Here is a 144179-nt window from a genome sequence, read left to right as displayed (position 1 = left end):
AAATTTGGTTGAAATCAGATTAAGGGCGAAGGAGTGACAAATGAAAATCTGGTAGGGGGTACAATGTGCCCCCCCCCCCCCCCCCGCCTTGGGCTTTGTAAGTATAGCTTGATAGTCCCTACCAGGTCGGCGGACAAGGACTTCATCACCCATCCACCCACGCAGCTCCTCTCCCTTCTCCCCCTCCTCCCCCAACACATTCTTTTTCATCTTCTCTCATCATATCTTGACTTTACCCATGACCTATCTGATGGCAAGTTGTAAAACAATTTGATTCTTCGATACGTGTATTATCTCCTCACCTGGCTTTGGATATCTTCGTCGATCCACGTTATTTTAATGCTTGCTCCAAAGTCCGTTGAAACATATAGTATACGAATAATTTATGAGTTGTGAGTGCATAGGGCACGAATATCGCACGAGGCGCGAGATAAGCCACTGGTCTATTCAACAAGGCGCGTAGCGCCGCGTTGAATAGACAAGTGGCGAATCTCGCGCCGAGTGCGGTATTACGTGCCCCAATGCACGAACAAAATCATAAATCATTCGTTTTATACAACACCTTGTCCGCAATCACAGTACTAAATTAGTGACCGCCAACTCAGGAAGGCCCAAAAATAAATGTAACAATTAGGCCGAGAATTGTAAACCACCCTGTGTACTGCTTTCAAACACTCGTCATGATTCGACCACACAGTCACAGGAATCACAAACTCCGCAGGGTCTAGCGTTATACCCATTCTACGCTAACGTTAGATCGAGTTTAAAAAATAGGCCTGACTGTTAGGCCGATCTAGTAGTAGGTCTAGACTTTGTCTATTTCCGAAAATGATTTTGTATAAAAACACAGAAAAATAATCAAATTACGGTTTCTCAACTTGAAATGAAGTCTTGATTTTGGGATCACTGTGGTCCACGTAGCAGATCAGAGTCAAAAGTAAAAACACAGCAGTAGGTATAAAGGCCGCAATACATGCAACTAGCTAGGTAAAAGTAGCTGCGCGTACACGTATAACGTTGCAGTACTCCGCCGGCGCCTGCCTGGTCGACTGTGAGACTTATCAGCAGCGCAGCAGCGCAGCCGGCCAGCACGTGTAATGTAGTTTGCTGGCGCTCTGCTGCTGTGAGCCACAGAACTCTGTGAGCTTCCATGCATTAGTAGCCTCCCGCGAAGCCTTGCTATAGTACCTTCGAGCCGTGCAATAGGCCCCTGCCAGGGGCCTATTGTATGGCTGTCATTCTCAATGAGTTTGATAGGTATTTTCTATTGAATGTCATGTGACATGTTCTTGGCCAATCACGATTCGACATCATTCTGAGGTGTTGTATAATCAATAATGTAGTTTGGCAGCTGAACGTAGGCGGGGAGGGGGGGGGGGGGAGTGTCAAGAATATAACATCGCTCCCATTTAGCTCCAATGGCCCATGGATCTTTCATAGAGCATACTGGCAGGCTGTACTACTAGCATGTCTGCCTTTATACTGCACGATGTTATGTTTTGCGGGTAGCAAGTGCGAACGCAGGTTGCCATTTATTCATGCAGGTCTACATACAGATCCATGATCGAGATACACTTTGTATAGTAATGCTTGGAAAGGGTGAAGAGACAGGGAATCATTCCGCAGTGGCGACCATCAGCGCCTACCACTATTTTGTGAATGTAGAAATCACTAGTCTAGAATCGAGTGACTGATAGCAGGCGCGCCGGAAGCAGTTTTGGATTGGGGGGGGGGGGGAAATATTGGAGGGGGCTCACGATAGACCATACATATGTTACACAATATATACACATACACACACACACACACACACACACACACACATCTATATATATATATATATATATATATGTGTGTGTGTGTGTGTGTGTGTGTGTATATATATATATATATATATAAAGTGGCGTACGATGGGTCGAAACATTGGGGGTGGGCACCTTGTGGAAAAGTAATTTTGACGGTGTGTATGCTGGTGCATGTGTGCGTGCGCAATAATGGGTCTACAATACATTACGGAATTTGATACATTCAACAACGCAGTCATTGAGCAACATTGTAAGTTTTCCTTACATGGATTATGGAATGACGGTGTGAAACGACAAATTATATACTGTCAGCAACATCAGGAGAATTGCATAACAATAAAATGCGAGCGAGCGGAGCGAGAGAGCTTGAAAATTTTGGCATTTTACAGTCCAAAAACTGCCGTTTGTAGCTATATCTTTCGCTTTGGAAATTAAGGGGGGGGGGCATCGGGCGCAACTGCTGGCAATTACTGGCGGCAACATTAGGAGAATGGCATAACCATTCAATGCGAGCGAGCGAAGCGAGCGAGCTTGAAAATTTTGACATTCTACAGTGACCAAACTGGCGTTTGTAGCTATATCTTTCGCTTTAGAAATTAATGGGGGCGCATCGGGCGCAACTGCTGGCAATTACTGGCAGCAACATTAGGAGAATGGCATAACCATTCAATGCGAGCGAGCGAAGCGAGCGAGCTTGAAAATTTTGACATTCTACAATCCCCAAACTGGCGTTTGTAGCTGTATCTTTCGCTTTGGAAATTAATGGGGGGCGCATCGGGCGCAACTGCTGGCAATTACTGGCAGCAACATTAGGAGAATGGCATAATGATTCAATGCGAGTAAGCGAAGCGAGCGAGCTTGAAAATTTTGACATTCTACAGTACAAAAACTGCCGTTGTAGCTATATTTTTCGCTTTGGAAATTAAGGGGGAGGCGCACCGGGCTCAACTGCTGGTAATTACTGGCTGCAACGTTAGGAAAATGGCATAACGAATAAATTTGACGATTAATTTTGACATTTTACAGTCCCCAAACTGCCGTTTGTAGCTATATTTTTTTTTTCGCTTTGGAAATTAAGGGGGGGGGGCGACCCAGGCACAACTGCTGGCAATTACTGGCAGCAACATCAGGAGAATGGCATAGCGATTGAATGCGAGCGAGCGGAGCGAGCGAGTTTGGAAATTTTGACATTTTACAGTCCAAAAACTGCCGTTTGTAGCTATGTTTTTTCGCGTTTATTCATTTATATACATATCTATCTTATTTCGTCTATTTTTATTTATTTGTTTATTCATTCTTTTTTTTTTTGGGAGGGGGGCTTTTTGGGGGGGCAAAAATGCGTTTTGCCCCCCCCACTTTTTGGATTGGGGGGGCGGCCGCCCCCCCTGCCCCCCCACTTCCGGCGCCTGTGACTGATAGTGTAGTAGTAATGATAGTAGTACTAATTCTTTAAGTAGAAGACCAGTGGTAGTAGTAGTAGTAATAATAATAGTAGTTTAGTAAAGTAGTACTGTAGTAGTAATAGTATACAAATATACTTGGCCTTGAGAGTTTCTTGTTAAAACTATGGGCAGAGGTGACTCCAAACTAGTACTATTCACTGAGGGGCGAAGCCCCGAAGTGAATAGTACTAGTTTGGAGTCACCGAGGCCCATAGTCTTAACAAGAAACTCGAAACTAGGCAAAGTATATTTGTTTTATATTTTGGATCAAAAATTTGAATAAAAAGTGAAAATCATTTTATATAGGCCCTAGGCTTAGCCGCACTGCGGCGGCAGCGCAGCGCCTGCAATACGCAACGGTGCGAGAGATCGGAAATTGAAAAACGTAGTAATAGCCGTGGCACCGCCAGAGTTGCCCGTCGCATGTATCCAAGCGCTCGTATGGCCGCTGCAAACCTGAACACTAGAATTCGGGACCGGACGCGGACGGGTACACTTGATTGTAAAGAAGGGTGATTGTGACATCATTTTGCAAAAAGTATACTATTTGCAAAATGTCGTCATAAAAGTGACGTCATTTTGCAAATAGTACTTCATGGAGTGTCAAACACACCAACACTCTAAAATAGTTCAAAATACGTATAATCACGTGAAGCTTTTTTAACCAATCAATGGAAGACAAATTTTTGATCCAAAATATAATTGTTATAGTAATACTATAGTAATAGTGAGAGTAGTGATAGTATAGTAGTAGTAGTAGTAGTATATCATAGTAGTAGTATATAGGCCTAGTCGTAGTAGCAGTAGTAGTAGTAGCAGTATAGTAGAGAAGTAATCGCAATAGTATACAAATATACTTGGCCTTGAGAGTTTCTTGTTAAAACTATGGGCAGAGGGCGACTCCAAACTAGTACTATTCACTGAGGGGCGAAGCCCCGAAGTGAATAGTACTTGTCACCTCTGCTCATAGTGTTAACAAGAAACTCGAAATTAGGCAAAGTATAATATTATTTGTTTTATATTTTGGATCAAAAATTTGAGTAAAAAGTGAAAATCATTTTACTTAGGCCCTAGGCTTAGCCGCACTGCGGCGGCAGCGCAGCGCCTGCAATACGCAACAGTGCGAGAGATCGGAAATTGAACAACGTACTAGCCGTGGCACCGCCAGAGTTGCCCGTCGCATGTATCCAAGCGCTCGTATGGCCGCTGCAAACCGAACACTAGAATTCGGGACCGGACGCGGACGGGTACACTTGATTGTAAAGAAGGGTGATTGTGACATCATTTTGCGAATAGTATACTATTTGCAAAATGTCGTCATAAAAGTGACGTCATTTTGCAAATAGTACTTCATGGAGTGTCAAACACACCAACACTCTAAAATAGTTCAAAATACCTATAATCACGTGAAGCTCGTACCAATCAATGGAAGACAAATTTTTGATCCAAAATATAATAATGAATAGCAATAGTAGTAGTAGTAATAGTAATTGTTATAGTAGTACTAGTAATAGTGAGAGTAGTGATAGTAGTTGTTGGCATCCATTCGTCTCGAGAAGCGATAGCGTAGCACTAGCTAGGCAAGAAGTGTGCACTGCCTTGAGTGGCTGTAAAGCCCCACTCTTGAGTGGCAATCCTTAGAGCACTTGCAGCAGATGAAGTCTGTTGGGGCCAATACTAAGACTGCCCGTGCCTTTCTCATAGCTCTCCTGTCGGTCTGCTGTACGTGCCTTACAGCTTCAGCTCTCTGAACGCCCTCCCTGACGGTGCCTCTCCATAGCGGACGATCTTCAGCTACACCTTCCCATGTGTTGGTGTTGATGTCCATCGTCTTCATGTCACGTTTGCACACATCTTTGAAGCGAAGATGCGGCCTTCTCATGGGACGAGACCCCTCGCATAGCTCTCCATACAGCATGTCCTTCGGGATGCGACCTGGTTCCATTCGACGCACATGACCCAACCACTTCAGACGTCTCTGGCTGAGGAGTGAAAACATGCTGAGAATGCCGGCACGCTGGAGGACCTCTGCATTTGTCACCCTAGTGATAGTAGTAGTAGTAGTAGTAGTAGTAGTATATATAGTAGTAGTAGTATTGATAGGCCTAGTCGTAGTAGTAGTAGTAGCAGTAGTAGAAAAGTAATCGCAATAGTAATGAATAGTAATAGTAGTAGTAGTAATAATGAGAGTAGTGGCAGTAGTATAGAGTAGTAGTAAAAATAGTAGTAGTCCCAGCCAACAGCCCACGTAGGCAAACATGGGTAAAAGGCGGGCAAGCCGGGTGAGAGTTGGGCAAGGGCGCGCTTGAGGGTCATCCTTCAAGGGGCCCTCGTGGGCCAGTCAAGAGCAAAGATGGGAAAAAGCTAATATGGGTTTCACAATGGGCTTGCCACTTGAGTTTCACATGGGCACAGACAGGGCCAGCAGGGAGTATGATGGGCTTTTATAGGGCTAGCCCTGCCTCCTTTTTTATGTTAGTGTGTGCGTGCGTGGGCGATTGTAAGAGTGCTTGTGTGTTTGTGTGTGCGTGTGTGTATGTGTATAAGGCGTATTTGCAACTTGAAAATTTGATACCAAATCCCTGTTGGGACTTATGGTTTCTATACCCACATGGGTCCCACAGGGCCCCACATAGGATCGAAAGGGCACATATCATGAATATTCATGTATATTTATGAATATTCAAATGAGAAATTTGGGTGATCTAATTTAAGTAACCGTGTCCTCACGCATTACAGTGTTTTGCAGGGTATATAAAAACCGTGACACAGAAACATCAGTTATGATTAGGAAGTAGGAGGTAGGCCGATAGGGGTAGGATATTAGGATTAGGTTAGAATAGGATTAGGATTAGGGCATAATCCCAGAGTGTGCTTGTACACACTGGTATGAGTAATATGCCCTAATCAACCCATTCTTTTCCCCAGATGAGCTAATATGAAAACCTTGGGCTCGACATGGTCTTACATGGGTGTCACATGGGCCCCATGAAGGGCATAGGCCTACCTGGGCAAGCGTAACTAAATGAGGGTAAATACCCATGTGATGCCCACCAGCGTCCCATCTGCAAGTCCACGTGAGGCCATTGCAGGCCCCGCGGCCAAACCATGAAAAGGCCCCAATTGGGGCCAATGAAGTAGCCCATATTACCTACATGGGCCCCGTTGTGGTCATCCTACTTAAACCCGTATCCTACAAAAATGGGCCCCATGTGGACGTGTTGGCTGGGGTAGTAGTAGTACTAGAGTACAGTAGTAGTAGCAATAGTTATAGTAGTATTAGTAATAGTGAAAGTAGTTGTAGTAGTAATGTATATACAAATATTGACTGCTCATGAGGATGATAGTGAAAATTATCATTCCCAAGAGGTGCTTTTCATACCGACCCTCCTATCACCCTAACTTAAGCCTAAAGTTAAAACAACCTGCATGGTCTTCGTATTTGACTAGCCCCAGATCATGACATAGCTCGATCTAGTTACAAGTTAAACCTAGTCTGATGAGGTGTATGAAACAAAATATTAACTGCTCTGTATTCGGATGGTGGTGACATGTTTTCCTTGAAGATTGGTATAGTTTTATAAGTCATCATTTTAATATACAGACTGTAATTCCTCCTTTCCACAACATTGTCACAACATAACCTTACTTTCTCTTCGAGATAAAAGAATGCACCTTGAAAGTCTACACTTTTTCGCTACGATTCGAAAGCTCTGCAGAGACTGTTTAAAGGCAACAGAAAGAACACACAAAATAAAATCTCTGCAACAAGATTTGAGGTTTGTCTGTGCTGAATAAGAAGAATTTTTGATATGGTTCAAATCGTAGAATCGAAAGTGAAGATCTCTTTAACAGCTGTTTGTGATTATGCATCGTTGTGTGAGGAATTTCCCTTTGCCTGTATATTGTATCCTAATCTGGTCCTGTCACGTTGCAGCCCTTCCTCTAAATACGGAATTAACTGAAGGTTAGGAGTAGGGTAGTCTATAAAAGTGTGGTTATGATAGATTTCATGTTTGCAACCTGGAATAGAGCTTTGTAAGGAAAAAAAGCATGTCATGGTGAAAAGAAATAGCTTTAGGATATGTCAGAATTAATGTAATGCTTACACAGTGAACGCTGTCATCTACTATAGTATACCATAGTAAGCAAATAATCAACGTTGGTGAAGGTGATGGGACAAACTATCACTTCCGAGGCGATCTGGATATAGCTATCTTTCCGAAGCGCAGCTGAGGAAAGATAGCGTACACATTCAGATCGCCGAGGAAGTGATAGTTTGTCTCATTGCCTGAAACTAAAAGTTTATTATTTGCTTTATATTCCACATCTAGGGTCCTAGATATCTCCATTTTAGTCCACATTGAAGCCATTTTAGCTGTCTTAAGGCCACCGCACACTACACGATCAGACTGGTCTAAAAGTCTTAAGCCAAGCTGGGTCTTAAGACCAGTCGTACGACCGGACACCGCACACTATACGACCCGACTGTAAAGCGCGCGCAGTGCGCACTGCGTGCGCTTGCATTTTACTGCATTGTGAATGGCTGAAAGCCTACGACCAGTCGTAGAAATTCAACATGTCAAATCTCTACGACTGGCGCCAGTCGTACGACTAGAAAATGGCAAGACTGTGACGTCACACTTCTAGTCTTAAGGTCTTAAGACCGGTGAATCGGGGCAAAATCGTGTAGTGTGCGGCGGTCTTTAGGGTATCCTCATGCAGGGCTTAAGGTGCAATCACACATCGCCGGTTAAGATGGCGGTTCATGGCGGTTCAGCAAATCGCCGTGCTCCGCCAAAGACCGTGTTTACACCGTACACAAACCCTGGTCATCCGTCACTCATCCGCCATGAACCCAGAGAACCGCGGGGAACCGCCAGAAAAATTAAAACATGTTTAATTTTTCGTGGCGGTCTTGGCGGTTTGAAATTGACCGTGTTCACATCGCCGTTTATCGTGTACAGAACGGCATCCTCCGTGTTTGCACTGCAAGATCCGTGATAATACCGTGTTAACACCGCCATAATTTTCAAGCGAAAAGAAACAATGAACTTAAAAGAGAATAATGGCTCCGGCGACACTTCGTGGCGGAGCAATAAAAAATGGAGAAAAAAAAGCAAAGATGAACCCATAATGCACGATCGGGTAAATATATTGAATGCTACAGTTTCCTTATTTCTTTAACACATCATACAGTAACAAATAAAGTTTAATGTTAAAAAAAGTTGTTAGGTATGTTGAATACTACATCATTTACATTAAAAGGTAAGTTCATAATTTTATTAAAGCTTAATAGCTTTTAAGATGGCCAGCAACGTGCACCTGATAAGTTATACACAAAAAACTTATGTAAATATGTTGGGTTTTGCTTTTGTGATTATGTATGCCTTTTTGCAAGACTGCATGTTGATACAGATAAAATGTTGAAACTTAAGAGAGTAGAGGGAAAGGCAATGTTGAAACTTGAAGAAAAAACCACACCATTATTATGTTACATGAACCTGAAAGTAAAGAGGAAACTATGCACACATACTGTATATGCTTCTTTGATCATGCATAATGTACATATGTCTTTTTATTGATTGTTGTTAAAGATATTATCATTATATTATCATCATTGCCGTTCTTATATAGCGCATAATACCTTTGGCAAGGTCTCTATGCGCTTTAGAGGGGGAACAAAAAGATAAACAGGAAAAGGTAATTTCAGAAACATCAACATGCTGCATAAATCATCATCTACAATCCCTATGTAACTATTGTAACATAGGTCTTTAAAAACATTTTAGACATATTGATGGAACTTGCATGTTTTATCATTTGGGGTGCTGTTCCACAGTTCTGGGGGGGGGGGGGGGGGCATTGACAACGTTTGCCATAGTAGTTTGTTGTAATGGATCAAGGGTATCACATACAGATTCGCCTTACGATTTAGGAACTCTCATTTATAGGCTCATATTTTACAAGGAGTTCTGAAAGGTAAGAAGGAGCAATTTTGTGAAAACATGGATAAACAAGCAACAAGATCTTAAATTCAATACGCGAAATAATTATGTGAAAACTTAATAAAAAAAGAGAGATGTTGAAACAAGCAATTTCTTGTACGTCACTTGATGAATAAACTTGCAAATGAACAGGAAACTTTGGAAACTATGTTGGATTCTGCTTTGATATGTATGTCTTTTTAATGACAGTTAATACAGATATTCTGAAAATCAAAAGGGAAACAGAAAAAGCACGTTGAAACTTGAAGATAATTGCTTGTTGCATCACTTATATCAATCTGTAAAACACAGGGGGCTGCAACATTTCATAATCTCTTTAAATTTGTGTTTACCTAACAAAGTAGAACGCTCCTTGTTGAAACCCATTGAGGACAAGTGAAAGGGCTCTGATTGCATCCAACTAAATGCTTGGGCTCGGTATGGACTCCTCCACCATCCGGGGCGATCCGTGTTTGCTCCGTGTTCAAAACGTGTTGAGAACGCAGTCAAAGTGCTTTCCGCCATCATTGGGACACGGTTCACGGCGGTTTGAGAACCGCCATGAACCGCCATCTAAACCGGCGATGTGTGATCGCACCTTTAGGCTACGTAGTTTACTTTATGACGTATGCGCGTAGATGACAAAACAACAAATTTGCTCCGCGCCCCGCGCGTGGCACCGAAATAAAAGTGCGTTGCACTGTGGTCTTTCACTTGACCCAGGTCAAATGATAGACCACAGTGCAACGTTGGTGAAAGTGATGGGACAAACTATCACTTCCGAGGCGATCTGGATGGAGCTATCTTTCCGAAGCGCAGCTGAGGAAAGATAGCGTACACATTCAGATCGCCGATTAAGTGATAGTTTGTCTCATTGCCTGAAACTAAAAGTTTATTTGCTTTGTATTCCACATCGATAGGGTCCTAGATATTCCCATTTTATTCCACATCTGAAACCGTTTTTAGCTGTCTTTAGGTATCCTCATCAAGTTCAGGGCTTAGGCTACGTACGGTAGTTTACTTTGGGTATGCGCGTAGATGACAAAACAACGAGTTTGCTCCGCGCCCCGCGCGTGGCATGGCCGGCACCGAAATAAAAGTGCGTTGCCGTGTGGTCTATCACTTGACACAGGTCAAATGATAGACCAAAGTGCAACGCACTTTTATTTCGCCCGTACTCAAAATTGTAAGTTATATCACGCGTTAGGACTGTGTAGACTAAGAGATCAGCGAAACAAAATGACTACTGTATCATCATAGAGTGTAACGAACTTTTCTTCTCAGGTGATGTGATGGGCAAAACTACGCTTTATCACGTGATCAGCTCTTGACCAATCCTGTAGCAATATTCTTAGTATGTGGAATATAATATTGTTTAAGTGATCAAAATCACGAACATCAATAACTATTAACAGATTAAGATGATTGACAGCTTTCACCCCTCCGATCTTCTCGATATGGGTACAAAAAAACCGGAAGTGTGTATATATTGGCAACCGGTTGAGGGAAACATTTAGTTGAGATTGCGGTTTCATGTCCTGATTACAAGAATTCCTGTACTGTGACAGCTGATCACATAGATATGACTTTTCGTTAGTCTGGTAATCGAATTAGAAGAGAAAAGAACGAGTGTAATAGCGACGGCATCACAATGGAGTACCAAATATGTTGTTTTATCAAGGAAAAGAAGAAAAAAAAATACAACAGTGCAATGTACTACTCGACATCAGGCACCCATTGCCAGATTGTTGTCAGCAAAATATATCCGCCAGACGCAGTTTTAAAGGTCCTGTTTATCGTTGGGAGCAGTGGTTCAAAAAAGTTATTCAAGATATCACTTTTGATGCATATGTGTATATAGGTCAGTTGTATCACAAAATATCCTATCATCTAGCATTTGTTGCAATAAAGCCTAAAATATAAGGAGATATCACTATTTTTGTCCTTAAACTATAACTATAACCGGTCTATCCTGGAAACTTTTTATTATAACTATTGTCCACATTTTGTATATTTAACCATACTTAACATCTATCATACTGGTTAAAAATTTTGCATTGGTTGTTTCTATCCCTAACTCACATTTTAGAACTATTTTGAAGCACTAATGCTGTGCTTTTGTTTCATCTGCAAATGGTAAATTATGCTTTTTAAGACGACAAAGACGATCAGAAATGAAATGAAAATAAATTATATTGCCTCGACGAAGTATAATTATGATACGGAAAGAGCCGTTGAGTGTTTCAATCGTTGCCACAGTTATACTTTACAAACATTGATCTTAAAAAAGATGTTATACATTTTCTTAATTCTTCCACTCATAAAAGGTTTCTCATTATCTCTACAAGTCATCATTAAAAAAAAACCGTTGGAAACCAGAAGAACCATCTCAAGCAAAACTTACGAGTGGGGCACTCTTGGATGATGTGGTGGGCAATGTGTACCAAAGCACTACGTATACATGCAGTCTGTTTTGAGGGCGCACACTCAAACAATTGACGTTGAGCCGGTGTGTAGAAAAAACTCCGAGGGACTAAATCTCCTTGTCAGATTTCAGGATATAATTTCTTATGACGTAATAATTGTCCTGATTTAACAGCCGATTTGATCCTAGGTCTCTTCAGCTGTCAGGCGATAGTGTCCCTATGCCTTTGTAGCTATACGTGTACGCGGCGCGGGATGTGTTTTTCTTCTTCTTCTTTCTTTCTTTCTTTCTTTCTTTCTTTCTTTCTTTCTTCCTTTCTTTTTGTAGGCAAGCAATAGATTAATCATGACTATCAATCATACAGGCAAAAGGGAAATCTTGGATTCTCTTTTGAATACGCATGCTGCAGGTCGAGCAACTACTGTGCTCTCCCATAGTATGTTCATGTAATTTAATACGCGTCGGTATACTGTCAGTGCCTTAAGTGGTAGGTTTACTCCCGGGTGGTATACTTGATACGACAAATCATGGACCTAATGTACATGGACTGTTCACGGCAGTCTTTCTTTGATGTAATCATTGTCACCGACACATGATTATGTGCATCTTAATGAGTACATTCAGGTGTCTCGACATGTGTCGTCAAAACCAAAAGAATCGTTTCCCTCATTAGGTGATCCGAGAATCATCTCGGATCACCTTCTGTATCTGTACGGATTCTTTATTCTTCTTCTTTATTTCTGGACAAAAGTTGTGCAGAGGTTAGCTCAGAAAGTCCACTTCCTATCAATGTCAAAATTATACCATATATGTATCATGTCCCAAAGACGACGGGTCAAGTAAAATCGTAGTGATTAGTCGACCGTGACGTCACTATGACGTCATTATATGAAAACACATTCTCAATCATATCTCTTTAATGGAATGAAAATTTTCAATGAAATTTACGTCACATATATTTCAAGTCAAGCGCATTCTATTCATATAATCAAAATTCATATTTTCTCTTAAAACGTGCGCGTACGCGCGCGTTGAAATATTTGTATGCTCAAATCGAGCTCAAATTTTTTTTGCACACGTTTCAGACCATTTGGAGCATTTTTTGAAAAATCGAAAAAATTGGACGGACGCGTACGCGCGCGCACATATACGCACGCACAGCTCATACGACATAGAAATTTCCCATTTTTTCACACTTATCGGATGCCTAAAATGTCAAGGAATATTTCTACCAAGTTTCAAGTCAATCCAACCCAATATGACGTCATACGGGCCCGTCAAAGTTGAAATTCCGCGCGCGCGTCAATGGCGATATACAGTGCAACAATGCCAAAAAACCGCCAATATTAAATCCGATTTTACTCGTCAGGATGGACGGTGACCCCCCATTTTCTTTACATATTCTAAAAGGTTATGAGTTGTACATGTCATTTCATGGGTCGGCGATACTGAAAAAATGATTAAAAGATATCAAATTTCTTAATAAAATAAAAAAAGTAAATTTTGAAAATGACGTCATCAAATTTCAAGTTCACTCGTGTTTATCTCACTTATCCTTTGCCGATTTTCACCCAGATTTCAATATGTTGTAGCTTATTAAATGGTCTTTCAGTCATATTTAACAACATTTTGATCGGATGATGGCATCACCTCATAAAAATGGATTGAATGTTATCTTGTCAAATTTGACCAGTTTACGTGTTATCTCTATGGGAGTGCAGTTTTTCTGGAAATGAAAATTGACATGACTATCTTTATCGAGCACTAGCTCACTTATGCTTCGGTGAATTTCTCCTAGATTTGAATATGTTGTAGCTGAGACTTTGGGCTATCGATAATGTGTCCTTCATTTTTTCATACGATGTCAGCATCACGTCGAAAAACTTGGTTGAAATTAAAGCTTATCTTCGATGTATTGAGATATTTCTTTCTTATTGCAACTTTCTTTGCAATAACTCAAGAAAAACAGCCTCTATCACCCCCATATTTTGCACATGTTTAGTTCGTGTCACGTACATTATTTCATAAAATAACAGCTACTTGATCGGGCACTATCTTGGGTATGTAAATTAGGGTCAAAGGTCATAAATGTTTAATCCTGTATCTTGGTGAATACATGTCTTATCTTTACCATATTTTGCACACGCAAAGGCCATGTTTCAAGAATCATTTCACAAAATGATCACTTTTTGCTCAGATGCCATCTTGTCTGTGCAAAGTGGGGTCAAAGGTCATATGTACTTTTTTCTGTATCTTCGTTATGACGTGTTATCTATATGGGAGGGAATTTTTCTAGATGTGAAAATTGACACGATTGTCTTTATCGAGCACTAGCTTACTTACCCTTCGGTGAATTTCTCCCAGATTTTAATATGTTGTAGCTTATTATTTGCTCTTTCTGTTTAGTTCGATCATAATTTTGATTGGGTGACGTCATTACCTCGTAAAAATGGATTGAAAGTAACCTTGTCAAATTTGACCAGTTTACGTGTTATCTCTATTGGAGTGGAGTTTATCTGGAAATGAAAATTGACATGACTGTCTGTATCGAGCACAAGCTCACTTACCCTTCGGTAAATTTCTCCCAGATTTTAATAGGTTGTAGCTGAGACTTTGGGCTATCGTCATGTACCATTAGTTCTTTCATACAATGTCGGGATCATGTTAAAAAACTTGGTTGAAATTAAAGCTTATCTTCGATGTATTGAGATATTTCTTTCTTTCTGCAACTTTCTTTGCAATAACTCAAGAAAAACAGCCTCTATCACCCCCATATTTTGCACATGTTTAGTTCGTGTCACGTACATTATTTCATAAAATAACAGCTACTTGATCAGACACCATCTTGGGTATGTAAATTAGGGTCAAAGGTCATAAATGTTTAATCCTGTATCTTGGTGAATACATGTCCTATCTTTCCCATATTTTGCACACGCAAAGACCATGTTATAAGAATCATTTCACAAAATAACCAATTTTTGCTCAGATGCCATCTTGGGTGTGCAAAGTGGGGTCAAAGGTCAAATATACTTAATTCTGTATCTTCGTTAGTGTATACGGAATTCGGTACCAAAGATGGCAGGTCTTACTCCCTTTTCTAAATGAGAATCCAAACATCACACGGCCAATGTCCCCTAAACGCAGATGAAACATTTATGGTCATGCCTATTGGGATCAGGACGTAAATCATTGATTTCCGAATAGATCGGATCACCTAATTTGTCAGTGTTGACAAATTCCAAGTCTAGTGTTAAACTTCCCGTTGTCACAAAAAAGTTCTTTCTCCTCAAATGTTGTGTAGAGGTTAGCTCAGAAAGTCCTCATCCTATCAATGTCAAAATTATACCATATATGTATCATGTCCCAAAGACGACAGATCTAATAAAATCATAGTGATCAGTCGAAAGTGACGTCACTATGACGTCATTATATGAAAACACATTCTCATTCATATCTCATTAATGGAATGGAATTTTTCTATGAAATTTACCTCACATATAGTTCGAATCAAGTTAATTCTACTCATGTTCTCAAAATTCATCTGTACTCTTCAAACGTGCGCGTACGCGCGCGTTCAAATATTTGTATGCTCCAATCGAGCTCAAAATTTTTTTGCACACGTTTCAGACCATTTGGAGCATTTTTTGAAAAATTGAAAAAATCGGACGGACGCGTACGCGTGCGCGCATATACGCACGCACAGCTAATATGCAATAGAAATTTCCCGTTTTTTCACTCAGATCGGATATCTGAAATGTCAAGGAATATTTCTACCAAGTTTCAAATCAATCCAACTCAATATGACGTCATGCGGGCCCGTCAAAGTTGAAATTCCGCGCGCGCGTCAATGGCGATATACAGTGCAACTATGCCAAAAAACCGCCAATTTTAAATCGGATTTTACTCGTCAGGATGGACGGTGATCCCCCATTTTCTTTACATATTCTGAAAGCTGATTAGTTGTACATGTCATTTCATGGGCTGGCAAAGCTAACAAAATGATTAAAAGATATCAAATTTCTTAATAAAGTAAAAAAAGTAGATTTTCAAAATGACGTCATCAAATTTCAAGTTTACTCGAGCGTATCTCACTTATCCTTTCCTAATTTTCACCCAAATTTCAATATGTTGTAGGTTATGGAATGCTCTTTCATTTATGTGATTACACAATTTTGATTCGATGACGACATTACCTCGAAAAAATGGATTGAAGGTAACCTTGTCAAATTTGACCAGTTTACGTGTAATCTCTATGGGAGTGCAATTTTTATGCAAATGAAAATTGACATGACTATCTTTATCGAGCACTAGCTCACTTATGCTTCGGTGAATTTCTCTAAGATTTTAATATGTTGTACCTGAGACGTAGGGCTATCGTGAGTGTGCCCTCTGTTTTTTCATACATTGTCGGGATCACGTGAAAAAACTTGGTTGAAATTAAAGTTTATCTTCGATGTATTGAAATATTTCTTTCTTTTTGCAACTTTATGTGCAATAAATCAAGAAAAACATACCCTATCACCACCATATTTTGAATATGTTTAGTTCATGTCACGAACATTATTTCATAAAATAACAAGTACTTGATCAGTCGCCATCTTGGGTATGTAAATTAGGGTCAAAGGTCATAGATGTTTCATCCTGTATCTTGGTGAATACAGGTCCTATCTTTCCCATATTTTGCACACGTAAAGACCATGTTACAGGGATTATTTCATAAAATAACCACTTTTTGCTCAGATGCCATCTTGTCTGTGCAAAGTGGGGTCAAAGGTCATATGTACTTCTTTTTCTATGTTCGCTATGACGTGTTATCTCTAAGGGAGGGAATTTTTTAGATGTGAAAATTGACATGACTCTCTTTATCGAGCACTATCTTACTTATGCTTCAGTGAATTTCTCTCAGATTTTAGTATGTTGTAGCTGAGACTTTGCAGTATCAGGACTCGAATCATTGACTAAAAAAAAATCGGATCACCTTAATTTGTCAGTGATGACAAATTACAATCTCTAGTTTCAGTTTTGTTTCGCTGATGTGCCTTTTTCAGACGGAAATGTCTAAATACAGATGATGAGGAGCAGCAAAACCTGAGATCATAACCAATTTTGTGTCATGGGTAATTGCTGATTCGCACATTTTCGCACACGCAGAAAACCTTGCCTAATTAATGGCAAGATATACCTGTTCTCTACCATTACTGTCCCTTTTTGCTCTGGGATAAGCTGCGGAAAAGTAAAATATTGAGATCCCAAATGACAATCATTCTGCCAAAATGTTAGCTTTCTTTTAAAAACTGCCTGCTTCTCCCAAGCGAAATTGTTTGAGGCATGATTTCCTAACATACACCACAACTGCACTTTACTTGATTTTTGTGAGATATTTTCTTCTGCGCATAATATATAATTTTAGATTTCTCGAATCTTCGTCTTGTTCTTCTCCCGGCTTGCTGGCGGTGACAATCATGGGATCAAAGCAGTGAAGCACGTTAAAAATGTCTTTGTGGCGCTTTTGAGATGTACAGGTGCATGAATTAATCAACGATACGATGACTGTCCTTGTATATTAGGTCCATGGACAAATCGATACCAATTTGTCGACCCAGTCGCGATGCGTGGACTGTCAGGATTTGAAGGCTTCACGCTATCGGAAAATGAGGGCGCAAATCGGGGGATATGGGGGAAAAAAAGAAAAAGGAAAGAGTCCCTAATCGGGACTACCATCGGCGTGACATCTGGAATACACACAAGTCAAAACTTACCAGGTCGGGTGAGGATCAGAGCTTCAAATTGTCTAACAGTCCTTGACTAAAATGACTTTGTGGCGGAAAGAAATGAGAATGAAAGAGATAAGTTTGGTGAGATGACGTGGCAACAATTCAGGGTGGTGAGTTGGCTCATTCGGTAGCTCGTCTGCCTCACGATCCTAAGGGTCTGGGTTCGAACCCGAGTCTGGACTGAGCAATGTTGTGTGTAATCATACCGTCCCCTCTAGCAAGAGGCAAAACACTCTATCCCTCGGATAGGACATAAAATGGAGGTCCCGTGTATGAGAAAGTAACAACTCATGAACGTAAAAGATCCCGCTTCATTCATTTATCGCAAAGAGCAGGGTGTTTAACCCGGTGAAGTGGTCCCACCTCACATCCAACTGGACCCCATGGAAGACCAGCTTAGTGTAGCTGAATATGGGCTCTCCAGCCATCTTCTCAGATGGAAATGAACAAACAAACAAACAAACAAACAAACAAATAAACAAACAAACACACAAACAATTCTCTCTCTTGTTAACTTAACCCATCCTACCCACACTGATTTTCTTAACTCATTGTTCAATAGCGAGGTGTCTATTTCGTTATATCTATCTGTTTTTGTATAGTTGTTTCATCTGTCCCGCATTTTTCAAGTCAGATCGAGTAAGTTTCAAATGTCTGAGCAAGTGAGCAGTAATGAATAGGGAACATTGGAAGACATGTACGAGACAAAGCGCATTGGTGTGTTGGTTGATCGATGGTATTGAAATCGCCCATCTTAATTCTCGAGGACTCCAGGGAATCTTTTGATAATAGGTTCATTCATACGATGTGATAATAATACATGACCATTGTAGTCTCATTGTTAGTACCTGTTGTGACAATGGAGGCAGAAAGAGGCCTCCCTGTTAATATTCAATCAAAATACAAAATAAGACATTCCGACATGTTCGACGCGACATAAAACCATGAAACCATGACAGGAAACAGCAGCCCCGCTACAAGTGTTTTGTTTTGATGTATCGCGAATGGGTGCAAAATGTTTGTATATGTGGTGCCCATGAACATGTTTGGTTGAGTGAAGGATCAGTAGACCTACTCCCTCCCCCACCCCCCCCCCCCAAGCAGTTCGAGCGGAATCCTGAACCAGAATTATATGCTCTTATATTTCATAAAGGTTTTCTCAATATCTCTAAAAGTCATCATCAAACAAACGTTGGAAACCATGGAAGTACCATTTCAATCTAAACTGTACCATCCCTTTAAAAGGCATATCTAGTCCAGATATAAGTTATTCTGATAAAAAAGGAGTAAAATCTTACGAGTTCAACGGTATAATTTTGACTTAAATCGGATGAAAAGTAAGGAAGTTAGAATATTGAAGTCTTACAAATTTCTGCAAAACAGTTCTTGTACAGTGGATATCATTATGCAAATGAGTGAGGTAATCCTGTCATGACCTCACAATTTTCCATTGATCGTAAAAAAAAATACGAAAATTCAACGTTTCTGTCATTAAAGTCTGAAACATGACGTTATTCCTGATTGAATATACAACTTCAGAATAGTGATCAGTTAGATGTACGTAGGATTTGAGCCTCGGGCATATTTGCGTTTAAATGAAAGAATGGAAATTTCACAATATGTTCAAACTGTATAGTAAGTTGTGAGGGATAAAATGCTCACTTTGCAATTTGCATATTCATATTAACTGTCCAAGAACTGTCCTCCCCCCCTCCAAAAAAAAAATATATATCGAAACTTTAAAATGGCCTTATTCCCTTATTTTTCATCCGATTTCGATCAAAACTATGATACAGTTGAACTCGTAATACACTCAGCAAAAAAGAAAGTAAACACTTTTTCGAGTTCAAAATTTTCATAGAAGATTTTCATGAAAATCAATATATTTTATACTATATTAAAGGTAATTTAATTGGATATCAATCTAGTAGGTCAATATAGAAGGAAACTTTACGCATGAGTGAACACATTTGTTTTTATCCTCCAAAGCACAAAAGTAAAAAATGCCAAAAATTGACATATTGTCTTTCCTTTGCAAATGCCCTTTAAGACAACAATAATAACAACAGACCAGTTTAACACAATGAGAGACACAAAGAAATGGCAAAAAATAAGTTTATATTCTCTTAATCTCTTTATAACCTCAAACAAAATAAAAGTGGGAAACTTCAGGGCGAAAAATACGAATTTTTACTGAACTCAAACTTCAAGTGACATAGGGAGTAAGGGCACGAAGATGATTAAATGAACAGAATATCTTTATTTCTTTCATTCGATTTAGTAATTTAAGAATTCATAAGACAAATTCAAGAACCAAATATAATTTACAATTTTCCTATTTTGAATATTCAATACAAAATTGTACCATTTTTGTTAATGTTGCTTATTCTCTCATTTCATGTGAATTTGGATTTGACAGAACATTCTTCATTTTCCTCCATTATTTTTAGCCTTTATTGATCTTTTGGGCTTTAAAGAATTTATAGAGATTATAGGTATATTTGTGCAACTGAATCCATGTTCATTATTGTGTCAAATTTGTCTTTTGTTCTTATTGTTACATGGAAGAGCATTTACGCATGAATGACAACTTGATCATTTTTGCAATTTTCACTCTTGTGCCTTGGAAGAGAAAAACAAAGGTGTTCACCCATGCGTAAAGTTTCCCTTTTTATTGACTTATCAAGTTGATAGCCAATTAAATTACCTTTCATACGGTACATAATACGTTAATATTTACGTTAATAATTAAAAATAATAGCCAATTAATTTACCTTTCATATGGTACATAATACGTTAACATTTCACCAAAAATTCTATAAGTAATATAAACTTGAAAAAGTGTTTACTTTCTTTTTTTGCTGAGTGTATTTTACTCTTTCTTGTTAGACTTATTTGGACTGGATTTACCCCTTTAAGTGGTGTCTCACCATCATTACTCGTCCTCTCGCGCTTGTAAAAGCCAACAAGGACACAGAGAAGATATAGAAGAAGAACGAGAGAGGGAGAGAGAGTCTCGAATCGGGAATGCTTATGAAGTAAATGCTCGGCGGCTAGACGTGGGGTTGGCAGGTGTCATCTTGCTGTTGTATTGTTCAACTCCCTTGAAGCTGCCTCATGAAGAATTTTGTTGCTTTATCTAACAGAAGATGGCGCTATATCAACGAGTAATTTGAGCAGGTGACTCCATCATCAGTGGCAGCCGTTCGATCAACGAGACTCGCCGTAGAACGGGACCGTGAGCGGGAGGATGTGATTGCGACCAATGACACAGCTTCGTGACAACTCTAGTCACTTAATCTGTTTTTTATGTCAATGTTTACCTTCTAGTCTTGGGATTACAAAGTTGCGGTATTGAAATTTGCTTTGTAGTGGGATAATTCGAATTTCAGCCTAATTAAGTAATGTTGACGTGCAATGCATATACAATATGATTACATGTATATATATATATATATATATATATATATATATATATATATGTATATATACATATATATATATATATATATATATATATATATATATATATAATATAATGAAAACTTTGAGCAAAGAAAATGGGTTTCCATTCATCCATCCTTTGTTTCTGGTCAGTTTTCCCTTTCTTTGTTTCATACACACACACACACACACACACATATATATATATATATATATATATATATATATATGTATATATACACACATATATATATATATATATATATATATATTCCAGATATTCAAGTGAAATTAAAGGGGCAGGTTAACAGTCATCATATGGAGATGAATAAATTGACAGACATATGACTTGGGGGCTACAAGTTATGATTGTTATTAGTAGGCTTTGGAATTACAAAAGAAAGACAGAAATACTATTAATTTCTTTTCAACAAAATTACATGCATTATGTAGCACCACTGGAAAATACAATGACTCCTCTTTATGTGCATACCATTAAAGATGATAGCTGAATGGAGATGAAGATGATCTCTGTGAAATACAGCGATATATAGAATGGTACCAGTAGATGTGAAAACGTCTGAGAAATCCAAAGCGACATTGAATCTCAATGAGTAGTCTCCATTTACTACGATTATGACGACTGCATACTCATCCATATTTCATAACAGGACTGTCGCATTGAATTTCTTTTGCGCAGGCATGGTATGGTCGGTAGGGCAATCTCAGCGGGGCTCAGGGGCATCGATCGATAACGACCAAAAGTGCGGTGAGATCGTTCCTCCAGCGATCCTCTACACGAGTGACTCGAGCGATATCGATAGACAACCCTCCTGGCGTGTGGAGGGCCATTGATTCTAATGAAGCGCCCACTTCACCGTATTCACGGGCGTGAAGAAACCGTGTAGCTTGCATGTCGCCTGGTGTCGATGTATATACTGCCGTATGAATTCTTTGGTTGAAGAGAGATAAAGAAATCCGATGATTTGAACTACAAAATTATTCCGGTAGTATTCCATCAGTGAGTAGAGTGACAATACAGACAAACTCATAACTTGAATCTATATGAATAAGACGAGGATACCGTTTCACTGCGTGCTTTCCTCATGGCAAGGAGGATCTGTTTATATTTAGACAATGAGTGAGTTTCAAAGCAGCTCAAGTCTCGGCCCGACCATCACTGGACACTCCTAAATGTAATTTATGTTCCAGGCCTAGATATCTGGAGTAATATCTTAAAGTCGTATCAAATCCAAACATAGTATTCTAGCATTTCTGCCTTCAAAGTGATTATTCATTTCAACATTAGATGCAACAATCACATCTTGACTAACAGGTGACATCCTACCCTGATGGGACCTATGTGAAATCAAAATGAATACATAGGGGATTATGATATAGGTATCATGTATATATCTATCATAATTGCATATTATATATTACATATTGCATATTATATATTATATATAAATTATATTATTTATTACATACATTACATATTACATATTATATATTATCATATATCTTTCGTTGTAATGGTAGTCTAAGACAGTTCAAGTATCCGTAAATAACATCTAGTCCACGAGTCTATACCAGTGTATGCTTTGCGATATGCAGAGACATGGCTGTGATATCCTGCTTATTCAATAAAATTAATATGAATAGCCTGTCGGCGCAGATTATCCCACCTTGGGACCAGCACCAGGGGAGGATCCAGGAATTCCGTAAAAAAAAAAGGGGGGGGGGGCGGGGGAGCATACGCGCCCCCTCGATTATTTTCTTATTATTTCCTTTGTTTTAACAAAAAAAAGGGGGGGGGCATCCATCCGGTGCGCCCCGGTCCCGCCTGGATCCGCCACTGAGCACAGCGTAAAAATATTCTAAATAGATTATCAGCCATTTTATTTATTTTTTTTTTACACTGTAGATTTGTCACCAGTTGAATATGGACAACAGTGTTGGGTATAAGCATGAATAGTGATTCCTCTTTACTGCCATGTATAGGAGTAGGTTATTTGTTCTACCCATTTTTGTTATCTTTCTGAAATTCCTGTGCATACATAATTAGATAGCCGAAGAACATGCAGAGTTTATTTCTCCTTTAAAAGTGGCACAAACCTTGTTAATCCAATGGTTGCAATGATTAATTCGATTAAAAGATCAATTAACTGTCCTTGGAAGTCCGGACACTTTCTGACTTTATGAGATATGAAATTAACAGGATGATAATCATGTAGCTATTTTATTGTATACAAATAGAAAACAAAAATTTCCCCTCAACTCTCTTGCCTTTTTGGATGCACTGAGTATATCATACTGCATCGACAATAAGCCATGCCGTAACCAGCAAAGCAACCATTGAAGATGCTAACTGACAATCGCTCACTCTGTCTTCTTTGTCAATGTCTCCTTTATGGTGCATTCATATACGTCGCCCTCAGCCTGCTCTTCTTACTTTATCATTTGCAACGGTTCCAATCACGTGATCACACCTGGTGGCAATGATCTAGTCTGAAAGGAGAAGAAAGTGTGTCCACTGGCACTTAAAAAACGCAACAAGAGGAAATAAAAAGCAAAATGGAAATGATTTTTACACTGCACCTCAAGGCGACGAGAACTACAACAACAAAAAAAATAATAATCGCTCATCCGCGGAGAACATCACTCAAGCTAATTGAAACCTCCGCTCCACAAATATAGTCGTGGAATACGTCGCTTCTGCCCAAATCGAACCCAGCGGTACACTTTGTCTCCCACTTGTGTTCTCTGCCGTGAAATAAGATCCGAGAAGGCTCACACACCGTCTTTTCACCAAACGGAGAGAGAGAGAGGAGAAAAAAAAAGAGCGTGTGGGTTTTAAAGTAGAACAAATATTCACAGAGTGATACAGTTCTTTCCAGGTTGGAAGTTCGAGAATTCATTGCGAATCGTTGCCTGCTCTCAATCAAATACCTGTACAAGGATATCATTTCCTGAGGTGTGGTAAGTAGATTTAGTCATATCCCAGACAGATATCATTATCACAGTATGTCGTGTATGTTTTTTTTTTTGTTTACCTGTCTTGAAAAAGAAAAGGCAGTTTACTCAATACATTCATGGTTTATTGTACAAAAATATAATGTCCGATAGAAGCTATACAGAGAGTCGAGGTGGGATAGGAATGAAAGCAAGTTAATCGTGTGTGATTGATTAGACTTTTCAAACTTAAGTTTACCGTTTTTAATACTTGAGCAACACAATATCATCAATGATCATATTCCATGAGCTCGCGTTATGAAGTCGACACTTTCTCTTTTTTCTTTTGCTGTGAAATTATTTTGATTGATTGATTGATTGATTGATTGATTACTTTATTGCCCACTCTGGAAATTCTTTGTGCATTTGATATCACAACAAAATTAACTTTAAATACTTCACAGGTACACCACAGACATATCACAAAATACGAATGAAACTGACATATTTCATCCAATGTCGGTCGCCACAGAGCGGCGCCCTTCTATATATTTTTACCTCTAGCATTTGCATTTTACAGGACATCATGTGAGCCTGGAGCACCGGTGTCGAGGGAGAAACATTTCAATCAAATGTAACTCAGCAGAGCAAGAAACTTGGACTTGGGAATGGATGTAGACAAAAGAGAAAATGTGTGGGTGTGTTTGTGTGTGTTTGTGAGAGTGTGTGATTGTGTGCATGCGTGTGCTTGAATTTATAGAGAAAATATTTGATTTTGCCATAGGACATCCGATAGATAAAGTTACACAAAACAACTTTCATAAAAAGGGTATGTTATCGTTATATCTATGAAATTAAGGAATGTCCTTGATACCATTTTATCATAAAACTATAAGTTATACGTTAGAAAATGTTGTATAAGAGGTCCAGGTTATTCTTGGTTAAAAAATACTTTGTTAATATCTGATACGTAACAATTTGTGTGTATGTACATGGTCACGATTTTATCCTTGTCAAATATCTAATATGGAGTCCCCCCCCCCCCCGATTCAATACTTGGCCCCAATACTGGTTTTAATTTATCTAAACGATATGATAAACTCATCGGAATTATAGTTTTATCATGTTTGCGGATGACACTATACTGTTGTAACTTTTTATATGAACCATCAAAACCTTATTTAGATATCAAATTGCAGAAAATATCATCTTGGTTATACAGATGCAAGAAATTATCTCTGAATATTGATGAAATAAATTTCACGTATTCCAAACCACACACGCTGATGATAATCCTCAAATTGATTTTATGTGATAAAGATTGATGGTTTATTATCAGACAAAAGGATTGTATTGAATTTCTAGGAATAATAACTGATAATCAAGCACGAATTATCATAAAGATAGTATGATATCTTCACAATTAGCCGAACGTCCATTTGGCTAATTGTGAAGATATTTATACTGTCTTTTTTTATACTTTTTTATTTTTTATTTTACTATTTAGGAATAACGTATACATCTCTTGCCTCTAATTTCCCATTTAATGCTTTATAGCACTCTACTGTTGCCTTATACCTAACATACTGCTATCTCATACATGGGAAAATTGTGGCAAAACCAAATTGAATAGTATTTCTAATTTGCAAAAGAGGGCTGTAAGAATTTGTACAACTTCTACCTTTGTATACCGAACACATATAGGCCTACTGTTCCTTTATTTCACCAATCAAACCTTCTGTCATTAGACGATATCGATGCTTTTCAAAAAATGAAAAAGTTTTTTTCCCTTTCTCCTGATAATTCATAATTTTGAGATGCATGGTCTTGTTTCCCCAGAGACGATATGCAAATTAGAGGGGTGACAATGTTATCATCGAGCAATTCTCCGTTGACCTGATGTACACATATCCCTATCTACTAATTCTATTTTTGAACTGAGATCTATAATCAACGTAGAATATATCTTTCTCATCAAAGTAGAGTTTTGTATCATAGACGAGAAACAATGGGAAGGAACTACAGTAAATTGTTACCACAACCATCAGCATGGTTTTTATGATACATTTGTCGGTAACATTTTGGTATTCCGAAGCTTCGTTAATTCGAAGAGGAGATAAAGTTTGTAATTCCGAAGGCTCGTTTGTGCGCACCTTCTTTTAATTTTCGGATTGAAGAACCTACTGAATAATGAACCTAATTTCATTTTGGATTAACCAAGCTTCGGAACAACGAACATTGTTTCATTTTAACATCAGCATAGTCGACATAAACCTTCGTATTTGCGAACGCCACCAACTTTTGCCCACAGCGCGACTGGAGGGTTGTAAGATGATGACGTCATCGCTTCTTCTAATTTGCATAATATGTTATCGCTGCTTCATGAAAAACGTGCAACTTCAGTATGCCGCCAGCTTCTTATGTTTTGTACGAGTTGAAAAGAAACATTATAGATTTAAAACTACAATTATATATACGCAATGTTTCTGTGTCTATCATTTCATTTCATTCCCATTATCTTCAGCATCACCACCATCACTTTCATCTTCATTATCACATTTTTCCTCATCATTACCCTGTCAACATCATCATACATCATCATCATCATCATCATCATCATATTTCACGTTACTTTTATTCGTATCTATGCACTAGGAATATAAAAACATAATGTATTTACAGTGTCTTATATTTTGTAGTATTTCTCCATTCCGCAAACAATATAATTTGTGTGTGTGTGTGTGTGTATTATGTAGATAGGTCCCTGGGCTGCCACGTGCTCAAGCTTTTGCTTATAGTGGCAGTCCTTCTACCGCATAATTTCTCAGATAATTATTTGGAAATTTGGTAATACGAATTATATTTTGTTAATGAAATTAATTTACACATCGATTTTCCTTCTTTGAATCATGTACTTGTAATCTGCTTACTGATATTCCATGTGATATTACTGAAAACAATCTTGATTTATGTATGAAATTGTGTTGGAAGAAAAATAAATCAAACAAACAAACAAAAGAAACATCTTCCAGTCTGTGGGGCCGACATTCTACGAGCTCTGTCTTTTTAGAGGGTCCCTCCGGGGTTTTTTTTTCACAAAATGCATATTGACAATTATTTCACTTTCGATACATTACCAACTATCGTAATGTTTCCTTACAGTATGTTTTTAATAATTGTTTTCTTTGTATACATTTACATGCATCATTTTTGTCACTGAAGAAAGTATGGTGGGATTTATGTTAATATATTGTTTAATTGTAAAAAAAAAAATTGTACTGAACTGAACTGTTGCTGTATTTTCATTCTGTTACTAATTCTATCAATAAAAAGGTCTTGTGGTATCCACACCTTACTCATGATAAAGGCACTTATATCCAATCTGTGTCTTTTCTATACAGACCGCGGCAATGAATGGGCCGGTCCTATTAAAATTCTTCAGCTCATAATTCAATCTCCATCCAAGACCCTGGCAAAACGATGCCTGCAAGCTTTTAAGGAGAAAGCCTAAGAGTGTTTTCTTTCCAAACAATATGCTACTTTGCCTGACTGGTCGCTCACGAGATGATATTTGCATTGTCTTAATCAAGGATAGTCTGTGTATGCATGGTGGGCGTGGGATTCTCATCTTAGTGTACGATCAATTCTATAAAGCAGCTCGCTACCATAACACTCTTATGATGGTATATTACCCGTATATGCACTTGTCACGTACACACACACACACACACACACACACACACACACACACACACACACACACACACACACTATAGGAGGTTGATGAATAGACGTTCTGCGTGGGCTTTACATCACTAAATAAGAAGCGAGAATCTAATGATTGCGTGTAAGTGACGTTCCCATCATTAATGCTATTTCAAAGCTTCTAACCAACGTAATGATAGCAACCCCTATTGGTCAGTACCATATTTGTCATGCAATCAAAGATAGGCATATCTACATAAGTTGCCTATACGACAATATCCGTGACTGTTCAAAATACACGTTAAGATTTCCAATTATAATGATACACCCTTGTATCTTTGTTAGAAGAGATGATGTCATTGGATGTTGAACGGCACTTGGCAATGGAAAGAAATTTCGTTCTCGAGGCTGACGAGAACTCACTTTGATGGACAATAACAAGGAACAACAAACTAAAGAAAAAGGCAAAATGCGTGCCAATCGTAAGCAAAAGCTGACAAAATACAGTTCACTCTGGAAGAAAGAAGTCACCAATAGTCTATAAGAGTATGGCACTTATTATTGAAGATAATAATGATATATTTCGTATTAACGATCATGATGATGTTCTTTTTATTCGTATGTTGAATGTCTTTTAAATAATACATACGTGTATATATATATATATATATATATATATATGATATATATATATATATATATATATATATATCATATATATATATATATATATATATTTCACCGAATTGTCATTCTAGATATAGAATAATCTATAGCTATGTATGGTATTCCATCAAACTACAATCATTGTTGGAGGGAAATGATGTATGATTACCTCAGATAAGATTAAGAATTAAACCAGTGCACTGTGGAATTGAAAGCTGTTTGTGTGTATTCGGCACTGCCTATTCAGTAGTTGCTCTTCCCGACAAAACAAAAGGAAAAAACAAACAAACAAACAAACAAACGAGAAGTTGTCAAACAAACTATTAATGTAATATTCAAACACGTTTTTCTGCAGAATTGGATTTGTGCATGTGTTGAAATCGTTCATCACATGTGTTTTATGTATGAGCAAAGGTGGAAACAGACAGCCAAAGTTGTAACGTGATCTCTTCTTCTCGCCATGGCGTTAAATCGCGGTAAAAAAATTGTCCCAGCTCAACTCTAACTTGCTGGGACAATGAACGCAGATTTAACGCTCTCGCAAGGGTGAACCCCGGACTCGATACACCACCTGTCATGCTTTCACACCCACAGAGTTCGCAGAGCGATTCAGAAAATCTGCCAGCAGTACGCCACGGAAGTCGATAGATGGAGCACGCTGCTTCGTGAACGAATCATTCCCCGAGTGCATTTCAGAGATACCGAGAAGCACCTTTCAAACACGGGGAGCGACCCCGCAGCCCCCTGGGGAACATTGCGCACTTGCATTGAGTTCTGACGGAGGAGCCGGGAAGGTAGAAATACGTTGATTCCATTGTGGAATGAAGATAGCGCACATATGGTGTGGATCAATAAGCGGACGTATATGGAATTATATCCGTGAAGTAATATGCTTGGCTCGTAGAGAGGGAGAGAGCACTTCACCTCGCTAAGTAAATGAAGAACGGTACATCGCACCGTGATGACTGTGTCGTATACTTTGAGTCAACACACTCAACGTGATCAGCAGACGAGACCAGCCATGATCGTGTGTTTATTAATATCTGCGAAGTGAACTTACTGATCACTATATTTACGTAGAGTGCGAATAGAAATTCGATCGATCAGTTCTTATGATTTTGTTTCGACCTATACGGATATCGGATTGACTTCAAAAGTGACTTTTGAGGAATGGAAATGCGTTCGTATCACACGGTCATGTACGTCGCAAGGACGCATAGTTGATCACTGCTTTATTGTGGCGAGTATGAATTTTAGCGACACAGGTAGTATGCCGTTCTACTTGCACCGCCTATACTTGCACCGTCTATAATATCTGCCTGTCATAGAGCTGTAGCCTAATTCACGTATGACTGAACAGCAGAGGTTGTTTTTCCCCGCAAAACCAACAGTACATTATATCTGATGGAACGAACTTTTTGAATAGACGGCCGGGTGACACTAGAGAGAGCGAGCTGCTTTTTTCACAGCACTAGACCTTGCCAGTGAAGGCCTACGCCATGCTTCATGAAATGAGTTCAAGTGACACTTAGGGAACTTTGTTGCGACGATGATCAATACATTCATACAGAGTTTACGCCATGTCACTTTCTTGCCATGTGAAGTTATGTTCAGGCAGACAATCGGGTCTAACGAGCACACACCACCACAGTGACAATTAAATCTTTATCTAAGGGCATGCTTGGCGGTACTCTAAGCTTCAAGTGATGTTCTTTGTGCAATGAGTTGTAATTATATTAAAGCTGTGGTAGTCTCGGTGTTTTAGCCACGAACATTTTGCACAGGATGTGTCATCCTTTCGTCTGGAGATCCACTTAGTGTGAACCTGTGATAGACAAGCAACGCGGAAGTTGTGAGCCACTTATCTAGGTAACACAGTCTGCATGCCTCTGATCGCCGTAAATTAGCTCCCCGTGTGTGTGCTACATGCTTTCGTGTCGGAAATAGCCTATTTCACCTTGGTCAATCACCCGTGTGTTCTCAGGTACGCCAATTAAGATCATGAATGAGTTTACTATTGTTGCTAAGATTGTCCCTCGGGGAGAGGGAGAGAGAGAGGGGGAGACAGTGTTCCTTGCCCAGTGGACCTGTTTCGTGAGCATCATGAAATGTGTTCACAGAAAAAGTACATACTTGAAATCAGACGAGTTTGTGACCATAAGTTGCCTATTATGTAGCTCTTTACAGAAGAAGTATAGGCCTACAAAATCATGAAACACTGTGTGGCGGTGTTTTTACAACACTGCGCGAAGGAGAGGTATATAAATAGACGCAGATAGTCACAGCCTAGGAACAGAACCATTGCTCACTTTATTACTAAAGAATCAGTGCAGCGTGGTGACACAAATATCTTCCTTTTGTTACAAAAGATTGATTCCTTTTGGTGCCATGATCCAACGTGAGCCACTGGGCGGAAAGTAGCGAGTGTGCACGCTGTTTAAAATGATAAAACTTTTGGTGAACGTGTGTCATTTACCCTTCCTACATCGAGCTATTAAACTTAATAATTTAATCACCACACAGTGTCAAATCGAGAGACCGGATGCAAGACCCGGAAATACCCCGTCGTCTCAAATACTTCGTACGTAAAGTTCAAAAGTTGAAGGGTTGAAACAGCCGCGTGCCTAGCTGTGTTAAGAACCTTGACCTTACCTCTATTTCCACTAGGTGTAGTTCCGCAGCAGTCGAATTGCTGCAAGCTGCTTTTAGTCAGCCGTTCAAAATAATTCTCAGCCATATTTCTCCTCTGATGTTTCTTGATAATTATAATGTTATAGCAAACGAAGCTCTTGTGGATTAACCCTCTGCTTTTAGAAATCTGGACGATACTGTAACAAATCTATGGGGATGTTCAAATCCTGTAGGAAACTGGTTAAACATTACAGTGGCCTTTCAAATTATTTCGTCTCTTTCTAGCTATCTCTGGACGCTCTTGATGTCTACCCTTGTCTGCTGTTTACTTGTCCATTTCCTCACGTAATAAAGTTTTTGTCGTGAGATGGACATTAAATGAATTAAGTTTTATGTGTATCACTTTGTTTCCAAAGTAGCCCCAGCGAATTTGGGAACTATGAGACGCTCCCTTTAAGCAGTGAGCTGAAAATCAGGAAATGTGATTTATGCAGCAGGTGTACCATATTAATGCATACATGGACACTAGCACGCGTGTTTACTTCTACATCCATGGACAGGCGCGCCGGAAGCAGTTTTGGATTGGGGGGGGGGGGGGGGAGGGGGGGGGGGGCAAACATTGGAGGGGGCTCAAGATTAGACCATGCATATGTTACACAATATACACATACACACACACACACGCACACACATCTATTATTTATCTATATATGTATATATATATATATATATATATATATATATAAAGTGGCGTACGGTGGGTCGAAACATGGGGGGAACCATAGAGTAATTTTGACGGTCTGTATGCTTGTGCGTGTGTGCGTGAGCAATAATGGGACTACAATACATTACGGAATGTGATACATTCAACAACGCAGTCATTGAGGAACATTGTAAGTTTTCCTTACATGGATTATGGAATGACGGTGTGAAACGATCGACAAATTATATACTGTCAGCAACATAAGGTGAATAGCATAACAATGAAATGCGAGCGAGCGAAGCGAGCGAGCTTGAAAATTTGGATATTCTACAGTTCCAAAACTGGAGTTTTAATTGTAGCTACATATTTCGCTTTGAAATAAATGGGGGCGCATCGGGCGCAACTGCTGGCAATTATTGGCAGCAACATTAGGAGAATGGCATAACGATTCAATGCGAGCGAGCGAAGCGAGCAAGCTTGAAAATTTTGACATTCTACAGTCCCAAAACTGGGGTTTGTAGCTTTATCTTTCACTTTGGAAATTAATGGGGCGGCGCATCGGGCGCAACTGCTGGCAATTACTGGCAGCAACATTAGGAGAATGGCATAACGATTCATTGCGAGCGAGCAAAGCGAGTGAGCTTGAGAATTTTGACATTTTACAGTCCCAAAAATCCCGTTTGTAGCTATATCTTTCGCTTTGGAAATTAAGGGGGGGGGCATCGGACGCAACTGCTGGCAATTACTGGCAGCAACATTAGGAGAGTGGTATAACAATTCAATGCGAGCGAGCGAAGCGAGCGAGCTTGAAAATTTTGACAATTTACAGTCCCAAAACTCCCGTTTGTAGCTATATTTATCTTTCGCTTTGGAAATTAAGGGGTGGGGGCATCGGGCGCAACTACTGGCAATTACTGTCAGCAACATTAGGAGAATGGCATAACAATTCAATGCGAGCGAGCTTGAAAATTTTGACATTCTAGAGTCCAACAACTGCCGTCGTAGCTATGTTTTTCGCTTTAGAAATTAAGGGGGAGGCGCACCGGGCTCAACTGCTGGATGCGAGCGAGCGAAGCGAGCGAGCTTGAAATTTTTGACATTTTACAGTCCAAAAGATGCCGTTTGTAGCCATATTTTTTCTTTTATTCATAATATACATATCTATTTTATTTTCTTTGTTTATTCATTTATTTTTATTATCATTATTATTTTTTTTTGAGGGGGCTTTTTTTTTTGGGGGGGGGGGGCAAAAATGCGTTCCCCCCCCCCCCCACTTTTTGGATTGGGTGGGGGGGGGGGGCGGCTGCCCCCCCCCCCCCCCCCACTTCCGGCGCCTATGTCCCTGGATAGAAAAGGTACAACCATGGAGGTACAAACAAACAGTGTTCCCGTACCTCCATGGTACAACTATACTTTTTAATGAAATCAAGCAAAAGTTGACAGAAATATCTCCCTGGTGTAATTCTAATGTTCTATAATAATTGTCTGCCGTCATATTTCCGTTAATTAGCATGGTTAGTGCATTTCAGTGTCTTAAGTGTTTCTATTTTTGTCTCTTTTCTTTATCTGTCACTCTGTTATACTACAGACTAGGAGCAGAAAGCAAGGATCTGACTGCAGCCGTTCCCAGACCCGTCTGTGCAGTTCACCAGGCTACTGTATCCGGTTCCCAGGTCAATGCACTCTTCGTCTGTGTCGTCGAAGCCTTGTTCAGCCATGTTGGAGCGCAGAGTCTGTCGCTTCATCAGGCCGAATTGGCGAAACCTGCTGGCAATTCTCCTACTGATTTGTCCCTTTTACCTCTTTTTATTATGGGCACGAGAAGGTGGTAAAGATGTCAATCCTGTCCTAAAGGAACACTGCATAACAACTAGACCTAGCCTTCTAGAGAGAAGTGCTGACGTTCAGTGCCAGAATGGAGTGTGCACGCGTAAACCGACAGCAAGGCTGCAAAAGAAATTTTACGCGGGTCAATGGGATTCTTGGTCTGTATCTCCAGGACACCACAAACATTACGACGTTAATTGTTCAGGCATTATACACAACAATCAAACCGTCATACGTAGAGCTTACGAATTGATACGGGATGAGAAAAGCAGAGATGCGGTACAGTTACCATGCGACGACAGTGTCCGAAACTGGACGAGAAATTGTAATGACTACAAAAAATCGCGAATGTATCCGATGCAACCATTGACTGACGAGGAGGCGGCATTTCCGATAGCTTTTATTCTCACGGTGCACAAGGAATCAGCGCAAGTTGAACGTCTGCTTCGGGCCATTTATCAACCGCAAAATGTGTATTGTATTCATCCAGATGCGAAAGCAACGAGAGCCTTCCATAACGCCATCCGCGGTCTCGCTGACTGCTTCGACAACGTGTTCGTAACCTCCAAGATCGAAGACGTGCAATACAAAGGATATACACGCGTCCAGGCTGACCTCAACTGTATGCAAGACCTGATGCCTTACAGTTGGAAATACGTCATTAACCTTTGCGGGCAGGATTTCCCGCTCAAAACAAACTTCGAAATAATGAGGCAACTTAAAGCGTACAAGGGACTCAACGACATTCCAGGAGTCTATCCGGAGCAAAATGAATGGTACGTCGGACGTACGAAATTTAAGCATGTTGTTTCAAACGGGGACGTTGTACGAACAAATAGGGAGAAACCTTTGCCTCCCCATGGCGCGAAAATGTTCTTTGGCAACGCTTATTACGCGGCGACAAAGCAGTATGTGGAGTTTGTCTTAAGGAGCGAAATCGCCAAAGATATTCTTTCATATCTATCGGACTCTCTGAGTCCTGACGAACATTGTTGGGTAACCATTAATCGATATCCAGGAGTGCCAGGCGGTTATCTGAATTCCACGTGGAATTCTGTCGTGCGGTTTATTCGATGGACAAATTCAAATTATTACCCACCCTGCGTGGGGAAGTACGTACGTGCCGTCTGCGTCATCGGCGCCGGATACCTGCCACAATTATCCAGCCAACCACACTTGTTTGTAAACAAAATCCACTACGATTATGACCCAATTACAATACAATGCTTGGAAGAGTTTTTAGATTACCGGACAGTGTTTCCAGATACCATATCGAGGTATATACCTAACTTTCCTGTAACGAATCTTTTCCCATAACAGGTTCCACCAAAGCCTATATAGCTCATTCGAAGTCATTATTGAAGTCTACTGATTACGTTGTAAAATGGGGTTTGCATATATAGGTCACAACATGAATTTTGCAGCTGTTTTTCTTAAATCGATGTGTAAACCAGCAAATGGAAATTTGGTGTTCTGTGAGGAGTGTGTTCAAAAGTTTTTACGATTCTCTTTAATGATCTGCTACAGTCGTGGTTATGAATTTTGTTCTATTTACTCGTCTAGAACTTTAGCCGATACGCAATATTCTATTAAATGCATTTATATTTCATTGTTTATGGAATACGACTGCGGTAATGTCATCGCTAAATATTGGTTAGCGACGCCTCGTTGTAAAGTTTTTGAAGTGTTTATGCACTACGTTATATCTCATTTGTGAATTGCTTCAAAACAATATCTTTAAGCGTTATCCAGGGATCATGACCACGGCAATGAGTGAAACACACTGTCTCTTACACATGGGTTTTCGGGTTTCGGACTGCTGCTAAATCATTGTAGTTCTCGGGCGATTCAATCCCTTAAAATTCTCCCGTCGAACAATTCTAGGTGGATACTGTTATGTTGTCATCCTTGACACAAAGAATAATTCCTTGACAGGTGTGATTCAGCAGTTACGAGACATTTATTCAGGAGCAATACTTGACATAGCTCTGTGCCTATGGGTGTCTCTGAGCTTCTCCACTCAGTATTACAATTTGGTGTACATCCGAGTATATGTCAATTAGTACATGACATAACAGATACCATGTCAATCTACAGAAAGACATCCTCAACCGACAACACCAGCACGGTATCTTACTGTTTGACACATCCTAAATCATCCTTACGGAAAACTACAACATTTCAGCCAAACACTCAAATGTGTAGTTTCTGTTTCTTTCAGTATTTTCAATAATCACATCTTGTAGTTTATACATTAACCTCCTTTCTGCCAAGGTGCCCTCGTGGGCAGATTAGCGTGGAATAGCCTATCATCGCATTTCATGTTAGGCGGTTTTGGGCATTTCTACTCCTTTTATAAACTCAATTATGCGGATAATAATGTCCATTATTTGGTCGTGAAAACGGAGTGGGACCAGATTTATCCGCACAATTTCGACGCCACTATATATTCCGCAATATATTCGCGCCAAGACCAAACTTGGAGTTTGTGAACACAATCCATAGAATGCGCATTATTTCCAAGTGCGATCAATTACATAGTCACCTTTTTCGACACGTATGGTGGACGGGCGTGTGCAGATATAACTGCACACGCCCGTCCACTATACCATGACGATTATCCGTCTTTTCCAGGTTTGTTTCTTTTGTTTGTTTATCTGTATGCACATTAGTTTGTGAACGAAATTTTCACTGACTTGTCACCAAAACTCTTGTATGGCTAATTGGGAGATGTATTTGTGAAAACGCGGTAACAATTTTGTTTTGAATACATCGGTATATACTTTGAGATTTTATCATTTTGAGACTTTACATTAACATTTTGTGTGTCCGATTATTGCAATAATCGGGAATGGTGTCTGGGAAAAGGATTTTCGGGAAAATGGTCAAATTACACAAGTCACCTTCTTGATCTCGTGTGGTCCTGTCCAATTTCATGGTCATTTTCACCATTCATTTTCAATGTTTTAGGAAGTAGATACTACAAACGTGTGCTTTCTTCTGAGTCCTCTGATATTTATATATTACGCGTTCGGTTTGTCGGTAACTTTTATAATTTTGGTTTGGTGCGTGTTTTACTATGTTTTATTCTCTCTTGTGCTCCTTTTATATTTTCGGTCCTTTTATCATTGGTATCTTATTATTTAAACTGCAACATATTTTGTATGTGTGTTCGATTTGCTTTTTAAGGGTACATTCTATTTCAACAAGCCTCTGGCTTTCGCTGAATTGTACCTGTTACATTTTGTAAACATTTTGTACTGTATTTCCAAACATTTATTACTGAATCAAAATGTTCAGTAATGAAATTCGCTCAATTGCTAAATCTTTGTTATATCTAACGTTATAATGTTACGTAATGCTCTAAAAAGGACAGAGTGTTCATGTTTAAACGTAACGTAACAAAGGATAGTGACAATTGGTTCAGACAAATTTAGTCATCCGAGCGAGAATTTATTGTGAATACACAATGATATAATTTCAGTGATCAGAGCAAGACATTTATTTAACATAGGAGTTTATAAATTCCGGCTTTGAGATTTTGCATAAAGGAACTCAGAAGATTTGATTGAATCAGAACAGAATCTAACTCCGTCTATGAAATTTCCAAAATGAAGGGCTTGTACAGAAGTGATTGCCTTAAGAGCGAAAACAGGTTTGCAGCCCAAGAATCTGGGTCCTCATTTCATGTAAGGAGTTAGAAAAGCAATTCTTTCATGGTAACACGAGTTGCTATCATAGCAACTTTCCATGAAATGAAGTCCACGTGATTTCTTTAGCTACAGTTCTTATGGTGAAAGTTTTACGAGGTGAAACCAGGCTGCAGGAATTCAGAGTAGGGCCATAGATAGCTTAAATATGGGCATCATTATCACATCAATAGATATGGATGTATTGAAAAGGTGACTCATCAAATCCTCTCCTTTAGACCGACTCCATTTGCAGGCAAAGTGAGGTTTGGTGTTCAGCACTGCTTCATGGGATTTGGAAAAAAATCATCACAGCGCAGGTACAAAAATTATATACCACACGTACCTGTGTTCGAGTACAAGTTGATTGATAACACTGTTGATAACTGAGATATTTTACGATGTCTGAAAGTGATGGACCAGGGTTTCCATTCACGGAATACTCGTCATACTCTATTTTCCCCCTCCTATTTCTCATGCTTGTCTTTCACCGTTTGTTTGTTTGCTTGTTTGTTTGTTTGTTTGTTTGTTTGTTTGTTTGTTTTTACATACTTACTTATTTACTTCAGTACTATAAATGTTTATTCCTTCTGGCAGAAGAATGGGCTAATCCCTGGCGAATTACTTTTAGAATTGCCGTTGTTTTGATGTTATTGCATAGAGTTTTGAATTAGATTCTGGTGCGATAAAAACGATATCATATTTAAATATGAGAAAGAAGTAGGAGGAGGAGGAGAAGGAGGAGGAGAAAAGAGATGATATGCATGTTATCTTGAGATGCACTTGCCACCATCTCTCTTCTTCTTCTTTCTTTCTTTTTTAAACGCAAAATCCTGCTCAGTTTTACGATGATTACGTTGAAATGATCGGAGAGTTGCATGTTGCATGTTGCATGTTGCCATGAAATAGGGTAGTATACAACTGAAATGGGCGGATATAACTATACTTATCTTGTTTAAAATGTTTGCTCTTTGACATGAACCCAATCACTCGAATGGTATTGAGAAGAAGCATTTTGCATCATCATTTCTTATATCACAACATTAAGTATAACTGCTACAAAAATATGGTTAGGCTCCTATATCTATTCTTTGTTTTTAACGAGATTACACAAGTGTGTTGTGGTAAGAATATTCTAAAAATTCATGACAACCATAACAACACGTCAATGTTTAGCGGCAGACTAATAGCAAGAATGAATGCGACATGAAAATCGTCTAAGAATGAACGACATTTTGCTCGACGTTCTGGCTGAAATTTATTGCACGCACTCCAGGGATTAATAACTGTGAGTATTATTGGGATACGACTACATCTGTTGTCATGGTTACCTCTTAAGATGACTGAATACGTAAATCACTTTTTTTTGCGCAGTAAAGCAACGGATGCTACCCTCGAAATAAAGGAAAATAACAATTTCTAAAGAAAAAAATCGAATGCTCAAGATGATGAAAGCAGACACATACATTTAGTTATATATGATGACCACTTTACGGATGTCTGAACATAGGTGTTAGATTGATTTGTTCATACGAAATGAAGTTTAACCCTTTAATTCTCGATTGCATTCCTGAGTTGTTCCTATTTTGGCCTGACTCAGAGCAAGTTTCCCGGCTGTTAGGAACAAGCTTTGTTATACAATATCTATTTGGTGTTTGGGCGCTTTTTTCTGCTTATGTCTATTTCAACCATAGCTGAGTGGCTTCAGTATGGTTACCAATACTTAATTTATGCACTGACATAGCAATGGACCTGACTCATTGCATAACCCATTGGATCATATTTTCTTCATATTTTGGGAGTTCCCCAGTTATGGCCGACATAGGTTGCAGTGTTCAAAAACCGAATAGGTCGATATGTCGGCCAAAGCCTTCGGTGTAAACAGAGATTAGGTGAACTATTCCAGACATATTTGCGTTAGAGAGTGGCACTTTGATGGTGTATGGTCAGATAAAATCCTTCATTAGTGTCTTAATCGATGCATGTCTAAAACAAAAGATTAGAATACAACAAGGCAACTCTTATTATGTCTAATCCATTTTTTTATATTCTATATATGGAGTGAGTGATGGTCTCCTCCGCAATCATGTAGATAGTTCATCTCATCAACCGTAGCCGAACTCAGAATGTTTCAAGGAAAACATGTTCGTCGTCATTTCACCCAGTGAACACTCCATATTCAGAATGTGTTATATATATATGTATACAGTGTGTATGTGTGTGTGTGTGTGTGTGTGTGTGTGTGTGTGTGTGTGTTGTTCGTGTGTTTGCGTATGTAAAATATTCTTTTACATTAACCGGGATGTGGTTATCATTATTGTGCTTTGTATACAGTTGTGCTGGGCGTCTCCGAGTGTAATCTGAAATAAAGCCTGAAATTTTGATTAAAAATACCAAGCTTGTTTGTTTGTTTGTTTGTTTTTGTGTGTTTATTTGAAACACTACCTTCCCATGACATCTTCATTTTGCAGTTCCATCTACTGTAATTTGATATTTAGAAGATGGCCTTTTCTGTTTTGTGGAGATAACTTAAATAATTCTGGTTTTTTTTTCTAATTTGAAATCAGTTTATACATCACTCGTGTTTAATAGTATGTTTGGATAAAATATATTTTTTAAAGTGCAACTTCTTACATGACTGTAAATAAACAAATTTTTCTTGGTAGCATTGAATTGATTCCTCTTCAAGTACTTTATATGAAGATAGCTTGATCCTCTGATGGAGTGCTCAATGACAGCTTTTAGATTTTTCTTCTTTTAAATGTAGTCACTAAGATCGAATAGCAGCTCTGAAATACAGTTTACATTTTGCATTCGTGCCATGTAACTGTGCGTTTGGATTTTTTTGTTTTGTATGTTTTTTTTTTAGTTTATCCTGTTTTGAACTACTATACATTTTCCTTTAACATGTTTAATTATCAACAGAGTTAAAGGCTCGAATTCACGAAGGTGGTACAATCTTGTCCATGGTTTAAACCATGGATCAAGACCATGGGGTGCCAAGTGTCGCACGGAACATTTCGTTAGCGAAATTTAATGATAATTTCGTTAACGAAATATTCCATATTCTCAAAAGCTGTAGGGGAACCTAATTAGTAGGATTAATGACACAAAGAAAATTTGTCACCTTCTGGTCACCGAGGTGCGTGAAAAAAGGAGGTATACAAGAAAAAAATGTTTAACAGAAACAGTTTATTGGACGACAGTACTTTACTAGACAGAGAGATAGAAAGATAGAGAGATTATATACCCATACACACAAGTTATATACAAACAAAATACAAAAATACAAACATAAATGCAGATGTACATACATACATTCATTCATACATACATACATACATACATATCTCTCCAATACTTCGTGAGCTTCACTGGCTGCCAGTGCAACGCAGAGTACAGTATAAGATCTTACTGCTTACTTATAAGTCTCTCCATAACTTGTCTCCTGGCTACGTGTCTGAGCTTATCAGTGTACGTCCGAGCGACGACCAGGGCTACGCTGTACTGGACTGACACTCCATGTTCCCAATACTCGCCTAAAGATGTATGGGGATAGAGCCTTCTCTTCTGTTGCACCACGTCTGTGGAACTCTCTACCAGTTCAGCTTCGGAATTGCAGCAGCCTCAATACATTCAAGTCTGCACTGAAGACTCATCTTTTCCGGCAACTTTGTGAATGATGTGTGACACTTTTTGGGAGCTGGGCGCCTTTGAATGTTTCTAACAGATAAATGGCGCCACACAAATGCTGTTTCATCATCATCATCATATATACATGCATACACACATACACATATACAGCTTACATACAGTCATGTATGGTTACGTTAGGGTGGTGAGTTGGCTCAGTCGGTAGCGCGTCTGCCTCACGATCACGCGGCCCGGGTTCGAATCCGAGTCTGGACTGAGCGATGTTGTGTGTAAACATACCGTCCCCTCCAGCAAGAGGCAAAACTCTCTGTCCCTCGGATAGGACATAAAATGGAGGTCCCGTGTATGAGAGAGTAACAACTCATGCACGTAAAAGATCCCGCTTCATTCATTCATCGCAAAGAGCAGGGTGTTTAACCCGGTGAAGTGGTCCCACCTCACACCCAACTGGACCCCATGGAAGACCAGCTTAACGTAGCTGAATATGGGCTATCCAGCCATCTTCTCAGATGGAAATGAACAAACAAACGTTAAAGGAGAGATCAAGGGGGAAAGATGAAGCAATCGGGGAAATGCGATGCACCTTGCACTCATAGAGGTACATAAACATCGTCACGAAATCAAGATCGGTGATTCTAATAGACGCAATCTGTTATAAGATGTGTATACAGTATAATATAGTATTGGCCATGAGTTTTTCTTCGTTTTGTCTCCCTCTCTACAAAATAAAGATTTGTAAGATCGTCACTGCTGATTGCACATTTTTGACAAACATGTCGGAAAAAGGAACCAGCAGGAATCGGACCTATAGCTGTCATCTTTACAGCGACACTACCACCGGGCTTTCCCTGGTTGCCAGCAGTGGCACGATGATTTCATTAATCTTGTAGAAGAAGAAGAAAGAAGTTGAGGGAGACAAATTAAAAAACAAACAAACTAATGACCCATATCTTCACCCCTCTGCTGATTTTAATGTCTTGCTTTCATATAATTATATAACATTATAAGCATATATACATATTTGTTTACAAATCGATAGATAGATAGATAGATAGACAGATAGATAGACAGATAGATATATAGATAGACAGATAGATACACAGCTAAATAGACAGATAGATAGATAGACAGATAGACAGATATAGATAGATAGATAGATGGATAGACAAATAGATATAGATAGACAGATAGATAGATAGACAGACAGATAGATAGATAGACAGATAGATAGATGTAGATAGATAGATGTAGATAGATAGATAGATAGATAGATAGATAGATAGATAGATAGATAGGTCTATAGATATAGATAGACAGATAGATAGACAGGTAGATAGATAGATAGATAGATAGATAGATAGATAGATAGACAGGTAGATAGATAGATAGATAGATAGATAGATAGCCAGGTAGATAGATAGATAGATAGATAGATAGATAGATGGATAGATAAGATAGATACTTTAGAGAGAGATACAAAAGAGGAGCAAAATTGCGAAATACTGGAATGAGGAGTGAACAATAAGCATGAATTTGAGCAATTATAGGCATCTCTACCGTCCGAAGTAAACTCTCTCAATATGTATTCGTCTTCGTCATTATTGGAGCGAGGGGAATAAAGGGAAACAACTTGGACACAATTATTTTGATGAATTGCTCGCAGTTAAGCATGTTTTCACGCCATACAATTACCTAGTACATGTATAAAGGCGCTGCAGCACCGCAGTATTCCGAGACGAAATTTTATGGATGCAGTGTGATACATATAACACGGCGATCCTGGATCATCAATGTTTAATTCTGAGACACTCCACTTCTGAGCTCCACACTCTTCTCATTAGCTTGGGCTGGCTGCTGATAACAGTGCTGCATTAAGACTTAATAACCTACCCCAATCAAGCAATTCAGATAATTGGGAACTTTAATTACAATCCACTTTGATCAGCTCACAAAGTCCCGCTTAAGAAGCGCCCGACTCGACAGCGAGGCGCTCAATCTTCTCTTTATGTGCCATCAGCTAAAGTAGGATGACATTAACCGTATACCGCCTTATACCGGAAATCAATCTTGGCTTCCCATCTTACACTCAAAGAAAGCGCCAGTATGCCGCTAAACACAGATGCTTAGAACTATAGATTTTGACATTTGAAACTGCCACCTAGGATAACATTTTGGAAGACTTTTTGATCTGACATCTCATTACTGAATTAAGATGATGATACATCTATGTCCCAAAGTTCATCCCCCTTATATTCTCGTGTTTAAAGCTAGACACGACATTCTATCCCCTCTATTATGTTATAATAACACACGGAACTTTAACAGTTAATATACACAAATCATTTTCTTCCTTTATTAATTTATTTGAAAGGCATCTACTACCTGACAAAGCATTTACAGCTGTCGTAGGTAGCATTACAACCTCATTTCTCCTTTGAGGTGAAGAAAATATAAACACATTTTGAACGCAGGTAATTATTCACACACATCTACGTACACCTGGCACACACAATCCCATATACAGGTACAAACTCTCAGAACATGCGGTCATACTGCCACTCGGCCTCCATCCTTTATGCCTCATTCACATTCGGCCTACGATTGGACCATGTTGCCCGTATGGTGCCCGTATCTCTTTTCTGCGCGGCCTTTTAAAGTACGGATCCAATGGTTTTCGGTTTTGTTGATGAAAACCTAACATGTTGGAAATCGTAACTAGCCTGTGGACATGTATGTAGGTGGCGTTGGAAGGCCTCCCATTCCTGGGTTGGGGGTAGGGCTACAATATTTTTTGGGTGTTTCACAAAGCAATGCAGTCGATCTATAGTTTTAAAGATCAATTTACAATAACGGCATGCTGTGTGCGTCTTCAATGGTATTCTAAATTCCTAATGAAAATTACAATTTCAGAGACTTTTTTTTTTCATGCCGGCAATAATATACAGTATAAAGTGAAATAAGGGACAAAGGATTTTTTCTGTAAACTCTGATAACAATTTGAAGTACTAACTGAAGACACTACATTAAATTTCATAGGGAAACCAATGGCAAACTATGAGTTCAAGTTGATCTTAACTTTTAAGAAAAGTTCTTCTTGAAACACCCCGGGTCCTTTTTATCTTTTAATTGTATACTTCAAATCATCGATTACAGATCACTGCCGTAAGTTTCCAAAGAACTTTTTTGTGTACATTTCCGTACCCGACTATTATACCCTATTACAGTTTAAAACACATGCAGACACACAAATGCACAAATAAATGTATGAGTACATATCCACACATACATAAACACACACACACACACACACACACACACACACACACACACACACACACACACACACACACACACACACACACACACCAGCTCGATAAAACATTACTTTTTCTTCACAAAAAAGTCACAAACTTTCAAGGTCACTCTCTTATATGGCTAGTTGCAGTATATAGCATCTTTTATTGTTCAAAGAATATGTCCATCTTCCCAATGAACTGACAACTTCTATTCACACTATACACCTTCCATTCAAAATCTGCCTCACAGCAGTCTGCAATATAACTCTATTATTTCACCATATTCCTGAACTCATATGACTGCCCAACAATCTGGGTAAATGTTGCATGGTTCATTTACGGATAAGCTCATTCCATCATTACGCTCCGACAAAAAACTTTTGCAACAATTTTCAGTCATTATTATAATCATGCCCTGCTGATCACATGCATCAAACTAAAAGCAAGTTAATTTGAACTGTCATAGGGAGGGGGTGCCAACATATGATACATGAATGCAAAATATCCAATATATTCTTTTCATCTGTGTAGAAGTGGGGGTGCTCAAATCTACAACATGTATTTTGAAACCAATCATTGCTTCACATAAAACATACAGTCACAGTCAATCTAGGTACAGTGTGTACCAGACCATAGCAAAAGCTTTCATTGGGCCATATTGTGCGTATGTTTACAGACCAGGCAACTCGATTCTTGGCACGGAATCAACATTAATGGGTACTTCCTCAACTGGCAGCAGTCTTCCTTAAAGCCAGCGGGGATGGTGCATGAAATCTTGCTATTACCATTTGTAAGTCAGCTCTCAGAAGGAGTAGCAAACTAAATTACAATTTGAAACATATGCATTGCATTAAATTGTCCAAAATTGTCATTTTCAATAGGCGCAATATTTCATGGACATAATGGGTGAATAAACATAGGAGAAACACTATTCACTCAAATACTGCTTTTGGCTGAACTCTATACAGAATGAAGAAAGAAAAGGAATTTGATTGAAATAATTTTAAGAATCAAAATATTTCTACAACTGCATCACATCTTAAGCACTGGCCAAAGTAGCAAAAAGTTGTTAGAGCAGGTACGCATACATTCTTGATGTTTGCACTTGTTGAACTAAAACAAAACAGCAACAACAACAAACTGACATATATAAGACCCTGGCGTGTGAAATATGACTTTTCATTAACTCAAACCCAATCAAGATTACTAAAAATGATTAATGTCTCAACACTACTGCATGCTATCTTGTCTAAAAGAAAATACAACACCACACACAGAACCTAAATAAACATAAAATAGGCAGTTACACTGCACCTGCATTCAACAAGCAAAGTTATTATTATCATTTTTTTTTTTTTTTTGGGGGGGCATACTTTGCAAGAAAGTGGCTAAATTTTGTTTTGCATGGTCAAATGCAAAATGTCTAAACTCCTCATCATGAGGACTATTTTGGTTGAACCACATTTATATCTTGAACATCTCGCTTGCCTATTTAACAAGGATACTTAAATACTGTTACTTTCATTAAAAAAAAATAAAATCAAATATTCAAATATCAATATCTAGTGCTCAAAGCAACATTCTTGTTTTATCCATAATCATTCCAAGAAAAGTGGCATGGCGTGTTCTTACTGGTGTTCATGCCAAAATATAATCATGCATACTTCTGTTTTCCATTCTTTCTAGTCGTTGCTGAAACTACACTAGCACTTCAAATGTCCACTACAAAATTTGAGTTTTGTTCAGAATATCTCTTGAAGAATCCAGATTTCTAGAAATGACTGTATCACGTGCAGCAGATGCACATTTCCCCTTTTACAACTCTGACATTAAACGAACAGAATATCAACTACTGGGTCACATACACTTCATCGGTGTAAGTAAATAATACATTACATAATATACCTCATAATCAGGTAAAATACAACTTAATGACTGATATCTGATGATTTCTCTAACAGTGTGTGCTTCACCAAACTGTATTTACATAGAACCCAAATTCTTGACATATCACAGATACATACATTAGTATCCTCCTAATAACAATCAAAAGCAAAATCATTTACTATTCAGGGGTTATTTGTTTTCTGAAAAGGCAATATTGCACCTGTGAATACCTTCATGGCATTGAAAATAAAACTCAGGGTACTTGTGTTAAAAGTCTAGCACATCAACTTTTCAGCTACAATGTATAGTTGTCCACCACAAAATGTAAGTGCAAGATCTATTTAAAAGCAAAACATACACATTAAATGATTGTATACATATATCAAATCATGTGTGACATGTACATAAACCTCACATGTAGGTAAAATATCACTAAAATCATTTACACTTATTGATCCAGACATAAGGTAGTAAAAGAGAATAGTGGATATGGAGAGAGAGAGAGAAAATTGTATTCATAACACTTGTGAGAACTCTAGACTGCAAAACAAATACATGACGTGTACCTGGAAAAGTTACATGTAGACCTGCTTAACTTCCTCAAGAAGAAAGATAAACAGTGTTCTGGTCACCATGGCAACAGTTATCACTTAACAATGGTTAATAGTGACATAAATATTCCTCATTCACCATCCTCCTTTCTGATTGTGTTATCCTTTCCGTGTCATACAGAATAGTGAAGGAATGATAAATTGAGTACAAACATAGAGAATGCAGGAAAAGTACTAAATACTAGTAGACCTATAAGAAATAAATAGTATAAAATATTAACTGCACATCGCCCTATGAGTACGAAATTCTACCCTACTTTTGGTTATACAAAACATACCTCAAAGCAAACAATCTACATATACATATCATACATACAGAAGGGTTGACTTTTTAACATAGCTCTAGGCCAAAATTCATCAAGGCAATTTCAGTCTAGTTCTAGAAATAATTATGCAAATTTTGATTGTGCAAATGTGGATGACAAATGACACATCGCAATAGGCATCCAATAACCAATGCACACAAACATCCAACAAGGAATGCATGCAGACATATACACAGCCCAGGTGAGCCTGTCTATAGTGCTTGCTTTAGTTTGTGGATTAAAGTTAAATTCAAAGCATGGACTTGATTTAAACCAGCTTAGTGAAATTGGGTCAGGAAGTGTGCCACACTGTGCATTCTTAACCCACTGAGGACGATTTGATTTTGTTACAACGCGCATTTCCCCTAGACGCTTGCCCGAGTATACTCGGGACTCATCCTCAACGGGTTAATGGACTCTGAACACCTGGTTTATCATCTCCAGCTCTACAGTCCAGCAGTGAACTCAAACTCATGACACATGGTATAAAGTGCAAAGCTGCTGATTACGACCATCTGGAGCCATTTCCTCCGACCAAGAACAGACCATAGCGAACACAAACCTCACAGGACAAAAAAGTGAGGACTTCTTTGCCACTAAATTCACTTTCTTGGTGTGTGAGAATTCCTAAGAACCTGACAAGTACACTAGCCAAGTAATCTTATCTATGAAACACTAAAATAACTTTTCTGTTTCAGAGGGAGCATTGTCTACTGCTTGTGCACTCAGGCATCCTCAAAGAGTGCAATCAATTTGATATATTCCTAAATTGGAATTTACTTGGGATGCAGCAAAGGAAAGGGATCAATTACATCAAATCAAATACACAACTTGTGCATGCATGAAAATTTTACAGTGCATTCAGCAATCAGAAATCAAATAAAGGAATATAAAGCTTCTGTTATTCATAAATATCTATATTCTCTTTTTTCCCTCCTTTCTTCAGGCAAATAACTTTCCTTTTTGTCAACATGCCAAGTCTAAAGTTAATTTTCACACAGCAATATTTCTGACATTCCCTGCTTGTCATAACTTCTTATCCTGTTTCTGAAAACAGCACTTTACCAGTCACACATCACAAGATACGACATACACCTATCTAATAACGTTTAAAAAAAATCTAACACAAAACATAGGTGACTAAATACAGGCAAATTCCTCCGCCAAAAACAGTGTTCTTTAGCCAAGTAAATGTCAACTGTAATTTACTTTTCACTCAAATGCAACCATGCCAACGTGGGGCTGTATGATTATAGGTATTGTCAAGCTTCCAACGTGTAGAAAAATATGCAGTGCCACACCTTATGACTCCATAACTAGCTGTTGTAGGCGCAATTCATGCTTGATTGGCTGGCGTCCTGTAGAACTCTGTCTCCGCAAAATTTACACACCACTATTGGCTGTGAATTGTGACTGACTAAACAACTTTCTTTTTCCACCTTGACTTAGGAGCACAGGAAATAGACATTACAGTCGTGCCTAACAAAGGAACAATGATTACCACTCTTTGCAACGACATGACCCGACCGAGTTATCACCACAGAGGTTTTTTCCCCCTATTTTTTTTGAAAGAAATTAATAATAACAAAGAACCGATAAAAGAAAAAAGATACTACCTGATAAAACAATACACTGTCTGATGCCAGAAGAGCAAATGATCAAGAGGTGTGCAAGACATATTTCTAGAAAGCATTAGAAGGTTCTGAAGAGATATAATGCAAACCAGCCATATATTATCATATATATATATATGTATATGTATATATACACCCTGTACCTTGTGACTTGGTAGACAGAGGGGAAGGCAATATACAGCTTGGGAACAGCATTTTACACTGATTGTTGTTCTTTTTTTAATTCTGTCCCTAAGATATTCAGCAATTACGAAGACAGTCAATGCAAGCAAAGAAACCCTCCTTTTAGCTAGGCAACTGACTTGGTGAGATTATGGGGAAACATTTATTGCAGACAGCCTGACTAATCTATACATATGTGTGAGATTTTTAGCTCTAATATCACATATCTGAAACTGCACACTTAAGCACATAGAAGGGGAAATGAAACCATTCATAATGCACACTATACAAGCAGACTGCAACATGAGGACAAGAAGATGTGTGTGCTGTGTTTGTCTGTCTGTCTGTGAGTGTGTGTGTGTGTGTTCAGTCTCCAGCCAAATGGTGTTCCACTCTCACAGTCTACACGCGTTGGATCTCAAAGAGCTTCACATCTGTGTCATACCAGATCGGTGGGTCCAAATTCCTGCCAAATATGATTAAAAGGAAAGGGAAAAAGACAGATGAGAATTTAGTCTCATACACCCATTCAAATGAAATGCTAGACATACAGTATACTCCTGCGATAAATGCAGACGACCGTGAAACAACTGTAATATAATTTCTGTTCAGGCATCATTAGCCAAATTAACAAAGCAGGTTTCATTCTTTCATCTCAGCCGTGTCTTGGACTTTGGACATGGCCCATATTCTACACATGCTGCCATTATTATTCTGTTGTCTACTGTGTTAGCTAGCCTCCATACCAGACTCATCGACTTAAATGCTTAGCTTCTCATGGGTGAAAAACGGACACATAAACTCTGGCATCCTTTTTTCAAGCAGACAGTGGTTTTTTTTTCCCTTTCAGCAAAGTTGGTATTTATCTTTTATTGTCTCTTCTGCTCAAACTACACTAGAAAAAAAATGGTGTTCAACACTTGGCTGCACATCAACTATTAAAACCTTGAAATGTGTAATGCTTTATGACTACACAGCAAGTTACACAATCAATAGGAATTATCATTTGAACCCATAGTGCTTTACTTGGGACCACTCCTTCTTAAAAAAAAAGAAGAAGTGAAAAGATGTTCATTGGTATTCATTCAGTGCTTCAAAGTGTGATGGGAATCAACACATGGGGCTAGATATACCATTGGATCATGACTAGATAAAAAAAAAATTGACCAGAACATAAGTTGCAAGGATAGTTTACATCTAGTCAGGGAGGTGACCACATCCTGATCTAGTTCATGGATTGTGCAAAGTCCGACTGCGTACCTGTGTAACACATCACAAACACTATTACAATCAATAATGAACCCAACAAACATACCCATGAGCAAGGTATACTTAATTTATACTTGTTTTTAGTCCAGAGACCCAACTCTCCCGCTTTCGACGGGAGATTTCCCGTCGAAAGCCCATTTTTGCTAAATCTCCTGTTCTCCCGCTTGGGATTTAATTTCTCGCGCTTGAAATGATTTCTAACTTAGTGTCATCGTATGTAGAAAAATAAGCCTTAGATAGAATGAGATAACATCTAGAACCCTAGAGCTGGACCCCGGCCACAAGGAACTTCGCGCACATCAAGTTGAAGTCTCCCGTTTGCTAGGGGTTTTAGGTGGGAGAATCTCCAGATCAGAAGGAGCTTGAGGTTGGAGTCTCTGTTAGTCCACAGAGCAAATTCAAACCACAGAGTTGATGTAAACTAAGTTTGTGAATGCAGGCCATCAAGATTAGATTGCATGGGAAATACGGAAGAACATTACGACTGATGCCAAAGAGCCTGGGTGGATGTCTGACAGAGTAGAACCATTGCAGAAAAATGAATCCTAAAATAAAAATCATGATGACATTTTGTTTTCATGTCTAATAAAAACAGGAGAATGAACATTCATTACCACCTTGACTTTCTGCAATGTTTGCATGCTTGGAGAAAGTCTGCAAACTACTACAACAAATATGACAAATTAAGGTCAAGTTTCAAGTTAAAGACCCAGGCCCCATTTTATCAATTAATCAATTATAAATTTCCTTACCACACAGGATCCCATACACTTACAATTGAAATCAACTATATGATCAATTATAACTCTTCATAAAACAGGGCCCCGGTAGAATGGGGATACCATGGGGTGGGAAGACTGGCCCAGCTTGGATATATTCAAGAATCCCTGTAATGAATTGTATGTAGCTTTATCACTGATCTTTGTGTAAGTACACACACAGCTGAAGAAGCTTGAATGGAGATGACCATTACTGACAAGCATTCACTTTGATGCACATTTTGCTAACCAGTGTTATTTGTGGTATTTGTAATGTACTCTGATGGGCAGTGAATGAATCAGGCAAACCATGAACCCCGCGGAACTACGTAGGTCTTTAACCCATTGAGGATGGGCTGATTTTGCTGTAAACATTGCATTTCTCATAGATATCTGCCGAAGTATACTCGGGCCTAGTCCTCAACAGGTTAAAGGGATCATATAGTTTTGGTTGAGACCAAACTTCAGGTTTATAAAATTTTTTTTGGTGAGACAATGAGAAACCTGTTAAAAAAATATGAAAGAGCTTGTAATTCCAAGAGGAATTCAACATTTATTTGATGAAAATTGGCTTGAAATGGCTGAGATATCCAAAACAGAGCAATCCTAATCAAAGGTGGGTCCCACCTTTTATGATGATCGCTTTGTTTTAGGAGGTCTCAGACATTCCAAAACTGATTTTCATCAAATACACTTTGAATTCCTCTTAAAACAGTATGCTCTGTACTATTTCATAAGTGCTTTCTTGGTATCTCGCAAACAATTTTAAGGCCCAATCCTCATCTCCACCAATACTATACCATTCCTTTAAGATGAAAGAGTACCTGTAACATTATGAGTGGGCATACACCATATGGCATCACTCTGGGTGAAGCACTCTGGGTTAGTGCTGTATGACAGCAAGTAGCTAAGATATATGGCTACTATTAGAGAAGAGCTCTACTCCCCCGGTGCTATGATATCAAACTGTTTAGACATTAAGTGACCAGCGTGGAGCCAAGTGGGGCTTATGGGTGTGTCATATAATGATGTCATGTGCCTTGGGGGATTTCCCTTCCTCATCCCTTTCTTTTAATGAATAAAAAAATAATAAAAACAAAACTGATTCTTGGTGTAGTGATGCCATCAGCGAATGAGTGCCAGTCCATATAATATGAACAGCAATCAATCTTAAATGTATTGATGAAGTAGAAACTCAATGTCCCAGTTTCTATAGGTTGCATCTCTAATAGAGGCTAGTGGTGTAATCAAATGTGGTGTGTTGTGAGTGTACAGAACTGATGATGGCACGGCAAGTTTTGCTTCCAAGTATAGCAATATGCCACTTGAGAGACAAAGTTTTTGCAACTCACAAGGTTTTCACATATATTCATGTTTATATGTTAAATCAACTGTTGTTCAGGCACGTTCTATTTGTGCGCTGCTGTTAACTAAACTCTGCATTTGTCCATGATTATTTTACCCTTACCTTTTAGGTATATTAATTTGATATCTTAAAACCATCTGAACTTGGTTGATTTCCGTATTAAAATCACAACATCACAGATGAGGACAACACATACAAACAGGGAATACACTCTAGTTGCTATATCACAGCTAACATGGCTCAGTTTTGCACTGCGAAATTTACTGAAAGACCAAGCCTCTTGTTTGTTAATATTTAGGCAAATTTCTGTCAAAACAGCATTTCCAGTTTGAAATGTGTGATCTAATTCCCAAGCATTTCATGAGACACCGGAACAAAGTTTTTCCTTGGGCTCATCTTGTATTCAGCTCTGTAACTTTGACTCAGCCAAAAATTGTGTGGGACTCTGTACATAAATGCGTGAGGAATAATCGGAGGACTATTTTAAAAATGCTCCTTCCAGTGAGGCAATTTTCGGCTCACGCCACTTTGACTCACGCACAGATTATCACACTCATCATCGACTCTTGCCTATAAGATCAAAATAAATGCGGCCTGAAGCCCGACTCTTAAATTAGTAACTCACCATGTGTAATGATAACAAGGAGAACGAAGATAAGCAAGTATTGGACAAATCTGTCTCAGACGTTGTGCCTGAAATTTCTAAAATTGGCTGAAGATTGGCTCTGTAGATGACTTGGCTCACATTGGGTGTGACCATGTCTGCTCTCTAATCACTAATAAGTTCTTTGGAATGTTTTTCACTTGTAATGTAGGATATACATAACGTATATATGTCACTTATTCAAGCTTAAGTATGTAATATTATATTCCCCAATAAGCAGACATTTTCAAATTTCTTTATGAACAGTTTGCAGAAGTTTGTTTCAGAGTTATGCACCATTTAGCGTGACGAATTCTTTTCCACTGTCAGTTTCATCCTGACACGCCTGCAACAAACATTCGCATCACAAAAATTCCACAAGCCCGGTCATTTGTTTAAAGACTGCTTTGAGGTTGCTTGCAATGGGGAGAGGGTTAGATTTACAGGCACAGTCTTACAGATTGATGATTAATGAAAACAAACATTTCCTCATGATTACCACTTGCCATGGTGGCTTCTCTCAACCATGTGAAAACAGTGCAGTATCTTTCTCTCTTCTTGGATCCTGGAATCACTCCAAACCTACCTAACAATTGAAACCTCTTACAATTCATCAAGATACCTTTTGCACACCAATCCAATCACTGCTAACCTCTAGGTGTACATCCTTAACATCTTTTCATGACCTCACAAATATCTTTGTGATTTACTTGATGATCATTCCAAAAATGTTTCAAAAAGTCCCCTCACTATTTGTTTTTTTTTTTCAGCACATGGTGACCATACCCATATCAAACTGCTCCATTACCAGATAAGCAAACTTAAAACTAGATGGCAAGTACATCTTTAGAGCTGTCAACATATTTGCACCAAAATCATGAACGTTTAAAAAAGGAATCAGGGATATATTTGCGCATTTATATTATTCCAATGGGTGAAAATAATTCCTGTTTCTGGGAGACATTCATATTCTTTTCTGATAACACACTAAATATCAAAGGCTTCAGAGAGCCTCATGCACACTCACAGAAACTTGGCATGTAAACATATTGTGCAACAAACACAGGTGTGCATCACAGATCATGATACAGTACCCCTTTCTTACCCTATCTAGAAAATTTTGTGGCCTCTTAAGGTAGGCACAAACTCTAAAACCATCGGTGGCACCCTCTCTCTCTCTCTCTCTCTCTCTCTCTCTCTCTCTCTCTCTCTACAAGGTACTCTTGTGGAAGCCTTGAAACAAAAAACAGACATTTTAAAATTGATTTAAGAACTACAGACGTAGTCATTCCTTTTGAATCTCAAATAAAGAAACTAGTTATGTTGCTATGGCGACTAGTATGCCTCCGCCATATCGCATTATTCTCCCAACAGGTCTACGGTACATACTGTATGCGCCAATGTGAGATGTCAATTTCACATGATCGGCAAATAATCATCTGGTAATTGTACATCAATTTCCAAGACATTACCTTGAACCACTTTCAAAATATGGAATACCAGTGAACTTTTAGCATGTTCACTTGACCTTTGTCTCTATGGTCCAAAAATGTCTTGCAAACATAATCACTGTGTGGGAATACATTTATTACATGTATAAAATTGTATATTACAGCAGGGTTGCCAACTCTCACACATTTTGGTCCTTTCTCACTCCACAACTTTATTTCATTTGCATGCATTTCTATTGATCTCACTCATTTTGACTCCTAAATCATAGCATTGGCCTATGGGAGTCTCACTCTCAACTAGTTTCCAGTGTTGGCAGCCCTGTTACAGCTAGTCATTACCAAGTTTAATTACCCTGCTTTGTGTACATGGCATTTCCAGGGTTTCAGTTTCAGCACCAAATAGACGTGTAATTTTACCATTTTGGCCTGACCATTGACCTTTGACCTCTGACCCCAAACTTCCAAAGGGAATCAATGTCAGGCCATACAGTACTTAAGTTTCATGAAGATATCTTGAGTCACTTCCGAGATATGCAAAAGGGGGACGGGATTAAATCTTAGCATTTTAAACAACTCCACAAAGTTTTGTCTGGATAACTTAAACGGTTAAGTAACACCATCCACAAAATTGATTACAGACGGACTTATGGACAGACGACCTGAAAACACAATGCCTCCAGCACCACTTTGTGGCAGAGACATAAACCTGTCATCCTAAAATGCAGCATTTCTCCCATCTCTTAATATCATGTTGCTAAAATCAGATCAACGCCACTTTGCAGTTGACAGTACAGTAGTCTACGGTAATCGGGTGGACAGCTTAATCGGATACGCCACTTAATAGACATACAATGTGAACAGATAGTTACGATGCATGTTATGTACTGGATAATCGGGTAGCCAGACTATTCAGTTAAATTTTTCAGACAAGCCTCATCCATTCTCAATTTGTTTCCCCGCAGAAAGTCTTTGAAATGCATGTAAATACAGATTATCAAGAAATTGTGAGGTGCTGAGAGGTGATGGAGCACTACGGTTTACGTTTATCGTCAAGATATTAGTGTGCAGTGACGACCAATTCCACGTATCACTAACAGTGTAGATGCATTTTATACATGTTGCATACAAACCATTACACCAGCATCACACACTCCACACTACACTCACAGTGACACACTAATCATTACACATGTCTACCCAGCTCTCAACAGAAACAAAGAATAAGCTGCTGTACCTCTACTGAGACCACTGAGCCTTTCTTTGAAATGTTCATGAAAAATTTAAAATTGCCATTAATAGGGACAACATAGTTTACAGCTGCATGCAAAGTTTACGAAGTCTAGTTGTCTTTTACAATGTCACGTCAATACATTGTGTGACTTGTCTGTCTTACATACATTGTACTTTCATGAATGGCGAGTCTTCCACTCATGTAAGCAGACCCTCGGAATGGATTACTGATTATGGATATCCTTTGCAGTTGGTCATCAACAAGGGATCTGTCAGGATTTTAAAAGTTGTTTTTCTTGAAACCATCAGGAGGGAAATTGGGGCTTCTGCAAAATTGAAGAACAAGTTCACCTTCATAGACATGTGGGTTGAGTGAATGCAGCAACATTAGTAGAACACATCAGTGAGAGTTTGAGCAAAATCGGACAATCCGTTCAAAAGTTAAGAATTTTTGAAGTTTCTGCTCAGCCACGGCTGGATGAAAAGACTACTATAGCTTGTGATGTCACATGAGTACAACGATATAAAGAAAGAATAAAGAAAATTCAACATATTTCCATTTTTCTCGCATAACAAAAGAACCCTCGACTTCTCTCTTTCAGAAGGCAGGGGGAATAATATTACCCTTAACATACGTCAGTAGCGAGTCGAAGAAACGTGCACTTTATTCACAAAGTAAAGTTTTGTGAAATTGTTTTTTTATTTTCCTTATATAGTTGTACGCATGTGACATTGTCAAAATGAATTTGACATTGGTGATAGAGTATATGTTGTTCTGGTGTCAATAGAGGGAGCTGGTGAGATGTAGACAAATATTTTGGAAAACAATTTAACTATGATTTGAATGGTATGTGACAGGAATGTATGGTTATGGTGCGGGTGTGAAGTGAGTGAGCAGCGAGAGTGAACAGTTGCATTTGAGGCTTGCTGGCGAGAAGGTGCGCAGACGGGTTGACAAACCAAGAACAGGTCCTGAGCATCATTGCATTTAATTCGACTGCGTCGCTTGGTGCATTCCCCGTAGACACCGCTGGCCGTCACTCAAAAAAGGAAAAGGGACCGAGAAGCTGTAAGTTTTGCAGAATTTGGTATTGTTACTTAATTTAGCACCCGGTAGAAAAGAAGTTTTTTTTTAATCGATTAGAATAGTAGTAAAGAAATGTTAATGTTAAAGAGTATAAAGTAAATAAACCATGTGAGGTTTTTGAAATATAGCTTGAAATGATGTTTGTTTTTATGTACGTAATGAGCCAAAATATTTAAGCCAGAGGGAGAATTAGTCTGGCAGTGAGAGGGTTAGGTTGTTTGTATTACGCCAAAAGTGAGACCATTTGAGTAAAAGAAATAGCACTGAGATTTTACTCCTAAACAACGAGTTTTGTTGCTGGTGAAATTGCTACGAAAATTATTTTCTGATAATTGTAATAATTATGATATTAGTAATATTATCGATCTGTGTTGATACACATATCTACGCCAAGGACGATACGTATAAGGATCGATAAAGCGTAGCTGTGAATCGATTCAGACACAGAAATTAATGGTAAGAGAAAGTATGTCTTCTGTGAAATTCGGATATGACTGTTAGAACGACAAGAGATACAGTGTAAAGAGTATACATGTGAAGTTAGAAACGGAAGTTAGCGAAAAGCGAGTTTTTACAGGGGAGATTTGCATTGTTTGGTAGATTAATTCTATCGCTGGATTGTGATAACTGTCCCCTTAGTTGTGTGATTTTTTGATTTATCGCAGGTTTCATGATATGTCACTGCTACGCTCATGCATTTCATTGTATGACAATTTATTGCAACAGAACTGAAATGTGCCATAAACTTTAATATTCTTTTGTAAGAAAAGTTAAAATAAACATGAAAGGAGAAAGTTGATGTGATAATAAGCTGAGGATGTTCAGATATATTTCTGCCTTAACACATTACTGCAAGGGTGAGCACAAATGTTGTATTATAGGGGTTGAGGATTAGTAGCTGGGTAGAAATGTATTTTGACAAGGGATTTGTTATATTTCTAGCCGTCCGTATCCAGGCACTGAGTATCCGGACTGTCCGGAGGACGTATCCGGAGTCGGATACCGCCCAGTCTTTGAGTCTTCGAGTAATCCCGCGCCCAGCTGTGGACAGACACAGGCAGACACCTGCGAACTGGACAATACCCACGCCACTTGACCGTGTGTATCCGGCCACGCCGTGCTGCCACACCCGTATGCACTTCACGCCGCGACGGACTGCAGGACCAGGCGTCCGCCACCTCGCGTGAACCGCGTATCCGACGCCAGGATCCGGCTTCGCCTGAGCAACACTGTACAGTCATCGCGCGGTTATCGACAACGTGAAAGTGCCTTTGATATGTAGGGACTTAAGTCACAGGGGGTTTTCATACGTAAAAATGCACGTGCTTATATAGGGGCTTATTAGAAATGAGGATAGTATAAAACAATTTGTTTATATACATATATTTTTTGTCTTGCATTTTTCTTCCCGAAAACATTTTTCTTTCGGTGACTTTGTATTGACATTCGGGAGACAACATCCCACAGTGCACCGACTTTGTTTAAATAAAAGAGTCGGATGACCCAATTGATTTGTAACGATAATTCACTGTGTTCAGTTTATTATTGCGGTCGTCCTCCGAGAAACCCTTTGACAGACATCATACACTGCAGTAGTCTTCTCTTCCAGCAGTGACTGCGCAGATACTTAAAATATTCATAACTTTTGAACGGATTGTCCAATTTTCCTCAAACTTTCACTGATGTGTTCTACTAATATTGCTGCATTCTCTCAATCCTTATGTATATGAAGGTGGACTTGTCCTTTAAAAAAAATGTGACTTTCGACGAGCTGTGGCTGTAGTGACATACCATGTACATGTTGCAGATGCGTGCATGATAAGTGGGAGCTGCAGGGTGACAAGAATGAAACACGCTCTCCGGCAAATTGGGTACTCCGCTTTAATCTGGTAAGAAATGCTCTGCCCGACACTACCCGATTAAGCAGAGAATACTGCACTTACAGTTGGAAGACAACATAAATTTCACATAATAAAACAACTCAAACTGGTGCCCTATACTGTTTGCTGTAGAAGATGAAAGGCTCTCATAAAGGGTTTCCATTGAAAGAGATTATACTTAAAAAAAGAATATCATTTGAACAATGTAATTACACCTTTTTTACAGGGGCATTCATTCCTTACTTCTTATAATGCAATCAATTAGGATTCATTAGTGATTGAACTGAAAGAAAGTTCAGATGGCGCCATCACAGCATGCATTGAACAAAGACTCGCTAATTAAAAGTGCGACATTAATTTAAGTTAGGGTCACACTTCACAACCTACCTTTTATTACTTATTAGATAGCATCAATAAATATTATCATCAATAATGAGTCTATGTCCTTGATGGATAGATTGAGTTGCCTGTATTTGATGTTCAACATTTATCCTTTAACAACCCAATCAAATGTAAGTAATCAAATTTGTATGTTATGGCGACAGCGATCAATCAAATCAGAAAAACTAATAATAAAACTCAAACTAATTGAGATGACAGCTGGTTTGAACAACCTTTACGAATGAAAATTAGGCAATACAGCTGTGCATGCATGAATACATTTGTGGGATTGATGTGTCTACAGAGGTATTGGCTCAAACAAATAATCATAATTAATGATTATATAGTCTTGTTTATCAAGGGCAGAATCCACTCTGCTAGCCCTGCTCTTCCAAGCAGACCTGCTTTTATCATCACGTCATTACTCCAACATGTGGCCAGGTACCCATTCTTACATCTGGGTCACACAGGACATTGTAATTTAACAGCTTGTCTATTGAGAATGAATGACCCTGGCATGACTTGAACCCATGACTATCTGTTTACAAATCCAGAGCCTCCTCACTCACGATACCATGGTATTTCAACGAATGACTTATTGCACTGAGGACCACAGTCCAATCAAATGTATGGGTGACTCACTGATAATTACAGCATTTTCAAAACAAAGCAAGAAACAGCACAACAAAAGACCACACGAAGTGAATTATTATTCTAATGAACTGACCTTTTGACATCCACAACACACCTGTCATACAGACGTTGACATTTAAAGACTAAATACAATGATCTGTATGTATCACCATGACGATCACCATTAAACATTGATGCATCTTCACATACACCAATTGTTACTTTTTCTCAATTGTCAAGAGATCACTCTACTAAAAAAAACTGTTGGTACATGATTAAAGTTATTCTTGTCTATATTTTGTGTGATGGCATCTTTAAGCATCAAAATGTCTTTAACAGCGAGTCTTAACCCCAGAGTGTCTTCAAACATTTCTCTCTCTCTCTCTGTCAATTTCACTATAGCCAGGATAAATACCCCAGCAGCCTCTTTGTACCATTCTCTATGGAAAGGTCAAAGGTCAGTAACATTTAAGTGATGTTCAGTAGTTTTATGTATCAAAACAAGAAATTGACACACCTTAGCCAAGTAGATACCGGTTATTCAAAAAAGCTATCTCTTGAAAGGAAACCTTTGCACCATATCTAATGCATGGCATATATATAGTATGCAGATTCCATTTCTTTTCTATACCTTGGAAAGATCCCATAATATCCAAGGGGAAAAATCTGGACACCTAAAGTTATTTCTCCAGCAAGATATTCATCCTTTTGAACACTTATATAATGATGAAAATGTTCATATTGCAGAGCTGCAGGTACCATTCAGTCATCACAAATCATTCATATACTTACTGAGATACAGGAATTATGTTTGTGTTGTGCTTGCACTTTTTTTTCTGGGGGGGGGGGAGGAAGTTTCCTCCCCCCCCCCCCCATGCTGTTCAGCCAATGAAGATCACTAATGTGAAAGTGTTATGTAAAAAAAAAATAGGTTACTGCACAATGCGTATATCATTTCTCTCATTCACAAATTCACATTTTTTTTAAGGATAACACTAAAGGAGAGATAGACTGAAATCTTTGGAGAAGAGCTCTGAGAAACGGATGCCGTCATGTCTCAGCCGTGGTTGCCGTGACGATCAAAGCATTCCAATTCCCAGAGCCTTTCTCGCTTGGATGAACACGGCAATTGTGCAATAAAGCTGCATTGAAAATTCATGGCTTGTTAGTGTTATGGAGTCAGGGCATCAACAATCATCAAGTGGAATCTTATTGCCCATGGTAATGAGAGAAAGAGACAAAAATAGGTAATATATCTCTCTCCTTTCTAGTATCCCTCCCAATCTGCATCTTCCCCACTCTCATCATCTCATTCTCTCTCTCTGTCTTCCTTCCTCTATGAGCCATTTTTCTTTATTACCTCCGCCAAGGGAGGAGGTTATGTTTTCGTAATACCGTTTGTTTGTCTGTGTGCAAAATAACTCAAAAAGATGTTAACGGATTTAAATGAAACTTGCAGGCAAAGGTTGAGAATGACACAAAGAACAGATGATTCAATTTTGGTGATGATCCAGAAATTTTTATGGATTTTATGAAGGATTTTCGATATTTTGCCAGGTAGGGTCAATGAACTTGGGAGTTCAAGCTGCACATTTTTGAGGTTTTTATACGCACACTAAAGTGCGTGTTCTAGTTTCTGCTGGGCGAGGTGCACCACACAGCTGAGGGTTTATGACGTAACAAAGGCTTCTACATCGGGAATTCGGGCAATTTTTTTAGCATGCATTGGTTGTGTGGGTGGAAATCACTGACCTCTATGGAAGAACAAGGTCAGTGGTGGAAAGTAGCTGCTTGGCGGAGGTCTGCGCTCTCAGAGTGCTTTTCTAGTTATCATTATTTTCATTCCAGCCTGAGCAAATATAAAATCTGGGGATGTTTCATAAAGCTGTAGATCAGTTCTTGTGCTGAATTATTGAAATTCTGATAAGTATAGCACATCAGAACGCGTTCCAGTCGTTTTGAAGTCGTTTGTAACTTTAAGAACAGCTTTATGAAACACACACTTTGTTATAAAATGTGAACATTTTTCCTAAAATTTGACCAACATATGACAATGACAGAATCAGAACGACCAAGGGTTAAACTCTCGTTTAATCATGCTGCAAAACTCAGCATGAAATAATAGATTCAAGTTATTGGTTCTCTAGTGGTCATCTCTACAGAGTTCAAAATATAAGGTCTAATAGAACAGACAACTGCTATGACAGTCAGCCGATTAAATGATGTTGTAGTAAAACAGTGTAGGCTGCCAGCATTAGCTAAAGATTGGCTGATTTCTAATAAAATTCTGATTTGATTTTGTAAGAGAAGATTGACATCCCTCAGCCATACATCCTTTCCTCTCAATTCAGTCTTCATCTTGCTCTGATGATCACTCTGGTTGATCACTCTGGTTTGCACAAAATTTTTAATTGCTCTCTCTGACAGACTTAAATCAGACCTACGGTCTCTCATCTCGTTGCTACGCCAACGCATCATCTCATCCCATATTCTCGCCTCCTCAGCTGCCACACAGCACACCAGGCCCATCCTTCATAAAGCCGTGCTTAATTCCCAGCCATAAGTTGACTTCTTTCACAACTCTTACTGGACTGCAATCGATATGAAAAGGCTACTAGGGATTGCATACACAAGAGACCTCTACTCTTGTCAAAATGTCAAAGGGGTCAAACTGTAAAATGAAGTGATTGAATTGAGAGACTATAATCTCAGGAAAAATAATTTCATCTAGCTAGCAGTAATATTCTTATCCTATGTAGCTCTCTCTTTTTTTTTGGGGGGGGGGGTGGGTGGTGGAGTGGGGAGTAGGACTTTGTCTGTGGATATTGCATGTGACCGTCCATCATGGCAGCTATTATAGAGCTGCTGCTAAATGCTGATAACAAAGAATGTTAAACTCTTTTGTCAACTACTCATCATTCAGTTGACACAATTTCAGTACTGCTATACTGCATTTGAATCTTGAAACAACAGTACGTGTGTATGTTGGTTAAACATAATTTAGAACTTTCTGTGCTCATTTCAGGGGATAATCTTGACGTGCTTCAGAGTCAACATTCAAATGTCATTCAACGAATCCACATAAACTGCAAAGAATATATTTCACTTCAGAATGTTAAAAAATCTTGATGTGATAAATGTAAAAGGACACACCAAAAAATGACAATTTAAAAAGTTTTAAGTATTACACTCAATGACATGTAACTTACCATGTAATGAGCAAGTGTAACACAGATTATTTTTCACTTGTGGTTTGAATTAAGTCACAGTAAAACTATAAAGACACCTTTAATGACTGGTAGCATGGGGAAGGCTAATTGAACTGATCTTCATTCAGTGCCCACCAGGATACATACGAAAACAACGAATCAGCAATTACAATGTGTCTGTGCATCTATCAAGTCTATGCTTATCAGTTACGGTCGACTCCAGTCAAGATTTTTTGGCTGTCAGTGATACAGCTATTGCCCACAATTCTTTTGGGGAGATTCTTGAATGTATCCAAACTGAGCCGGCCTTCCCATGCCATACGCTACTGGGACACAACTCTACGAATGCGAGGTGGGGGGGGGGGGGGACATCTCCTAAAAACTATAATGTCTGACGGCTCAGAGAGAGTGAGAGGGCATCCGATGACGCCGAGATGGACCACTTTGCCCCCATGGCGATGCCTCATCACTTTCATTAGCTTGATTGCTCCCAGATTTGCATTTTTATTGTGGTGGAGAGGGAACATCAAACCCCCTGTGGCTTTTCCAGATTTGCCCGCTTCGCTGCGTTGATCCAACACTTGCACACAATGGGTTTAAGAATGGTGTCACTGATACCATTCTCAACATGTAGAAAACCTCTCAAATTATACCTTCAGCCTGAGGAAGCAAAAAACAAACAGACAAAACACACACCATACCAGACAGAATGAGGGGGAAAATGAATGTTAGTTGGAATGAATCAGAAGCGAAATGTTAGCTGAAGAAAACAGTTGATAATGTCAAAACGCAAGAAGTGTCAAATATACCAGGAATGTGGAAGACATTTTGTTTGTGAGTTGCTTCCTTCTGTGCGTTGTTAGCTCTCGTTGATGCGTTGTACTTCAAAGAGCCGAACGGCCGTGTCGTACCAGATGGGGGGCTCCAGATTCCTGTTACATGACACACAAAACAAAAATTATAAAACATTTATACCACACCAAACACAGACATCTTGGTTTCAAGCCATGTCCATGCACTACAAGATATCAATTAATCACAGGCCTAAAATGACAAATTAGGTATACGTGAATACTGTTAATTGCCTTTGAGTCCTAGGCCTCCATTCCTTTAAACCTTTGCTTTGACTTTCACAAAAGAGAATGACAAGATAACATTCACATAGCATGCACACTGCAATCATAGTTACTCTGTTTACTGGTGTATTGATCACTCATTTCTGCTGACAGGAAAACCCTCAACATAGGAAGCATGGTTGATACACAGTAACAGCAAACTTCTGCACAAAAAGTAGTCTTATGTCTGCAGAAAATGTGCTGCATAGTACATTCTGGCAGCAGACATGTAAAAGCCAGTTTTCTAATTCTAGGGCAGATTAGATGGTGCATTAAATGATGAATTACGTAGGCTTAAAATATTTAAGTCACTTCCTAAGTTCCTGTCATACTCCTCAATACTCGAACACTGCTGTATACATTCAACAAACAAGGAACCAACTTTGAATACAATGAAAACAACATCTCAAGATGCAATAGAAGATGCCATGAATACCAACACATGTATGTACTCTCTTTTGTTTTTACCAAAAGATACGGTAGACTACTGGTCAAAACTCAGGGGTGTATCAATATGGCTGATACACCAGAAAAAAATGGCAGATATGTTTCAATTCAAGATCACATCAAAGCAACAGATCCCAAAATTACTGAGGTGCACTATCAAAGTTTGGAAAGAAGAATCAACATAAAGAGGACAGTCATTTTGAATGAAAGGACATATCAGAGACTGGAAAAAGACTAGTCAAAGGGAAGTAAGATTCGTGGACACAGAAATTGAAACTGAACATTAACTAGCCATTGACTGAAATGTTTGATGCTGGTAAATTGCAACAATGTGTCTGTAAGGGTTGACTCTCTCTCTGCTCTCCATCAACATCTCATACCATGGGAATTTAATCCTCTTGACTATACATGGGGCGACCAAAACATGGCTTCACAATTTCGTCATTCACGTTTTCTTCATGCCTGTTCCCAAAGCGCATACTCATACATCCCTGCATCTCCCATTAAGTCAGTCAGCTCAATTATCATCATGGATAAACTAGCATGAGGTTGATTCCCCGCGATATTGCTTTTCTCCTATCGTATTTGATCAAAATCCAGCCTGCCGCCACTGTTATGCTGAAATAAAACACTGCTCTGTACATTAGATACTTTCAATAACAGCCCTTGACGATGACATGCTTGCGTCATATGATGTATTGCCTGGGTATGCCGGCTGGTTTCTAGATAAAGCCACAAATAAATGACTGAAACAAGTTACCATGATGCTTTAACTACTTCACCAGCCAAGGAAAAAATCATATGTCATAATGTAGATCAACTAATACATGGTATCAAACACTAAATCCTTGATTAATGATTGACTATTTTTAACATTACTCAATGATGAATATATGGATATTGACAATACTGACACACAAATGCCTAAGATGTACCCAGTTAAAAGCACACACACACAAACACACACACACACACACACACACACACACACACACACATTCTACTACATTCATGCATCCTTAACCTAGTTCATAGTATACTGAAGCTGATTGTGTACTGCAGAATCTTTGCATTCTTTGCATGGTTTCCCTTTTTGTAAAATAATATCAAACATAAAATGTCTAGAGAACTAGTTTTCTATCAATCACTCAGTAATGTTTGCTGTGATTAACCCCTTGTCTACAAGATTCAAATTTTGTTGTCTTTCTACAGACCCCACTAATAACTCTAAAATACCCTAATAATAATCCGAATAATAGCCCTTTCAAACCCTAAAATAATATCAGATAAGACATAATGTCTGGAGAACTATATCATTGATCACTCAGCAATGCTTGCTGTGATTAACCTCTACAAGATTCGAATAAGACTTTCTATAGACCCTTTGGCCCAAATTGACGAAGGTGGTACAATCTTGTCCATGGTTTAAACCATGGACAAAGACCGTAGTTTTTTATGGGCGCCAAGTGTCGCATGGCCTATTTCGTTATGAAATCAGTGATTTCGTTGACACAGGTTTTTTTTTTTTTTTGTTTTTTTTTAGATGACTGTGTGTTTGGTGAATGAGGACAAGCAATAGATTTACACATCTTTTGAAATGTACAGAAACTATATACTTCTATCTGACTTCACTGCATGCTACTGTGACCTTGAAAAAAACAAACAAACCAAAAAACCAAAAAAAGAAGACGAATCTTGCTACTTTCCATTCTAAGTTGCCTAGATGCCATGCCCGGTTGAAAAAAACTGTCAAGGCAAGTTTACTGCAAACACCAGTCTCATTCTGCATGCAGATTCACTCTGCTATGATGGAAAAAAAAAAGAAAAATTGTTTCTCATTTTCTTTGAACTTCTGGTTTTCTCAAATCATGTTCTCTGTAAACAGCCTAGGAAATTAAGCACTGCTTGCAAATCCACTTTTATCGCTTGGTTGGGGTCCTATATGATCAAATGAAAGAGTCACTGACATGTAGCTTTTTTTTCTACAGCATAAATGAATACCATCAGGGAATTAAAGGTACTCCTGATAATCCATTAAGCAAGGCACGCCTACCGCTTGTCATGCATTATTCACAAGATCTGAGAGGACCACTCCAAAATATTTCATGACGCTCAGTTACAGAATAATATGCATCGACAAGTACGATTTCTGTCACCTGAGACATGCAAGGCACGATCGCTTGCTTTAAAGACTAACATTAGTTTCAGTGACTTTGTGGAATACTCCAAGATAAAACTTCATATGCATGGACAAGAAAAAAACTTATCAGTATAACTCATGGAGAGAGTACATCTCATCTGTAACTCTGAACTTACACTCTCGCAATTTGCTTGCTTGTGGTTGCTTTTTTTTTCACTTTAATCTCAATATATTTTTAGTGATTGTCAAAGAACATGGTTACAACAGCAATACAGATCTAAAAAAAAAAAAATGCAAACCATGTTACAAGGCAGGTGGTGTTAACATCTGTAAAGTCTATTTTCCTCTAAATCTAAAACTACAAACCTGCATTCCCCTTACCAAGACACATTTAGCAAATCATTTTAATTGCAATTTTTCAGGTAAAATATACAATAAAAGGTTACTGCATATGTCACATATTTAGCGAGTCTGTATGTCATATACGTATGTACTGAGTCTATATTTTCACAAATCGGGACTTCCCGACAATTTTGCGAGTGGTTAAATTCCCAATTGTGGGGTACAGTTCTGAATGGAGAAATATATGTGTGCACGTCATATTCATGTCGGGATCAGAGTTAATATAAAAAATTTGTGTCTTTTTTAAATTTGCAAATAGCACCCAACTCGCTAATTCGCAAAAATAAAAACATCATGAAATATTTGGCATACAGTACTTACTTGGCTCTGATCACAGAATAATCTTAACACATCCAGGACAGACAAAGCCTTATCACACAACAGATGTGACATTTCTCACTGGTCTCACATACTCAGATAATACTAAAACACAGCACTGCTAATATTAGAATTACAATCATAATTTCAAAGTAATTGCTCTCACAATGATGAATATTGGAGAAGTGAGAAAGGACAGGTTGGGGTTCTTCTGGGAAATCTGATGTTCATTTAACCCGTTGAGGACGGCTTGATTTTGCTACAACACACATTTCCCATAGACGCTTGCCCGGGTAAACTCGGGACTCGCCCTCAACGGGTTAACTACTGAAGAAGATTAAATGGCATGCTACAGTATACTGTAAATTTGAGGTCATACTTGAACAATAAATCTAAGACTGAAAAAAGACTTAGTTAAGGGTAATTGACAGGTGTTGTATCTCTAAGTCTTCATAGAAAATATCTGAAAATATCAGAAAGACTTTAATTCTTGCTTTCAATTTGTTTGTTTGTTTCGCAGCTCAACTTGAGTTTGAGGCAAAACGAAACACAAGTCTGTTCACAAGATGGATATATTTCAATAAGCAGGCTAGAAAAAGAAGCTCTTTCTACTCTAGAGATATTAAGATAATAGAACACATAAATTATGATTATATACACTGTCAGGCAAACCCAAACATTAATATGGTAAAATGTCACGTTTTGATAAGATCTGACATTGCATCACTGTTAGACGAGAAATGAAAAGTGTATGTTTGATGCCTTCATGTTCTCCTAACATATTGACTTTGTATCAACACCTCAAAACTTTAAGGCCCAAATTCACGAAGGTGGTACAAATGAAACCATGGTTCAAACCATGGACAAAAACCTTGGAGCGTAAAGTGTTGCATGGAATATTTCGTTATGAAATCAGTCATTTCGTCGATGAAATGATTATTTTGTAATGAAATAACAACATTTTGTAGCTACATGAACATTTCGTCCACGAAATGATAATTTCGTTAACGAAACGGTCATTTTGTCGACGAAATGACCAATTTCTTAACAAAATATTCCGTGTGACACTTGGCGCTCCATGGTTTTTGTCCATGGTTTAAACCATGGTTTCATTTGTACCACCTTCGTGAATTTGGGCCAAAGAGTTGTATTTGAACTTTGTCAGAGGAAACCCTTGAGATGCACTCAAACAAACTATACTTACAGAGGAAGAATTCTGTGCTCTTTTATCAAACACATTTTTTTTGCTTTTGTTTGAAAAACCATCTCAACTTCCATCATTTTAATGCATAGATTGTACCTTGCCTCTGTGAATTAAATTTCGGCCGGAAAAACAAGTGAGGTTGCTGGCTAAAAATCAAGGTATAGAGTGCGATGTGCCGGTATTCAATCCTAATTTCGATTCAATAGCATGCAATCTAATCGTTTCTGGCTCTTGTCAAGACTGAAGATGACCTTACTATGCCACTCTTGACCAGAAGAAGGGAACTAAATCTGTTCCCGGCTTTCTTCGTGTTTTATGCGCTCACACCAAAGTGGAGCAATTGAGGTTAACATATGATAACAAGGCGCGGGGAAGCAATCTGGAGAAACGGTTTCAGTTTCCGGATGAAATTACCAATAATGTGGCACTGAAACACAGGGCATGTCTCAGGGAGGATGTCTAGACCTTGTTCTCTGCCATTATTTTCTCCTGGGGAAGAAAGCTTGTCGTATTGAAAGCAGCATAGCTGTGGATTGGGCACAGAATGCTACAACTCATTTGCAGTTTGTCCAGAGATCCTGGTTCACTGACAGACTTGTGGAATATGAGGGCACTTCCTTAATAAGCATGATTACTGTATACACCGAACATTACGCGGGGTTTTTATTTTCACAGATTTTAAAGTCAGGTGCTATTCGTGAGTTTAAACACACATGAAAATATCAATTCTGTTCCTAACATGAATGTGACATGCATGCATACATTTCACCATTCAGTACTTTACTTCACAATCGCAAATTCAACTAGTCACAAAACTATAATGAAGTCCCAGGTACTCCCGATTCACCAAAAGATTGGGACTCGCTATTCATTATGGTCCATACAGTATGTTGGACAGTTGCCCATGATTTGCAACGATGGACAAGCAAACCAAATTATTCTACAACACCTTGTTATGTACACAGCACTTTATATTATCCATTGTCTTGATGATTTTATTTTAGTAAAAATATCTTTCACAGCTTTTCTAACCCCCATAAAGCACATGAAATACACATACTGTCATTTCCATGGTTATAAAACATCACATGGCATTCTTCCAACATAAGTACCCGGTAATCAAAGAAAGTGAACGTCAAAACTATATAAAAGGGTAAATAGCCTGGTGTACAAAACAAAGATAGCTTTTTTCGAGAGGTAATATGATCATTTCCTGCTTTCAAGCAACTTCATCCATTCATGTGACATAGTAGCAATAAAAACATTTTAGTGAAGCCTCGTGACCTGAACAGTGCTTGCCTAATAATTGGTTTCCTATTGCCTTTTGCATTTTTAATGTTAGAACTTTGTTTCAGGTTTGCCAGCTCAGTGTGTCTGAGTCTGGCAAGTGAAAATGCATTTTACTTGTCCCTTACAGCAATTAGGCGTGTGGACTTGTTAGTTCTGTTGATTCTTTTTTTCTTTTTTTTTGTCTTTAATGCAGACCCCCCTTGAATGATGACTGTGTTCCCCATTAAAGATTTGACTTGTGAAATGAACATGTTCATTAACACTTCTTGATTACTGTAAAACATGATATATTCGCGGCATGAATTTTTCACGAATTGGAGCCGACGGTCTTTTTTGCGGCATGAAATTTTTGCAAACTGCAACTGGCATTCAATGCATATAGTGTAGACAAGAACTTTCGCATGCATTTTAATTTTGCGAATCTTGGTGCTCGCGAAATTCGCGAAATTAAAATGCACGCAAACATTCCTCGTTTTACAGTATCCTCACAAGATTTGTTCTGCTCATCAGAGCAAGAAAATGTCTTGCCATGGCTGTCAGACATGCTTGGGCAAGTAGTCATACTAATCATCCATATCCAATATCATCCATCGTATATCCAATTTCATATATTAATGCAATTTTCTAGCTCCTCATTCCTCTGATTCCAAAGAGGATCTTGGATCTGTTTCTTTCTTTAGTTTTATCATTGGGAAATGACATCACATTTGCCCATTTCAGAGCCAACTGCACATTTGCAGACCTGAGTGCTTTTGCAATGATTAACACTGCCTTTCAGGTTGGACCAACCATACATTAAAAAAAACCACACACAAAAACAAAAACAAACGAACACAAAGGAAAAATTCTACTTTTTTTTTATCCTGATGAATGTGCAAATGGGTTAATAATTGAAACAAAAATTACAACCTTTGAATAATTGTTCAAAACTGCTTCAAATAGTGGTATTCACTGAACAAAAGAAAAAATTATTCGTAATAGATCTAATGTGACTTTTCTCCATACAAACATGAAGAGAAAGATAAAGTCACATCCTATCGATATATGGTATTCAAAAAGGTTTTATTCAACCTACACCCACTGGACTTACAAGAGAATGCTTTTATATTTCCTCTTTTCTCCCCTTCTTGCTCTCTCTCTCTCTCTCTCTCTCTCTCTCTCAGTTTTATGCACTTAATAGCCGAGTCTTTACAGAACCACTCATCTCACAAATCATTAACACACTCCCATCTTATAAAGCTATAGTTTAACCTCTAATCAATATCATAATAGATTTCATATTCTTCCATTTAATTTGTTAATGACTGGCTACATTAAACAACATAGTTTGTGATTAGACTTATATCAAGTCTGATGAAATTCTACCTTGGCTTTCATATCTAGGGTGTACAGAAAGCATTATAATCTACAAACCTGAGTCCTTCTTTATGATGCAAGGACATATTAAAAAGAATTTGATATACCGGTATATCCACAACCCCCATTGAGAAAAAGTGTGAAAAGCATGGCTGGGGGAAGCTGGAGTCCTCACATTAATTCATAGCACATGGAGTGCTTCAGTAATTAACCTGCTAAAAACATGATGATGTGGCTCTAAGGGTGTGAGTCAGCCAGCGTTACAGCAGCTTAGCTGCTACATGAGGTATAGCGGTATGGAATAAAAAGGAACAGAAATGCACAAGCAAAAAATTCTGTGCGAGTATTTCATCCTTAGATGAGGCTTCCATATACTGGGCAATACTGCAATGATGCTAGCATGCTCTCAATGCCTTGAAGATTAGTGGTTATATGAAAGCAAGCCAGCTAGCTACCAAAATGAAATTTTTGAGGATTAGTATCCCTTGTCAAGATGCGGCGTGATAAAACCACTGACTGAAATTGAATAGGAAGTGATGAAGGATGATTAAAAATGATGTTAACATTTCCTTCCAAGAAACTGAAATGAAATGGTCAGCGGTTAGTTTGACATGACATACCAAGAGGATGAGAAGTGGTCTGTAAATGAAGGAAAATGTTACACGATGCAAGAAGAAAAGAAAGTTAAAACAGGCAACATATTGGTAGATCAATCTGTTTGTCACATGCTGAAAAAAGAAAGTGGAGCAAAAGAAATGAGAGGTGATACTCACTTCCAAATAAATGCATTTCATACGAGGCCACTATATTTCACTTTTGGCCGTATGTGGCGAGCAAAACAATTGTGTCTTTGACGATGCTCAAATGTGCCCACAAACACTACTTCAAACAAACACATAATATGCTATTAAATAATAAACACACTTCAAGGGGTTTCAATGTATAAATCTTGTCAAGTTTGTATGGAGAATTTCTTTCTTGCACGTGTGAAACCAAAGACCTAATTACGAAAGTCTACAGTGTCTATCAGGAATCCATGAACCTCATAAATTCAAGACAAACAGGTTGTAAAGCAATAACTACATGTAAGTACAAGATAAGTCTGGTAAAATGCTGACAACAACAAATATTAGAAAACAACTCTGAAGGATAAATCATAATGTGCTCTGAATACCATGACAATAAGCATTGTGGAAAGCACTGTACCATTATTGATGTACTTGCATTCATGCATTGAAAAATATTTCTGTAATTCACACTCCGGTAAGAAGAGAGAATGAGTGAGAGATGAAAAAAAGAAAAGAAAAATAATTTGTGCTCACTCAAGCACTCTGTACCAGATCCAAGGCCTATTACACACAAACAGCACCTGAGCATGGATGGCCATGGACTGTACAGACCTGTTCAGTTTCGGTGCTGTTTTTTATGTTAATTTAAATTTCAGCCATAACTGAAGGCCTTTATTCAGAAGGTATGCCTACTGGTATCATTTTGTTCATTTATGCACAGACATAAAAATGCACCCCACTCATTGCATGGCCCACTGCTCAAATCATTAGTTCTTCTTCATATTGGAAGCTACCCAGTTATAGGTCCATCAAAAGTTACAGTGCTTTAAAACAGAACACATATAGTACAGTGTAGATCTGTAAGTCTGCCAAATGCTGGTGTGCATAAAGTGTATTCTGAGAATTTGAAGATGATTTACAAATACAGGTACATATAAAATACAAAACAAAACAAAACAAAACAAACACACATACACACAACCACAAATACATGCATATGTACACCTAATCAATACATGCATATGCCTAATCACATATCAATATGATTTAATTAAACCCCTGTACTTAAAAAAGCCTTTCACCTTTCAAATATACAGTATGTTCCCCCCCCAAAAAAAATACAATCAATTTTTCGCATTGATAACACCCAATATGATTAAACTGTCTAAATGCTACTTCAGGGTCTTAAAATATAACATCTTAGCTCTATTTTGCAGAAAACCTTATTCAATTTGGTTAAGCGGTCACAGATAAATGTGGAATGTTGTAAAGCATGTCATGAGTCTGATTCTTCCAAGTTTAGCACTTCGATGATTTTGGGTGTGAATACAATATGAGACAGAACTTGGAGGAAAGGGATTCTTGACATCCTCTACAAAATTCCTTTCTCTTTGACCACTGAAGCAAATTGAATGGGTTTTCTGCAAGATGTGGGCAATGAGTTATAGTTTCATACCCTGAATTTGTATTTGGATTGATTCACTATTTTTAAAGATATAATTGCGGAGGGCCCCGTTGTAATTTTTTTTTTTTTTTTTTTTTTTTGGGGGGGGACATATGGTACTGCTGGAAACTTAAAAACAATGGGCTTGTATCACTTGATTTATCAGAGTTTTCAATTGTTTCAGAACTGAAAGGAAGCGACTTTCTGCAACTCACTTCCTGTACACAAGGTTCATTAATGTTACAATGTGCGCATGACATGACAGAATGCTGACATTAAAGGCATAATTCACCATTTGCAGATGAAACAAAAACCCAGCTTTAGTGCTTCAAAATAGTTTCAAAATTTGAGTTAGGGATAGAAACAAGCAGTGTAAAAATGTTAATCAGTAATCAATGTTAAGTATTGTTAAATATATAAAAATGTGAACAATAGTTATAATAAAATTGTTTCTACAATAAACTGTCTACAGTTATGGTTAATTGAGAAAAATAGTGATATCTCCTTATATTTTATGCTTTATTGCAAAATGTTTATATGGTAGGATGCTTTGTGATACGTACAACTGACCTACACATATTCATGAAATGTGACAACTCGAACATTTTTCAAATCACTGCTCCCAAAGAGAAAAACAATACCTTTAACTTTGAATGAGTCATCACAACTCACAAGAAAAAGAAACAGCCTATGAGTCAAGGAAACAGCAACTCCACATATGTCGTATTCAGAACCATGAAAAGCATGCCATTTGAAAGCACATGTTCTTGGCATGATCATGATTGTGTAACCTATACATTCAAAGTCATTCTTTTTTTTTCCTTTTATAAGCTTTTCAAGCTCAAAGTCATATTGACAGGAAAGCTTCAATTTAGAGAGAGAAAAGTTCAGGAAGAACCCACTATAAAACTTAATTTCTTTGGGATGGTGTCAGGCTTCAGACCAGCATAATTTTAGTTGGTGCCATAATTTGTCATGTAATACTTGAGGCTCACACAGCTTTATGTTTGTGATTAGGAAAAAGTGCAATGGACATAATTTGCATGAAAAGTTCTTCTTTCTTTTTAAGGCAAGACAATAGTGCTCACTGATTTCATAACTAATTCATATCCCTTCACCAGACAAATGATACAGGAAAAGCAATCAACAAAGCATTAATGCTCACTTTATGATGTGCACTGTGGAGGTGGGGATGACTTCATGTTCACTTCATGAAATGGCTTAAATGTAATCATAATATAATGTACATGTACAAGAGACTTGGAAAAGGCTCAAGAATGAAGGCATTAAAACAATGTTTTTCATGATATGATATGAATGAGTAATTATGTCATGTACCAACGTACATGATTTTACGGTCACCTATCCCATCAAGCATTGCATCTTCCTGTGCCTCTCATAATGTCGCATCGCATACTTTGTGAATTCATTCATTCATTTTATCACGGTACTAACATCAGCCATGGCAGTTTTTTAATCAGTCCTTGCAATAAAAACAAGTCTACATAACATCATAAATACAATACACTAATAAAAACCCTACATAAAACTACATAAACTAGTTTACATATACCCAAGGCGAGACACAAAAATAGGCAAAACAAATATAAAACCACAAAAATGAAACTACATTTTCATTTTAATGCTTTAGAGTATAACATTATCCAAAATAATGATAATTTCATTGCATGTTCAGGTGGAAGACTGTATCAAAATTTCATCAACTATGGATGGATGGAACTGTAACTGCAACAAACAGAGCCTTTTCCTTTATAATGTGGATATCTTGCTCAGAACACAGGCAATTATAAGATGGCCCCATCAAACAACATTTTCAATGCTACCACAAATAACATAGAGATATATTCTAATATATCATGCAAAGATAAACATGAGAGTGCAAGAAAAATACAGAGTTAGACCAATCTTCTTTGAAAAATGAAGCAATACAAAAACATGCACTGTGATCAGCTTTTGAAACATCCTCGTCCAAGCATGAAACAGGGGAAAGAGTTAGATTTGAGATAGAGTAAACTTCATAAAGAAATCACTCAAAAACTTAAATCTCTCTGGGAAAGTTTGTGGAGTCAAATTGCCCTAATAATGGTTCCCCAAAGGGAATACTTCTCTTTCGTAGATAAAGACTTAATCCTCTTCAAGAAAAAAAGAAATGCACTGAAGGTTTGATTAACTCCATTCTAAACACAAATCATGAGAAAAGATGAGCTATAGAAGGTTACTTTATGCTTGGAAGAGTAGAGTTAAGTTATATTCCAAAGCAGGCCAAGAAATTACTCTTTTATGGCATTCCTTATTACAACAAACTTTAAATGTCTTAAATGAGCTGCATGCAGCCAAATTGTCTGATAATGGTTCTGCAAAAAGAAGGGAGTGAAAACCAAAGCAGAAAGGAGCTGATACCTTGAAGTTACGAAACTTTAAAAGACACATACATGTACCACTTGGACGGAATGAGATGTATTTACAGTTTAGAAAGTTATGTTGTCAGTCAATTTGGAGATATCATGCCCTCTCTCATACATTTCGATAATGCTCAGCAGAATTATAATAGACTTTTAAGAAAAAAAAAATACCGCTGAACAGATCAGCACATTCAGATCAGTGAAACTTGGAGTTGCAAAACTTTTTGATATGTTCTATAGATGGCTTTCAAGAATCATGTGCCATTCCTTGGTCACCAAACGAGAATATGAAGCAGTTTGCAGTTTGAACACTTACTTGTGTGAGGATGTTTGAAACATTGGTGGAAACAAGGAAAACTAGAGAGGGGCCGTCAAAGGCGGCAGACCCACGCCTTGTACAAAGTCGGGGTAAACATAATGTGCATTCGGTCATCTACCAGAATTCGGTCACTTAATTGCCAGTGTGCTTTATCACCAGCCAGTGAGTTCTACCAAAGATCGTACACTGAAGTGTGCGATCTTTGGCTCTACAGTCACATCACACGCAAATCACATCATTTCACATACGGTAGCACTCATTCACAACAGGAAAGTCCTTTAGTCTCCTCCAAAAATCCATCGAAAATCCCAAATACCACCGTCAAAAGTGCAGAATCAGAACTTTTCCAAGCGCGCGCGAATTAAGTCCAGTTTTAAGAGTATTGTCTACGCGACAGGTCGCCGAAAAAGCGTTAAAAATAGAGAAATACGCCGTTTTGTTGCGGGATATTTTGCTCATAGCAAGCCAAGAGTGTGATGATATCAAAGGTCGTATGAGTGTACGATCTTTGATGGTATCCACAAAAGCGCAAAAGAAAAACAAAATTTACGTGCTCCCTAGGCAATTACCCCTATGATTAGTGTCTACGGAAATTATTCATTGCAAGGGTTGAATGCGAATGTCTACTGCACCAGTATTCGGTCACCAACGAGCGCCGCAACGTCCCCGATGCAATTTTGCACCAACAGTGTAGAGCGCGATGCATTTTCAGCGGCCTTGCACACGCATTGACATTGAGCGCGCATATCGTGCAGTGTGACTGACTGAGCAAATGCTCCTCCAACGAAAAAAACAATCAATGTTAATTTGAAAAATCATCAAAATACGGGCCAGTTTGTGACGACGGAGAACGAACTTTCATAAATCTAGAAGGACATAGTCCCTCAAATAGGCCTAAACGTAAATTTCGGAATTCTTACGAACATTTGAGCAGCGAAGTCGGATCGTTTGGGAGTTTATGTGTTCGTATGGTAGCGGAAAATCGCAAAATGAGAAACGGGAAATTTTCGGAGTGGTCACTATACCATGGGGTCAAAACTTCAAGGTCACACAGAATTTGCAAGGGTCAACCGATTATCACCAAAATCTAATCGATTCTTACCTGCCATTATCCAAACATCCCCTGAACATTTCGTGCAAATCCGTTTACCCGTTCTCTTGTTATCTTGTACACAAACAAACAAACAAACAAACATACGGAACCCTTTACATAACCCCCTGCCGATTTTCATCGGCGTGGGTAAAAACAAAATTTACGTACCCCCTGGGCAATTACCACCCTACGGCAATTATTCAATACAAGGGTTGAATGCAAATATCTACTGCACCAGTATTCGGTCACCAACGAGCGCCGCAACGTCCGCGATGCAATTTTGCGCCAACAGGGTAGAGCGCGATGCATTTTCACCGGCCTTGAACACGCATTGACAAGGAGTGCGCATATCGTGCAGTGTGACTGGGACCGAGCAAAATTATTTCATGATTGAGGAATGCTCCTCCAACAAACAAACAAAAAAAGAATCAATGTTAATTTGAAAAATCACCAAATACGGGACAGTTTGTGACGACGGAGAGCGAACCCCGAACTTTCATAAATCAAGAAGGACATAGTTCCTCAAATAAACGTAAATTTCGAAATTCTTACGAATGGTGTTGAGCAGCGAAGTTGGATCGTCTTACGAACAGAGTTGCATGCAGCGAAGTCGGATCGTTTGGGAGATACGCTTTTGTATATGGCGCGCCGATCGACCAACAACACTGTTTATCGGCGATAAACACTGTTTATCGAGCGATAAACACTGTTTATCGAGCGATAAACTCTGTTTATCGAGCGATAAACTCTGTTTATCAAGATGAAGCTCTGTTTATCACACCTTTATCAACTGATAAACAGAATTTTTCTCGATAAACACCGTTTATCGGCGGTCGATAAACAGTGTTTATCACAAAAAAACTCTGTTTATCGGTCGATCGATAAACATAGTTTTTCGTCGATAAACACTTTATCACTTGGTCGATAAACATAGTTTTTCTCTGTTGATAAACAGTGTTTTTCGTTCGATAAACACTGTTTATTGCCGATAAACAGTGTTTTTTCAGTGTTTATCGCCGATAAACAGTGTTTTTCGGCGATGAACAGTTAATCGGCATTACTGATCAAATGGCGCGCCATATTTGTATGGTAGCGGAAAATCGCAAAGAAACGGAAAATGTTCGGAGTGGTCACTATACCATGGGGTCAAAACTTCAAGGTCACACAGAATTTGCAAGGGTCAACCGATTATCACCAAAATCTAATCGATTCTTTCCTGTCATTATCCAAACATTCCCTGAACATTTCGTGCAAATCCGTTTACCCGTTCTCTTGTTATCTTGTACACAAACAAACAAACAAACAAACAAACATACAAACAAACAAACAAACAAACAAAAAAACAAACAAACAAACAAACAAACAAACAAACAAACATACGGAACCCTTTACATAACGCCCTGCCGATTACATCGGCGTGGGTAACTATACTGCACTCTCACAATATGTACGAAATCTGAATTGTTTATCATGTTTGCATGATCTCTGTTAGCATTTCCAACTCATTTCACTAGGGTAGGTGTGTGTCACTTGATGATTAATATTCGTTGATGTAGATGGATTGTATGCATTGAGAGAAAAAACACCTGATCAAGTTGCGTAAGGTTGTTCTGTGTTACAAAATCAAAATACATTGCATGTATGATTTATTAAAGGTACTGTTTACCTTTGGGAGCAGAGATTTTAAAAACGTTTGAGATATCACATTTGATGCATATGGGTAGGTCAGTTGTATCACAAAACGTCCTACCATGTAAAAATTTTGCAATAAAGCCTAAAATATACGGATATATCACTACTTTACTCAATAAACCATAATTGTAGACGGTTTAGTCTAGAAACATTTTTACTATGACTATTGTTCACATTTGTATATTTAACAGTACTTTTACATTAACTACATTGATTCAAATTTTTTACATGGTTTGTTTCTAACCCTAGCTCACATTTAAGAGCTATTGTGAAGCACTAAAGCTGGGTTTTAGTTTTATTTGCAAATGGTAAATTATGCCTTTAAGTCTTTGAAGCAAGCCATTGCTTAACTTGCAGGCACCCTGAAGCTTACACCATACAGGCCATCATGAACACAAAATCTCTTTTTGTAATAAGTTTATTGCCTTCTCTTACGTTTCAATTCTATACACGTTAGCATTGGTATTGAGGGGGGTTAATACAAACCAGACAGAGACAGCATACATTGCATCTAAAAAATTTAAAAGATAAAGAATAAACATGCGGACAGTGTATCTGACACTCCAACAAATATGGCAAGTAATAACCATTAGTCATCACATTCCACTTTCATGCCATTAGTGAATATTATAGATCAAACAAGTTATGATGAGCTGACATGAAATAGCATTTCAATATATACCTCCCTTAACTAATTTAAAATTAGCTTGCAAATTTCTCTTGGTACACAATGCGTATGTAATTACTGCCTTCCACTAACTTGTCACATCTATTTTTTTTTTTGTCTGGGATACTTACACATTGTAAACTTTGTGGGTTTTTTCATTCTTTTTTTTTTTTTTTTTGCCGTTCATTTGTAATGATTATTTCGCGTTTTTTATTTACATTCTTTCCATTGTATGATTTTTTTTTTACCGCACGTGGTTAAATAAACTCAAACTCACTCAACTCAACCTTGTGTCAGCAGTAAAATGAATCCCCCACAGCATGTCCATTAAAATGAATGCAGTAGAATAGTCCTTTGAAATGCAATAGAGCATATCTCCTTGATGTATATTGCATTGTGGTGTTGTAATGAGAAGTTGGGTATTATTTGGTGCAGTCAGGGACAGGCGGTGTAATGCAGACCAGGCAGTTTGTAATGGGAAGTCAACTTTTGTGTTTACCAGCATAGAGTTATTATATGTTTAGCATTGTTTGTACACAGTGCATGGTCAAATACAGTGCAGTCAAGTGTAGTGTAGCCTACATTGCAATTATTAGTGTGCAGTCAGGCAGTAAGTAAGCAATGCTGGAATACACACATACATGTAAGTGCTGCGCAGTGAAGTGTAGTAAATCATGGTATAGTTGAAAAGAAAAATGTACGCTACATAAATATACCACTCAAAATAAGTTCTGCAATTAAGATTTGATATGATACTTCTCTTATACAGGCATTAACTTCATTAAATATGACATCACAAGAAAGCCTAATTAATCCTCTTTAAAGTGACATCTCATATGTTTTGACTGGGTGTTCCTGGAATGTGCAAAACAGCTGAGTATGGGGACAAATCAAAAACGAAAAGTCGCTAATGATAATGAACAGTTTTGATGACGTTTCGGACAGTTGACTGTCCGTCCTCAGGAGTGACTCTTGAGGACGGACAGTCAACTGTCCGAAACGTTGAGTCCTTCTCCTTGCTCCACACTCCTCTCTGGTTCATAGTCCTTTTTAGGACTACACACACTCTAGAAAGAATACTCTCGCTCACTTTCTCGTTTCTTCCTATTCTTCTCATATCCTCTTTCATGCCAACAGTCCTTTTCAGGACTCACACATGGTGAACCGTAAACCTAAGTAGCATATGTTTGACGTAAGCTGCGTTTACACCATGTTCTCGGCGGTAACAGCAGCCCCATTTGCCTTAAACGCAGTGCGCTGTGGGTAGATGAGACATTCTCCTGTCTTCCCCCCTTCGCATTCTACGTAGTCTTGTTTGTTCCAGTCCTCGCCTCGGTGAACATATAGCTATCAGACGCTCTTCTCACGTCTGATCAAGGTAGACTATCAGTATTTTCCGTTGCGTCCCGCTACGGCCGGCTCCCAGTTTTATTACCCTCTATTGCATGCCAACGTGTTTCTCTGCGTTCACCCCGTTTTATCACAGCATACAAAATTCCTCATTAGCATCGCAACTGCTAGGCAAAGTTTTTGACAGTTTACAAATCTGTCACAGCATCCACGGCAATCACGGCCGCCACATTTTTGTATCCGTCTCACCGCGTCGCTTCATGTCCCTCCCGTTTTTTTCCACGGTAGCCTGAAACGGGGCTGCCGTGGTTGCTGGTGGAACATGGTGTAAAGGCAGCTTTATTCAGCAGATCAATATGGTACACTCGAGTGCAGAGAAGCGAAGCATGGCGCAATGTTAATCACAATGCCTCCCACCCAAATGGTGCAAGAGGCATTGTGATGTGATGCAGTGGGAAAATTTGAAGGCTTACCTGAGGTAGATGACACCCCACATGTAGGTGCGGAACCACAGGGTGGTCCCACTATTAGCCTGGTATTTCCTGATCAGGATAGGGTGGGGCACCGGGAGGAGACCCACCAGGGTGCCATGCTGCAGAAACTTTAGGATCTCACTCTCATCCGTCAGACCCCTGGCAAGTAAAAACATCAGGCAAGGTTACAGAATCCCATCTACCTGGATCTATCTATGATCTTTCCATCCATCAACCTACCTACTTGCCTATCTATCTGTCTATCTATCTATCTATCTATCTATCTATCTATCTATCTATCTATCTATCTATCTCTTTAGCTATCCATGAATCTATTCCTCCATCCATCTACATAGATACCTATGTAGCCATCCATCTACCAACCTGTACATCTATCCATCTATCTATCTAATATCTACAGTATATATCTATCTATCTATCTATCTATCTATCTATCTATCTATTGATCTATCTATCTATCCATCATTCTATGTACCTTTCTATCAATAAATATGTGTGTGTAGGTAAATGTGAATGTCTTTACAAGGTGTTTGTAGATCCACATGTAGGGCACTGACCACACACTATCATAACAACTCAAATATTACAGCAATAACAAAGAGAGACAATATCAAGGGAGTTGTAATTTACATTCAAACCTCTAATTTCAACCTTTTCAACTTTTTAACCTTACCCTCTGATGGCACTTAATTCTATACATAGAGCGCATATCCCTGGTACCAGAGCACAAAGGTGTTTTTGCTTTCACATTGCAGTACTTTACAAAGAGCAATACAATAGTCGAATAGAGGTCAAATTTGCAAATGCAGAACTACACAGAGGGAAAGAGCAATTTAAAATTTCTTTTCTTGAGAAATCCTTAATATTTCCCACCTACAAGATTCATTTCTCTTACACAAAGAAACATCTTTTGGCACATTTTTAAATGTGAGAATACAGCGATATATAAATACTGTGAAATACATATGTGACCCTGCACCTCAAAACAAAAAAAAAAGTTGCCAGACATGAATTTTTAGTTAAGACCATATTCTGAAAGAGCAGACTTTAAGCTTTAAAATGATGTATAACTCAAATCAAATGGACTCTCCTAACCTATCTAAATATTGGAAAGAAAGCACAAACTCGGGAAAAGTGTGAACTGAGAAAAGAGGCTCTGAAGTACAGTGTCTATTCAAGTGCTTAATCTTTACCAAACCGTGCTGGATGTGCGATGAATGGGACAAAAAACAGGAAGTAAACCACCAGAGTAACAACAATGAAGGGATTATCAGATTAAACTGAAATTAGGCATGCCTCATTAACACATTCTGTCTATAATTAATGCCAACTTTCAAAGCAGTAGTACTATCCTTTCAAAAGTTATTAGAGTTGAAAGTGAAGAGTGTGGACAAGGTTTTTCAGAAATGAAAAAGGGATTCTAAAGACACACCTAATCACACTATTCTACCAAAAATGTTCAAGATAAACTGCGAAAAAAACACAATTTCCATGCCCATTTTATGATACCAAATTTTAGCATAATGTAAAAGAAGACCCGCTCTTTCAGAAAATATGAAAAAGTCAAGTTCGGCTAGGTTGACCCATTTCACTCATTTTCAGTCCTCACGCAAAATCAGTGTGTGCGAATTTATGTTCGTTTTGAGGTGCACGGTCACATATTGCAGGCCATGAACATAATGCCAGTCTAAATTCTAGTATTTACGAGACCTGCTTACCAACACATCTCGCCCTAATATAACAATAAAGGCTGTACGACAAAACAAGACGGAAACATTGAGCAAAACAAGGTGAGTAGAAGCTAGCTGTAGAGGAGGTTTCTGTGCTATTCTCTGCGATAAAGTAAAGTCTGAATGAAATTTTACAGTATGTCACCAAGAGGACAGCAATAATGAAAAATTTAGTGAAACTCAGCCATAGGTCAGTATTTTGTGAGTGAATAAAACAAAACTTTAACTCTGACAAATCAGCATGACAGGCTACTGACTGCATGACAGCAAACTGGCAGTAAGTGGGAAATAGTCAGCCATATCCACTAGACCCATTTAGTAGTCATATCTAAGAAAGGGCATCAAAAGTGCTAAATATGCAGTCTGTGGTTGTGAGAAAAGGGAAAAAAAAGATGGCTAAAACAGCACAAAATGACCTACATTGCTATAATCTAAGACTGGACATTGCAGGGTCCTGATATATTAATGAGGAAGGCCCAACTGCCTGTGCTTGCAAGGGGAAACAGACAACGAGATGTTTTGGTCAGCCCCCTCCTGCTTGAACAGATTAGACAAAATGACCTGGATGCCAAAAATATCAATAAACCAGGCCAGAACCTGTGTGGAGAACTGGATGGGTGGAGTGTAATGACTTGAGAAGAAGACTGCTAGAATCACTGACTTTTATTTGGTTAATAACAAAAGAGACTTTTTTCTCAACTACAAGTAGGAGACAACTGACGATAGAATGACAGGACAAGAGTAGCCATCACAACTGGTCAAGGAAGATCTCTGTTATTTGACCTTTGAACTCACTTGTCAATGCAGATTTTCTCCACCTGTGGCACCAGCACCTGAAGCAATCTCATGATCGTCTGCAGCGGAAGCTTCTGTTTCCATGACTGCACCTGTTGTTATGGAAACAAAGGTAGTAGAAATCTCACCATAGGGACGACCATCTTACTTCCTATTTACATACCGTAAAACCAGAAACATACGCAGTGCTCATGAAACTTTTCTTAATTGGAGCCGACAGCCTTTTACACAGCATGAAACTTTGCGAATTGCCACTGACATTCCATACACTGTTTAAACAAGAAATTTGGCATGCAGTTTACTTTCATGAATCTTGGCTCCGAGCTAAAATTAGCAAAAGCTTCATGCATGCCAAAATTTCAGGTTTTACAATAGCCTAACAATTAAAGTGTGGACATGAGATTATAACGACGTCATTACATGGTCTAAAACTGAGATATCTCACTAGAGCTGGCTCATTGTTATCAACTAATTCTAACAATATTCAGAATATTGCCAATATGTCTTTATCATTGAAAGACCTTGTCTCTGATACAGTGTAGCATAAAAAGAAAAAAAGACACACAAAATTATCATTGCCTGGTTACACATTCAAGTACAGCACCAAGTTGCACGTAAAGTCTGACATACTTCAGATACGTTCACAAAGAATTTGCTAACACATGGTTCAGGCATGTGATTTTTTTTTCCCCCTACCCATTCTGGTGTTGGCCTCCACTCCCCAGACATGCTAGCAGCAGCACTCGAGGATGTTGAACCAGTCCTCTGCAGCTGTGATGGTCTGTACTCCTCCCTACTGGAGCCTGCCCTCGCTTGTTGGCCATCCTGTGGTAATCTACCGGACTCCGAGGAATGGCTTTCTGTGTCACTGTGTGGGGACACTGCAGCCTGAAGCTAGAAATGGTAGAGAGACATTGAAATGTACTTTACATTGTACAGTCTATCACAACACCAAGGATAGAATCACTATGACAACAACATTACCCTTGAAAGGAAAATGGCACTATCTCAGAAAATGTACACTGTAAAGCAAGCTATTTTTGCGGCATGAAATTTTCGCGAATTGCATCTGCCATTCAATGCATATAGTGTAGACAAGAACTTTCAGGTGCACTTTAATTTCGCCAATCTTGGCTCTTGTGAAATTCACGAAATTAAAATGCATGTGAACATCCCTCATTCTTTACAGTATTTTTGACTGAAGGACACAGGATAAAAACGATGGCTGCATAGAGGACTTTAAATTAGATGACCTTTTATTGCTGTGTACCACTGGGAATATGCCATAATAGGCCAAGATATTAACTGCATTATCCCTTATGCAATCAGGCACTTAATAGGTTAGCTTGCCAAGTTTTCTCATCAGCATTCATTAGTCCCTCCAAACTCAAAAACTTATTGGTAAAATCAGCATGCTCACTCAAGTATAGCAATTTGCCTCAGTCCAACAGGTAGGTGAGCCATTATTAGACAGGGGACTTTGTCTCTATTCATTGACAATTAATTCCAAGACATCTGTATTGTATTCAAATTCTATGCATGCCTTGTTCACAAAAGATTGCCATAGCAACCGCAAAGCTTGAAAGAGGCTAGACACGAAGATCTGTCTGTCCGGAGGAGTCTTTTATTTTTTGACGTTATCGCTCTCCTCCGTAGACGGATGGAAGGTTGTCCCATACCTCGCTGTAGTGAAGCTCTTAACCACTGTCTATATGGAGAATTGGTTCTCGATTGGTTCTAATTCACAGCCCTAGATCAGCAAATCTAAACTTGTATAGCAAAATCAACATTTCAAGAATGCATTGCACTCACAAGATTAATGAATTATCCAACATTTTGGTAGAATTTTCATGAAAAAAGACAAACAACTACCAGCCCATCGATACGGTTGTAACAGTTCTTCAACACACAAATCAGTTAGCCAATCACATGCGAGGTACATGTTTTAAATGGTGACTTACAGCTAGCGAACGGTGATGTTGCGATATGGATACAAATTTATGCAATCTAACCTAGTTTATTGTGAGTATTTCGACTGCACAATGTGAGAAAGTAACCCCAAATATTGCTGCATAATGTGTCATGTCATGTCAAACTTGTTTGAATGTAAAAAAGCTGTATGAAATTGGGTTTATCGTTAACGTTTGGTCTGTGGGCGACAGCTGGCAGAGCATCCCTACAGGAGCTAGTATGATAGCCTTCGGTCTGTATAGGAGGGGATCCGTGAAGCCAGATGCAGTCTTCTTGGAACATATTCCCGAAAACCAGATACAGACCGATCTTTCGGTCAAGAAAGAGGCTTGCCTATGCAGCAACAACTGATAATGCTCAGTGAATTCTTAAGAAACTCAATTGCACATAGCCAGAGTATAAAATGATGTGTTACTAGGAAAAGAAACATACATGAATTTCAATACATTACAGATATGGACTATTTATTGGCTGAGAAAGTTCTCATTCATGTTTGCAAATTGCCAACACAGCATAGTAAGGCTTAAACCCTAACTTACTTGGGCGGGCCATAATGGCCCCCCTCGACGAATTCCGCGACCATTCCAGCACGCAAATTTTTTTGACCGCGCGGCTCGCTAACTTTTTACTTTCAAGTCTCGCGCAACTTTTGAGACCAAATTTGTCGCACCCAGGTATACCGTTCCGAAGCCACGCCCCTTCAAAAAATTTTTGTCAACCCAAAAATTGCTCAAAAGCTTGATTTTGTGTACAAAGTCAATACAAATTGTGTTTTTTCAATTGATTTATTTAAAGATTCATACTTTTAATTTTAATGGCTGAAATCAATTTCTTTTAGTATAATTATGCTTCAAAAAATGTGTATGACAAATTCTCCTAAAAAACAAAAACAAAAGTTCGAAAAAACAAAAACAAAAGTTCGAAAAAACAAAGAAATACATAAAAAATTGATAAAACATAAGAAACTAATTTTGATACTGAATTTTTTTTACGCACAAATGTGCGGAATGTCATTAGGAATATTTAAACCAAAAATCAGCATTCCATAAGCTTTCATAAGCCAATTACAGACAAAAATGAGTTTTTTTTGCATATATTTGCATAATCAATTAATTCAAAATAGAAAATGCAAAGTTTTTGAAAATTTAACTTAACATTCTTGTAAATTACATCCGGTTTTATATTCCTGCAAAATTTTGCGGCGATCGCGCGATCAACGGCCGAGATCTGAAGGGGGGGCCATAATGCCCCCCGGAATTCAAGCTCGCTAAATAGCCCAGGTAAGTTAGGGTTAAATCATATAGCTGAGATGGCAGCTTTGCTTACGTTCTGGGCTGCATTGTCTCCTCCTCCACCAGACCCCGCCCTGTTTTCTCCACCAGGCCCCGCCCTGTTCTCCCCACTAGAGTGCTCCACACTGGCCGCTGCTGCTGCTGCTGCCTCACCAGGCATCACTTTGGATGTCTCTGTCATCATGGATACACCTGGCAGGGAGACAGGGAGAATATCATCCACATGATACAAAATCTATCAAAGACCTTCAACAACTTTCACAAGTTTGCTGATTAGCAGATCCAATGTCATAGTATCAAACAAGTAATGATGGATAAGCTAAATTTCATATTGTATCACAGACTTTATAATCATGAATCAGTTTTGATATAACATTATTCATTACAGGTAACCATATGAAAGCATTTGCAGCACTTCGTAGGAAGCTGCTGGGTTTCATAATAATCTATGATTGCAACACGGAATATGTCATCACAATGCAACTTACATGTCAACATAAAGCATGCTTTTGATAACTATTCACTATATTTCCATGTTCTCCTTTTGGGTTTCTTTGCCCAAATGGAGGTTGTTGCCAATGTACCTTGGTTTTTAGCTGAGCATGCGACCAGGGGGGCATTTCATGAAGGAACTTGTCGGATAAAATATCTGACAAGTCTCTTTTATCCGACAAGTTTTGAAAAATTCCTCAGTCTGATTGGCCGATTCCTCTGAACTTGTCGGATATAATTGACTTGTCGGACATTTTCTCCGACAAGTTGTCGGACAAATTGGGCTCTCAGCCAATCAGATGCAAGGATTTCAATAGCTTGTAACAGTTTGTCAGAAAAATATCCGACCAAAATGCTTCATGAAATGCCCCCCTGGAGTTACCTCTGATTTACATTAGGGGGGCATTTCATGAAGCATTTTTGTCCGACAACTTGTCGGACAAATTTGCTCTTAGCCAATCAGATCCAAAGATTTCAGAAGCTTTTAACATTTTGTCAGACGAAATATCTGACAAAATGCTTCATGAAATGCCCCCCTGGACATGATTACCATCCAATACTACCAGAAATCTGTCGGTATCAATCTCATTAACATGGACCTAAAAAGACAATGAAACTGTTACTTAGTCTAGGGTGAAAAGGTCAAGTCAGTGGCATATCTTTCCTTGCGATATTTTGTAGGTTCAAAGGTCAAACAGGTGAGTTACCTGGAGTGGCAAGAAGGGTAGCCTTCAGCGTGCCTGGCTCAGCATCAGCCGCCTGCATAGCGCCCTCCATGGTGGCAGCCTCAGGGAAGTCAGCGCTGGGGGTGGGGTTCAGCTTCTTGCTTCTCTTGGCTAGAGCCTTGGAGATTGAGACGTGGTCTGATGGGAGGTTTGCCAGCTGGTGGAACACAGTGCGCTTCCGGATGATGGTGTACACCAGGTTGGAGTTGCCTAGCAACAGAGATGCACAACAGGTGTGGCTTTAAAGGCTCACTCCATCAAAAGTTTTTAATGTGACTGCTATCATCATTTTCACACAACATACAAAGAAGCGGGCATTCTGATGTGTTTGATGGCAAATCAGTGAATGTTACTAATGCTGACCTTGACCCGGACATGCAAAAGGAGTGCACAGGAGTGACAGACCTTAGTACAGTTATAAGACGCATACATTGACCTACACAGAGACCAACTATGAATGGTATACTACGCAAATGACGCAGAGTTCTGATTGCGTCAGTTGGAATTGTGTGCATAAGGCAACTATGGAACCCATGAGGTGAAGCCAAGTGTGTTTAGGCTAAATTCCATAGTTACCTCACACACACTATTCCTAGTGATGTATGAAAAGACACGTGCATCATCTGTTTTATAGAACGGTGAAAAATTTTCTTGCCAGAAACCCATTTTTTGGTCATGTAACCTATGGCAAATTTACTGGATGCATTTCATTTTGGCTTGCCATAGATGAAAACCATTCATTTTCAAGACCATGCATCAAGTAATTACCGGATGCACAGCAAAAGTAATGGATGCATGGCTTGTTACCCAAGACCCATCTCTTACCGAGTGCGTCAACGCTTGCTTAGCGCACAAACCTTTGCTACAAGTGTGCGATGACATGTTTACAGTGGCTGTCCTCTGTGAGGCAGCGTGCCACCAGGTAAAATCAACACACAGCTCTCGATCAATGAGATCGCAGGATTTTGGCTACCTATTTTATAATGCATATCAACAACCACTGGGAGTATCTTGCTGTACCTGTCACACTGAGCTCTCAAGGAGCTTGCTGTATCAGCAGTAAAGAAATCATCTCCTTACTCCTCTTATCTTTTTCTCTTTGTTTTTGGTTAGCAACCAAACAAACAACCCAAAATAAGGAAAAATAGTGCAATCAGGACAGTTTTCTCTACATCAGAAGAACATAACACTTTGTCTCATATTCTTACACCAGAAAAAAATAAAAAATCTGCAGAATTCACAGCACTTGATACAAACATATTCATATATTTATACATATTGCTCTCATGTTTTTTTTCCTGGTTCTGTTTAAGTTGCCATGTTGAAATTTCCTGTTGTCTTGTTCATTTCATATCAAGAGATGACAAAAGTCACTGAAAACTCATTCTGTTCATAAACAGTTGTATCGAGTCAGCGAAGATTCATCACAGATGCAGCATCCAAAGAGTCTCTTTTGCTGCAACTTAAGATTGTACAATGCTGTACCCTAATGCTTTACGATACAGGACCCTACGGCTTTATGATGAGCATCCTAGGGTTCCACGATGCCATACCCCAAGACTATATGATGCCATACCCTAATGCTTTACGATACAGGACCCTACGGCTTTGTGATGAGCATCCTAGGGTTCCACGATGCCATACCCCAAGACTCTATGATGCCCTACCCTAATAATTTACTATGCCATACCCTAATGCTCTATGATACAGCACCCTCAGGCTCTATGATGCACTCACCATCAAACTGGTACTGGATGATGTTATTAAAGATCTCCAGGAGGAAAAAGACCAGATGATGATTGGAGGGGCTGGAGAAGAGGAACCATGGAGTAGAGAACGCCTCCAGGAGATGAAGCAGCTTGTTGGCTGACACCATGGATAGGCTCTTCAGGTATGGAGACACTGGAAGCAAGAGTCAAACAGGTTTTGTGATCAGTCACTTTTATCCCTAAATTATATTACACTCATCATCATCATATCTAGTATCTTTTTTATATCATATGTCAGAAGTGTTTTTGAGACATTTTTGTTTTTCCAGTAAATAGTTGCTTTCTAATAGCCAAAGGGAATCAACTGGCTATAACTGCAATCACCCTTCACACATACTTACCTCTCACTCCTAATTATCATTCACACCTACTTACCATTCATGTCTAATTGCCAATCACACCTACTCACCATTCACACCTATTCACCATTCACACCTTCAGAGCATTCAAACCTTCCAACCATTCCCACCTCCTCATCATTCACACATACAATGTGTACTTACCTCTCACTCCTAATTATCATTCACGCCTACTGTCCATTCTCACCTACTTACCATTCTCACCTATTCACCATTCACACCTTCAAACCATTCCCACCTCCTCATCATTCACACCTAATTGGCATTCACACCTACTTACCATTCACAATGATAGTCAGCAGACAGTCATAGAGAGGCTGTAATCTTTGGTGACCAGATGTGATGATTTTGTGAAACACCTGAAATAGTTTGACAGAAGAAAGATATTGTATACAAATCCTCACTCTTTGATATTATTGAATCACTTTCAGTACAACACAAAAACAACTACAAATATATCTCTTCATCCTAATGTAGCCTGTAATTATGCAAATCCATGTCGTATGACAGTCTTGTGAGAGAATCAGTTTGATTTTTTTAATAGCATAGCTGTCAGCAGCAATCCATTTCTAATTTAGTGGAGTTCTCCATAATTGTTAACCAGGCCAATAAAAATCTCATATAAAATGTTTATTTCATCTTTGTGATAAACCCCTCCCCTGTGGAAAAAAAGCAAATTACAGGCCTTAATATGAGGGCAGTGGGGTGGATTTGAAGCACAGTGGAAACTGATCCATCTGCACACATGTAGCATTTATATGATGTCAATACTCAAAAGTATAGAAATTCTGAAACGAGGAGAATATTTTAAGTCAGAGATTCTCCAAAATGTACAAACTTACAGACTGCAAGCAAGCAGCACAAGCGTATTCACAGAAGTGTCTCGAGCAGTAAACGCAATGTAGTTCATTTCTGCCTGAGAGACTGGACTATTTGACTGAAATCTTTGAAGGCTTTTGTGGCCTTATAACGTTGGGTGGTAGAAGGCTTAATGGTGCACCATGTATTCTTTCTTGGGTATAAATGTGGCCCTGAGGGAGTGGGTACGCCCCTCAGGGAGTGGGAAGACCTTTTTCACGACAACATACATACCCAAGAAAGAATAGTGGTGCAACAAACTAAGTGTTTGACTCCACACTACCAGGGAGCACTGCTAGAAAGACTTGAGACAAAGATAATCACTTTAGTCAGAGGATAGTAAGCAAATAATCAACGTTGGTGAAGGTGATGGGACAAACTATCACTTCCGAGGCGATCTGGATGTAGCTATCTTTCAGAAGCGCAGCTGAGGAAAGATAGCGTACACATTCAGATTGCCGAGGAAGTGATAGTTTGTCTCATTGCCTGAAACTAAAAGTTGATTATTTGCTTTATATTCCACATCCAGGGTCCTAGAAATTCCCATTTTATTCCACATATGAAACCGTTTCAGCTGTCTTTAGGTATCCTTAGGGCTTAGCCTACATGTGCGCGTAGATGACAAAACAATGAATTTGCTGTGCGCAACGCGCGGCACTGAAGTGACAGTGCGTTGCACTGTGTACTATCAAGTGACCTAGTTAAATGATAGTCCACAGTGCAACGCACTTTTATTTGGCGCGTACTCATCTCACGTTAAGACTGTATGGACTGCCAGAGATCAGCAAAACAAACAGCTGTCTTTATAGATGACGAAACAATGAATTTGATGCGCGCACAGCGTGACACTGAAGGGAAAGTGCGTTGCACTGTGTACTATCAAGTGACCTAGTTCTTCTCAGGCGATGTGATGGGCAAAACTACGCTTTATCACGTGATCAGCTCTTGACCAATCCTATTGCAACATTCTTAGTATGTGGAATATAAAGAGACTTACTATGATGAGGAAGTCTGCATGAGTGCCAGTAAAGACAGGAATATCCATAGGGACACGCACACTGTAGGGCTTGTTCAGACGAACCCCAAAGTTCCTTTCACCACTCAGTAGCAGTAGGATAAACACACCGATGTGCATCAGGCCAACCCGGGCTGAAAAAAAAAAAGAAGAAAGAGAAAAGGAGAAAAATCATGATGTGGAATGAGTAAAATTGTGAAGATCAAGATGTACAATGTACAAGAAATATAATGGAGAATAATTACATACGAGTCCATAAGATGCATTGGTGTAAAAGTTACAATAAATTGTTTTACTTTGGTAGGTAATATGCTTGGTTCCATTCCTTCACTCAACCAAATATAAGCATATGGTGTATTTTAGCACTACACATAGATTCCTTTAATTTTCCACTTCCTGAAACACCAAAGTTGTAGCCATGTTTCCATCAATTCAATTTCCAATTCAAGTTGCTCTTTGGTTAAAGTCCACAGCAACCATCAGGTTAAATTGTAGATACCAGTAACAGATATTTTAAACAGAACTGGTAGAAATTCCCTATCATTGCCATTGAATGGCTGTTTTCAGGTCACTTCTTCCAAATGCCAACCAATCACACAATGTTTTAGTTAGCACTCATAGACACTCACACTGGTCTGCTCTGGCATCGTTGAGATGGTACAGAATGGGTACTAGCACCTCCAGCACATCACTACTCTTGAGGACATAGAAGAGGAACTTCTTGTTGTGGTCACACATCTTCCAGAACAGCACCAACAACTCCTGATGGAAGGCGATTTTCTTTGTAGAGCCTGGGAGGTAAGTCTAGACACAGGAATAGAGCAGGATGATGATTACAACATGTGCAATTTTTCACACAGCCAGTAGCTCTCAATTTTGAATGAAACATGAAGGGGTTTGACAAGTAAGAGGTTCATTGATGAAGGCTAAAACCCTATCTCGCTGCGCTGCATTCACTAATTAACTCATCTACTTACATCAGGGCTGGTTCCCTGATTTGCACAGATGCCAAAAGCATGATACAAGTGCAACAAATTATTCAATCATCCAATTTTGTTATTGTATCATAATGGCCCACAAGTGAGACAACAGCATTATCATTTTTGATCTAGTTGGAGCAGATTACATTACAGCAAATATGTGGACAGAGAACACAAAATGGCCAATAGCAACTGAATAACAACTGAAAGAAGCCTTAATTCCCTGCTGAATGAAAGGTAAAAAGCCGATAAGATAAAGGGATGACTAGTCTGACAAAAACAGTTGGTACAAAATATACATACGAGGTGTGTCAGAAAAGTTCCAGGACTGCCGTCATAGATTTATTTCAAACCCAAACTTCAAACTAAGAGGTTTCAACTTCAAAGTAATTTATATGGACTATGTGATCTTAACTCTCTGCAGCCATCAGATTTTTTTTCTACATAATTTTTTAACACATCCTCTGCCTCAGGTCGTTCAGCAATGAGCATATAGCAACGAACAAACTTGAAGTTTCTGGTATGGTTGGGGGAAAACTCCGTCAGAAGTGCTGAGATTGCTGCAGCAATCTTTCAAGTCCTCGCGTCCTTCTTTAAACCTCTTGCACAATTCAAAAACGTGTGCATGACATCGTCTCATCACTGTAAACTTGCTGCAGCAATCTCAGCGTTTCTGACAGAGTTCTCCCAACCATACCAGAAACTTTGTTTGTTCGTTGCTCTGTGCTCATTGCTGAACGACCTGAAATAGGGGATGTTTCCCAGGTATATGAAATTATGTAGAAAATCTGATGGCTGCAGAGAGCTAAGATCACAGTTACATACTCCAGATAGACTACTTTGAAGGTGAAACCTCTTAGTTTGAAGCTTGGGTTTGAAATAAATCTTTTATGACACAAGTCCTGGAACTTTTCTGACACACCTCCTACATATATAGATACAAGCCCACAAAGATGATATGAGGTAGATGTCACTGTACCTGGATGAGAGGATTGTTGAGAAGTCTTGTGAGGCCTTTGAGAATAAAGTGAAAATCCTCCTCACGATGTATACGGGACAGATAGTTCACAAACAGGTTCTCTGGCAGCACCCCCTGTTTGGTACAAACAACAGCCAAAGGGAACAACAAACTAACAATTTAAGCTTCTTCACAGAGGAAAATATACACAAAATGAAACTGACATACACACACAAACAATAATTCAAATCAGAGCAGTGGATATCTTCCAAAGATTTTCATCAGCAAATTTTCACTGGACGGGAAGAGACTTTTATTTTTGTTCTCTATTGCAGGGCAAGAGGTGTTTGGAGAAGTTGTGGTCAATATGGAAAAATACTAACAGATGAATTGAACTTACATTCTCTTATTTTGTCATATCTGAGCCCTGTCATATAAGACAACATATGGCAAGATAGAATATTATAAGTTTATTCAATCGAGAGTTAGCTGTTGCGATACTGTTGATATCAATCTTGCTTAGACTTCAGAGAGGCATATCTCTAATCAAATGATTCTGAAAAGCAAAATGACTCTGCGAAATCTGGAAGAGAATATGTCTACCAGACAAGGAAGTTAAATTTGCTCATTCATTCAAGCATATGGCACAGTGTGCCTGGTTGATACCATTTACCAACTATTTCTAGTCACCTGGGGCGAACCAGGCGGGGTCGGCATAATCCGCCCGTTTTCTTGTGTCGGTGGGTAGGGGGAACACTTTCCCAGGTTGACACCCTGCTCTTTACAATGAATGAATGAAGTTAAGTTTACGATATGAATCATATCAATATTTCCTACTCCAGTCAAGGGCAGAGTTAGCGAAAAAAGGGAAGGGGTCTTATTTTATGAATTTCTTTTCTTTTTCTTTCATGAGGGGTTGGGCGCTTGAAGTCCAACTAACCATGTCATGCCCTTCCTCGCCTCCATCCACCGATGAGGCGACATTGTGGGGGTTGGCATGGTCAAGAGTGACCACCAGGATCTGGGAAGCCACCTCCACCAGAGGCTCGCGGGTGTCCGAGAAGAGGAAGTGGTTGTAGGGCACGCCGTACCCCACAGGGTCGTAGGCACAGGCGATGTTCAGCAAGGAGGTGAAGAGTGGTAGGGCATGTCTGGGGGGAGAAGGAACCAGAAGAGAATGAAGTGTGTCATGTTGCAGGATTATGCTTACAACAAGAATGTATACCTCATGTGTTTCTCTAAGAAGTAAGTACCACAATTAAAAGTTCATGTAAAACAAGCATTTTTACAATGATAGATGACAGCATCACGTGGCTGTATTTCTTGGACAATATATTATACCACCATACTTTCATGGACTTGTATCCTATCTTGATGTGCTTCAAGGGACTGTTCTCCAATCAACTTTTGCTAATCTTTAGTGATTGCTTAATGACAACAATAAGGCACACGATGAAGACCTATCATTTCTGCACATGTTTCATACCCAGTCTTGTTTTTCATCATGATATTTTTTTTTTCAATCATTGTGTTTGGTTTCATGACAGAAATAAGAAAAAATAGTTATCAATACATTCTGGCTTGATAGCTTTAAGCCTTACCTGTTATCTGATGAACAAAAGAAACTAATCCATTGATTTGGCAAGCTGTGAGCATCACCTGTTGAAACAAAACATACAGTAGAAAAAAACAATGAGAAATTACAATGTACTTGACATAATTTACAAATGTTTATCACCATTAAAAAACATAACTTGTATCAATACCATAATTAACATTCGACATCCTTCATATGGTAACATAGTGTGAGTATAATATTCGAGAGGTCAGTTGTATATGAACTCAGTTAACTAAAAGTCAACCTTTGTGCTTTGAAAATAAGCTAAATGCTGCATTTCTGCACTGTTTTGACATTGAAAAGGGTGTGAGATATAAATGGAACTTTGCACATGAGCTACAGGAAATTTTCTATTGATTTTTAATCCTAAATGGAGTAACTGCAGTAGCACTGAAACACTTACAAGATACAATTGTAGACTGATCTGTGGTTGTTTCAAATGGTCAAAGATTACTACAGACTTGTACCAGCATGCCTGAGAATTTTATTCAATGTTTTGTCAATAATTTACTACTACAAAGTACTTCAAGGTCAAGCCCCGATGGCATTACTGAAATGCTAAACCCACATTTTGTGAATTAACCACAACCTCTGTAGCTCCAAAGAGACACTACCTATGCAATCCCAGCCACATATAGACAAAGTTGACTCTAATTTCATATTTGCATACTGCCACGTAGCACCCAACTTGCAAAATACCTGGTAATTTACCTTCACAAATTAGAAATTTGACAATGTTATAACTGTTCATTGAAATAGTATTGTAGATTGTAACATTAGAGACATTAGAAACTCGAGCAGCAGAGCAGAGTTTCTGTATAGCTTATTTATTCTTGAGAAATATGTATTTGTATGTGCTAGCAAGCTCTCAGGGCACACATTGCTTAGTCACTGGTTATCAGAGGAGAGACACACAGACAAAGGATAAAATACTTCATGATTGTGTAGAGAAAGCCAAGACTCACTGGCTGGTGGTAGGTACATCGTCTCTGAGAAGCACGTGAGAAGGAGCTTTAGGATCTCCGTCCGGTTCTGGTCAAGGTGGGCAAAGTGGGGCGGGGCCGTGGCGCACCCCACCCCAGCATCCCAGATGTACTCACAGCTATCAATAGACTGAGGATCATCTGGCTTCTCCTGTAAAATGGGAGAAAAACCCAAGGCTGAGAGGTAAGAGACTGAATCTCAGAAGAGTTGGCTAAGCAGTGGGTCTGTGGAAAATCTGAAAAGTGCAGTGAACTTTTGTCTTTGTATACTAAGTGTTTACTTGTAACTTCACCTCTCCAGTGTGTATAGTGCTCTTTGGAAGGTGAAAAAGACTTTTGGGGGTGGTTTGAGGGGGAACCAACAGTCATCTTTAGAAAACACTAATTTCTGGTTCAGTGATTATGTTACTCAATTTGATATCTGAAATTTAAAAAAGAAAAGAAAAAGAAATTAATAGTAGAGGCATAATGAGCAATTGCCCCCTTAGAAATATGCCATACAGACCCCAACTAAATTTGATCACAACTCTGCTCAGAATGACAAGACTGTGGATTATATTTGTTTAATTTGTAGTTATAGTTTTTACAGATGAAATTTTGACACAATGCTCCTCCTATTTACTTTATAACATATCATCTTTACTTTGTTCTCACCTCAACCTACTATATTCAAGCCTGACATCTTGTATGTCAGTATGGGTGGGATACTAGTACTTCACTTTGGATTGAAACAGTCAATACAGCAGTTTGCAATAACAGCAACATAAAACATTTCCCATTTTCATGGTAGCAGCGTGACAGCAACCAATCTACTGCAAAGTATTTCACTTGTTGCTGTGGCAACTAAAATTGTTTCTTGCAATGATTCTTAACCTTTCTATGAAATGGGCATCAGTCATGACAAAAATTATCAAATGAAATTCCACAATAATAATGATAATAATATTTCAAATTCAAATCTTCAAAGAGCAAAATAATCATCATTAATTCTCTATGCACTTGACACAAAATAAACAATCATTAATGCCTTTAAAAGGTACACCAATAGTGCAGGCTTTCGGAGCTTAGTTCTCTCTCTCTCTTCTCTTCCACTGTTTAGTAAACTCACCGGCCCTGCTTTCTTGGCGGCAACCACAGTGAAGTCTGGACAGAAGAGGAGATCAGACAGAGCAGCCAGGAGAGACTGGGCCAAGGGAAGGGATTCTTCATCACTCTGAGTGAGGATAAGAGGGACATGAAAATAAGAATAATCTCTTTTCTTTTCTTTGTCCCTTTAATATTCATTTCATTCATCTACCTTTGATTTACTCTTACTTAAATACCCATTCATTTTTTTTTTCAGAGCAACTGACAAAGAACGAGTTCAGATAAATCAAAATTTTTTCATACAGAAAAAAAAAAATCAAACACACAAATTTTTAATGCTACTTTCCCTTCACCCATAGTAAGCTAGTCCAAGATTATTGACCGAGGGTAGAGTATGAGAATATATCACCTGTCACTTTCTAAATGAAATGATGCATTAATTGGTTATTGAGTTTTTTTGTTTGTTTGTTTTCAATTTTCTTAAACAATTGTGCATCAGAATAGGACTTGGTGATAAATATATAGGCAATAACATTCTATGTACAATTGTAATGACTGGTCTGACAACCAAAAACATATTAGTGTATCACTATCATCTTCTCATAGTAACCTGATGTAATACTACTTTGTCTCTGATTATATGTCATCTATAAAATCACTATTTGTGATTTATTATAGCCTAAATCACTCTCAGGCATGTCAAAAATAACAATAAGATTGGCTTTCGAAAAGGGAAGCTACAAGTAGTAAAACATTTCTTCTCTCATAATGTATAAATGCTAGTACATGCTTGACTTAACTTCAAACGATTTGATTTATTTAATGTCAATACAACAGGAAAAAAGTAAATTTGTATAAAAGTCTATGTCCATATTATCTTTATTTTGAATGCAATACATTATAGTTTAGAGTCAGTCCAAGTAACTGTGCTCTCTGAGATTCAAACACATCTCACCATTCAAAGTTACTGACAACGATATCTTGATTCGGTAATCTTGGTTCGATAAAGTCACTTTGAACTAGATGGAGTGGCAAACCTGAGACAACATAATGTTGATGAATTCTTGGCCACACTTGAATTTTAATGATACATCTTCCCTCTTTTATTTGAAAAAGCAAACAACATTTTGCAATCTCTTTTTAGTTCCAGAAGCTCCTAAAAATGGCTTTCATCCACATTACAATCTGTACATGTATATAAGCATTAAAAATTCAACTTCTTGAAATGATAACATTTTCACTGTCCTGCAAAGAAATACTTTGGTTAGTACAGAAATGCACTGCAAACAAATCACACTAGGCGTGGTACAGTCAGACTGGCAAAAGATCAGAAAGTTTAAGGTTGCAAAGTCTTCGCGATCTTTTCTCGTCTGGTCACACTCTGGCAGCAAACCTCTCGATAGAAAGATCGAGAAGTTTGGGTCACTAGTGCCAGTTATTGTACCGTAGTCCCGTAACAATGAACACATGTGCATGACAATGGCCGCGCACTTCGGAGGCACCACCACTAAACAGGTGGTGGACTGGTCACATGACAAATTTTGCAAAGTTTCAGTTTCTAGCATTCTGACAAAAGATCAAGAAGTTTGGTGGGGGTGGGAAAATATCCCTAGTTGGAGTGGGAAGTTTTGCAAGAAGTTTCATGGAATGTTTCACGGGAAGTTTGAGGTTATACTGGCAAAACTTTGAGATCTTAAAGATCATGATCTTAAACTTCTCAATCATTTGCCAGTCTGACCGTGCCTGCTGTAACACTTCTTTAATAATCAATAGTGCAACACTACGCTGTGCTTCTCTAGTTTTAAAAAAACAAACAAACAACAACACAAACAAACAAACAGGGAAACTTTGCAGCTCTGCACATCTCTGGTATCTTTATCAAAGGTAAACTTGACAAAACTTATAAATTTTGATCAAATTCAAGCAAAATCACACCATACAGTGAACACATTTTAAACACACACAGACACACAGAGAGACGTAGATTTACATGTTGTATGTATGATGCTATTTGCAATATAGAATGTGCTACATGTATAGCAGAGGGAAAAGGACTTTAGAGCCAACTTGCAGTAGACCATTTCTGTATTAAATGATTTTAAATGGTGTTTCTTTTCCTATAGCCCAGTAGTTAACCACTGCCAGCAATTGCTCCCTCATATCAAGCTTCGCCAGCAGCAATTTACTCTCCCAGCATTCATCAATCGTTCCTTCACACAGTGTAGGGCAAACTTTGTAGGTGTAAAGGCAATTTTTTTTTGTGAACAAAGCATAAAATTTCAATACACTACTGAAATGGTCTATCATGAGTAACAACAGTATAAAATGTATTCCATACTAGGTTCTATCATAAGCTCACTAGCTTGAATTTGAGGGAAGAAAACATTAAAAAAGTATTAAACTGCAATGATGATAATTTTGAAGAAACCCCAGGTATTAAAAAAAAAAAATACTGGTAGAACCTAATCTCAGTTTAAGCTAGAATCTATGACATACTGTATGTCTCACACCAAACGTTAAGTGGTCATCACTGGAAACTGCAGTGCATGTGAGTTACTGATCATCTGATGTTGTGCGAACTCTAGATGCTATCTGTCTATTTTTTTTTTTTTTTTAATGTAAGTTTTTCAAAATTCTCTGCACACATGGTTAGACGGTTTAGGGTTTAGTTAAAAGAGTTGCACTTCACGCAAAGGCAGAGCCAAGGGTCAACAAACCAGATGTGGAAAGTTTTGAGGAAGATCAATGTCATTGAGGAGCTGGGACAACTGAGGCCATTCATTGTTTGGGAAAAAGGGAAGAATGAAATTGACAAAGCTTGTTACAACCAATATAAACACATTTAAAAGCTAATCAAGGTACAATACATGATGTACATGTACTACAGCCTACCTCATAGCAAAATGAAAACAGACAACCACGCATTGAAGGCAAATTATCATCCTATCTTATCACTATGTACAGTGTAAATACAGTCGAACATGTGCAGCATGTGTACATAATGGGATTGCAAGGGTCCTTGAACAAAAATAGGTGTAGGTGTCTGGGTACACATGGTTGATGCAGGTATTAGTGTGTACATATCAGGTATAAGTGGCACAATGCTCTTTGAAACATATCTTGGGTAATTTCAATCTGTACTCAACACAATTGTTAAGTGCACTTCCATTTTCCACCTGGTAAATCTGTACAAACCTGGTATCATACAACAATTAGCTTTTCAAAGCATTCTGAAAGACTCTCCACTGCATAGTCCATTAAGGTTCTCTAATGTAATGTAAACTGAAATCTGCCTGGTAAGGTATTGGAGCATGAATGAGCTGCTATTGTACAGAAGCCATGAATATCAATGGGTAACAAAATGAATACTGACTGAAACACATAAATTCATATCATTGCTGTAAGGTCTACAAGTTTGAGTTCTCCAAAATGTCTTTAGCACTCTGGTAATCATTAATGATTATTCATGAAATGATTCCATTCATAGTGGCTGTCTGTATAATCTCTGACTGATTGTTATAGATTATTTAAAGCTTACTGTTCCATTAAATGTGACATTTATCACTGATATGCCATGAAAGCAATCATTAAACATGTCACAAGCACATAAAAAACACAAAAGCATTTCTATTCTACTCTTTCCAATCAAAACACACACACACACAAAAAAAAAACAGTTTTAACATAATTCAGGATACCTCAATATGTGTACATCACGTCATGATATGCTGCTTTGCACACAGACAGCTAACACTGCTGGACTACAGGTGTATACTTCAAGTACAACTTCACTGCACACACAATATATTTTATACAACTGCAAATTAGTGTACTAGTCATTAGCAACACAAGACTGGTAGTGAACGAACATACATGTACATTATTGTACCTTGTACACTCACACACACACATACACATACATACATACACATACTTGTACATACACAAGTCTTGAATCAGAGTGGGACATTCTTCATAATGTATGTTGAAATATGAGCATATAATGTATCAACACAAAATGAAAACTGCTATATTCCATAATCTGTGATTATGCTAATCTAAAATGAAAAGTACACAAGTGTATATAAAAGTTGTCTTCCATTTAGTGTACATACAAATGTAGTGCAGACTGTAAAAACTATGAAGCCATGTACAGATGTGCCCACAATCCATTACATATATGTCATAGCGATGCAGGATGAATATGTGTGTAACATGTTGAACCATGTATGTACACTCCTGATAGCACATTATAAATACACCATTATCACAGCACAGCAACCTATTACACTTACAGGCAGCTGATATATGTGATCTTGTGTTTGTGTGTCAGTCTATGGATACATAATATAAATGTGTACATAGGCTCCTACATGTACAATGTAATTATAATGAGAATATGAGAGTCCTGCAGCATAAAACTTAACCATCAATCATTATACTACATGTGATGAATCACCACTGTACATTGTATAAGGATAGATGGAAATTGAGTACAACCTGTATATATGTGATAGAAGAGTTTTGATTGATTGGTTACTACAAATGTACACATAGTACATGATAATTGTACATTGTACAATTTATGTCTCACATTACAAGCATACAAGTATGGTGTACATGTACATATGTGTGCATCATAATAATAGAAATAATAATGAAAATTACATTCTTTCCATGAAATTTAAATGGACTGACAGTGATGAATTCTTTCAAAATAAATCGCAATGACTCGGTTCCAGAATCAGTATAAAAATATGTGTTGTCATAGCAACAAGGGAATTTTTTTCAAAGAAGAGGCTATGAGAGGCAAGTCTTTTTCATCTTCTTGATGGATAAAGTGCAAAATGCCAACTTACTGGCATCACTTTGTTTGTTAGTCTCTTCTTGTCAAGCTAATTCTTTGTATTCTATTGGTTGATCTAATGCTTCAGTGATAAACAAAGAATCTGATTTGACCTATATTTCAATTCTTGGACATTGCTTCTCACTGTGATACTCTTGGAAAACATCTTTATGAATGCACTAAGAAACATCAGTATTAAAAGGGATGGTACAGTATTGGTGGAGATGAGAATTGGGCTTTTAACTTTTTGCGAGATACCAAGAAAACACTTAAATGATATACATGTAGTACAGAGCAAACCATTTTAAGAGGAATTCAAAGTTTATTTGATGAAAATCGGGTTTGGAATGTATGAAACATCCAAAAAACAAAGTAAAACAAAGCAATCGTAATAAAGTGTGGGTCCCACACTTTATTAGAATCACTCTTTTTTGGATGTCTCAGCAATTTCAAAACCAATTTTCATCCAATAAACGTTGAATTCCTCCGACCTCATATAATTTTATGCTCTTTCATATTTCATAAGAGGTTTTGTCATTATCTCACCAAAAATGTTAGAAACCTGAAATTAGGTCTCAACCATGACTATACCATCCCTTTAAGCACTAAATAAGTGTTATTTATCATTATCATTAATATTATTATCATTTTTATATTATTGTCACTATTATTATTATTATTATTATTATTATTATTACTATTATTATTATTATTATCATTATTATTATTATCATTATCATTATTACCATTATCATTATTATTATCATTATTATTATTATTATTATCATTATCATCATCCTCATCATTATTATTTATTGCAACAGTTCTACATTTCTTGATCCAAACTACGGCATAACATCTCTGACATTTGTTATCATTTTGCCTTAACATTTCCTTCCAGATATAGGGATTATAGAAAATGCATTTTACTGGAGATAGCCATTAACATTTGAAGTTGAAAAATGGGCAAAGATAAGAAATGTGGTACAAATTCACAGGGCCAAAATCTAATTCACTCTGTTTAAACATATTCTGAATGTGGAAAAAACAACAACAACAACACATACTGTGCAAAACATAGAGCATTCTACACACACTCAGCTCAAAATGACTTCTAAACCTGCTTTGGTTGGCTTGGCAGCAACATACAGCTCAACAAAGGTGTGGAGATACATAAAGTGTGTTGTGTATTCTAGTCTAGATAGAAGTACACCCATCAAGAAATAACATCCATTTTGTTTTGGGTTTTTTTCCCACAAATTGGACTACAATACTGAGATGGCTGTTTATTAAAAAAGAGATATCATTAAACATTTGTTCTTACAGTGAGTCACAGTCAATGCCCTGTATGTTTGAGTACTGTAAATAGGGCTGAGAGATACATTATTGCTAGTCCATGTCCATAAACAGTACTTCCAACCATATGCTACATGCTGGTACTTGTACCAGGCATAATATTTTGCATACTTCGGTACACACACATACATGTGTAGTCACTCTATTAACCCCTTGAAGACAAGTCCCGAGAATACTCAGGCAGGCGTCTATGGGAAATGTGTGTTATAGCAAAATCAGTCTGTCCTCAGTGGGTTAAATGAAAAATTGAATGTTCAAGTTGATGTTGATTAAAATTACATTACTCTATCTTCTTGCAGCATCACACATAAAAAAGAGAGCTACGTTGGGTAGCTGGGTTTGTTTTGGAGTCATTTGACTGGTGATAGTCATGTTAAAAATCAAACGGACAAAATTTCATTCATGATCACAATAACTGCCATGCTTTGAACCAATCTTTTACCAAGATTTTAGTTTGTCATTCTTAATGGGTGTGCTTTAACATGTGCAGAATCTCAATCACTTACAAAGTCATCCAATCCCTCCATGTTTGACTATGGATAAGAGAGGAAGGCACAGATACAAAAATGATAAATTGTGCTCTATGAAAGAGGTAGAATGAAAGGGCAGAACAAGAGAGCAAGAAGCAGAAATTTCATCAGCAATGAGAGTAAGAACCATTCAAAATTATTAGCAAATGCAAGAAAAACTTGTCAGGAAAACAAGACGTCTGAATTCCAATTCTTGCCTGCTTGCAATTATAGAAGGCACTGAGACAAAAAGCCAGTGTAATCATGTACACACAAATTTGGAAGAATGCCATGCAGAAAACAACATCTATAGGCTTATATGGAAATTCAGAAAGCTCTCTCAAAAACTGCAGTGAATATATATTATAAGATTGCAGCATTATACCAGTATGAGCCTAGACTACGAAAAGTTTTCACGACATGGCTGTATCTTGTTATGTTGACAATTGAACTACCTCTACACAGTATATAATAATATCTATGCTTGGAATTAAATGGGTATCTCATTTGATTTGATATGAGTTATCTTTGGTGCTAAACAGCCTCTGTTGATTTGAAGTCTATTGTTTCACTCATTCAAAAATATGTTTTCATGCAAAATGTGTTATCTGTACTTTTCTGCAAATACTGCATCATACAGTATTTTTCCAAGACACATTTTTTTGTTTGGGTGTGTTTACTGTATTCTGCTCAAATACAAGGACAGTATGGTTGTTACTCAAGTTATATCCTCTCTTACAAAATTGGTAGTTGAAGGAAATTACACTTTGGGTTTTTAGAGTACATAAAACGTAAATATGATCATGTCTTGCTTCTTGTGTGCGCATAGCCATTTCATAAAATCAAGTCTCCATTATATAGATCACAATTAACAGATAGGCCTACAGTTTAGTGGGTTTTTTTTATTTGTGGTGAATAAACAGTCTATGGAAGCTATCTATCATGAAACAAGTATTACTTAGGAAATTGTTATCGTGAAACCCTCCGAAGCCCTGCATTTTTAATAAATATCATGTTCAGTTTAATGCACTGATCTCTAGAAGAAGCAATGCAATCACCATGCAGCTGTTGTACATGATATCAAAAAACATGCAGAATCTTGTGAGGGTGTGTCTCTCTAATAGTCAGTATACTACTCACTGATTGGCCCGGAAGTGTTGACCAGAAGAATCCCCTCCAATCAGGGTCCTCAAAGATGTACGGTAGGATGCGTGTGAGGAGGCGGACGGCATTGAGAACCACCTGTTGCTCTTTGGGCATGGCACATCCTGACTCCGCTGCTGACACCAGCTTCTCCACTGCCTGCATCATTAATTGAATTACTTAAATGGTAATGACTTGCTTGTACATGGCATATATTCTAGTACCAAGAAGAGATCAGCATTTATTCAATAAAAGCAAGAAATGGCTATCTCATTCGTTATATGTGTAGTGCTTTGGCCGCCATGTTTTTTGGCTCTCCTGAACATTTGAAATTTTGTAGACATACGAGGTCTTGTCGCCCCAGTGACGATAAGTTCTTCAACCAAAGTTCATAGTGCATGACCTAATGCTTAAATAAACATTGATCAATTAAAAGAGGGAAAAGAAAACCAAAACATGTTTTATGCCTTTTCTATCCCATACTATACAAAATTACATTGACATTAATTACAAGAACATTTTCTGCTGTTTTCTACAGTGTATTCCCGTCATAACGAAGTCCTCTTTCGTAATATTGAAATTTTGTTATAACCAAACAAATAAACAATAGAAATACATAGAGTGGATAGTGTTGCGACCTGAATTTTTACTTCGTTGTATCCGGAATTTTGTTATAACCGTGCTCATGTTATAACGGGAGTGCACTGTATAACACTTCTAATACACAGAGTGCTCTAAGCTTGGTTACCTTGTAGCACAGGGTAGCTAGATTTGATGGGGACTCTTCTCTCAAAGCCCTGATCTCTGCTGCTGGGATGAGCGCAAACACATCGGTGACGCTGGTGACGCTGTCCGCCCAAAACTGGTCCCAGAATGCATCATCTCCTGCCTCCACAGGCTGCAAATTTGACAACATATTTTTAAAGAAAAGATAAATGAAATATTGATAAAGACTATTACAATGATACTAATCAGCAATACTACCGGTATTATCAAGAGATGATGAAGATGAAATTGATATTTATCATGATAATGATTTATCGTCCAATTATAGCGTGTAGTTGCAATAATAATTGTCGAAACAATGGTAACTACAGTGGTAGAATCAAAGGCATCAATAATAACAACCACAGAATTATATGTATGTCATGGTGTTGAGTTGTGAGATGCAATTGGTTAAGATTCTGTTTTTGTTAATTGACACTGTGCAACTGCAATGATGACAGTTTGTTATACTCATCAAAATTAAAGGGAGACACACTTTGTGCTTGACTGGCATATAATGCAGTCCATGTGAATGTTTTCTGTCCCATTGATGACTTAATTCTTTTTGAAAACATTGTCATAGAGTGTATGATCCTCAATAACCCTGAACTCTTAAACCTTGTTACAACTTACGAGCTTGCAAGATCTGAAATGTCAGAAAACCTGGCAGTCAGTATACAGTACCATGTAGATTACTACCAAAGTTCACTTGAATAGTGTACATGTACACGTACATGGAAACCTACACTGTATATCAACAGTAAGATGACCAGACCTTTGTTGAGGGGAATCTGTTCTGCATGTTGTCTTTGAATTCTAAATAACACCCATTGCCTTGGTTATGGTATACTCGTGTGTTGTATATATTGAAAAAAAAAAGCTGTAATGCTAAAAACAATGGTGCATGGGAGTTTGATATTTCCTATAATGTAGCACTGAGCACTAGGCACTGTGGACAGTACATTGTAAGTGCTTAAAACAGTTCCATGACATTTGCTCTGGACTGAGACAATTGCTCCCATGAAATATCTGCACACTAAACCACATAAAACCTACCCACAACCCTATCTACTCCTAATCTCCACATCAAACTAAACCTAAAACTCATGACAATCATAAGTCCTTGGAGAAAATAAGACTGGACCAATTGTTGCAGAGCAAATGTCGTGTCACTGTTTCAAAAATATGGTTTCTTTAAAGGGATGTTACAGCTGTATATTACTGGTTGGGGTGAGAATTCAGCATGTAACTTTTTGCAAGATACTTAGAAACCAATATGAAATGTTTGAAAGCATACACTTGTACAATTCTAAGACCAAAGAGCAATTGAAAGTTACTTTATTTGATGAAAATTGGTTTTGAAACAGATGAGAAATCAAAAAACAAATTAAAACAAAGCAATACTAATAAAAGGTGGGTCCCGCCTTTAGGATTGCTTTGTTTTGGACATCTCAACCATTTCAAAACCAATTTTTATCAAATAAACTTTGAATTCCTCTTATACCAGTAATTATATGCTCTTCCATACTTTATGAGAGATTTGCCGTTATCTCAACAACAACAAAAATCATCATAAAAAATGTTGGTAACGTCAAACCCCACTGAACTGAAACTGTGCCATCCCTTTAACCCTTTGAGACAAGTTGAAAGAATGCTCGGGCAGGTGTCTATAGATGGCAAATGCATGTTATAGCAAATTCAGTCCATCCTCAACGGGTTAAACTGAGATTTTATACCTCAGATATCTCACTCAGCTACAGTTACACAGAGCTTGTCTTTTGGAGAGTAATGTTATAGCAGGGAGGTCACCTCCCTGGTTATAGTACACTTGTAACACATAACACAAACAGTTCCTCAGACATGTATGAGCACTGTAAATCAAAGTTGCACTGTTCTTTGCTGGTGAAGTTCAATCATGAACCATCCTATGAAAAATGTATTTTACGTAAATTTTACATTAAACTAAATTGAATCAGTACTGCCAATGTCATGGCGTTATTACATGTACAATGTAAGTCTCTTCTCTCTCAGACCAGAAATATCATAAGACAGACCTTTCAAGTCATAGAATCTACAAGCATTTGAAAGTCTGAAAGAAAAATTATTTTAGTTTAACTGACATCAAACTTATCTTGCCTTAAATGCACTATACAATGTAAGTTAATTTTAAAAGATTATCTCTGCAGAACAATCAAAATAATTTCTGAATGGCTAGAAATACACATATATGTAGTATGTGTACAAGATATTGTACACTACAGTGCAACTGTAGTAAATGTCCAATTTGGCTTTGATACTGGAGTAAATACAACAATACAATTGTGCATGATTTTGAATGAGCATCATTCTTTTAATTCATGACATACAAGTACATGGTACATACAATTCAAAGAAATAACTAGTGCACTCTAACTCACCAAAAAATAAATAAATAAATAAAAAATACTGCAGGCATATAAAAGCATTCCAATGGTGTTGTTTTTGTATTTTTTTTCTAAACTCTCTCTCTCTCTCTCTTATAAAGAGTGACTGGTAATTTTGAATGGCAATTAGCAAACCTCACTTTACAGTGTTCTACCCAAATATAGCTCTTGGAGTTTATTTCCTTGGGCTTCTCTTTAAAGATGCCACACGTGGCAATTATTCAGGACATTTTTTTTAACCGCACATTTCTTCATTTCAGAAATTACGGTTTGTTGGGTGATAGCCGGCCATTCCTAAACTGCTGTTCTAAGCGACGACATCAAAGTTGAAATCCAATTTGGTTCAAATTCATGTTAGTGACATGGAAATATAAGGTAGCTAAGCTAGTAGAGTACTGTACATGTATACGCCATATATCAAGCTAGTCTAAATTTTCGCGAATCGAGACTTCCCGTCGATTTCGCAAGCTACTTGGTTAAATTCGCGATCGTGGAGTCATGTACTGAACGGAGAATAGTATTGTACGCATATGTCACTTTCATATCGGGGGATCAGAGTCAATATTTTTGCATGTTTTTAATTTCATGAATAGCAGCTGACTCGCAAAATTTGCGAAAATAAAAACCTCGCAAAATATTCAGCGTTTACAGTACTCCCTGTGATTTTGGTGAAATTTGGTTGAGTAGAATTTATAGAGAGATATTGACATATCATTATGGATATATATATGGGCCTACAGATGTAGATCTACATTTGTACCACAAATTACCAACTACTGTCTTTATACTGTAAAAGTGGATATTTTCGCGCGACTAATTTTTCGCGCTCGGCGGGGTTGGATAGAAGAGTTTCGTGTGTTTTTAATTCCGCGGAATCAAGACATCAACTACTGGAACATATGGCAAGCAAAAACATTCGCATACTTTTATTTTCGCGCTAGTTTCTGGTTGCGCGAAAATTTCAACACCGCGAAAATTTCCACTTTTACAGAGACTCCAACCCCAAGCACCTTCTGATCTGGAGATTCTCCCGCCCGAAACCCCTAACAAACGGGAGACTCCAAGTTGATGTGTGCGAAGCGCGAAGTTCCTAGGATTTTAGATGTTTTCTGGTGCTATCTAAGGCTTATTTTTTCAACATACGATAGCAATAAGTAAGAAATCCTTTCCACCGGGAGACACAGAGCCAGGGCGGGAGAAATCAAATCTCAAACGGGAGAACGGGAGATTTTGCGAAAATGGGCTTTCGGCGGGAGATCTCCCGTCGAAAACGGGAGAGTTGGAGTCTCTGCTTTTACAGTACTGGGCAGAACAAGAATAACACGAATAACAGCAGCAACAACAACAACATCATCATCAACTCTCACTTGACGACAGGGGCTACCAGACGCAGACAGCCTACCAATCACATACCACCATAGGCAATTCCTTACAGTTTGTACACACAGCAGTTTTAGTCGCAGATGATCCTGCTGTAAAATTTACTCTTACTTACTTACTGGGCCTTGAGAAATAACATGATACATTCTGCGGCATCCCCACCACAACCCTCTAAATACTAGCCATACATTCGCACACCGCATCGCAAGAACACATGCACACACACAAGATTCACAGCTGTTTCTGGACACTGTTCAGTGTTGACTGACTGTTGTGTTGAATCACACATCTACACACACGAAAAACGCACGAGAGAAAATCTCCGGTTTTCAGGACTTCGGCATCACCTACCTGAGTTTTTGTCGTCAGCTGCACGACTGCTTTCCGAAAATTTAGCTTCGAATCCGATCCTCCCATCTCTGAATAACTGTGAATTGCTTAGTTTGTCACGCAATTCTACTTGAAAATATGGGAAAACAGGTTGTTATACCGTGAGTCGTATTGTTCTTGTGTTATCGGCAACGTAGCACGAATTATACACAGGTGTCTGACGTCAGTACTTTGTAAATGTGAAAGGTCACCAGCTGACCTTTTCCCCCTCATTGACAAACTTTGGAGGGGCGGGGTCTAAACAAAAATGCATTCTCTCGTCCAATCACGGGCGACGACGCACATAACGGACGTAAACAACAACGGCTGGGCATGTGCCTTGCATGCATTGGTTTGTAACGCGCTAAACTTGAAATCCCCGTAAATGCGTGTACGTACGTGTACACGGCCGGTCGCGGTTGGTGCTTGCTTTCACGAAGAGGGTAGGATTACCACTTCAGAGTTAACGCGAAGGGCAGGTTTTCTTCAGATTTTCTTAGATTTGTTGCAGGCTTTGCTTCGTTTCTGCGCTATGAAGAGTAAGTATGTTGGCGACGTCAATTATAACTGCAATATAGTAAGGCAACTAATGCCTGGCATTTCGGTAACCAAATCAAATTAAGTTCTACTTCTAGACTCTATACGCCGAAAAGCCGATGTGGCTCGACGACGAAGCGGCAGTTGTATTTAGCGCCGATACTACCCATGCCAAAGTTGCTAAGACTTGGCGTCCCCGTTTAACGGTCGCACCTGAGCGTAGCGGGATGCGGAGCGGGATGGATCACCCCACCCAAAAACACTGTGCATTTTGAAGTTGCTTAATTTCCTGACTTTGATATTGTGCATTGTCGTTTCTTTTGATAAGATAGAGTGGGTATAGATATTTAGCAATAAATTTAGTGGTATTCGTGAATAATGATTGAAGCCAGATTTGTTAAATTTGAGTGTAATGTTACAGTTGTAACGTTAGGATCGAGGAAGGAGTAGAATCTAACGTTAGACTGACTAGGTAGGGTGTTTTTTCTAGACGACCTAGGTGCCTACGAGTAATTCTTTTAAGAATTGACCAATCTGAGCTCGGTCATACTTGGAGCTGACTGCAATTAAAGAACAAATCTATGGATTGAGTGAATGAGTAAACTAAAACTTTAATGAGTGAGAGAGTTTGTTTGAGGTAAAATCGGACAATCTGTTCCTAAGTTGAGAATCTTTGAAGTTTCTGCTCAGTCACTGCATGCGTGGTCGTGGATGAGAAGATTACTAGCGGCTTAACGTTACACTTACAGCACTACAGCTTGTGATGTCACATGTGTAGAACGATATACTAAGTAAGACTATTATAAAAGAAAATATGAGGAAAATTCAACATAAGGAGTCTATTGTCACTTTTCTCGCATAAGTCACAGTGATAAGTAGACAGAAAGATCTGTCTGTCCGGAGGAGTCTATGTTTTTTGACGTTATCGCTCTCCTCCGGAGGGGATCATGAAGCCAGACGCAGTCTTCACGGAACATATCCCCGACGACCAGATACAGACCAATCTTTTGGTCAAAGTGATAAGCTGAGGAAATGTGCACTTTAAAAAAAAAAAGAATTTTGTGAAATTCTCTTTTTCCTTTATATTGTTCTATGTGACATCACAACACTCCACAGTATGACCGATAAATCTGCCTCTTGTTTGATGTTGTCTTTAACTGTATGGACAGTAATGCTGTCGGCCCTTTTTAGGCCTACCATATTACCGACTGTAAACTGAACAAGAACTGAAGAAGAGGTACAATGTACATTGTAGTGGGGCAGATTCATATCACTACTATCTTTTGCTGTGCAGGTAGCCTGTTCAAGCGATGAAACATGTTTATTTCATGACATGGCATAGTCTCACACATGATACATGGCTGATAATGTGTCTCAATTGTTGTTGTTGTTGTTTTTTGTTTGCAGACTCTTGCAGCCGACCTTTGCCCTCCCGGGCTGGGAGGTCACCTTCAATCACAAGCAAACCAACCAGTCTGCATGTCCGAGTACTGAGAAGCAACAGTAGACTGCCAAAGACGATGCTCTCAGACCTTCCCAATGAACTCCTTCTCTATCTACTGAAATTTCTTCCTCTGAGTGATCTGCAAAATGTGTACAGGGTGAGAGGCATGATCAGTTAGAGAGAAAATGAATTCAAAACTACCACAGATCTCATGTACATAGTGTAGCTACTGTACCTTTATTGATTCCAGGAATGCACAAGATTACACAAAAGTCAGGGTGGTCCACGAGGGGTTTTAGCATGTTCATGCAACATACAGTGTACTCAAATTCTTGTACAACATCCTCAAAAGCCAGCAACAAGCTATGCAACATCTGAAAAACTTGTGCAGAACATAAGAAAGATCAAACTACAGTACCTGGTACTTTAGAATATCTGTGTGCAAAACATGAGAGAAAACATTAAATGTACATAAGCAGCACAAAGAGAGATAGGCTGTGAAATATTGCTTAATATGTGCTCATGATGTGCGCTCGGCGCACATACAATTTCTTCAATATTCTCTTATTCTGACCTTGCAATATGCTCAAACTTCAAGTTGTGAACCACCCTGCGAAAAGCATGAGTGCTGTGCCTGTAGGCCCATGGTATGCAAAGACCTTCTGTTATCATTTAACTCCCAATGTTTCTACAAATGTGAGTGCAGTTTTGTCAGAGTTTTCTAGGGAATGAAGGGGGAGGGGGGTCTCTTTCTCTCTCCAACCCACCCCTAGAATACAACTATGTCACTTTGTGTTCAAGCTATCCCACACAAATAAGACTATAGGTCCCAACATTGTGTCATTCATTTTGGACATTGTCATCATGGTCAAAATATGTGGCATATCTATCAAAGCATCAAAACCTCACTAGTTTTGTGATCACATCTCTTTCTTGTGTTTTCATTCTTATGCAGGTAAACAAGCAATTCAAATGGCTTCTGGACAGCACCCCCAGGATATGGGCCAATGCCAGCGTTGTTGGTCGTTGGCCGTCCAGCTCGCAGGAACGCAAATGCTTCGAAGAGTTAGTTTCCACTATTTTATGGTCCTCAATATGACTGTGCATGATATGTTTCCGAATTCAACTACATGTAGTTTTATTGCAAGCATTAAGGGGGGAAATGAAATGCTTTGTGTCAAGACAATTCAGGAAATCTCGTAACATTTTGAATGTGTACATTTGTATTTTCGATGTTCTACAAATAGAATGAGGAAATGATGAAGGAGCAGAAGAAGAGGAAAAAAGATGGGAAATGAATGAAGTCTACTGATATGGTCTTTAGGTAATGAAACAGATACATATGCTGAGTAGTTCATTGAGCTTATTCATAATGACAGATTCTTATTGCCTTACTGTGTAATCCTTTGCGGTTCTTTTCCTCTTTAGGGTAGCTGACCTTGGAAATGTTGAGGCTCTCATAAAGTTAGGTGTGGCCCATCTCTACAGTGAAGGAGGTGAGTTGAATACATGTACTTGGGGAAAATTTAGGGAGACTATGGTATCCCATAATACAAAATCAGAATTTGGCTGGTGATATCTGACTTTTGTATACAGTATGCATTTATATGTATATCTACATCTCTACAGACGTGTTCCTTGCAACTGTTGGCAATTGCTTCAGCCCTCATTTGTTCTCAGTGTGATGGTACTTCATTGTTAGACTGAATCCAAGCTAAACTGATGTAATGCTCCTCTAGTTATAATGTGAATTGTACCTTCATTTGTTTTCTCTAAAATTGCTGTTTCTGTATGTATGTTGCAGTGGATTCCCAGCTGTGTAAAGATGGAAGCCGTGCTGCTAAGTACTTTGCAAAGGCAGAGAAATTAGCCCCCGGAGCCAGCCCCTTCACTTGGCTTCTGATTCGTCCCCCCTGGAGCAACAATGGAACATGCTGTAAAGCGAGAGTGTTTAGCTGCCTTAGGGACATCTGTACTAATTCAAAGGTGAGAATGTTATCTGTTGAGGACAGTTTTATCACATTATAAATGAGACCTGGATATATTAATTAAAAATGATCCCTAACTCTGAACCATGACTTTTACATATTCACCAGGAGAACTCATCTTTTAAAACTTTTATTTGTTCCTTTCCTAAACAGGAAGCTGATCAATCAGTACTATTCTGCCTTGCCAAACTGCATTCATTTCTTGAGGTAAGATTTGGTCTATTGGTCTCATCACTGCTCCATTTTTATCTCCACTGCAGTTGTGCTAAATTTGTTGAAGAAATTGCTGTCTACATTAATGATTAATTACATAAAGTTACTATGTGTACATTATATGTATAACTGCTAATTTTCTGTGCAAGTATATTCCACCAAATTATTAAGTGCACCCTTGAATACAATAGAGTGCAAAATTCTCTTTGTTTGTGATCATTTTCATCATATTTTTTTTACGTTGATCAGGGGCCCGTTTCATAAAACTTGTCATCAGTGACAAGTTGTCAGATGTGACAAGCTACTGAAATGCTTGCATCTGATTGGCTGAGAGCAAATTTGTCATAGAAATGTGGCAGTTGTCACTGATAACAAGTTTTATGAAACGGGACTCCTGGTCTCTGCTTTGTATGTGTTATTGTATGTGTCAAATTTCAAACAAAGTGTAAGTTTAAAAATATTGGCCACTATTTTTTTTTCCCTAAATGTTGATTCAATTGCTTGTGGTTTTGTGGTTATTCATTATTCGCAACAAACTTTCTTTTTATGAAGCATTTCTAATTCCGTGTGTCACAGAAAATTGTATAAATTTTGTTTGAACAGGAGATGGATTCGACCAAGAACAGCAGAGTGAGCTGTGAGTCTAGAGAGTGGCTCAGCAAGGCAGCAGAGAAGGGAAGCATTGCAGCAAGCTATGAACGCTGGAAAAATAGTCTTACTACCTGTGTGAGTAAACAAATATCATCAAGTGGGAGTGGGTTATCAGTTTGTCTGCCTACTCCAGATCTTTGAAAAGCAGTGCCGAATTGACGCACACACACACACACAAAAGAAAAACTTTTTATTAGATTAATTCGCTTCCCAGCTGTATATTCCTCATTTTGATGAAGCATTTTGATGTTTGATACCGGGTAACTTATTAATATTTTGCTTTTGATGTTAGTGCAAATATGTACTGCTCACTATTGACATTTCTAAAACAGAACACTTAAGAACAAGTATTTTCACATGAAATAAAACCCACACGTACATTACCATGAGTCACAGAAGAAAATAACTTGGTCATATCTCATAATATAGAACCTTACATCCTGTTATTTTTTTTATGTTTGTACTATTTTGTACTGTGTCATGTTGCATTAGATGAACATAAAAAAATTGATAGTACTTTGTAATGAAAAGGGAAATGTAAAAGAGAATAGGAAAATGCATTTTTGAAATGTATTGAACAAGTTTCGTTCAGCTCCATTCAATAACATCATATGCTAGATGGCAGAGTACTATACTATGTGCATTTTTTTTCAACAACCTCCTTTCTCTCTCTCTCTCTCTCCATAGGCTGATGATGCAGCAAGCAATCTGAACATTTTACGTCAACTCAGGGAATTTGCATCTCAGGGATGTTTGGATGCCAAGGTGAGAATACATAGTTAGCTGAGTTTAGGACATCTTAAAACATGGTTATCTTCATAGTCCATTCCTTACTGATACAAGTGATGTAAACTTATATTGAAATATTCATGCAATTCACCATCTAATCATAAACACAAATGACTTCTGTTCACCAGAAAATGTATCTTTTCGCGTATATTTGTGTTGTTGTTTGTTTGTTTGTTTGTTTGTTTGTGTTTTTTTTTGGGGGGGGGCAGTTTCACCACCATCATTTTATATCTGGATGATTTTACGATGTAATGGAGGACAAGATACTGTTGAGGAAAAAAAAAGAAGAAAAAATTATAACAACCCTTACCACTAATGTTATAGCTAGATGACAGAAAGAGTACAAATTTTCTCCTTCCTCTGTTTTTCTGTACAGTATATGAGCCAAAACTCAATACCAGTGCTTTAAGAGAAAAAGAGTATATTTCAATTAACCTACGTTTTATTTTCTGTACCCCCTTGCCTGCTGTAGCTACGGTTGTATTCAGAGTATGCCAAGGGAAACCTAGGGGGAGTGTCCAGGCTGCAGGGCTGTGAAGCCATCAGGAGCTTTGTGCAAGAGTCACAGCCAACCAATGTCCACTCACTACTCAGGACACAGAGTGGACTCAACAGTGCAATGAGGTTTGTGGTCATCTCCGACCTGACATATATTTGTCACGACTTTTGAAGGTTTCACTCTTTTCTGGCTAATAGGTTTATCTGTGCATTTTGTTACAGGCACCACAGCATGCAAAGGTCATTGCATGTTCTGGAATGAAGTCACTAACTCTGAAGGGCTGTCCCCTTGTTTGTTTGTTTGTTTGTTGGTTGGTTTTTGTTTGGAATAAGTCCTCCATCTGGGTATCCCAATGATGTTACTGCAGTGAATTCAGCGATTCTTATTCAGTCCTATACAATTTGACTTAAATTTGCACTGTCCTATTATCTGACTAATTACTGATGTCACGTCGTGTATATGAATTCGGCTATTCACAGTTTAAACTTTTATTGATCGGGGTAAACCACTTTTCTGTTCTCTGCAGTCAAAAGGATTGGGTAAAATTCACATTGTAAAGTCGGACAAGATTAAAGGAAGCTGTTTTCTGAGTGCCCCTATAAAGCCTTTTACATTTTCACTGTACACTGTAGCATGTGATACTGTGATTTTGTTGTTCATCTTTGTTTTTCTTTTTTTTAATCTGCAACCATTATGCAGGTACTAAATGAGTACATCACAAGAATAAGTTTTGATTGAATATGATGAAGATGGTGATATAATTTGATATAGATTTACAAGGTTGTGACAGGAATAAATGACACTGTTCTTCCTACTTCAATGAATTTCAGATATATTCTGGTGGATTGGCTAGTTGAGGTGGGCAGTATGAAAGACTACTCCTGTCTGACCATCCACACTGCTGTCCAGTTGGTTGACCGCTATCTAATGGCTCGGAACATCTCAAGGGCAACGTTGCAGCTTGTCGGCATCACTTGCATGGTCATTTGCTCCAGGTAATTATACTCACTTGACCCACTACAGTGGTCACTGGCACTCAAAAACAACTACCAGTATTTCTTCATGATCTCATTATGATCCTTAATGCCTTGTACAAACTCATGTTTAACTTTTGCATGACTCTATTCCATGAATTTGAATTGTGTGACGAGTAAAGTGATTTTTGTTGCTCTGAGATTTGTTAAAACTAGTTTGTATTCATGTGCTTGTCTTGATGACACACACTCTCCCTGATATAATTTGTGTGTGTGTGTGTGTTTTACAGCAATAGCAGTTGAACTCTATATTTTTCCTAACCAGTTGAGGACGGACTGAATTTGCTATATAACACACATTTCCCATAGACACCTGCCCGAGTATACTCGGGACTTGTCCTCAACAGGTTAAACAAAGGCTTAAAGCTGATACCCTGTATATAGGTTTCAATATTAGTTGTGATACTAATTCCTCCACATTTTTCAGTTCTAGGTGATGTACTTAAACTCTTGTTCACGTGGATATGCCTAGCTTTCATTTAAATTTCTAATACCCAATCTACATCTCCCTCTTTTTCTTCCTGAATATCTACCAGGCTTCTAGAAGATGACATCATCACGATCCGAGAGGCGGCATGGCTGACAGACGGAACGTACAAGTATGAGGAGGTTGTGAGGATGCTGGGTGATGTGGTAGCAACACTCAAGGGCAACCTCAGAGTAAGTTCGCAGATGGTTGCGGGTACACTGTATTGCAAGCTACAAACAGGAATACCTGAAGAGTTTCACAGTAATACCATGTAGTATAGTCCTGACAGATTACCATATTCACCATAGAAAGTTTCACCTGTAGACATGAATGCAAATATTCTAATACAAACACATGCCATAAAGAAACACACAATGTTAAATGAAGTTAATTCTAGACAAATAAAGTTGGTTCTGATAACTTGTCAGATTTAGTGTAGAGGAGAAGGATATTGTGCTCTTTTGTACTATAAATTATTTTCTAGAACATTATTGAAACAAGCTGTCAAAGGGTATGGTGTACTTTTGAGCTGTGCAATTAAATGAAAATGCAGCCTCCAAGTCTTGCTATTTCATGTTTATTTTTTCCTGTTACATAATTTATCAGAAAGAATGAACCATTAAAATTTTCAATTGTGAAAACTTGTGTTATGCCAAATTTTAAACTGTCTTAGTAATGTATTATAACAAAATGCCAGTTAACTTCTTGTTTACACATTTACATAACTAAACCAAGAATGAAGATAGAGATTCAAGATAAACACAATATTCAAATTTTCATGTACATCTTACCTGATGCATTACCTATAGGACCTGACAGTCCTTGACTACCTTCACCTGTTCTGCCAAGTGGTGGCAGCAGACAGCCGAATGGAGTACCTGGCACTTTACATCAGCGAGCTCTCTCTCCTTCATGCTGACTTTGGCCTGTTTTCGAGGTCACACATAGCAGCCTGCTCTCTCTACCTGGCTAGGCTAATGTTGGGCTCAGGTAAGCTAAAATCAGACTCTAGTATGAAAAGTATGACTGTGATGACAAGATTGCTGTACATATAGACAAAAACTTAACCCGTTGATGATGAGTCCCAAGTATACTTTTGCAGGTGTCTGGGAAATGCGTGTTGTAGCAACACTCGATGGGTTAATCATGCTGATTTTATATGTGTGCATTATGTTGATGAGTTTCATTTTGTATAGTTTGTAAAAGTGTAATCACATCAGAATTGATTCAGTATTTCTGCTCGAAATCTAAGGCTTGATGAATTAACATTGCGACATCCAAATCAATCTAATCTTATAGGATGATGGTATGCTTGATTTACAAGTCTTAATTATTTGTAGAGTTGCTGTGTACATCCCTCTATGGACAAAGTTTAAAAGTCTGCAAACATCCTATTTCCCCAGACTTTCCTTGGCCTACATCCATGGTGGAGCACACCGGACTGGAGCTGAAAGACCTGGTCCAATGTACTTTGCTTCTTCACAACAAATGGTAAGAAACCACTTTATAACTAAATTGAATCATAAAAGTTCTTGTCATTTCAATATCAAGTAAGTGAATTCATTCACGCCCTCTGGCATGTAGCTGAGTGAAGACATAAAGGCCTGAATTCACAAAGGTGGTTCAAACTTAGACCATGGTCTTAAATAAGCATGAAATAGGCGTACCTTTCACATGCGCGTATCAGTGCGCACTTGTTACTGGACGTCTGTTGGCATATATGCTGTCAATCATATTTGTGCAGAAGAAATTTACATAAACCATGGTTTAAACCATGGTTTCAATTGTACCAACTTCGTGAATTTGGGCCAAAGAGCTAAAAGCATGAGACAGGTATGTTGTGTGCCACTGAAGGGAAGACACCTGTGAAGGTGTAATTGTACTTCACCCTTTCTTTCCCTCATCAATGTGTATGCAATCTGTGAACCAGTCGCCCAGGTCAAGGTATAATGAAAGTTATCAACCTGTCACACTCCATTTTAGGGTAAAATTCATCCATCCCTTTCTCTCTATGAGCACATTACTTCATATTTTCTCTCTCTCTCTCTCTCTCTCTCTCTCTTTAACCCATTGAAGACTAGTCCCGAGTATTCTCGGACTGGGGTAAATGGGGAATGTGTGTTACAGGAAAATTGGTCCATCTTCAACGGGTTAATCATTCACTCCTTAGATTTGGAATAAATTGATTAATGTTCATCAGGATTTAACTTTATGTTAAATACACTTTTGTGTAGCCACCAAAAAGTGATATAGGATGTCTGTCATATCTGGATATTACTCTTCTGGTAGTTTCCTTGAGGAGCCGGTGAAGGATCATCGAGACGTGACCCTGGCAGCGGTCAAGCAGCGTTTCTCCGAGGACCTCTTCCTGGGGGTCAGCAAGCAGACCGTCATGGACCACGCCACTCTCAGGACAATGCTCTGTGTAGAAGAAGAGGAGCAGGAGGAGGCGGATGAATCCACTAACACAAGCAAGATGGACCCCCTGCCGTCAGACAAAGATGGACTGGAAGCTTTCCTCCTTATGTCTCCTTCAAGGAAGTCCAGAGGTCAAAGGTCAGTAGCAAAATGTTCCACTTCCTGGTAGCCTCTTAAGGCCCGAATTCACGAAACTATGTTTACCTCTTGAGCCAGCCAACTGTATTCTCTTAACCACACATACAGTTGACCTTGCTTCAGTTGATGTCGCATAAGTCGAATAATTGCCTGGACGGTTTTTTCAAAAAGGCCTTTTCTCTTTATCTATCTTTATCTATCTTTAATCCCTCATAAGTCGAAGCTATTTCATTAGTCAAAATAGATTTCGACTTAGGCAAGGTTGACTGTAGAACCATAAGAAGACAGCTGCCCTGTCTCCCTAGTTCTGCAGGAAATCATTGAAAACTTCAATCTCATGTTACAAGAGGATTTGAAAGGCTTTATAGACTTGCCTAGTATTTTCACCCACTTGTATTGACATGTATGCGAATACGCAAGAATGTCTCTGATTGCTTATAGAAACCTCCCTCATTTTGATGCCGAGTGATGTGGCAGCCTAGTGCAGACCATTAGTCACACAACTAATGGTTATGTGACTAACAGTCATTTGACTAACAATCATGTGACTAATAGTCATGTGACTAACCATCACACAGGCAGTCTATGGTGTTATTTCGCTGTAGGAGTAATATAGTGCACTTGAGATACCAAGGCGTGGTCGCTGATGTTGTGATGCATTCATTGTGTAAATCATCTTCTTTCATCCAAACTGAATTATAGGAAGCCACGAGGTGATTACTTGCAGGAGCGGCATGACAGGGTGTCCACTCCGACCCATGAATTCCCCGACGATGCCGAGATCGATCTGGACATCAAGCCCATTGAAAAGGATGTCAATGAGTGTGATGTTAGCGTTCCATCACCAGGTCTGTATAAATACTTGATGTGATATTTGTAGTACAAGTAGTAGTACAAAGACCTATTGCTAAAATGCATCGATCCTTACCGTAGGATATAGTCAAGTTTCAGATTTGAAATTTATAGATTTCATTTTAAGATTCATACCTTCAAAATACAAAGATCACATCGCGTGCATTCTAATTCCGCGAATTTTACGTGCGCCAAAATTTGTGAAATTAAAATGCATGTGAAAGTTCTTGGCTACACTATATGCATTGAATGCCAGTGGCAATTCGCGAAAATTTCATGCCGCGAATATATCATGTTTTACGGTATTTGATCCCCTTTTCCTCTCTCAGTACCCATGCCCTCTTATAATACAAGTTTGCATAGGTCTGTAAAATATAAAGCTGTACATGCAAAAAAAAAAATAATAATCTTGTTGTTCTTGATACTTTTTGTCACCATGCAAGTAGAATGGAGTCTATTGAGCTGTACTGCTGTGTAATCAGACTAAGCAGAGATAAGTTTTATGATGGGGTTCTTCAATTTACATACTAAGAATTTGTTATTTGGTCTGCTGTACAGTGGACTCCCGTTATAACGAAGTCCTTGGGACCGGCAGTTTTCTTTTGAACAAATAAACAATAAAGAATGATGGAGCCGATAATTTTGCGACCTTGATTATTATGGTTGTTTTCTTGTTGCTCTTTCAGAGTATTCAAAGCCATCTCTTCCAAGTGCATCAAAGCACTCAAAAGGTTCTAGCATCCAAGCTGAATCCTCAGCATCATGGGTTGTCCTTGACGAGAGTCCTTCCATTTCGGCTGTTACAAGCAACTCACTTCCTGCCTCCTCCAAGATACCAGTATCACCAAGGACAATACCATCATCATCGTCATCATCATCATCATCATCATCAGTAACCAAAGATGCCTCATACACTAGCAGTTGCTTCATGCCCCTGGAATCAACATCATCATCATCATCAACATGCTCGGCATCAAAGACCAACAAGCCAGTAACGTATACCATCAGCTCCAGCGGGAGACTCTGCCAACAGCGGGTTCGAACCCGGAAGATGGGAGCCTCGCCCATCAGTGGAAGGCGGAGGATGACCGGATGCAGTGGCAGCAGTAGCAGTAGTGGACTTCAGGGCCAGCTGACACCGGGTACAATGCGATACCAGTTCAGGAAGCGCACTCCTCTGCAGTCCTTCAAGCGAAAGACCATGGAGGACTCTAGTGATGAGGGTGCCTTTGGCCACTGACCTACCAGACTTCTCATCGACAGTACTCTATATTACTCAATCAATCCCCCAGCATTATTCCTGCACTTACATACAAGACATTTTAGTGCGTGATACAAGTATTGGTGCATGCTGAAAAGCTGGAATGTATAATAGTTTATATTCAATACAACAGTCCTTGCATATATGGTGCTTATGTACTTGTTATTGTGTTACATCAGCTTCCCTTTTACTCCAACAAATTGCCCATGTCTATGTATGTGACAGTTGGAGAGGGTTTGTTTTATATGTTGCGACCACCTAGTATAGAACGGAAATGACCAGTTCTCTGAGGCGGACTTATAAATCCACTTTGAGATGCTGGAGAATTCTTTTCAAATAATGCGATCAAAACCATTATGGAAAGTATTCTTTAAAAAAAGTCAAAAGACAATATTTATAAAGTGCTATGGCTCAAGTCAATGAAGCTTTTGTTACATCCTTGGTATACCTTAAAAGATGCATTTCAGGACCTTACTGCTCCTCACAGGACAAACCTTTCTACTTTTTGACAAAAAGTCTTGTACTTATCACTAGTATTCCTGTGACATTGCAAATTATACAAAACTTCGAATCTACCTCTTTTACTTGAGAGTCAACAGCAGAACCACTCTTAAAACAGGAATGCAGCTAGTCTGTAATGGATGGTCTGCTACCCCACCCCCCCCCCCCAAAAAAAAAAAAAAATATATATATATATATATGAACGAAGATTTTTCTGATGTAAGCCTCTAATATCCTTTTGTGTTTTGTTTGTAATTCATCCACTGTCCATTTGGAAATATTTTATTTGACCTTGCCTTAATGTCTTTCTGTCTTAAAGGGATGGTATAGCTTTGTCTCACCTTTTGTTAGGACCACTTAGTTTTACTTTATTTTTTTGATATCTTGCCCATTTCAAAACTAATTATCATCAAATAACTTTTAATTCCTCTTTGAATGCTCTTTGTATGCTCTTTAATATTTCATATAAGTGGTTTCTCACTATCTTGCAACAAAGTTAAAACCTGAATCCCCATCTCCACCAAAACTATATACCATCCCTTTAAGTTTGTTTAAGTAAGAAGAATACCTCACTACATGTGTACTGTAGACACAAGCTCTCAAAGGACAAGACAGCATTTTTATTTTGTAGAATTTGAGTCATTCCTTGTTCCCATGCTCACATTGTGTACATTGTAGTAACAAGCAGTTTACAAAATAGGGCACTTTCTTCACATTGTCTTATCAGAGCGCTAAGAAATAATCTAGTAAGCTGTGAAGAGAGAAATGATCTTACAGCTCACCATGAAAAGAGTTTAGAAAGCTAAGAATAAAAAGTTATTTCAGGATTCATAAGGAAGTAAAAGAACATTGTGGGGGATAGAAGAATCCAAAACAACTGAACATAGTTCAAGAATAGAGGAACTTTGTCACTTCATACATGATAAGTTTATCGTGATATGCCACTGAGTGACATGAAATGAATTTTAACATCGACAATATTCAGTCTCTCTGAATGTTGTCGTTGTTTTTCTCTCTTTTTTTCTTTGTGCGGAATATTGGTCATATGTACATGTAACATATATGCAGGTTATTTTGTCTGCTGTTTGGATTAGTCTTTTAGTGAGTTCACTGATTATCCCACCGACCCATCCTGTCTCAATTATTCTTTTCTCCAATTTCCCAGGGGGTGACATAAACACACTTTGTTGCGATGTTTTCATGTTTTCAGAGACAAATGGGACTGTACAATGTATTACCTTTTGTCTGGTTGACTGTAAGATTCCCCAAACTGCTGATTCCAACCCATTTCCTTCAGGCACAGTCCAATGTGACACTATTGTGATTTCCCAGTAGGGCTTGTGTTGTGTTCGCATTTTGCTTCAAATGATGTTCTGAATGTGTTATTAGAAAACCTCATTTATGAGATAAACCAACACTGACCACTGCAGCAGTAGAGAAAAATGGATATGTTGGTGTAACATTCTTCTTTGTTGAACTTCCAGATAAAGGGAACAATCATCTAATAAAGATGTTTGCACATGTAAGGATTTACATCTTGAGGGAAAATGAATAACCTAAAGTATTTCAAACTGTGAAATACTTGTGCATTTTATGTGCTGGTTGGTACAAAAGCAATGCAAGCATCTTTAAATGTCAGAGGACGACTTCTTTCTGACAAGCCAGTTTAATTTGTTTTAAATTCGTACATTGTAACTTGTTTTGTTTGCAATGTTTCATTGCTTGGGATGTCATGTTTTAAAGTCGGATGATCGTCATCCCTAATGGTACGTAAACCCCGAACGACCGAAGTTTGTGCATGCAATTGCGCAATGCCAGACTCGGAGCTATATCCATAAACGTGTGGGACAATGCTGCCACTGAGACACATGTGTGTGCGCGAGCTGCGGTGATTGGAGGAGAGAGGCCAGAAGACGCGTTGCTCTTTTGGCCTCTCTTCATGCGCATGCGCACTGAGAGTGTGCGTCCATTCGGAAGCTCTCGTGGCTCGCTCGGACAGCCATTTTGGGTCAGGAGATTTGCAGCACAGAACTCTTGTAGTCTAGAGTGTTGTTCACTGTGACCCATTGAGCCAGCGCTATTCTCATTCGGGGTCACTACATTTGATACAGAATGGGGGAGGCAGCGTGTTGCGTTCGTCTCCATGCCGCACAAACCACTCGCCACGATTGTATGCCTTTAACTGCAAACATGTGGATTCAATCCATTTTCTTTCTCACTTATGGAATGACCTCGACGAGTGCAATCACTGCACTGTACACAGGACACTTCATGATGTACAAAGTACACATGTAAGAGGTTACAAGCAGAGCTGTATCACCTTGACTTCTTCTTGAACTTTGAACTTTGTTGACACAGATATGCTGCTGATTTCAGGTGTGGTTTTTTTTTTTTCATGCAATGATGAGTTTTCTTCTGCAGGGATTCACAACATATCACTGGTACATGTACATTACAGATTGTACCTATTTGCTTAGAAAGTAGCATTCTGTGTTGTTTTTATACAGTTTATATGGCTTCTTTGTCAGCTTACTTTCACAAATGTAATTACCTTTAGTTCAGTGCACAAATTCATTTCTGTTAGTCATTGTATTTAGAGTAAACAGAGTGTGGAAGATAGGGATTGACACAAAATAAAAAAGAGGCAAGGCAAGACTAGCATAGCTTTTGGAAATTCATCAGGTGATTTCACAAGTATTCATCTGACTCTATCATTTAAACCAATGTCATCGCCTAGTCATGTATTTGATTCTTATCATGATGCAGGAGCAGTATATATTCGACTTGGACCTCAAACTCAGTACTTTGAGTCTTGGTACATGTATATATGTATTCTCCCTCTTTTTAAACTTTGCTCCGTGAGAGGGCACAAATCATAATCTGTCAGGGGTGATTCTTCTTTGTCTATTTTCATATGTTTATTTGCTGAAGATGTATTCTTGATAGTCATCATTAACAAATCTGTCTTCCAGCGATGTCTATCGAAAAAGATATGCAACAATTACTGTCACACTGTTTTGTTCACTAACCATGTTTGGTACAAATTTTGAAACACCTCAGTTTGTCAGTTAATATTTTTCTCTATGTCATGTATATATTTCTGTCCCTCTCTTTAGGTCTTTCTTGATCTTCTATTATTCTAAACAAATTATGGAAAATGAATTTTGGAATGGGAACAAAAAAGGTATTGGTTATTGTTGGTGTAAATATATGGCATGTTACTATAGATTTCTTGTTTTCTTTTACTTGGGGGTAGAAATTTGTGTGTGTTTGCACCAATTTCTAACATTCCACTGGGGAATGTTTCCAGGGAGATTTGTGCTTTGATATGTATGTTAGAGGGAGACACTGATGCATTCAGAAAAGACTCTTCAGTTTTGATGGTGTCCTCACATTTGCTTTTCTGCTACAATTACAATTACATTGTTACATTGTAGTTGAATCAGATTACTGCAAGTAATATAATATTTCAACATCATGGTGCATGTTTTGTTTCTTTTTATGATAATGTGTGTACATATTCCAATATATTTGTATCTTTTTTTTTCTATCATATTTCGTTGTTGAAATCTACTTCAATTCTCATGGACTGGTAGGAAATATTTTATTTTTCTGTCAACCCAATTGTGATGTATGCCAACTGGTGTGGGAAAAAAAAAGGATCCATCCTTACATACCATGGTATGTCACTTTAAATGTATGAATTTCAGCAGTAGTAAACACGTGACATTCCTTTATAGTACAAGTGTACCTTTAAAGATAAATTGTATTAAATGGTACACATAAGCAGGCCTCAGTACTAAACAGTGATGAGATGAAATTTCTTTTGATATGTGCAAATGATTGTTCTGTGATACACTGTACTGAATGACAGCTGCATGAAGACTGGCTGTATCGTAAATTAGGCATGGAAATCTATTGCTGAATATTTGAATTGTATGTGTACATTGTAGTACATATAAAGCTGTGTTAAGTCTTAACTTGGGGTGCCATGAATTAGTAATTACTTTACAACACCAAAGCAAAATCTCTCTGGTAATGAAAGACAGTGCTGAAGACAGGAACTATAATTCCATCGTTCAATAATGTATGTTTGGATAGTGTATGTATTCCTTATCTATACATACCTCTTTTTTTTTTCTTTCTTTTTTTCTTTTTTGTTACTTTATTGCCAAAGTACGAATACTAGCTGCAGGATGGTTTAGCTGTTTTTGCTTCCGGAGGGGTCTCCCTTTTTATTGTACACCACATGGACCTTGATAGTGTCCCATGTCTCTGGGAAGCCTTATGATGTATGCTGCTGTCAGATTGAAATTATTCATTCCATTTTGTTGGTGAGTGTTTTCTCACACTGGAGATCGATTCAGCAAACCTTTTGTCTGTTTTTAATTTCATTGCAAATGGTATCAAAGGAATACAACTATACATCCTGCACAAGTGCCGTCCCGATTTGTTAAGTACATTGTATTTGTCTGTGAGTTATACACTGTATTGAATTGTACAGGTGGAATACATGTACATGTATTGATATCATGGAGATCCTCACAGCATTTTGAAATACTCAGAGAATTGATTGACTATGGATTTCAGACATAAAGAAATGCATTACGTAGCTTGCAGCTGTCGTCATTTTCACTTTCACAATGTGCCTTATTATATACACCTCAGTTTTGATGAAGTGTATTGGAAAGTCAGTGTGTCAAAATACGATTTATGAATTATCGCATTTCAATTTGTTGTGTGTAGACAAAGTTATTCTATATTTCTTTATGTAGAAGTACTTTTTTTTAGTATAACATTGCTTCCAAAATAGGGATTAGATTGATTGAGCACGCTGATTTTTGTAAATATATTTCTTTTTATTCTATGTTTGTATACTGTCAAAGTTATTTTCTTGGTGACAGAAACAGTTCTACACTTTTTTACATGCATACCAAGAATGTGTAACGTTCGACTCGCCCTATGCAACTTTGGCCATAAGATGGCGCTCTTTTTGTTTCTTTCCTCTGTTGTCAATTTGCTCAAGGCGATTCAGAGGTAGAGAGAAATAAAGGAGGGCAAGTCAAGATGCCCAATGTTAATATCCAAGTTTGTTGTTTGTTCCCTCTAGTGATTCTGCGTCTTATTCAACGGTTAGTTTTTATTTCTCTCTTTCCTTCCCTCCTTCTCCCCCCCCCCCCCCCCCCCCGGCCCACTCCCTCTCATCCATTTTGATACCAACGATCGCACAGACGCAATTCATCTACAATACTCGAAACATGCCCTCTACCGTGTTATTCTTTCATTTTACCTGCAATTAGGCCCTGTTGTTTTTCCTGCCAATCGTTCGTTATGCGTCGAACCGATCGCGGAATGGGTAAACCAGCGTAGTACGGAAATGCCTTATAGATCCACCCTAGCAACCCTCCTTTTCATACCTCTGTGGCGCAGGAGGCATTCCAATGCATGTCTTAGGATGTCCATCTGTCTCTGTGTAGACACCAAATGAGAATTAAAGTGCAGCTCAACACTATGTTCGAGATGATAGCTGTCGTGAAAAGAGTAAAATCGATGGAAGTTGGATGAAATTTCTACCATTAATTTTAATTCTTCTGATAATGCTCTGCAGTATTTGACTTGAACTGGGTGTGGAATTTCGCCTTAAACCTCAGATTTTGTGGTGTTTTTATGTATCATGTACAGTCAGAAAAAAAACAGAAGTAAACACTTTTTCGAGTTTATATTTTTCATAGAAGATTTTGATGAAAATCAATGTACATGTACACTGTATTATATACATAAGGATATACAAGTGTACATGTATAATGTAATATAACACAATATTATATAAAAAAATACACTACGCAAATAACAATAATAAGCGCTTCCTTTGTAGCTATCTTAGATACATCCAAACAAACAAACACGAGCAAAAATGTCATCACTTTGAACTCTTTTTCCTTTATTCCTCCTTCTTGAACCCTCTTCCATCAGCTCTTCTCTCATTTTTTTTCTCCTTTTCTCATACTTTTTTGTCCCCGCCGAACGAGTTCGAGCAGGGGACTATGAAACGGGCTCCGTACGTGTGTGTGTCCGTGTGTCCGTCCGTCCGTGTGTCCGTCTGTCCGTGTGTCCGTGTGTCCGTGTGTGCGTCCGTGTGTGATCAAAATCTTCAAGTTGCTACTTCTCTGTCATTTATGAGCCAATTTTGATTCTGTTTGCTTTATATGATAGCACTACATGGGAGCTTTAAAACTTCTACACAGAATTTCAGTCGTGACCTTTGACCTTGACCTTTGACCTATATTGTACATTTTGCTACAAAATGCTACTCCTTCGCCATTTCTGACCCGATTTCGATTCCGTTTGCTTTATGTGATGGCACTAGGTGAGGGCTTCAAAACTTCTACACAGAATTTTGACCTTTGACTTCTTTGACCTTTGACCTTGATTTTTTGACTTATATTGTACATTTTGCTACAAAATGCTACTCCTTCGCCATTTCTAACCCGATTTCGATTCCGTTTGCTTTATGTGATGGCACTAGGTGAGGGCTTCAAAACTTGTACACAGAATTTTGACCTTTGACTTCTTTGACCTTTGACCTTGATTTTTGACCTATATTGTACATTTTGCTACGAAATGCTACTCCTTCGCCATTTTTAACCCGATTTCGATTCTGTTTGCTTTATATGATGGCACTAGTTGAGGGCTTCAAAACTTCTACACAGAATTTTGAGCTTTGACTTCTTTGACCTTTGACCTTGATTTTTGACCTATATTGTGCATTTTGCTACAGAATGCTACTCCTTCGCCATTTCTAACCCGATTTCGATTCCGTTTGCTTTATGTGATAGCACTAGGTGAGGGCTTCAAAACTTCTACACAGAATTTTGACCTTTGTCTTCTTTGACCTTTGACCTTGATTTTTGACCTATATTGTACATTGGCTACAAAATGCTACTCCTTCGCCATTTCTAACCCAATTTCGATTACATTTGCTTTATGTGATGGCACTAGGTGAGGGCTTCAAAACTTCTACACAGAATTTTGACCTTTGACTTCTTTGACCTTTGACCTTGATTTTTGACCTATATTGTACATTTTGTTACAAAATGCTACTTCCGGCGGGGACATATGTTACGCACCGCGTAATTTCTACTTTTCCTTGTTTTTTAAATTTCTTCTTTTCCGGTATTAAGGCCAGAGGATATAAGCCATACATTCAAAATAGGATTACAGCCTCAAAACAAAGTGAGAGAGCGCATGGGTCGCAATATTTTTGTTCAAGGGTGTAATTTTCACTGGATTTCTTTTCTATGAATATCACACCAGAAAAGAATCAGGGGCAATATAATAATGGTTCATATAATTCCATCGGATTGTGAACCTATACTGTAAAGAAGCTTACACTTCCGTTACGCCACGGATGCTGATAATCTTTCTTACATTTTGTATTTTCAATTCTTTCTACATGTAGTCCTATATCCATAGCCTTCTGTGGGAAATTAAGCACTCAGTTTTACTCTCTTCTTAAGAATTATTCATTGAATAGAGGAAAAATAATATGTCTTACGTATGTGTTTGTTTGCTTGTTTGTTAGTATGTGTGTGTGTGTGTGTGTGTGTGTAAAAGTCATCATGTTTGCTATATATCGACTGAGCAAATAAAGTACATGCGCAAAAAGATCGAATTGGTAAAACTCAAACAAATTTTGATGCGCAATCGAATTGATGTGTGGATTATGTCGTTCTTATGTCATGTATGAATGTAGACTCTATCTTAAACCCTATAACTAGGCAGGGCTATTTAGGTAGATGAGAGAGAAATAATAATTCGGATATGCTAATTCATGCCAATTTATGCATAATGAAACCTGACTATTTGCTATAAATCACTAAATAAAGCTCCAAAAAGGCATATTTTGGTGTACATATTCTTTCAAGTGTCCTGAGCAAATGTATAGAAGTGAAAGAATATTGTGCCAAAAAAAAAATATGATTGTTTTTGTTTTCCGAATTTCTTACGTATTCCGTTGTTTTCAAACTTTATGCTATTTACTGGCTTTTTTTTTTTCGATGATGATTTGTCGGTGACACTGTTCCTAGCATGGAAATATTACTTGATATTAATCAATAAAAGCCAAAAAAAAAAGTAATCATGCTTTTATGATATTTGAACGAACGCTCAATTTACATTGAAAATGTGAAAAGATTCACGTTTTTGGAGCAATTTTAGTCCGATGTGCAAGTACAACTTCGAAACCGTGTGCTCAGGCGTCGAAAATTTCGAGAGAAAAGATGCGGGAGATTTGAAAGAAAAAAAAAACAACACACAACCTTGAAACATCGCGGCGATATCGCGCGGATGGCAGGATATGGGGGGGGGGGGGGGTAGGAAAGCTCCCAGCCCCCAACATAGGGTTAAATACATGCTTCGAAAAAACATACAAACAAACAAACAAATTTGTGGAAGTATGAAAAGCTTCAAGAAAACTGGAAATACTCCCTCTTCCACGAACAAGAATGTTTACTAGTAATATCAAATGCAATCTCGTTAGAGTTGTAAAAGTGACAAATAGCGTTCGAGGGAGAGAAAATGGAGAACCCGTCCATTAGCAGAGGGCCCGAGGACTGTGCGGCGTTCATAACTACCACCCGGAGTGTGATATATCGATAATACAAATATATCATTATGAATATAGTGCGAGAAAACTGTTTTGGGTAAATTCCAGCAGAGCCCCTGCTTTTCTATTCTAGTGGCTTTTTGTGAAATTCTGGTTTACGTCTGCATACAACACGCATGCCTTATACTGTCGGTTGCAATGTTTTAGCCTGGCGCAAATTCAACACAAACAGTTTTCTGACCACGTACATGCATAACACATGTAACATGGCTGATGTCCGTTATTCTGAATATTCGGTAATACGAAGATGAAATAAGTTTGTTTGTTTTTTTATTCCCTAGTTCGTTATCCCGAAAAACACAACTTCCTAATATACCTACAAGTTACCTATATAGTTCGTTAATGAAATATGGTTCGGTAATCTGAACATTTGTGGCGTTATTTCGAACATTTTTTAATCCGACATTTAAGTAAGGTTCGTTATTCCAAAGGTTCGTTGATGCGAAAGTAAAAAGAAGGTGCGTCCAAGCAAACCTCCGGAATACAAAACCTTCGGAATGATGAATCGTTGGGAAAAAAAACCCCACAAACAAACGGTAACAGATATAACGTGTGAATGAGATCAGCAATCGGCATTTACTACATCATCGACTGACCGTAGAATGTATCGTGGGGTTGACGGATGTATCACTCCCTGCATAATACAGGCATCACAACGAGAAATGACAGATTACAGAAGTAGTAATGAGCTGGTATTATTGTGATTATTGGCCATCAAATCAAAAGCCATTAAACGTCACGATCACAAAACTCCCCTATGTACAAAATCTTTTTAAAAGATATTGAAATAAAATGAAACCTGTAAAACATGACAGATGTGATCAGATCTCGAGAGAAGCGTCCATGCATGAGTAGAATGTTGTAGCACCTTGGTTTCGCTTGTTAGTTCGCTAGTAGGAGATTATGCCGGGTAATGAATCCAACGTGGAGAAATCTTGTCACATAACCAGACAACCTCTAAAATGTATAAAAGGTGATTTTGGCTACTACACGTGCATATTTCAAGGGATACATCACCCGGCAACCTATCCTCCGAAATGATGTGAATTGGAGAAAAAAAAAATGCAAGTAGAAATTATATTTGTATAGGAGATACCATCATGCACTGGACGATGGATGCTCGAAAGAGTTTTCTTACCATGCAATGAATACTCTTTTATAATTTACATTTATAACCGTTTATGAAAAAAAATGAAATGAAATGAAATGAAATGAAATGAAATGAAATGAAATGAATTGAAATGAAATGAAATGAAATGAATTGAAATGAAATGAAATGAAATGAATTGAAATGAAATGAAATGAAATGAAATGAAATAAAATAAAATAAAATAAAATAAAATAAAATAAAATGAAATCATATTCCTATATAGTGGACATTATATCATAATACACAGAGTATAATATATACAAAATACCGTAATATTTTTAGATAAAATTACAACATGTACAAATATGGAGGGGACTACTTAGAAGCACTGCTTGTTAAATGTAGTCCCCCTACAGAATGTAGACAAAATAATGTCAAAGATAAGGCGAAGTGGTATAACGAAAACACCATAATTATAGACATTATTTACAAGGGCACAATCATGAACCCTGCTATGGATATACATTAAGTCATGTAATGTTACACAGTACAGATTTGTGTACACAGTGTTTATTGGCATTATCAATATTATCAATATCATCAATAAGAAATATTGGCATTCTCAATCACGTTAGATGGATTCTCCCCAAGTCAGTGCTTCTTATGTTATATTCAACTCTTATTCTACCTTACCTTAATTATGGCGTAATGGCATGGGGAAATGCAATATACAAACTAAAATGGACAGGGTGCTTCTCTTGCAGAAAAGAGCGATGCGATTGATATGCAATACCGCTTATAGATCACACACTGATGTCTTGTTTATGTTCAATTCTTGTCTTGTTTATGTTTCAATAATGTATGTTTCAATAATGTATGTTTCACTAATGTATGTATGTTTCAATAATGTATGTTTCAATAATGTATTAGATGTCTAATGATGTCTTGTTTATGTTTCAATAAAATGGTAGCGGAATAAAATAGCCCGTTTTAAGAAACCCATTTAGATAAAATCGCAGTATTTACATGAGATTATTAAAAATAAACCGAATGTACACGTGTAGCCTGTTTGGGTATTTACACCATACAAGTCAGTAAAACGGTAGCGGAATGAAGTAGCCCGTCTCGTAAGAAACCCATGAAGATAAAATCGCACTATTTACAAGTAATTATAAAAAATAAACCGAATGTACACGTGTAGCCTGTTTGGGAATTAGAAATACTTCTTGTATTTTGCCAACGCACTAATTGTTTCTCACTGCGAAAAATGGTTCGATGTGTAGACATCTGAGGTATATAGTGAGATAGAGATATCAAGGATTATGGTTTGTGAATACAAAATTTTTAGTATTAGAGCTAATTATTATGCCACACTGCCAGTGCATACATCCATGGCATGCAGTGCGAATGAAGTCGGTTGAAACATTAAAAACCAATACATGGACTGGTAGTTAGGAAAACTTTCCTACAGATTTTACTATGGTATTTCATACCTCTTCCATTTTCAACCCAGCACCATTTGGAAGGATTTTAACTTTTCTCCCGAAAAGGACAGAATGGCTACTATAGGACACACTTTGAGGGTATTTTGACAATGTCTTCTTTGATAACGAGATGAAACAAGGAATTACTCTGTGAGCGAAACGTATCAAATCGAATTAACAAAGACTGTTTTCTCCCTAAAAACACAAAGAGCTTAAAAGAATGACTAATACACTATATTCTTGTTAGCTGATTTGATTCAAAACACAATGCATCTATTTTTGAATGAAATACACTGAAAACGTACATGGCCTGATTGTACCATTCCCTTGTTGATAGAAATAGACAACTTGGCTTACCATACATATGATTTTCTGTTCTTGGGCTGTTTTCTTTTTTTATTTTACTCACGTCATAATATGACGTACATTGTGCAAGTGCATAATATCATCATGCCCAGGAATTTTCATAATTTGCTACATTACAAGAATAGCTTTCAACATCATCCCCGAGTAATCACATCAAGCTGATGTCACCAGAGCCCATGACAATTTCCAAAATTGTTGTTAACTTAAGAAAACTAGGTCGTCACCATCATAAATTCAGACATGTGAGACAATCAACAATTTCTATTTCCTGGAAATTCTGGAATCGCTCCGTCCCTCATCGCATTTAATGAAACGCAACCAAAATTCTGCTCGCTATTGCGTCCGTCCATCAGCGTTAGTGAAAGGTGAACACTATTCTCGGTTTGTTGTCTTTTGCTGCGAATGCTTTCGCTCCCAACATCGTTTAATGCGGCGTCTCTCATCGCTTTTCCTCGGGCTGTGAATACAAAAAAGGTAATCAATACATGTCTATGACCTGTTTTCGTTTTGGTGTGTCAACGTTACCGGCAACACATGCAAGTGAGATCTCTCTCTGGATCATTAATAGATAAAATGATAGCAGGAGAAAAAAAAAGCAGAGTTTGAACAACTTACATTGGTAATAGGCAATTCTTCGGCAATTACCATAATTCCGATTGTCTCTGATGGTCCATGGAGTCACTCTAGACTTTTCTAGAAGAGGATCACTCTGAATCGATCTTTTCAAACTATCTACTAAAGTAGGCCATTGCCAATGTTATTAAATTGCAGCGTTTGGCGCTGTATTTTCATAAAGCGAAACTTAATGTTAAAAACTTGTTAAGACAATTTCACTTCGTCTCTGAAGCACGCCTTCTATCTATATGGCATATCAAAAACTATTCAGGTGTTTTATAGTTCGTTGACATGCAAATCATCTGTTATCACAGATCACGTACAAATTAAAAACGGAAATAGCATGTGCCTTTCCATTGATCGCAAAGACTACATTGCTAACTTTAGCTCTTAGCATTGTGTCCTGAAGAGCTGAACGCGGAACTAGCCTTTGTGTAAATTCTAGGTTTGTTCTATTTGTTCTGTTTGTTCTGTTTTAAAGTTACCACTGAGGAAGAGTTACAGAGAATATGCCACAGACGGAAAAAGATGTAAACGCTTACAGGTATTTATCGATCTATCTATACGATTATTCACTCATTCTTAAAATCGCTAATTCATCTATTCTTGTTCATTTTTTATTTGTTCGTTTGTTCATTTGTTTGTTAGTTTGCTTGCTTGTATTCTTGTTTGCTTAAGGGGATTCTTTCTTTTTTTAATTTCGATGTGACCCGGGCCGACTGCCACGTCGACCCAGAACTTGGCAATGATCATCATTGATCATGGTAGATTGGGATTACTCATCAAGGTCTCGAGGTGCGTTGACCGATTCGTTGACCATCTGACCTTGCTCAGGGAAAGAATCCTCTGTTCCTGGAAAGGTCAATGAATACGAAGGGTTTGTCGAGAGAAAAAGAGATTAAAGTCAGCACTGACATCAGACATTGTCAGAAGGAAGGCTTGTGAGATGTACTGTCCCAATAGACACCTGTACGGTTCATCTCTTTGCCTGCTTTTAATTCTAATTTTTACTGGTGCTGATTTAAAGTCATGCTACCTAGACGTTGTTTCTTTTCTCTAAACAACAACAAAATATCAAATTCTTATCTGCTGACCTTAGAAAGTGGTGTTCCTCAAGATGAATTTGCATCTGGATGCGACAAGACATGTCACCAGCGATCTTAAAAGGTTTGTTTCAATCTAAATGTACATAGAAGTCCATCTACTCTGCGCTCTCTGCAAGATAGATGAGAATCGAAGATGATGGTCGAAGATTTCTTACTTCTTGTGTCAGGAAGTGAGTTTTTATCAAGGCTCTGCAGCATCTTCGTTAGAGATCGTGTTCTTCGTTCAAAGCAAGAAGCTTCGCATACAACTTCCACTCTGCGCATGCGCATTTTTATACCTTCCAAAAGCATCAGCTAAAAGTATGTATTATAATGATTATAAGAACTGCTTTTGACCTACTACATAACTGGAATATAGGTATTGATGACATCCTATAATGAATGATATGAATATGAAAATCGTTGCGACAACACTCGACACAACAAACGCTCATGAGTGTAGATACAGTACTATGTTACGCAATATAGATTACTCTTAATCCAAGTTATCAAGAGTATTAAACATGATAAACACTATGGTTCTCTTCGATGTTTTATTCTGTCCGACGTACTTTGACATCGAATGTGTTGACGCTGTACTTACTGTGGAAAGTACAGTGATGCAATTGGGCGAGGGGGGATTTGGAGGTCACAACGGAAAGAATAGTACATTGTACTGACATAAAAAAATTGTTCTACTCTGATTCTTTCTATACTGTATAATTATTATACAAAGTGTGATATAAGGGTATTTCTATAGGGTCTTTTCTCCACGCAAGCCCACGGTGCACCTTGTTGATTTCATCATCATGATACATGGTGTAATCTAAAATTGCCCAATTCAGGTGGATTATATTTTGTCTGTCAAACTTTTTCTCTTTCTAAATTAAAAAGTACGTTTTTTTCTCTTTCAGAGGAGGGAGTTAGTAGATGTCATCTTTCAATCGGGCAATCAAATGATGACTTGGATTTAATATCCTAGTGAACTCGGATTTAATCCTCGTGAATGGTATAAAGTGACGTATGCTACAGTAATCATAGGGCAAACGCAATTTCTTTTCTTTCTTTTTTCTTGGCTTTGAAATGATTAATGAGGTAGGTATTTCACTTCAAGTTCGAATATCATCAAGACACGCAGATATAGTTTAGACCACGCACTTATAGAAGAGTGGCTAAAGTTTGCTTGGTAGAAATGCCAGAGCCTAAAGGAAAAAAAAATATCTGATGTAGGCAAGTAAAGGCCATAGCTGTCAGTTGTGAATTGAACCTCCCACACAATGCTAATAGTTAATTTCATAATTATTCAGAAGGTATCCTTTAAAACCCATACAGGAGAAAAGACAGTAAACTGTAACTGGAACTGTAATGAGCTTTGAAATTTAGTTTTTCAGATAGTTAGAGAGAGGAAGAGAGAAGAAATTCATGGCGTGCTTTTAAGATGATTAAATCGCTAAGTAACCGACCAAAATAGAAGGTAAAACATGCAAAAAGTAACTACTTATTTTCACACTGTAATTGAAAAATTGTGTGCATTTCTTATCCGACAATTATGTTTGTTTAAGGCTTATTATGTATGTCTATATATATATATAGATACGCACCTGCATGTATAAAAAGAGTCGATGATAGAACTCATGGCGAGATTATTGCCTTTTATTTATATCAAGTTTCAGATCTACAGATGAAGATTTAAAAAAGAAAGGTCAATTTTTTTCTGCGCTTTTCGTTTTGGTAAATTACAAAATAAAGATTGAGTACAGAAAAGCTGAGAAGAAAAACAAGTCTCAACTGACCTTCCAGTTTAGGGCCTTATTAATCTTAACTGTCGCTTAGATATTTTTTATGTGTTTGTAATGAAGTTGCTTTGCCTCTTTATCCTTTGAACTTATTTTAATAACTACATGCTCAATTCTTGGGCCATTATTGTTTTTATTGTATATTAATGATATTGTAAATGTTTGTTCTGATTGTCGTTTTATTTTATACGCTGATGATTCTACAGTCCTTGCATCTCATAAAGATATCAATGTGTTGATTTGTAATTTGAATAGAAGTTTGGCTCAGATATCTTCATGGTTTAAAACAAATGAATTATTTTTTAATATTAGCAAGACACAGTGTATCCGTTTTAAAAGGAAAGGTGTGCAACAGGAAATTGGCAATCTGTCTGTCAAAATAGATTCAGATTCTTTAATGTTTTATGATTCTGTAAATTTTCTTGGTGTCACATTGACTAGCACTTTAAGTTGGAAGGAACATATTAATTCTATTTGCCAAAAAGTGTCTTGTTTTGTTGGAATTTTAAACCGGTTGAAATATGAATTGCCAAAGTCTATATTATTCATCTTATATAATTCTCATGTTTTATCACATTTGACATATTGTAATTCTATCTGGGGGAATACATATTCTTCCCACTTGCAAAAGTTGATAGTTTTACAAAAGAAGGCTATACGTATCTGCACTGCCTCTACATATCAAGCGCCTACATCTGAATTATTCTTATCATTGAAAACTCTGAAGTTAATAGATATAAATAAGATGCAAATTGCCTCGTTGATGCAACGTTATCATTCACAAACTCTCCCTCCGTATTTTATGAATATGTTCATGATTAATGCTGATGTTCACACTCATTATATTAGATCATGTTACCAGATTCACCGATGGTCTTTCTCAAATGATAGGTCCAAATATTCATTACGGTATACTGGACCTGTATTGTGGAATGATTTGAACGTGAACCATGTTTTTAATGTACAATTTAATAATATTTTTAAAAAACAGTATAAAAAGATTCTTCTGAGTTTATACTGAAGTTCTATGTGAAAGTATCGGTTTTAGATTTTGGGTGATATCCTTACGTATTTTGACCATGTTAATTTGTTTGTTTGTTTGTTTCTGTATGGATTAACTTGTTTCTATACATTATTAGGTATGCACAGTCTTACAAGCCATTTAAAGGCTTTTTTATGTTCATTCCATTTTTCATCATTACAGTTGTGTACTTTGTGCTGATTTGTATAGCATATGAATGTAACAATACCTTGTGTTAACGTTGTTTTGTTGTTTATATGTCATGTGTTTTTTTTATCCTTGTGGAATGATGGAAATAAACGAAATGAAATGAAGTGAAATGAAAAATGATGTCTTGATTTGTTAATACTGTTCTTTTGAAAGGCGATCGCATGTACTTATTCTTTGCAAATATTATCTGTGTGTTTATCTTAAAATTGTTAGACCCTGTATATACGTTGATTAAAAAAAACAAGTATAAAAAGAAACAGTATGAATAAAGCCAATAGTCATCTCATGCTCATACGTGTCCTCGCCCTGATTCATTTTCTGGCTTATTCAAACAACATTTCTTGTACTGAAATTCCACATTGAAACTACTGTATTATAATAGCAAACTGCCATCAATGATCTAGGCCTATAAGGGCGCAGACTTACAAACATTACTTTATGAACACATCGTGACATGTTGACAAGGAACCTAAAGGTCCTGTTTACCTTTGGGAGCAGTGACTTAAAAAAAAAGTTCAAGATATCACTTTTGATGCATTGATATGTGTAGGTCAGTTGTATCACAAAACATCCTACCGTGTAACATTTTTGCAATAAAGCCTAAAATATAAGGAGATAGGCCTATCACTATTTTTCTCATTAAACCATAACTGTAGACGGTTTAGTCTGACAACATTTTTATTATAACTATTGTTCACAATTTGTGTATTTAACAATACTTAACATCGATTATACTGGTTCAAATTTTTGCATTGGTTGATTCTGCCCTAACTCACATTTTAGAACTATTTTGACGCACTAATGCTGGGTTTTTGTTTCATCTGCAAATGGTGAATTATGCCTTTAACAAGACTCAGAGAGAAAGACAAGAAGAGAGAACTGCTTGGCATGATGTACCATCATGTTTTCAAATCATGTTATAACAACTTTGACCAATAGTTTTTGCAGTGGATTGGTAATGCATGTAGTGCGGTGCAGCAATTTACTATAGTACCTGTGTATGACACTGAAATCACGGTGTATAGTATGCGTAATGGGCGCTGATGCTGTATGCTGCTCTCCTGCTGAGCTCATAGTTGCAACAAAATTGTCTTCCGTAAAGAACTAAAAATTACTTTTACCTATTCTTATCTAACCCAGGGTACAGTGCTTAAAACAACAACAACAAATGAATAATTCAAGAAAATGACGGATTTCTATTTGGTATCCCCAGGGTACCAAAAACCGCATCATATTCGCGTTCACATTAACATGAAATACTTATTTCGAGGACACTTCTCTGTCGTCAGATGCACCCTTATATATAGGTGGAATTATTTCTTATCGACACTAAATTATATTCTCAGTATTCGCACTCCCATATTCATAACTGCCAAGAATTCTTATCACTTGTAGATTCCACAGTGAGCAGAATGCAGGAGGGGCTCTTGAAGTCAACTCGGGGTGTGCGCCCTCTCTCTCCCTCTCCCACCCTCTCCCACCCTCTCTCTCTCTCTCTCTCTCTCTCTCCTTTTGCTTTGGGAAAGATCCCAAAATGTATCATAAATGTATACTGCAGAGAGTACTAGTATTCCTTGATGTTACAAAACACACCAAATTCGGGCACCCATACTACAGAGGGACTCTTTGTGGGTTCAACTTTCTTTTGGAGACGCTGTTCGCAAACAGTCAAAATCAATATTTTGAATTCTTTCTATGGCAATGTATGGTAGATTCCTTTTAAGGTAAACTTAGATTTTCTGGTAAGCAGAAACCGATCAATTCTTAACAATAAGGTATTTAGAAATAACGCTCCAGCCAGGTCTGTATTCCTACTGTATGAGGTGGTGGGTGTCTTTAAAGAATATTTCATTGGATCGACTCTCCGGAAGACAAGGGATTGTCAACTTAGAAGGGGAAGTCCCTACAGCGTGTATACACGTGTGTGTTTTATTCACCAGATCAAGAATTGAAATTCAAGACCCCTTCCCGAGGGACCGTTCGCCAGGAAATCTTTCTTTCAGCACGGTTTTTAGGTCGTTTGGGGAGTACCAAGTCAGACGTAGCTATCTATAGTCAAAAACTGTTTTCACACGTACCGAGAATTCTTAATTTGAAACACGATTGTCAGGACGCATCACTATAAACCATGATTCAGATTACGTGTTATTTTGTTGGTTTTTTTTTTGTTTTTTTTTTTTTGCTGTGTGAATGCAATTGGACGGTGATTTGAATCGTAATTCCGATCTTGTTTCAGATCATAAATGACTGTCCGGAGATGTTTTCTAATCACGATTCGCTAGTACGGAATCGTGTGTACGAATTGACCTCCGAAATCGTGTTCTTCTATTTTTGTGGGAGGGGGGGGGGGGGCAGAGCTTACGGTGACCTTTCAACTACTTCCGCAGAAAAGCTGCGCTCCTCAAATGCTCACGTGATTGATGGGAACTCTGAAAGAAGCCACACCTCCTTTCCTGATGGCTCTGAAATTCAAATCGCAGAGTCCGCGAAGCCTCAACATCGGTCTTCTACGTTTTCAACTGGTGTGAAGACGTCCTCAAGCTTCACGTCAAAGTGAGAAGTAAATCTAGGGGCTAGATGACCAGATACGCGCAGGAGCTTTAAATGTTGGAAGAAAACGTGTCCCAGATATGCGAGGTCATGCATGTGGGTATAGGCAGATATAACCTAAATCGCGCTCTGTACATGGATCACTTACCCTCATCTATCTGTCGCAGATAATCCTCTACTCCCTATAGGCAACACATCTCTGCTGCATGTACTATAGGGTGATAAAGAGAACTATGACGCTGAATTGCTCTGTCTGTTCACAGCAGGGAGGAAGAAAGAGAGACAGACATGCATAAAGACATGCAGACAGACAGACAGACATAATGCCCTAAGCATGACCTGCATTGCAAATCATTCACCCTATACCTGTACATCGTATACCAGTATTTAGCTCATCGTGCACAGGCTTTCTATTCACTTCTCTTTTAATGGGATAACATAGTATTGGTTGAGGTGAGATTTCGCTTTTTGCGAGATACTCATAAACCATGTATGAAATGTTAAAAAGCACACCATTCTAAGAGCAATTCAAAGTTGATATGAAGAAAATTGTTTGGTTTTTTTATGGCTGGGATATTCAAAACATTTAATGACTGGGATATTCAAAAACAAAGTAACACAAAGCGATCCTATATAATAGAATGTGGGTCCGACCTTTTATCAAGATTGCTTTGTTTTGAATACTAGGACCTCATTCAGTTCAAAATCGATTTTCATCAAGTAAACTTTTATTCCATTTTAGAATGATATGTTCTTTCACATTTCATTTGAGGTTTCTCATTTGTAAAAAAACAAAAACAAAAAAAAATATTATCATCATCATCATCATCATCATAAAAAAAAACCATTGGAAACCTCAAGCCCCATCTCAACCAATACTGTATTCTATCCCTTTAAGCGGAAGAGACTCGTGGCGACACCCTCTTGGAACCGATCCATGAAAACAAGATATTTTAGCAGCAGCATTCAGAGAAACATTCCCTTGAACCTGTGTCATATACTGTATAAGCCGTTGTTTTCGCGAGGGTTTAATTTTCGCGAATTTTGCGAATCACTGCCACACTGCGAATTTAACAAAACGCAAAAATGTCGCCATGCGCTGGGCTAATAGTGCACTTACGATAAGCCTCGGTGTCAAATCGCGAAATCATCTCGCGAAAATGTTCGTGACCTCCTCATTCACGAAAATATGATATACGGGAAAAAAACAGCTTATACAGTACCTCCCTCTTTTCACTTGTAAAACATGATTACCATATTTTCTGCAATCAATCCGTTAGACAGTAAGATCATGATAAATATAAGGACAAACGATGACATAGGATAACCTTGCTTCACTTGGTCTAAATCATAAACATTACCATAATTTATGACCTGCTTTAGATTGTAACATTTTTCTTTCATTAAAAAAAAAATCATAAACTTCTCGTAATAATCATCACAACTCTAAAAACCTTCTTGAAATTATGTTTTTCCAATATTTTCAATTTAGTTCAATTCAATCTTTATTTTCGATTAATGCATAGATGAAAAAATACACGTTGAATTCGAGCAAATTGTGTACAAAAGTGTAAATATAAAACAATGAAGACATTGACGAAACAAGGTGAAATTATGAAAAAGAAAGAAACGACATGGGAAAACAGATAGCATATAAGGCGCATAAAAACACAAGCTCAATATCATTATTATGTGTGTGTATCCTATAGTTTAGCGGAAAATGGTATCATCAAAAACCATCTACCCGTATGGCTCTGAAGGATTAATAAATTAAAATGTTTAGCCCCGTTTCTGCCTATTAATACTTCATTCTTGATTTGATGTGCATTCAAATGAGCTTTTAAAGAGCATGTAGGCCTATACAAATAGAAAAAAAATGCAATGCCAGGTTCCGCATGGAAATATTTCCTAATTTTGTCTTTTTTTTTCATAGTGTCTGTCAGTCAACAACATGAATATCCCCTCTGGCGCCTCAAAAAGTCAGCTGCTTAACAAATCAATTGGTGACATTAATGCTTCCTTTCGTTTAT

The 144179-nt window shown here is 38.1% G+C and overlaps 3 protein-coding genes across 4 annotated transcripts; 2 read left to right on the top strand and 1 right to left on the bottom strand.

Moving 5' to 3' along the window:
• The first annotated feature begins 28781 nt into the window (after nucleotides 1-28781).
• On the top strand, nucleotides 28782-35172 carry LOC139742468 (N-acetyllactosaminide beta-1,6-N-acetylglucosaminyl-transferase-like). Of its 2 annotated transcripts, none has more exons than XM_071653007.1 (2): nucleotides 28782-29468; nucleotides 33126-35172. In XM_071653007.1, exon 2 carries the CDS (start codon nucleotides 33215-33217, stop codon nucleotides 34679-34681), a length of 1467 nt encoding a protein of 488 aa, XP_071509108.1. In that variant the 5' UTR covers nucleotides 28782-29468; nucleotides 33126-33214; the 3' UTR covers nucleotides 34682-35172. The 2 variants fall into 2 exon arrangements, with proteins under 2 accessions (XP_071509108.1, XP_071509107.1); XM_071653006.1 differs by lacking the exon at nucleotides 28782-29468 and adding an exon at nucleotides 29620-30187.
• Nucleotides 35173-48628: 13456 nt separating this feature from the next.
• LOC139742467 (protein HID1-like) lies at nucleotides 48629-110616 on the bottom strand. Its single transcript, XM_071653005.1, has 18 exons — nucleotides 110456-110616; nucleotides 106285-106434; nucleotides 105534-105695; nucleotides 97705-97809; nucleotides 96579-96747; nucleotides 95597-95654; nucleotides 94936-95146; nucleotides 94017-94130; nucleotides 92687-92861; nucleotides 92040-92191; nucleotides 90465-90543; nucleotides 89794-89958; nucleotides 88039-88266; nucleotides 86874-87031; nucleotides 84273-84470; nucleotides 83577-83668; nucleotides 81031-81189; nucleotides 48629-49068 (listed from the first exon to the last, which is right to left on the bottom strand). Exons 1-18 carry the CDS (start codon nucleotides 110519-110521, stop codon nucleotides 49005-49007), a joined length of 2505 nt encoding a protein of 834 aa, XP_071509106.1. The 5' UTR covers nucleotides 110522-110616; the 3' UTR covers nucleotides 48629-49004.
• A 389-nt stretch (nucleotides 110617-111005) lies between these two features.
• Nucleotides 111006-122745, top strand: LOC139742461 (cyclin-F-like). Its single transcript, XM_071652998.1, has 17 exons — nucleotides 111006-111012; nucleotides 112418-112611; nucleotides 113410-113519; nucleotides 113883-113950; nucleotides 114259-114440; nucleotides 114596-114649; nucleotides 115259-115381; nucleotides 115994-116071; nucleotides 116568-116719; nucleotides 117425-117589; nucleotides 118165-118288; nucleotides 118907-119087; nucleotides 119501-119588; nucleotides 120387-120653; nucleotides 121356-121501; nucleotides 122192-122372; nucleotides 122424-122745. Exons 1-17 carry the CDS (start codon nucleotides 111006-111008, stop codon nucleotides 122743-122745), a joined length of 2442 nt encoding a protein of 813 aa, XP_071509099.1.
• The last annotated feature ends 21434 nt before the right edge of the window (nucleotides 122746-144179 follow it).

This window comes from Diadema antillarum, unplaced genomic scaffold, assembly GCF_040938485.1.
Source record: "Diadema antillarum isolate AM-2024a unplaced genomic scaffold, OU_Dant_1.0 seq00001001_RagTag, whole genome shotgun sequence".
In the NCBI taxonomy this organism is placed as follows: domain Eukaryota; kingdom Metazoa; phylum Echinodermata; class Echinoidea; order Diadematoida; family Diadematidae; genus Diadema; species Diadema antillarum.
This window is presented reverse-complemented; position numbering and strand designations above follow the sequence as displayed.

Coding starts and splice junctions, on each gene's coding strand:
- LOC139742461 (XM_071652998.1), top strand. Junction 113,951..114,258: donor CCATCTCTACAGTGAAGGAG/GTGAGTTGAATA, acceptor TGTATGTTGCAG/TGGATTCCCAGCTGTGTAAA. Junction 119,589..120,386: donor TTGCTTCTTCACAACAAATG/GTAAGAAACCAC, acceptor CTCTTCTGGTAG/TTTCCTTGAGGAGCCGGTGA.
- LOC139742467 (XM_071653005.1), bottom strand. CDS start 110,521: ATGGGAGGATCGGATTCGAAGCTAAATTTTCGGAAAGCAGTCGTGCAG. Junction 92,862..94,016: donor TCAACAATCCTCTCATCCAG/GTACAGTGACAT, acceptor TCCTGTGTCTAG/ACTTACCTCCCAGGCTCTAC. Junction 84,471..86,873: donor GAGACAATGCAGCCCAGAAC/GTAAGCAAAGCT, acceptor TACCATTTCTAG/CTTCAGGCTGCAGTGTCCCC.
- LOC139742468 (XM_071653007.1), top strand. CDS start 33,215: ATGCACTCTTCGTCTGTGTCGTCGAAGCCTTGTTCAGCCATGTTGGAG.